The sequence below is a fragment of the Schistocerca cancellata genome, chromosome 8 (genome assembly GCF_023864275.1).
Source record: "Schistocerca cancellata isolate TAMUIC-IGC-003103 chromosome 8, iqSchCanc2.1, whole genome shotgun sequence".
NCBI classification, from domain to species: domain Eukaryota; kingdom Metazoa; phylum Arthropoda; class Insecta; order Orthoptera; family Acrididae; genus Schistocerca; species Schistocerca cancellata.
In genome coordinates, this window is record NC_064633.1 from 111,852,442 (window position 1) to 111,996,620 (window position 144,179).

The window sequence follows — 144,179 nt, forward strand, 5'->3', positions numbered from 1 at the left end:
TTAAATCTTACCTTTGGCCTTTTCACTTGAGTCATTGATGTAGTTATAACTTTCATTGTGCGAAGAAGAAAGTAATTGCTTTGTTTTTCAGATGAATGCGATATGTTTTTCCATGCAGGACATCAAAAAATTCGACACAAGCTTCGTCCCTGATAAAACCGACCACGTACTTTCACTAGGCAGCCCGTCCTGAGAACGACCACCGCTCATAATATCTGAGACTGAAGCTGTAGCTTCGTTTAATGAATTCAAGTAATGGGCGTAGACATTGATACCATTTTGTGAAAGGTTTATGATAGACCGTACTAGCTGCATTAATTAGCGAATCTCTAACTGTGCGTTTGAAACTAATAGGTTCAAAATTCTTACAGAGAATAATAAAAATGTCAAAGATACAACGCTGCTCAAAGAGCATTTGAAATAAACGTGGTAAACCGACGGTATTGTTGACACTTATTGGTGCTGTAATTACTAGAAATGTAGGGGAGTAGTGTTGAATTCCCTGATGGATCAATAGGTCACTTTTAACAAAATTGTCTTTTAAGTGTCTAGATTACAGGACTTTTACTGGTATTTGTGCAAAATAAAATGTTAAGGAATATAAGATACGTTGCTCACATTGCTGGGATTGGGCCTTGGAAACTGCAGAGGTGTCCCACTCATGGTACGTAAATGGTATATACTTTAAATTATAAAGTTTTCTGTAAAGGACTGCTGCGTGAAATATAGTATCTGCTTATTATCAATGGCGTATATGCTGATTTTTACGTATTATACCTCAAATGTCATACCAATTTGCGGTTAACACCAAGCAGTGTTTTAGTAAGGGAGTAATCTCATGATGTTTACGCTTTCGTATATTGGCAGGCTAATTGCGGGCGCATCCCCATAGTTTGAAAATTATGTGCTTATTAGCTGGAGTTCCCTGTTCCAGACTTTCAGAAATACCGGTTGTGTCTCACAACATTCAGAAGTAACTCTACTGACCCGTGCAAGCAGACGCCGAAGTGTCCCCCACAGAAACCAGTGGAATGTCGCGATACGAAAAAGCCAGTTCCTCCCAAGGAAGTCTGTCCAAAGGATGATGGCTCGAAAAAGAAATACACCCGGCAGTTGATTGGTGGACTGCTCTTTGCAGCCATTTCGTTGTTCACTGTAAGATAATCATTTTGCATTGATTGTTTGTCCTCTGTAGACGGACAATCTTGTTAAAATATGTAAACAGTTATTGATTTGCTGTTTCAGTTGTACCACTTCCTTCAGCAGAAACAGCAGGATAAAGGAGATGTAGTACGCAAAGGAAAGAAACGTAAGTAATTTTACTTACATCCTGGTGTACATGCATTACTTCAGTTTTACTATGTACAGAACTTTTGATTTGCAGGCAAAACAAAGCCAATTGTGAAGTCCCCTCCTGACTCTAAAGATATACCAAAGTGTGTACCATATTTGTTGATTGGAGGCGGCACTGCTGCTTTTTCTGCGTTCCGGTCTATAAAGTCATCTGATCCTACTGCTAAGGTATGAACTTACTGTTATTTTTATTGGCAAAAGAAAAAAATATTTGATGGTATTCTAGCTAACAGGTGTATAGTAATTTATACTAGAAGAATAAAAATTGTCCCACTCATTTCTTCCCCCTCTGTTGTAACCCTTGGCATATGTTTAAGTCTAGGGAGCAATGACCTCAGCAGTTTGGTCCCTTAGGAATTCACACACAATTGAACAACAATTTAAGCACTTAAAGTATGTATTTGTTTGGAAGGAATTAAGAAAAACATTCTGAATACTCTTTACTGCCGTCAGTGAGGAAAATCAATGTTATGCCTCAATATGTCAATTGTGTTTTCTGTGGGTACATTGTACTGCTTAATGTTTCAGATATCACTCTTGCCCTATTTATGTCTATGTTTTTATGTGTAGTTCTTCAATTTTATTTACTGTTTGCTAGGTGCCTACATGTGATTCGTATTTTGTATATTACTCACACTGCTTGAAACTTCCATAGAGATAATACTCCCAACATTCAAATTGGACATTGGTTTTGAAATAGTGACTAAACTAGTTGGCTGCTTAGATAACTGCCACCTTTAAGTGAAAGAAAAGCTTGGGATAATGTGAAAAAAGTTAATTTTAATGGTCTTTCAGAACAATTAGTTTGCATTTGTATTGACAGTATGTTCCACAAGTCCATAGTATATAGGCTTATAATATGCTTAAAGAACATACTAAGTTCAACATTGATTTGTAGGAGCATGTTAAGTTTCAAGCTAGTTATATTGTACATAAAGACTGGTTTGAAATTTCTCTAGTGATGCATAACATGCATATACACCAGGTAATAAAGGAGAAGGTAAATGGTATTTTTGGATTGTATCAGCATTCACGTATGTGATAGGATTGATGATAGATAATGATAATACATATTACTTACTGATGCTGGTAAGTTTTGAAATGGTTACCAGTGTGTGGAATGTGCTGTCAGAATAAAATTGTAAACTGCCTGTATGATTCTCAGAATTGGTTTGATTTTATTTCTGACTTTTTGACTCCAATCTGATGTCCACATCATGCGGGTGAAAGGGTTTAGAAATTACCATGTCTTCTGGCCACAAAAGACTTTTGGGATTTAATATTCCTTTTTTTCCATACTCAAATCAAATATGAAAATTTACTTAATTCTTTGTTTACATCGGTAGGTGTGTGTGTGTGTGTGTGTGTGTGTGTGTGTGTGTGTGTGTTTTTGTGTGTTTGTTTGTTTGTTTGTTTTCAGATGCACTACTTGAGTATGATAGCAGTTACCTCCTCTTTTACTGTGATTCGGACACAATTGAAATGTGCTAAGACCTTGTTTGGTCACTGCTAACAGTGTAACTGATTTTGTTATTGCAACTTTTGAAGGGAGTCATTTTTGTAGACTGACTAATCTGTAGTGTAGCCCAAGGTTTTACATAAGATGGAAGATCTGATTGATTGTGAGCTGGAAAAGCCAGTGAAATGTTCTAATGTTTTTCTTTCTTCTTCACTTCCGATAGCTCTTTTTTTGTGTGCTTGTTTAACAACTGTGTTCCCCCACTGTGCAAGATTTTCATGTTTTTACTGCATTTCAAGGTATGGATAACATCACACCCCCCGCCCCCCACCCTCCCCTCCAAAATTTTCATGATGGTCTGGATACTATGATATTTAAAACATGCATGACAATATAGTTAGCATGTTGGTTGACAACTTCAAGTTGGATAATATTAAAAAGAAAAAGAAAAGTTGCTGTAATCATCAGGTTCTGAGTGTAATATTTCCTTTAACAGATTTTCAGGGGCATATTTTTGCCAGAGTCTTTGTATGCTCATTCCATCAGTCAATATTCATCCCTAAAAGCTTGGTTTGTTACTCCATCTATAGATTCATTACCTATGCCTAATGTGACAGAACTGGTTTCCCCCTTTTTTGCTGAAATGCAAGCTGTTACTTACTGCCCAATTGTAAACATCTTTCAGGGTTTCATGTGCCTTCTCTAATAAGAGTTATCATCATTAGCAAATGTGAATTATGCCTACCTTTTTCATCCTGTTTCACAGCTCAGACTGGAAATTTGATTAATCTAGAGGTTCTATCGTGTTATGTGATGTTTTATGGTCATCAATGTCAGAATCCTAGGACAAGTCTAAGAATAGCTCTGTAAGACCACCATCCTTGTCAAGTTATTAGAGTACCACTTTTGTGAACTTGATAGCAGCCAATTTTGTACTTATTCCACTTGGGAAACTTGTATTGGATCATGAAACTCAAACTCATTGATCTACCTTTCATGTCTGATTAGTTGTTTTCATAAATGCAGATGGTATTGAAACTGGCCTGCAGTTTTCAGTGCTCTCCTTATTACCTTTCTTTAGTAAAGGCACCATTCGTGCACACTTTAGATACTCTGGAAAAATACATGAATTAAAGGACTCATTTATTACATTTGTTAATGGGGTTAGTGTGCTCTTCAATCATGCCTAGAACAGAGACTGAACTCTCATTCATACCTGCTGACATCTTATTTTTAATTTCTGCTTTTTCCTGCTAACTTCAGGCTCCTTTGTGCATAAAACCTCATCATTGTGTTTGTGTTAAGTTGTTCTGGGTGATACCTGTGGTTTAGGTAGATTTTGTTGCTACTTTTCCAGAGAGTCATGTATAAAATTTGCCAATTCCCGAGGATTTTCTATTGTTCTATCTCCATCTTTGATCTCCCTGTTGGTATACTTGTCTCTTCCCCTGAATGTTTCTTGTTTTATGACATACCACAATAATTTGCTTATATTTTCACATTATATATCATTTTGTCATTTAGTGATATTCTGCAACTAGTAGTGTCCTTCTGGATTTTTATTATTTATTTATTTATTTATTTATTTATTACTGTTGTTGTTGTTGTTTTAACTTGTGACAGTAATGTAGGTGCTGTGGATTGGTGTAGTGCCTTTGTGAAGAATGTAGAAATCTGAGTATGTGGTAGGGCTTTCCAATACACACAGTTATGCATCTATTTTCCCCAGATGCTGTTGTTGAAGTAGCTACTTGTGGAAATGCACCCTCAAAAATTAATTTCAGCTATTTGCAGGATGTGCTCTTCACTGCAAGTGCGATTGACAAATGCCTAAAAAAACTATGTAGTTCCTTTTGTAGACCTGCAGTTTTGTGGGTTTTCCTAATCACGTCTTTAGCATTATTATTTTAAGTAATGATCAGAAAGGCCTAAATGCCTTACAAACAGTTTTCAGTTTCCGCTCTCTGTGTTTGTAAGAATGTGGTCTTAGACTAATGCTGAACCTATGGATACTCTAGTAGCATTGTTTACAATTTGTGCACTGCTGATAACTCAGAATGTTTAGAAGGTCATTACTAATTTCACACTCAACCCCTGTATTAATATTAATGTTTCCACATATTATGTTTAGTTTTGGGTGCTGAGAGTTTTTCCAGGACTAGTTAATTTGTTGAAGAAAGAATCCACATTGCCTCTATGTGAACAGTTCACACACAGTACAATTAACTCCTATTAGACGTCTAGCTCCGATAGCTAAACAGCTAACAATTCAAAATGTTTATCTAAATTAATAGTGTTCTGATCTTTCTCTGGCTTTAAAATATGTGCCACCCCTAATACAAATACATGATCCCACACCCTTTTAGGTATTTCTACAGTAGTAGCTTGAACATTCTTATCACAATAGCGCTACACGCTGTATTTCATTATCCCCAGACCAGCACTCTGTAATACATACAGCTGTGCTATTCACTTTTGATTTCAGAAGGATTGCATAACTGAGAATGGCACTTAAACTTTCACTCACCAAATTTTACAAGCATTAAATAACAAAATAACACAGGTTGCTATTTTCTGTGACACTCTGTAGCACAGTATCCTTTAGTATCAGTGAAAACAATCAATTTTTTGCAAATATAATGTAATTGGATACTTTAAAAATCTACTCGCCAAGCAGTGGCAGGAGAAAACCTACATGTAGGTTAAGTAAATGTACAAGCTTTTGGAGCCAGTGGTTCCTTCAGGTATAAGAATTGAAGGTGAAAGAAAGCAGATTAAGGAAAAGGATGAGCAAGGTTTAGGAAATTGAGAGAATTTGGAAAAGTCGCCCAGAATCCTTTTCAGGGGAGACCTTAAGAGGATGGGATGGGAAAGAAAGACTGATTGTTGGGGACTGCACTGGACAAATTTGATAATGTGAGAGTTTAAAGGTGGAAGAAAGAGTAATAAGGAAGACAGAGATTACTGGCTGAACATTGTGCAAGTGTTAATAAGAGTGGAAAGCTAAGTGCACTGTATGTGATATAGGTGGAGTGTGGGGAAAAGTAGATAGGTCAGAAATAAAAGATGTATAAAACTAAAAGGGAGTGAAAAAAAGAATTGTTACTGAGAAAAACTTCTGAGACCAAATAAATTAATGAAAATTAATGCCAGGTGTGTGGTGAGAACCAATAACTTGTAATATAAGAGCTTTTTCTCAGTCCGCAGCTTCTTTCCCCCTTGCTTGTCCTTTCTTTTCTCATTTCTTCCCCCTCTGCTTCTTTTTTGCCACCATCTGTGAAACATCAGATATCAGCTGTTAGGGTGACACTGTTTGTCTTTTACGTTGGTATAATTACCACCAAGTTATCAGTTCGGATGAATGGGCGTAGACAGATGGTACATACTAGTAACACACAATAAACTGTTGCAAAGCTTGCTATACAACATGACTTTTGTGACCTTGCTGCCTGTTTCACCCACTTGCCATATAGATCCGTGATCCCAGACACCATTTCCTTAGAACTCCACAGATTGAAACTGGTGTTAAGATATCCTTGGTTCTTGTCACCCACCTGGCCTTACTTACATTTAACTTCTTTGGTCCCAGCATTTCTTTTCAGTTACTATTTCTCTTTTTCAGTCCCTTTTAATTTTTGATTTCTAGCCTGTTTATTTTCCCCCACTCTCCACCTCTACGACATTCAAGGCATGTAGCTTTCTGTTCTTATTAGCTCTTGCATGATGTTTAGTCAGTAATCTCTGTCATGCTTATTACCCTATATTACACCTTTAAGTTCTCAGATTTTCAAATTTTGGCAAATACAATCCCCAACAATCTGTCTTTGCTTGTCATCCCGTAAGGTAAATCTCCACGTACGTGATGTTCTGGGTGACTTTCCGAACTCTCCCCATTTCCTAAACCTTGCCAGTCCTTTTCCTTCATCCCTTTTCCGTCAACCCTTCTGCCAGAAGAATGAGCCACTAGCCCCAAAAACTTGGACATTTACTTAACCTTTATGTATGTTTTCTCACTTGGTGAGTAGATTTTTTTGTGTATACAATTGTCATTATATCCTTCTTCTAGATAAATTGAGGTTTCATGGAATTGTTGGTATAGCTAACCAATGGATAATGTCATGTCTAAACAAAAGAATGCAGGAAGTTGTACTTACAATAGGTCACTAAGTTCTAATCACAGATTCGTGTTAAACTTTGTACTCTTTCTAGCAGTCCATTAGGGTAACATAAAGTGCAAGTAGTAAGATGTGCTCCTTAGGAAAATTAGAGAAAATCACCAGAGAACTGTTATGCGAGAGCAGGCATTTACCTGCAGGGGAACAGCCTGCATTAGAAATTAAAACCATAGATTCGCCACAAATCACATATAACTTTTTTTTGTTTTACACATTTCGCTCGACCAACACAAGAATCTTCAGAACTGTGGAAATAAACAGTGTTACACCGCCATACAATAAGATAAATTCACGAGTTCAACTTTCAACATAACTTACATTACATGGCTGAGAGCCACTCGTTACTTGTTATGTATGTTGTAAACACCTTCCTTCTGTATGCCGCACTCTAATAGTTGTAGATGCAAGAGGAATTGTGCCACCATCTATGAATGGTAAGTTTAATCTATGCTAATACAGGTTAGTTTTACTGCCATATACATGACATGTGCATTACGCCTGTAAAAGTGGCATTTGTAATTTTACTGTGTCCCTATAAAATTATTCTTGTAACTGGGTATGTTTTTTAGACTTGTATGTGTGAATGCCCAAAAAGGCAGTGAATGTTTGCCATAGTTTATTGGTATTACTGTTTTTTTTTTTTTTGCAAGACTTAATGAGGTAGCTGTCAATGAAAGTTCATATTGATAGGGCTTTGACTCTCTCAACAAGAACTGGCATGTCTTGCTGTTTAATCTTGGAATGCACCTAACCAGAGAGTGTATGTTAAATGTACACAGCCAACCTAGTCCGTTATGTGTATGTTGGCCTGATCTCTGTAATGAGTTGCCCTTAGCCATGCAATAAAAGTCACCAAGTTGTAAGTTAAATTTGTTAATTTATGTGGTAGGGTAACAAATCGTAGTTCCACAGTTCTGAGGATGCTAGTGCTGGTTGAATAAAACGTGTCCAATAAAGAAAAAGTTACATGCAACTTGTGATGGCTATACATTCTTAATTTTTTGAACTTCTATGCGTTGAATACCTGTGTGTTGAATATGGACCATTGCATTGCCTAGGCCTGAAAGATTCAAGCCTAAGCGTCTCTAAAAAATGAGATTTCACTATGTATTGACTGAATATAGCTACTATTGCTTAAGTGGTTTGTTGCTTTTTCAACGGACGGTGCAGTAATATAACCATGTTTTTAAGTCATTAAGCCTTATTAATTTGATTTATAAATTTTTCCAAATCTGGCTTTTGCTCTCCTGTAAAATTTAATACTTTTGGTGTAGTCTTGAATCATTCTGACCTCTTCATGTATATGTGACATTCCACAGATAATTAAAAAAAAATGTATTTACTTGAACTTTTAATGAATTTCCGGTGGTATTTTGCTGTATTCTTAATGTTAATTAATTAAAAGTTTTATAATTATACTTATTGACAAGTAAACACCTAAACACATAAAGTTTTCCTGAAAATTTATACTTGTCATGATTTTAAAATCCATTATACCTGCAATTGGTGGAGGTACATGGAACTGCTTCGCACCTGGACACTTCGACCTGCAGGCATTGGTTTTGAGGATGAGGGAAAGGATATCAACGTGCTATGGGAGGACACTAAAATAACTTTAAATGCAACAGCTCAAGAGGTACTTTGAGAAAAAGGAAAACAGAAAAGAAATGGATGGTTTGATGAGATGTCAAAGGTACTAGATGGTAGAAATCAAGCTCGACAAAGAAAGCTAAGAATTTAGTGTGGATTAAAAAGAGTAGAGGAAAGGGAATGGATGGATGAAATACAGGACTTTGAAAATAAGCAGGGGAGGATATTCTTTCATGGGGTGGAATAAATAGAGAGGATATCAGCCAAGGATGGACATGCTGAAAGATGAGACAGGCAGTTTGATAGTTGGAAAGGAAAATGAGCCGTGCTGTGGCTCATGTTGGTGCTGTTTGTTGGTTTCCATCCTCTGTTGGAGGCCAGACCATATTGTTTAGTTGACATGGTTGCAGTTGTTTGTCTTCTTCTCGTGTTGACTGGCGCCACTTGGTTTCGGCAGTGTTGCCTGTCGGCTAGTGGGAGCAGCGGTGGTTATCAATATGTAGTAATTGTGGCCCTATCTTTGGGGCGATGTGGTTGTTCTTCTGGCTCGTGTCAGTGGAGTTCGGTTGGGGACTCAGGAGGAACCAGGTCCGCGCAGTGCAAGGACATGTTGAGACCGCTGGTGGCATGCACGGGCTGCCTGATGGAAGGGCTGTGGTCACAAAAGTGCACGACCTCGTCATAAACCGGATCCTGCAAGCTTTAAGTTGAGTGCATTTGGACTCAAGCAGAGAAACCTCCACCATTGTGAGATATTGTGATTCTCCAGTGACTTGGGTTCGTGTTGCTGCTCGTAGTGTCTCTGAGGCTAAGAGCAGTGAGTGCAGTGCTTTGGGAAGGTGGATCTGATTAGCTTTCCTGGACTTCTAATTACTACTTTACTGCATCAGTTTGTTACTATTTTTCCTGCCTCGTGGCCACTAATGCCCCATTTACCTGCCCTGGGGGTTAGTGTATGTAACAACAGTGTACGTTTCCTTGCCTTACCACTGCTGTCAGGTGAGGCATGTAGTTTTAACAGCTTTCTTGATTGTAGGTTGGCTGGCGATCCTTCTACTTCGGTGGTAGTGATTCCTTTCTAGTTCTGGGACAGTATTCTGGGGGCGGAGTCTAGAACGCCGGTTCCAGCTTTGGCGTAATTTTACTTCTTTGCGTTTGGTTTATTGGATGTCAGGTTGCCTCAGCAAGATTATCATTAGTAATTTGTTAGACTGCCACTAGTCTGAGTTACCATCTTGTGACGTGAATGCAAGTATTGGCTGCCTGTCTCAGCGCTCGCGAAAGTGTTTTTTTGCCAGACCTACTTGCAGGTAAATTCCTGGTGCACCGTCTGTGACTGGCCCTTGAGTTTTATTATTGTATTTGCTGTTTTATTGTATGTTTCTAATTTTTTTTATATAATTGCCATTCTTGGCATTACAGCAGGTTTAAATGGTTGTGCTACCAATTTTGTCTCACCCGTTTGGTGATCAGTTGCCTGTCTTTTTAAATTAACCTTTGCTACTGTTTCACGGTATGTTAGTTAAATTTTTTTTATAATTTCGGTTCTTGGTGTTAAATGCCTTCAGCTGTGACTGTGGTTACTTGCCGTAAAATTCTAATTGGGATCACATTGGCTTGTTTTTAAAACATTATTTGCTGTATTTTATGCTCATTTGGTAAATTGTAACACACTGAAAGCACTATTAATTACACAGTTGTTTATTCCTTCATTAATAACGTGTGATATATTTATTTATTGCTGAGTCTGGAATTACCGTTTTAAAATAAATGTGTTGTAACTGATTATGGCCCCATCCACAATCGTAACCGAATCCTGCCTTCCTTGACTTCCAGGTTTCAGAAAAAATAATAGAAACATGGGCACAACATTTTGAAGTGTTACTGTCAAATAGACATATAATTAGTGGAGAAAGAAATGGAGGGGCTAGAGAAGAAACTAAAGAAGAACAAGAGGTGGATGGAGATGATGAAGCAGTGAACACAGAACCACCATCGATAAAAGGGCTAAGAGTAATTATAAAGCAACTTGAGAATAACAAAGCTCCTGGTAACAGCAGAAATGATAAAACACAGAGGTGAAATATTAGTATGGGGAGGGTACATAAAATAATTACAATGGCCTGGAAAACAGAGAAAATGCCAGAGGACTGGACGTTAGCAACAGTCTGCCTTATACATAAGAAAGGGTCACGCATGCAGTGTAAGACCTACCGAGGAATATCTCTGCTTCGTATTGCCTACAAAATCCTTTGTATAGCTATAACAGGGAAAGAAAGTAGAAGAGCAGAAAAGATTCTAGGCAAGTACCATGCAGGTTTTAGAGCTGGGAGGTCTACAGCTGACAATACGAATGATGCTGGAGAAGACTTAGGAATATAATGTAAGATTAGAACATCTCTTTATAGACTTTGAACAGGCCTGTGACAGAGTTAAAAGATGAACACTGTTGAAAACCATGCAGGTATTCAAATTTCCTAAGAAGCTAATAAAATTAAGATGAGCTTGGAAAACAGTAAAAGCCAGGTTAAAGTTCAGGGATGTCTGTTGAGATTATTCCCAATGGAAGGAGGACCAAGACAGGGAAACCCACTATCCTCATTACTATTCAACCTGTTATTAGAGAATGCAGTAAGATCAATAACCACAAACCCAGGAGGCAATATTTACAATAGACTATTTCAAATCTTAGCCTGTGCAGATGATGTAGTAATAAGTGCTAGAAGTATGGAGGCACTCACATCAGCCTTCAAAGAGTTTGAAGCCGCTGCCATGAACTTTGGTTTAGAAATTAATGAGACAAAAACTAAGTGTATGGTAACTGAGAGAGATAGAAGAAACACATGATCTAGAGTTAGAAGGGTACAACTTTGGAAGAGTAGATAGCTTTATTTATCTTGGCTCAGTAATAACACCAGAAAACTAAGTGAAGGTAGATCTAACAGATCGAATTACGGCCGCCTAAAGATCATATAGAGCACTATATACCTTGCTCAAAAGTAAGAATCTAAGTAGGAAACTAAAGCTGACACTGTAATAAACAGTGATCAAACCAGATCTTGTGTATGGCGGCGAGACATGAGTACTGATGGAGGCTTTGGAGAAGAAACTAAATATATGGGAAAGGAAAGTGCTGAAGAAGATTTTAGGTCCTGTAAAAGAAGGGGAGATATGGAGAATTAGGACTAATGAAGAAATAAGGGCTCTGTACAAAGAACCTGATGTGATAACCTCAATCAAAATGGGAAAGCTAAGATGATAAAGACATGTCTGGCGTATGACAGAAGAAAGGCTCCAAAAGAAGATGATGATGGAACATCCTGGTGAGAGGAGGAGGAGGAGAGAACGACCACGTGTGAGATTGCTGTAAGGTATGGAAGCCGACCTGAGAGCAGTGGGAGTGAGGAGGTGGTACAGGTGTGCTGAAGACACACACAATTGGAAATCTGTGATTGAGGAGGCCAAGGTCCTCAGAGGACCGTAGTGTCATAGTCAGTCAGTCACCTCAAGTGCTCGAAGGAGGGGGCACCACTATGTAGTACTGCCCCAGTTCAGAAATAACTTATATCCATAGCTGATGCACAGAGCAGTTTGAATTGTAGTGGGGAGGTGGGTGGTCTCCACATGACCCCTGTTCACGTTTAGTGATTTTGCTGTTTCCTCCTTATTTACTGCTCTCACGTCTAATGAAAACAAAACTGATTTCTGTGGCTGGGAGCTATCAAATGAATCAAAATAGTCACATAACTACAGAAGGAACAAACCCACCAACAAGCAACAGTACCTCCATTTAGACAGCTGCCACCCATTCCATATTAAACGGTCGCTTTCCTACAGCTTAGGTCTTCGTGGCAAACGAATCTGCTCCAGTTCTGAATCTGTGAACCATTACACCAATAACTTGAAAACAGCTTTCGCATCCCACAACTACCCTCCCGACCTGGTACAGAACCAAATAGCTAGAGCCACTTCCTCATCCCCTCAAACCCAGAACCTCCCACAGAACAACCCCAAAAGTGACCCACTTGTGACAGGATACTTTTTGGGACTGGATCAGACTCTGAATGTGGCTCTCCAGCAGGGATACGACTTCCTCAAATCCTGCTCTGAAATGAGATCCACCCTTCATGAAATCCTCCCCACTCCACCAAGGGTGTCTTTCCGCCGTCCACCTAACCTTCGTAACCTCTTGGTTCATCCCTATGAAATCCCCAAACCACCTTCCCTACCCTCTGGCTCCTACCCTTGTAACTGACCCCGGGTGTAAGACCTGTCCCATGCACCCTCCCACCACCACTTACTCCAGTCCTGTAACCCGGAAGTTGTACACAATCAAAGGCAGAGCCACATGTGAAAGCACCCACGTGATTTACCAACTGACATGCCTACACTGTGAAGCGTTCTGTGTGGGAATGACCAGCAACAAATTGTCCATTCGCATGAACGGACACAGGCAGACAGTGTTTGTTGGTAATGAGGATCACCCTGTGGCTAAACATGCCTTGGTGCACGGCCAGCACATCTTGGCACAGTGTTACACCATCTGGGTTATCTGGATACTTCCCACTGACACCAACCTATCAGAACTCCGGAGATGGGAACTTGCCCTTCAATATATTCTCTCCCCCTATTACCCACCAGGCCTCAACCTCCGCTAATTTCAAGTTGCCGCCCCTCGTACTTCACCTGTCATTCAACAACATCTTTGCCTCTGTACATCCGCCTTGACTGACATCTCTGCCCAACCTTATTGCATTTACATATGTCTGCCTGTGTCTGTATATGTGCAGATGGATATATGTGTGCGTATGTATACCTATGCTTTTTCCCCCTGAAGTAAGTCTTTCCACTCTCGGTATTGGAATGACTCCTTACCCTCTCCCTTAAAACCCACATCCTTTCTTCTTTCTATCTCCTTCCCTCTTTCCTGATGAAGCAACATTGGGTTGCGAAAGCTTGAAATTTGTGTTTGTGTGTGTTTTTTATTGTCTCCTATCAACATACCAACACTTTCGTTTGGTAAGTTACAGAATCTTTGTTTTTAGATGTATTTTTCCCACGTGGAATGTTTCCCTCTATTATATTCATATCTTTAGTTGTTCTAGATGGATAGGATGTGTGCTGATGGCAGGGGGACCTGGCCGCAGTTCACGAACAACTGAAGACCCTTTTAGCTGCTGTCATCAGTCTTCAGGCTGCTGCCTCGGATTTTAGCAATGGTGGAGAATCTGGCGTGTCACATGAAACACCTCGGGCACTTCCTTGTTTTGCCCATGAGCTCTGCCGCCAAGGCACCTTGCAGCGTACCTGGCACTGGGGATCTGCCTTCGCTGCAGGTTGTCAACGTTCATTCCTCATTTGAGGCAGATTGTCAGTGTGAGTGCTTGTTTTCTGGGGTCGACAGATGGCCACTCCTTCAGGTGGGTCCGAGGAGGCACGTGGGGACGTGGTTTGCTAGTTATTGTGGACTCCAATGTCAGGTGCATCATGCAGTTCCCTACGGAAATAATGTTCGAGGCTGGAAAGAAATCCATTCTGTGCTCTGTTTGACAGCCAAGGAGCCTCACAAGAGATACAGAAGAGTCACTGCGTGCGGCTATGGAGTGTACAGTGTGCAGTTGTCTAAAAATTCTGACTCATGTCAGCACCAGTGACATCTATCACTTGGGGTGTGAAATCATAAAGGCTGCTGTCTTCACTCACAGGGTGCAAGCAGAACTTGCAGTTTGCAGCAGCGTTCCCAAAATTGATTAGGGTCCTTTGATTTGGAACAGAGTGGAGGATCGCAACCAAAGGCTGCATCGATACTGTGTAGTCTTGGTTGCAGATTTATGAACCCAGTGGAGAATTGTGGGACTCCTCTTGATAGGTCAGAGGTGCATTACACAGTGTAAGTATTACTCAAGTAGCGTAGTGCATGTGGGTAATTTTCATGCTTATTGTTATTTTGAGATCCTCTTGGGTGCTCGTCTGTTAGTACACAGAGAACATCAGACCTTGTACATAGTAAACAGACCATAAAAATTTTAACAGTAAAGTGTCAAAGTCTTCATAACAAAGTTTCAGAAATTACTGGTTTCTGGGAGAGTTGTCATGCTCAAATTATTTGTGTAAATGAGAGTTGGCTATAACTCGAAGTAAGAAACTCTGAAATATTTAGGGAGACATGGAACATATGTTGAAAAAGAGAGAGAAGGCACCATAGAAGGGGGACTGTTCACTGCAGTCAGCAGAAATATTGTCTGTCAGTTTCAAAATTAAGTCATCCTGTCAGTTTACCTGGACACAAGTAACAGGCATAAGTGAAGTCAGGTTCATTATTAGATGTTTTTACCAGCCACCTGATTCCACCTTAACATCATAGAATCATTCAGAGAAAGTCCCGACAGTCCTCATGCAGTGGAAATGGCACAGACTTTGTAGGTACAAACAGGTCTGACGTTACCGAAATGACAGTATAGAGATGGCATTTAGTGATAATGATGTCATCATACTGATGATGGTAACTAAAATTTAAAAATCTATCAAGAACTCTAGGAGAGTATTTTTGCTGGCAAGAGCAGATATGCAGATGTATTAAGGACGGGAAAGACCCATGGTGGTTTAATAACATAATTTGGAAACTGCCGAAGATGCAGAGACTATTACAAAACCTGGTTCAAAAAAGACCTGCAAATGATAACATGCAAAAGTTAGTTGAAATTTGTGCATCTGTAAAAAGATAGATGTGCAAGGCATACAACTCTTTCCGCCATCATATCCAAGCGAAGAACCATAGAAAATTCCGGTTCTACGTAAAATCGCTAAAGGTATTGAAGGTTTCTGTCCAGTCTCTCATTGACCAGCCTGGTTTGTGTATAGCAGACATCAGAAGGAAAGCTAGAGTTTTAAATTTCACATTTAAGAAATTATTTATGCTACTTAACTATGGCACAGCCTCCCATATGGTGAATGTGGTAATAGGCACCCCTGGCATAGAGAAGCTACTCAGAGTTGGAAACAAATGAGTCACCAGGTCTGGATGGAATCCCAGTTTTATTTACAGAGAGTACCCTATGGCTTTGACCCATTTATTAGCTTGTGTTTATCGTGAGTCTTTCACGCAGTCCCAAGCGACTGTAAAAATGCCCAGGTGACTCCTACGTATAAGAAGGGTAAAAATGTGGATCTACGAAATTACAGATCAGTTTCCTTGAAAGAGGTTTGCTGCAAAATTCTTAACATGTTCTGAGTTCAAATATAATACATTTCCTTAACACAGGAAAGCTTCTGACCACAAATCAGCAAGGATTTAGAGGGCCCCACTCCTGTGAAACTGAGTTCACCTTTTTCTTACACGATGCCCTGCAAACGATGGAGGGCAACAGGCAGGTTCTATATTCCTAGATTTCTGGAAAGCATTTGCCATGATACCCTATTGCAGGCTGTAATGTAGGTGAGAGTGTATGGAAAAGGTTTCCAGAAACATGAGTGACTCGTAGACTTCGTTACTAATAGTAGAAACCAGTACATTGCCCTTTATGGCGAGTGCTCATCAGATAAAAGGGTATCATCGGGATTGACTATTATTATCTGTGTACATAAATGATCTGATGGACAGCGTGAACAGCAACCTGCAGTTGCTTGCTGTGATGTACGGGAAGATGTCATCATTGAGTGACTAAGAGGATACAAGATGATTTAGGTAAAATTTCCAGTTGGTGCTAAATGGCGAATGGTTGACTTTGGTTTATTGGGAGAATTTGAGAAAAATGTAGCTCATTTATTACTGAGGCCCCATATAGAACAGTAGTGTGACCCTTTCTTGAGGTCATGATCACCGGTTCGGATTAAAGGAAGACATTGAAGCAATTCAGTGGTGAACTGCTAGATTTATTAACAGTGGGTTCCATCAGTAGGCAAGTGTTACGTTGATGGGCTCAAATGGGAAACCATGAAGGGAATACGAACTTCCTTTTGTGGAACACTTTATAGTAAATTTAGAGATCTGACATTTGACACTGACTGCAGAATGAGTTTGCTGCTGCCAACACACATTTCGCATAAGGAACATAAAGATAAAATAGGACTTGTAGAGAAGCATACAGACAGTTTTTTCCTCGCTCTTTGCTAGTGGAACAGAAAAGAAACAACTAGTAATGCCGCAATGTACCATGTGCCATGTGAGTTGTGGAGTATGTATGTAGATTTACGAAGTAGTCTGCCAAGCACTGTAAGGTAGCTTGCAGAGTATTTAATTATGCAGGTGTAGGTTGTGGTGTGATCATATAGTCCCAGAATACTAATATTTGGTCAAGGAAAGGCAGAGGCTTTGCTTTTGTGAAAAAGTGTATGGCAGTTAGAAGTATGGGTGTTACTGATAAGTTCTTTAAGAGGGGTTGGACAGTACCTAAAAGAATTACAGAAAGTACATAAAATACTGAAGTTTGGTTAGATCAGATGTAAGTTTTCTGAAATGGCAGAACTAAATGAGCAAAATGTGGTAAGGATTGAAAATCAGATAGCAGTAATGGAAATAATTTACAAATCAGTGATATTTCTGATAATAGATTGGCAAGGGATTCAAATGGTAACTAATACGAGGATGGTTCAGAAGATAAAAAAAGAAGGGTAAGAGTGACTGATAAGCAGTAGTTGGCAGTGTGGATTACATGTTATTTGTTGATAACAGAATGCAAAATGGAATTAGATAACAGCTGCAGACAATTTAAGTTGCTCAATACTGGGTTGGTTGTATGCACATGGGATTTAGGTATGGTAGAGGAGAGAGAAGTTAGAGAGATAAGAAGGGATCATAATTTCTCTAGACAATAAAGGCAGGATATCCTAGGTGCAGTAATGGAAGAGAGCTAAATCGACAAAATGTTACTGTAATAAACATTCTTACAACCAAATAAACAAAAATCACCGATTTCTTCAATTACAAGATTCATATGCTTATTACTCCTGTTAAAAAAGCCAGAAATGGCTATTGTTGAACTATTTAGTTGGGGGGGGGGGGGGGGGATGGTTTAGTGCATTACTTCATGCAAGTTCATCCATTGGAAGCCTCTACATCTCTGCCTAACTGTTGCAACCTGCAGCTATATGATCCTGCTTACTGTTGTCAGACCTGAGTCTCCCTCTTCATTTCTTGCCCCGTCACTTCCCTCCGTTACCAAATAAATTATTCCTTGATATCTCGGAATATGTCCTCTTAACACATCCCCTTTTTTAATTGTGTTGTGCCACAGATACGTTTTCTCTCTAGTTTTATTGAGTATGTCCTCATTAGTTCTGCAATATACCCATCACATCTTGAGCATTCTTCTGTAGCAACACATTTCAAAGGCTTCTACTCTTTTTTTTGTCTAAATTGTTTATCGTCCATATTTCACTTCCAAGTGTTGCTAGACTCCACACAAATGCCTTTGGAAAAGACTTTGTAACATTTAAATCTATGTTTGATAGTAACAAATTTCTCTTCTTCAGAAATACTTTTCTTGTCAATGCCAGTCTAGATTTTAGATTCTCTCTACATCTGCCTCATAAGTTACTTTACTGCCCAAATTACAGAACACATATGTTACTTGTAGTATTTTATTTCCTAATTTAATTCCCACATCATCATCTGATTTCATTAGAACTACACTCCATTACCTGTTTTATGCCTTTGTTGCTGTTAATCTGGCATCTTCTGTTCAACTGCTCTTCAGAATCTCTTGTTGTTTCTGATATAGTTAAAATGTAACCAGCAAACTGCAAAGTTTGTGTCTTTTTCCCTGGGCTTTAACTCCCTTTCCCAATATCTTCTTTATTTCCCAACTTGCCTGCTCAGTGTACAGATTGAATAACATTGGGGTAGACTAAAACCCTGTCTCACTCCCTACCCAGTAACTGTTTACCTTTCTTGCCCTTAGACACCTGCAACTGCCATCTAGTTTTCATACAATTTATAAATAACCTTTTGCTCCCTATGTTTTACCCCTGATAACTTCAAAATTTCAGGGTGTGTGTTCCAATTAACATTGTTAAAATCTTTCTCCGAGTCTACAAATGCTATAAGCATAGGTTTGCTTGTCCATAACCTATCTTGTAAGAGCAGTTGTAGAGTCAGTATTGCCTCGCATTTCTTGCATTTCTTTGAAATCCAAACTGATCTTCCTGAAGTCAGGTTTCTGTTAGTTTCTCCATTCTGTAAATAATTCATTTTCATATTTTTGCAGCCTTGACTTACGAAACGAATATTTCAGTAGTATTCACACCTGTCGGCAGCTACTTTCTTGGCAATTCAAATTACTACATTCTACATCAAATTTGAGGATTTTCTGCATGTTTCATACATCTAGCACAGCAGGTAACTCGGGGGCCTTGTTTTGACTTAGACCTTTCAGTGTTCTGTCAAATTCTTCTCTCGGAATCGTTTCTTCCATTTCATCTTCATCTACTTCTTCCTCCCTTATTGCTTTCAAGTTCATTTCCCTTGTATACTACTACCCCATCTAAAGGAAGACCCAACAGTACGAACCAACTGCCATGTCATCCTCAGCCGCCAGGCGTCACTGAGTGCGGATATGAAGGGGCATGTGGTTAGCACATCACTCTCCCAACCAGCTTTCATGACTAGAGCCACTACAGGTTTTCAGTGCCAAATCAACACACCTATTTTACATCACCATGTTAGATTTTGCTAAAATTTAGTGTACTTATAATGGGTGCTGAGACTAAGAAAAATTCCAAATTTCAATTTTTTATTTCATACCCTTCCTGAAATATGGCTATGTAAACTTTTCAAAAACCAGCCAAAAATGTGTGAACAGACTTTTTCTAAATTGCCCTAGGAGCTGCTCTAATTGAGCTAGAGATCTGGGAAAGGTGTCATTTTGCAGCATTTTGCATACTCTTTCCAGGGGTAAACAACAAAACATAGCTTCTAATTAATAACCTTTTTCAAAATACTAATTAATATTTTGATTTAATTTTTTACAAAAGGTACATAACTGAAAATTTTCAAAATATTTCCATAACTACTTCATAGTGTTGTAAATCACATGGCAAAATATAAATGTGGGATGAAGATGGGTTCATTGAAGAAGAAGAAGAAGAAGAAGAAGAAGAAGATTCCGGACTCTTTGTTTTTCACTAACAGCCTTAGTTTGACCAAAGTGACCTTTAACAAACAGGAATTTCATTAAAATATACTGAAAGGTAAGTAAAAAAAGTTTTAGAAATATCAAAACATAACCTTAGTTAAACAAAACTCATCAGCATATTTTATAGTTGATTGCTTATTTTAATTTCATACAACTTAACTAACGGTATATTAACTGATAAAACAAAAAATTTGGAGCATTTAACTACAAACTGAAATAAAGTATAAAAAAGTAAAAGTATTTACATAATAGTTCTGGTCCATGATGTTTGGAATGAAACTATTAAAAAAATTAAATACATAATGTTTGTTTTTGAGTCTGTCTCATGGGGCCCCTACCACCACGGCACAGCACGTCCCCAAGTTGCGGATAAAGGATATGGCCTTCAGATATGAAGGGTAGCTGCGAATACAAAAAATAAACAGTCGCGGACAGCCGGTGGGGAGCAGGCGATGGCATGATGATGATGAACCATCCCTGTTTCTTCTTCTCTTACTATGAAATCTATTCATCAAGAATCAGCAACATTAATGGGCATGGTCCCCTTTGAAGTAAAATATTTTGGAGGTAAACTAGGTTCCCATCCAGATCTGCGGGCAGAACCTACTTCGAAGATATTCAGCCCGAAAGGAACTTTGAGGTTGGGAACATGGAACATTAAAAAGTTTGAACAGGCAGAAAAGTTCCAGACATTGTTAGACAAATTAGATAGATACGATGTAGACATTCCAGCTATTCAGGAAACTTGGTGGCAGGGGTAGGGTAGCATAAAGAGAGGTAACTATACATTTTTCTATGGAGGTGCGGAAGTTCACAGTTTCGGAACAGGTTTAGAAAAGTGCTTCACGCTATCGGAGATATAAGGTTCATTAGTGACCGACTATTGGTTATAGTGTTGTCCGGCAGGTTGAATAGACTAGTAATTAATGTACAAGCACCAACTGAGGACACTGAAGAGATCGTTAAAGATGGCTTTTATGAAGAACTAGATAAACTGTGGGATGAGTTCTTCTCGTACGATGCAAAATTAATCATAGGTGATTTTAATGCGAAGATAGGGCCTACAATTGGGAAAGAAAGTTTGCATAACATTTGAATGATAATGGCACAAGGGTGGTTAATTTTGCTGTTTCAAAAGACTTGATTCTTGAGATCACATATTTCAAAAGGAAGGACATTCATAAAGCAACTTGGGTCTCTCTGGATGGACACACCCGAAACCAAATTGATCATGTTCTTGTAGATAGGAGATGGCACACTAGTATAGGATAGGACTTTCAGGGAGCAGACTGCGATTCTGATTATTTTCTTGTAGTTGCCAAAGTTCACCAACGGCTATCCACAGCAACATCAAGGTGTCACAATGCAGAACTTGTTAGGTTCGACACTGACAAGCTAAATGATGAATACTTTAGAAGAAGGTACATGATAGAAATTTCAAATAGGTTTGATGCTCTCAGGACACACGAAGATAGACGAGGATGTAAATAAACAGTGGATTGCTGTGAGGAATAATATCAAAGAGGCATCGAAGGTCACAATAGGTACAATTAAGAAGAACAGGAGGAAACCGTGGTTTGATGAGGAATGCAAGAAATTGGTAGAAGAAAGGAGAAAAGCGCGATTAGATTGGGATAGAATGGGAGACAGAAAACGAGAGGAGTTATTGAACATGGGAAGGGAAGTTGGTTGTAGGCTATGGGCAAAGAAGAGAGATTATTAGAACAACAAAATTAAAAATTGAAACAAACAGTAAAACAAAAAACATTAGTGAACTTTACCTAGACATAAATGGGACATAGGAGGAGCTTCAAGGCTAGGACAAAAGCACTTAGAGGGGATGCCGGGGGAATACTGACAGACCCCAGTGCTATATTAAGTAAATGGAGGGCGTATTTTGAGCATCTATTAAATGTACGCCAGGAAGCAAAAATGAGAAGGCGTACGAAATACATACAGCAGAACCCCAGATACCTGAGCCAATGTTAAAGTAAGTAAGAGATGCAATCAACAAATTGAAAAACCATAAAGCAACAGGATCAGATTGCATAACTGCAGAATTAGTTAAAAATGGGGGACAGAAATTGGTGGAAGTAATTCACAAAGTGATAACTAAAGTATGGAACTCAGAGATGATACCTGAAGAGTGGCAGGAGTCGATTCTGATCTCAATTTTTAAGAAGGGCGACAAAATGGATTGTAGTTATTATAGAGGGATATCGCTATTACCAGTATGTTCCAAACTTTTCTCAAATATTCTGTTAAGCAGGCTTACACCATATGCAGATGAAATTGTGGGGGATTACCAAGCTGGCTTTCGGAGGAACAGATCAACTATAGACCAAATACTCACCCTGCATCAAATTTTGGAAAAGAGATGGGAATACAATAAACCAGTTCATAATCTTTTCATAGATTTTACTAAAGCATATGATTCAGTATTGCAATCAAAATTGTACAGAATTCTTTTGTAACTTGGAATTCCAAAGAAGTATGTTAGACTTACAGAAGCGAGTTTGAAAAACACAAAAGGTGGAGTACGCTTGGGGAAATTGGAGTCAGAAGAATTTGTAATAAAGAACAGACTTAAGCAGGGAGATGCCCTGTCTCCACTACTTTTTAATTTAGTCCTAGAATATATTGTACGAATGGCAGCAGATAATTCAGAGGGTGTGCAAGTTAAATGGAAATATTAAGGTATGCAGATGATCTAAACAGCATTAGCGGTAGGAAAGAATCTGTAACAGCAAATTCGAATGCATTAATCAAGGCTAGTGAAGATGTAGGTCTAAGGATAAGTGAAGACAAAACTAAATACCCGGTTACTACTAGAATGCCAACAGCAGTAGATCAGGAAATGTTAAGAGTTGGAGACATACAGTTTGAAAAAGTGAACACATTGAAGTATCTAGGCGTGGACATCAACTTCGAGAAATGAGGTTGAATCTGAACTGAAGAAGAGATAACGGGCGGGAAATGCGTGCTACTTCTCACTGAATAGATTACTTTCACCACGGATATTGTCTAGGAATTTAAAGATTAGAATATACAAAACTATTATTCTACCAATTATGCTGTATGGGTGTGAGACTTGGTCTCTCACTGTGCAAAATGAAAAGCCGTTTCGAGTATTTGAAAACAAAATTTTGAGGAAAATTTTTGGAACAAAAAGGGATGACATTAGCGGAGAGTGGCGAAAACTGCATAACGAAGAGGTTCAAGAACTGCCCTGACATAATCAGTATTATTAAATCACGTAGGCTGCGATGCTTGGGTCATGTAGCTCAAATGGATGAGGGCAGGGCAGCGTGCAGAGTACTGGTAAATCAGTTAGAGGGAAAACATCCTGTGGGGAGACCGAGGCGTATATGGGAGGACAATGTGAACACTGATTTGAGCAGCCTAGGTATTGAAGGTGACTGGAAGGAAATAGCCCAAGACAGGGACGGATGGCGAAAATACGTTGGCTGCGGTAATGGACTCTGGAGTCTGGTATGACCAGTGAGTGAGAGTGAGTGAGTTGTTTTTGAGCTATACATAGCTAAATTTAACACACCAGGTACTAACAATAATTTTGAAACAACTTTCTATAAAATATACATCAACACTAACCTGAGACAAAAATTAAGTTTTGAGTTGAAAGCAGTTTCCCAATAAATTGTCATGGAACTTCACAGATTACATTTTAATAAAGCCGACTGGGTTTGGTTTACATCACTTTCATTAAGAATGTATGTTCTCCCTGTCGGAGTAAATGGAATTACTTTTGTGAGAACATCCACAACTGACACCCACAGGACATTTGCATGTGCAGGAGAGGAGAATGACTTAACTGGTCCACATGGATGAAGAGAAGTTATTTTCAGTTCATCAAGGTTTTTTTTTTTTTTTCCCCTCTAAAATTTACCCAAGCCACCAGTTTCTGGCATACACAGTGGTGACATAGCCTGATAAATATTGTAACTTCAGTTTGTCTGGTGATGTAGTTACTTCCCTCGTCCAACTCTGCATGTCACCTGAAAACTATTTGACTATTAATTGTGATGTAGTGTTGGGAATGAAAGTGTGAAATTGCTGTGTTCCTTTGATTGTCAATGCCTCTTCCAAGTTTTTAATGATATTTCTGAAGCAGCATAGTTTCCTTGAGTGGAATACGCAAAATCAATATTTGTGATATTATCTACTGCCCACTCAAGTAGATATTGTGGGGTTTGGATCTGATTTTGGTATGGCCTTTGCGAACTAGCATGAGCTGCCAATCTCTTAACTTAACCCCCTACTCCATTAAAAGGCCCTTTCCCATGTGCTGTGGCTCAAAAGTGCTTTTATATTGAAGTCTCCCTCATAAAGGCAAAGTTTCAGGAAGTTTTTCTTATTTTTGTAGTGAGCAGCAGAACCATCAGAATAATAGTATTTTTTGGAATCTTTTGAAATTTACACTCCTGGAAATTGAAATAAGAACACAGTGAATTCATTGTCCCAGGAAGGGGAAACTTTATTGACACATTCCTGGGGTCAGATACATCACATGATCACACTGACAGAACCACAGGCACATAGACACAGGCAACAGAGCATGCACAATGTCGGCACTAGTACAGTGTATATCCACCTTTCGCAGCAATGCAGGCTGCTATTCTCCCATGGAGACGATCGTAGAGATGCTGGATGTAGTCCTGTGGAACGGCTTGCCATGCCATTTCCACCTGGCGCCTCAGTTGGACCAGCGTTCGTGCTGGACGTGCAGACCGCGTGAGACGACGCTTCATCCAGTCCCAAACATGCTCAATGGGGGACAGATCCGGAGATCTTGCTGGCCAGGGTAGTTGACTTACACCTTCTAGAGCACGTTGGGTGGCACGGGATACATGCGGACGTGCATTGTCCTGTTGGAACAGCAAGTTTCCTTGCCGGTCTAGGAATGGTAGAACGATGGGTTCGATGACGGTTTGGATGTACCGTGCACTATTCAGTGTCCCCTCGACGATCACCAGTGGTGTACGGCCAGTGTAGGAGATCGCTCCCCACACCATGATGCCGGGTGTTGGCCCTGTGTGCCTCGGTCGTATGCAGTCCTGATTGTGGCGCTCACCTGCACGGCGCCAAACACGCATACGACCATCATTGGCACCAAGGCAGAAGCGACTCTCATCGCTGAAGACGACACGTCTCCATTCGTCCCTCCATTCACGCCTGTCGCGACACCACTGGAGGCGGGCTGCACGATGTTGGGGCGTGAGCGGAAGACGGCCTAACGGCGTGCGGGACCGTAGCCCAGCTTCATGGAGACGGTTGCGAATGGTCCTCGCCGATACCCCAGGAGCAACAGTGTCCCTAATTTGCTGGGAAGTGGCGGTGCGGTCCCCTACGGCACTGCGTAGGATCCTACGGTCTTGGCGTGCATCCGTGCGTCGCTGCGGTCCGGTCCCAGGTCGACGGGCACGTGCACCTTCCGCCGACCACTGGCGACAACATCGATGTACTGTGGAGACCTCACGCCCCACGTGTTGAGCAATTCGGCGGTACGTCCACCCGTCAAATAGTTTTCAGGTGACATGCAGAGTTGGACGAGGGAAGTAACTACATCACCAGACAAACTGAAGTTACAATATGCCCGCATGCCCACTATACGCCCTCGCTCAAAGTCCGTCAACTGCACATACGGTTCACGTCCACGCTGTCGCGGCATGCTACCAGTGTTAAAGACTGCGATGGAGTTCCGTATGCCACGGCAAACTGGCTGACACTGACAGCGGCAGTGCACAAATGCTGCGCAGCTAGCGCCATTCGACGGCCAACACCGCGGTTCCTGGTGTGTCCGCTGTGCCGTGCGTGTGATCATTGCTTGTACAGCCCTCTCGCAGTGTCCGGAGCAAGTATGGTGGGTCTGACACACCGGTGTCAGTGTGTTCTTTTTTCCATTTCCAGGAGTGTATTTGTTAGATAAGAAATAAGCTTCTTTTGAAAGGTGTAAACTGCAACTGTATTGTGCTCCAGGCAATCTGAAACAATGACAAAGCTCATATGCTCAATTTTGTTTTCCTGTTTGTAATATATAACAAAAGGATGAGTGGTAATCTGTTGTCTTGTCCAGTGGTAACTCTGAGCTTCATCCTGTAGAACTATACTATAATTTTCAGAAAACTCACATATGACAACAAATTCAGATTCCATAAGGTTTTCTCCTGTGGACTTAAAAGAATGTTCATTGTTGCTTGGTAATGAGGTCATGCCGAATCAAAGTAGACATCTTACTACAAAATAAATCTATGAATTCTTCAGAAGTTTTCTGAACAATTTCCAGATTACACCGGTCAACTGACATCCACTGTTGGAACTGAACTCGTTCAATTAAGTTTTCATCAAAAGTGTGTTGTAAAATTTTGTGTATGACAGTTTCGCCTGGGCAGTATTCACAGTTTCCCATGTTGCAATCAACTGATGATGGATTTCAAAGCATTTTTGAAATGTACTGCTTTTCGGTCTCAACTCAGCAAATTTAGAGTAACCTATTTTTATGTTAGGAAACTTGTCTTTAAAATGTTTGTAAGCTTCTTTAGGCTTACACAAAATAAGTCTTTTTGATATTTTTATTTTACTTCCACTTGTTTCTGTAATTGTCACACAATCTTTAGTACCTGGCATTGCCCAACTAACTTCATCATTTTCATAAAATGAATGTACAGTTTTGACAGTTTCTGTGGTAAACATTGCCCTGGTTTTGGGTTTGGATGATCCATGAATCCTTTCTCTTTCAAAATTTTTTGGACTGACAAACAATGTTATTAGGAGCATTAAATTCCCTCATTATTTTCCTGACACTCCACTTTTCAGGTAAACTTGTAAGAATCATTAGTTTTTTGCTCTTCTTGTAGAATTATTAAAGTTTGTTTTGAGATTTTAAAGAACGGATTTATCAGTATCTGATGAAGTTTCAGGAGCAACAAAAAGTTTGCATGTCACTGATGAGATTTTTTTCTTATCAATTGGGGCTCACCTAGTTCTTGAAGTGATGTGTCAAGTGTTTGAACAACCACTGAAGTTGCAGTGAAGTCAGGGTCTTGGTTTGGAATGATTATCTCTGAGCCAGAAGAATCAACAGTTTTATCATTGATGGGCTCTGGTGTATTTTTCAATGTGGTTACATCTTTCCTACATTTATCACAAATTCTGCCACCACTAGGTATTTGTGGAAATAATTTGGGCATCCATGCTGTGACATTTCTCAGTTTTTTTTTTCTGTTTCTAATAAAATTATCTGACTTCTACAAATCTTTAACATTTTTAATCTGTGACATGGCCAGTGTTTGGCTCACAAAATAATTTCATTGTTGTAAGTATCACAATTTCTTCATTATTCAATCATTAGACTGATAATGCATTTTAGTGAGTAATATATGTCCATATGTGGTTTAATTTATAGGTTCTGAAGAAGATTCCATTACTCGAATCGAAACCTAGGTAAACGAGTAAAATTACCTTGCAACTGAAGGCTGAAAACATTGTTTATTTGCTGATTTGACTTCAATGGATTACAGCACTCCACTTTTTACTTGGTTCCATATTGATGGAAAAACCACTTATAAACGCTCCTTCAATTTATAGATTTACTTGTAAATGAACTATTAAATATACTAGATACAAACTGGTCAACACAGAGGTAACAATTGATTTGCACTAAAACCACAGTGCACGATAATGCTGTAGGCACACTAAGCCTTAAAAGGTAGTAGTCTTATATCCTCTCAACAATGGCTCCAGTCTCTGAATGGTTGTACAGACATCAAGCACTGTGCTAGTTTCAACTTGTTCACAGCCTGCTGCATACATAGACAGGAACACAAGCATGCTCAGCCTTCATACAGTGGCTAAAGTCTGTGGTAATGAATTGTGCATTTTTTACCAGAAATATTACATCAATAGTGTACTTATAAGTTTTTCACACCTTATTTAAATCGCAGCTATAGGTCCTGGTGATATTTTGATATTTATAGTACTTTTTGACTTATTTTTCAGTATAGTTTAATGAAATTCTTGTTTGTTAAAGGTTAGTTTGGTCAAACTATGGCTGTTAGTGGAAAACAAGAGTCCGAAGCAGCTATGGAAATATTTTGAAAATTTTCAATTATGTACTTTTTGTAAAAAAAAAAAAAAAAAAATCAAAATATTAATTAGTATTTTGAAAAAGGTTATTAATTAGAAGCTATATTTTGTTGTATATCACTGGAAAGAATATGAAAAATGCTGCAAAATGACACCTTTCACAGCTTTCTAGCTCAATTAGGGCAGCTCCTAGGGCAATTTAAAAAAAGTCCGTTCACACATTTTTGGCATGTTTTTGAAAAGTTTAGATGACCATATTTCAGGAATGGTTTGAGGTAAAAAATTGAAATTTGGTTTTTTCTTAGTTTCAGCACCCACTACAAGTATACAAACTTTCAGCAAAATCTAAGAGGGTGAGGTCAAATTTTTAAATAAAGTATGTTGATTTGACATGGAATGATCCCTACCTCTTAATTAGGTACACCGCACTCCCGCCCCCCCCCCCCCCCCCCCCCCCATTTGGCCTCACAAGGGCCAAGTGTACACTAACAGCACTAAGCAGACTTGGACAGCAGCACATCCAAGTGTTATCCAAGCCTGATGGAGCTTAACTTGAGTAATCTGACAGGAACCGATGTTACCACAGAGACGAGGCTGTTGCAATTTCCCTTGTGTAGCCCCTCTGTATAGTCCTTCCACTTTTTAGCTTTCCATTGAAAGAAAGTAGTGTGTCTTTTTGCTTGGTGCTACAACACATGGATATTCCGGGGAGAGGACCATGGTGCTTGTGAAATGCAGATCATCGTGTGCCGTGTTTTATTTGGCTGTGTTTTATTTTTGGACCAGCAGGTAGTGGCAGAGTTGCCGTCAGATCTGCCATCTGTTTTAAGTGACCTCACAATGAATGTTGGTAGAGCCTTAAAGTTTGTCAATTGCCCAACATTGTTTCCTATACTTTCAGGAGATGGTTCTGATGTATTAACAAGTTGACTGGCAAACCTGCGTTTATTTGTAAATGATCCACCGGTTGCATTTGCCTGTACCATTGTTTCAGTTCTAATGTCATTTTACTTGTGTTTTATTCCCTGGATAGCATCTTTCACCTTTTCTCCATTGTGTTAAGGCAATGACAGAGTGATTGTGTGTGTCAGTGAGAGTGAGGTGGGAGTGAACATGTCATTTTTGAGCTTTCATCCTCACTGAATGTAACAATTTCAGCAATTTTATCAACATTTGTTTCTTTTAACATGTGTCAGGGCACTGATAGCCTTGCCAGTTAGTGCCTATTAAAAAAAAAAAAAAAAAAAAAAAACACACACACACACACACACACACACACACACACACACACACACAGAGAGAGAGAGAGAGAGAGAGAGAGAGAGAGAGAGAGAGAGAGAGAGAGATTTCCCTTCTTTTGTTAGTACTGGTTTTCCATCAGAGATCTTAATATTCAGATAACTGTTTCTTTTCTGCAAAGGCCTTCTTAACCCTTTCACATGTGGTTTCTTATTGACATCATGACATAGCAGTATGCTTACTTTTCAGCAATTTTCTTCGTTTTTACACCAATGTACCATATGGCATATTACAGCAGACTATTAGTTGTATTTCTCTGTTACACTGTGAAATATAATGATCCATACAGGGTGTATATGCTCAAAGAAATCCTGGAAAAACCAGGGAAATTTTTCATCTGGGAGAAAACAGGGAAAAACCAGGGAATTATTTAGAATTCCGAGAATTTTTCATTGTTTTAGACATCAGTTAGTTTTTTGTAATTTTGACTGGTAAGAATTGATAAAGCAAAATGTGTCAAAGGCTTTAAAATGAAGGCTGTGGAATACTTCATAACAATAAACTGCTGCCAATGAGTGTGACGTCACAACTGTTTACAGTAAGTTTGTTTGAGCAGTTGCCTGCAGGTGCATGTGCAGTTCAGTTGCGTATGCACAGTACTGTCTCCTGCGTACAGCTACTTGAGGTTTGGTTGTGTTTCAGCAATAGCAGCAAGCAGCCACATGGTACCCAGGAAAATTTTTCTGGCACACCCAAGCTGTGAGATTGCCGCATGTGCATAGCAGTCTTGGTTGTAGTGGAGCGCCAGTTAGCCTCCATGTAAGCCGTATATACATTAAATGATTTTGCCATTTCCTCTTTATTTACATTTCGTACATCAAATGAAAACAAAATGGATTTCTGTGGTTGGGAGCTATCAAGGGAATTAAAATACATTCACATAATTACGGAAGGTTAACATGTTATTAGATTCAGTTTTCTTATTTTTTTTTATTTCCATGTTTTTGGTAGTCAATTGCCTTGCAGAACAAAGAAGTTATTTTTGTCAGTTAGCTAAATAAGTGTGGCTTTTATTGATCTTTCCCCCAGGGGCAGTCAGTTTATTAGAAACTAAGTGTTCCATTCCACACTTGTGGCTTGTTTCAACTGTTCACTGAATTTCAAGTGCACATTTTCATCTTTAGGCACGTATGGCATTATGCCATAATAAAGAACCAAATGTGAGATAATACAGTACTGGTATTCCAAGAAAAATTGCATCCCGAAAATTGCACTAAAATCTTAATATTGGGTTGTGGCCTACTTCATTGTAAATCTGGACATATGAATGTACACTTAAAGCCAAACTATGCATTTTAGTGTGGTGTACGAAATTCTGGTGCTCTTGGAGTATCCTAATTCTTTTATAACGCCATGTAAGATATCTCAGTACTATATACGGAGGGGTCCAAAAAATGTATCCACTGTTTAAAAGTCCATAACTTGCTAACTAATTGACAGAGTTGTCTCATTTTTGGTGAAAATGTAGCTTAACGTCCAGCTTAAAGATATCACTGTAGATGTTCGAAATGGTCACCATTAACATCCATGCACAAACGATGCCGCTGAACTGCAGCACGAACTACTGACTGCAACGTGTTCAGTTGGATATTTGCACATGAATGTATGATGGATTCTCGAAGTTAATCCAATGTGCGTGGCTTTTTTCGATAAACAACATCCTTTAGTATTTTGAAGACAGCAAAGTGGAAGTGCTACATCCCACTATTGCTACACGCATTGAACGAGGATGACCCAGATCATAGAATGGGGTACTGTGAGTGGTTTGCTAACATGGTGCGCAACAATGAAGAGTTTGCAGAGATGATTGTGTGGTCTGATGAGGCACAGTTCAAACTCAATGGTACAGTAAATGGCCACAATTGCATCTACTGGGCCGCCGAAAATCCGAACGTCCATGTAGACAAAGCCATGAATTTGCCAGGACTAAATGTGTGGTCTGGGTTGTCTTACTGGGGCTTGATTAGGCCATTCTTCTTTGACACCACAGTTACCGGTGAGGTGTACCTTCAGAAGCTTCAAACATCCATTTTACCTGCCATCCGAGACGTGTATGGAGACAGAAGAGTTTACTTGCAACAAGATGGTGTCCTAGCCCACTACCAAAATCGTGTTAGGGCGTATCTCGATGATAATGTACCAGGAAGATGGATAAAGGTGCTGTGGAGTATCCACCACATTCCCCAGACCTAACTCATCTGGACTTTTACCTGTGGGGAACACTAAAGGACGTCGTTTGGATGAACTTCGAGAATCCATCATACATTCATGTGCAAATATCCAACTGACCACATTGCATCAGTAGTTCGTGCTGCAGTTTGGCGGCATCGTTTGTGTGTGGATGTTAATGGTGACCATTTCGAACACCTACAGTGATATCTTTAAGTTGGATTTTAGGCTACACTTTCACCAAAAATGAGAACTCCGTCAATTAGTTCGCAAGTAATGGACTTTTAAACAGTGGATACATTTTTTGGACCCCTCTGTATGTACGAAACTATGGGCTTCCTTAATAATTGTAGCTGCCCATGTGCAGTAACGCCTGTTTTCGGGTCAGGGTGTATACGACCCGGGACAACTGGGAGATCCAGGAAAAACCAGGGAATTTTTTTCATCCGGGAGAAAACCCGGAAAAAACCCGGGAATTTTTTTAGAATTCTGGGAATTTTTCATTGTTTTAGTTTTCAGTTAAATTTTTGTAACTGACTGGTAAGAACCAGTACTATAACAAAGAATATTACTGTATCTAGCTATTGCAGATCAATACCGCAGCAATAAAACAAGAACGAGAGGAGAAAAAAAAAAAAAAACTAAATTAAAACTTAAGTTGCAAAGGAAATGCACCATATACAACAACAAAACAGTGCTCAGACAAGCGTCTGCCAACAGCAAAATGTGTCAAAAGCCTTAGGAAGACTAGGCAATGCTTCATAACAACAAATGTCTCTGATGAGTGTGACCTCACAACTGCTTACATTAGTTTCGTTTGAGTGGTTGCAAGTGAGCTTATGCGCATGTGCAGTTTAGTCGTATGTGTAGTACCACAGTCTAACATAGACTGTGGTAGTACTTCTCCCACTTCTGGCTACAGGAGTGTGGCAGTTAGCTGTATAAGCAAAAGCAGCAAGCGGCCAGATGCAATCTGGAAAAATTTCACTGGTGCGCCTAAGCTGTCAGATTCATGTATGTGCAACAGGCCCGGAACTAGGGGATGGCGGCAAACGGGGTTATCTGCCCCAGGCGTTTCGAGGGGCGCCAAATTCATATTGAGGAAAAAGACCTTGTTTCGCAAAGTGCCTAGCATCCAGTGTACGTTGGTCTATCGATTACTAATATGATTTTGAACGCATCCCTGTTGGTATTTGAACAAATTGTAAGTTGCTTTCTGAATGAATCATAAATTGATTTTTGAATGCATGCACAGTGTACGTGATGTCTCTGGCAGGGGAATCCCCATCGCATATAGAAGTAAACTTACCTGCAGACAAAAGCGGATGGGTCTATACGAGCTGAGCAGAATAAAGCCGAATGGGTGAATGCCAATCACTGTTTATGTGGTTGACTGGGTTTGCAAATGATCAGCTTTGTTATAATTACTAGCGAAATCCATAGATTCAGAGTGGAAATAAACGACTAACAGGAATACGTATTGTCTTCTCCGTGTATCCAAGAGAACGAAATTTTGACAGAAAATTTTTGGCCACACTGCTACACTACTGAGGGCCAGTTTTCCCGGCTAGCAGCTGCTAAAGTTCTGTTCTGGGAGTAGTGTGGAAAACCTGTTGTACGAACAGGTAATAACGCCTAACCGGAGAATAAATGTGGGATATTAAACTGGTGATTGTGGCAGGGTTAGTGAAGTTTATCAGAGAATAAGTTTTGACACTGGCAGGAATATTTACAGAATTAGTGATGACAAGATTGTTTGTTAGACAGAGGAAGGAGAAGAAACGGGGACTCTCACAAATTACGGAGGAATGACGATTCCAAATTTATATAAAAATTTCGTACTACTACTATTCGATCTCGTGCTTCAGTAGCTAGAGAGTATGAATGAAACGTGAAACTATTTCCTAACATAAAACTTTTTGCTTGTAGTAGGCCTAATAGGCATATGATATTGGTACTTCGTGAATTATATTCTCTCGTGTTATAAAAATGATGATTTGTGGCAAAACAGTCTCGTTTATTTGATGTGTGTAATAATTGTTGCAATATTAGGTGGGCTTATTTCTTTTTATCTAGCAGACAGTGACAAAATACACGTAATGAGATCGGAAAACCACACCAGTCTTGGGTACTATTTGTATTAACAGCTTTTCTAGTATTAGACAACGTCATTTCGTTTTTTCATATAGCAAAACGTTCACGAACTTCGATGAAGTAATAGATTCTTTCCCAGAAAGGAAAGTACGCCACATAAAGCTGTGGCAAGATTAGAGAGAAAAAAAAAAACCTAGGACTTAAGGATGTATACTGTCTTGCTTGTCTCTTGTCTTTACTCGTTTTATGTATCCTATATTTAATTTTACGTCATATAAAACAGCAAGTTATTAGATAATAGGCAGTAAAAAGTGCAAATTTTCTGAAGATTTCTTGTTCTCCCGATTACAAATATCCCATTCGCTATTAATTGCAAGATTTTTTAAAAAGGGGGCAGGCTGTCAAACCGGCCGACTGGGAGCAGGAGAGGTACCACAGGAGATTTTAATTTCCACTGGCCTTAATATAGTTTACTGGGACCCATTACAAAATATTACACATTTGAATTCCACAGAGGCGTGTGACGAAAGAATGCTGTGTGAAGAGGTGTGGCACTGCACTTCGGCACACATACGACCAAATAACGTGTCTTATGTTCCCTCGAACATATGTTTTATGTATCAGACTCTTCAGAAAGATGTGAGCTACAAAATGAAGATAGTTTTGAAAAGTCGATTATTTAAATTTTTGACATCCTACCTCAAACGCTGGAGGGAGGAGGAGCGCCACTATCTAATATTGTCGCGGTTCGGAAATAACGTAGATCCGGAGCTGATGCACAGAGCAGTCTGAGTTGTAGTGGGGTGGCGGTAGTCTCCACGTGGCCCGTGTTTACGTTAAGTGGTTTTGCTGTTTCCTCTTTGTTTGTTGCTCTGACGTCAAATGAAAACGAAATGGTTTTCTGTGGCCAGGAGCTATCGAGTGAATTAAAATACATTAACATAATTATTGAAGGGTCTCCTGCATCGTCCCCTACGCTCCTTGGAATATGGGACATCATCATCATCATCATCAAAATATGTTATTAGTGTCAGATTTTATTTTGTTTCCACCTTTCTGACAGTCAAGTGTCAATCGCCTTGCATAACAATGAAGCTATTTTTTGTCGGTTTTTTAAAGAAATTTGACTTTTATTAATCTTTTCTGCTGAGGCAGTCAATTTATTTGAAACAAAGTGTTTAATTCCACACTATTGGCTAGTTTCAACTGTTTGCTGTATTTCAAGTTCACGTTTTCATCTTCTAGCACGTATGGCATTATGCCATAATAAAGAACCAAACATGAGATAATACAGTACTGGTACTCCAAGAAAATTTACTTCTGAATCTGGACATACGAATGTGCACTTTAAGCCGAATTGTGTGTTCTAGTATGGTGCACAAGATTCCCATGCTCTTGGAATATCCTCTAATGTCTTGTTTCTTTTATGTCTTAATATAAGATGTTTTAATGTTTTAGACGTACGAACATCGGGCTTCCTGTGCCATCGTAACAGCGCAAGTGCGGCGACGCTCTGGCAACTGCCGAAGCGAATCTATTTCTAACAGGTCGCGGGAGAATATTCCGAATGGTTGTTTGAAAAGCTTTACTTTCAAAGTAAATTTTCTTTTACGCAAGGTGAACGCTGTGCATGAATGTCCACTGAATCACTTACTTCACAGAGCGTTTGACTCTCATTCAAAAATCAAATCTTTGCGGACGACCCGTTAGAATATTTTTGAGTCCAGAAGATCAGACATTTATGTCGTTGTTAAAAATTTTACTAGCACATTTGTGTGATGTATCTTAAAGCATAACATGCGCAAAAAATATCAACATTATGTGTGAAAGCTTAGCTTCTCTTGCAGCTGATTAATCTTACAGACCAATATTATACATCTACATCTACGTGGTTACTCTGCAATTCACACTTAAGTGCCAGGCAGTGGCAACACTATGTATATTAAGTTAAACCATTACCTTTTCCTGTTTGTGTGTCGGCGCTACTTAATAGTGATGTTCCTATTGGCTGACATATCATGTGTCCTATGCTCTGAATATCCTCTATCATCGGCTGGTGAGATCGCTTGACATTAGCTGCGACTGGCTTAAAAAAGTGCATCGCAATCTCGAATTCGAATTTATACTTTCGTAATACGAAAATATGCAGTGTACATGTTGCTGCACATCAGACAACTTTTCAAAACGTGTTTTTTCCCCTGAGTTTTGTAAAGTGCAGGGAAATTCTACACCGGTATATAAAACCACAACCATTAAAAGAATTGATAAGTTTTACAGTTCCGAGGAAGAGTATAGTGTTACTTAACACGGAAAAAGTGTATTTTCATCCGGGAGAAAGCGTATTTTTAACCAAAAAATCCGGGAATTTTTTTTCCTCGTCCACGTATACACCCTGCTGGTGTTCTTTGGCAACTGCTGAAACGAAGCTATTTCAAACAGGTCGCAGGAAAATATTGTGAATGGTGCTTTGAAAAGTGTTAGTTCCAAAGTAAATTTCATTTTACGCAAGATGAATTACGTTACACAGGGTGTATACGACCCGGGACAACCGGGAAATCCGGGAAAAACCCGGGAATTTTTTCATCCGGGAGAAAACCGGGAAAAACCCGGGAATTTTTCGGAATTCCGGGAATTTTTCATTGCTTTAGCTTTCAGTTAAATTTTTGTAATTTTGACTGCAGAATTGATTCTCTAGCAAAGAATGTTATTGTTTCCTGCTACTGGAGAACGATACTGCAGCAATAAAATATGAACGAGAAGGAAAAAAATAAATCTTTAGTGGCAAAGGAAAAGTGCAATTTACAACAACAAAACACCGTGCACGCACAAGCGTTTGCAAATAGCAAAAATATGTCAAAGGCCGTAGGGCGCAGACTGTAATTCTTCGTAACAATAAACTGCTTGCTATGAGCATGACGTCACAACTGTTCACATTAGGTTCGTTTGACCAGTTGCCAGCGGTCTGTTGCGCATGCGCATTTGATCGCGTATAAGCAGTACCTTCTCCCGTCTCCCGCTACTTGAAGTTTGGCTGTTACCTGTATCGGTAGTAGCAGCAAGCAGCCAGATGCAAACGAGAAAAAATTTTCTCGCGTGCCATAGCTGCCAGATTCGCGCTTTCACAGAGTTGTAGTGGTGAAGGGGTTAGTCTCCACGTGACCCGTGTTTACGTTAAGTGATTTCGCTGCTTATCTTCGTGTACAGCTCTCACGTCAAATGAAAACAAAACGGATTTCTGTGGCCGGGAGCTATCAACTGAATTAAAATACATTCACATAATTACGGAGGGCAAAAATATATTATTAATTTCAATTTTCTGATTTTATTTTATTTCCAAGTTAGGAGCAGTCAAGCATTAATCGCCTTGCAGAACAATGAAGTTATTTTTGCAAGTTTACTAAAGAAATTTGGCTTTATTAATCTTTCCGCTGAAGAAATCATTTTATTTGAAACGAAGTGTTTCATTCTACAGTATTGGCTAGTTCCAACTGTTCGCTGAATTTCAAGTGCAATTTCAAGTGCACGTTATCATCTTCTGCCATGTATGGCATTATGCCACAATAAAGAACCAAAAATGAGATCGTAGAGTACTGGTACTCCAAGAAAATTTACATCCCAAAAACCACACTGAAAAACTTAATATCAGATGGGACCTACTTCATTGTGAATCTGGAAAAAGCCAATTTGCACTTCAAGCCGAACTATGCATTTTAGTATGGTTCACGAAATTCCAATGCTCTTTGGAGTATCCTCTGATGCCCTGTTTCTTTTATGGTGTAATGTAAGCTCTCTTAGTGCTCTATACACACGAACATGCGGGCTTCCTACACCACTGCAGTTGCACACACACAATAATGCCTGTTTTCTGGCGTTCTCTGGCAACGGGTATATTGAACCTATTTCTAACAGTCTCCGGATAATACTGCGAACGGTGGTTAGAAAAGCGTTACTTTCAAAGTAAATTTCTTTTTACGCAAGATGAAATAAGTTACGTGTGAGAAAGTGGGATGGATATCTAAATCATAGCCACGCAAAAGAGATCAATATTACATGTGAAAGCTTAACTTCTGTTGTAGATATACGGTACTGTGTACATTAATGTAAACCGTTAACTTTTCGTCTCGTGTGTTCGCGCTATGTAACCAGTGATCTTGCTATTGGCTGACTATAACAGGTGTCCTATGCTCTGAATAGCTGCTGTCATCGGCTGGCGAGACCTCGTGGCTTGAGATACGACTCGCTTACAAAAGGACATCGCAACCTCGGTTGCGACGCTCTGGAAACTAACGCGCTGTGTTTGGTGCAATTCGAATTTATACTTTCGTAATGCGAAAATATGCAGCGTATATGTTGCAGCAAATCAAAGGTCCTTCCAAAACTTTTCTCATTTTTTTAATTAAGTCTCTCCATACTTCTCTCCCCCGTCATTTATTTTTTTCCCGGAAGTTCTACGCGATTGTATAAAACGTTAACCATACAAAGGATTGATAAGTTTTGCAGTTCCGAGGGAAAATCTACTGAAAACTTACTGTCACTTAACACGGAAAAAGTGTATATTCGCCCGGGAAAAAGCATATTTTTTAAACGGGATATCCGGGAGAAATCCGGGAATAATCCGGGAATTTTTTTTCCTTGTCCCCGTATACACCCTGTTACATGTGCAAATGTGCAATGAACTTCTTAAAACGCAGAGCATTTGACTCTCATTTAAAACTTAGCGCATTTAGGACTAGCCACCAGAATTTCAATCCCAGAAGACCAGACATTAATATCGTTACTTAAAATTTTACTGGCAAATTTGTGTGATGTATCTTAAAGTGTAACACGCAGGAAAGACCAAAGTTTAGCTTTTCTTGTAGTTTATTAATGTTAAAGACCAATATTATATGTGAAAGCTTTACTTTTCTTGTAGGTACACTATGGACATTAATGTACGCCATTAATTTTTCCTCTTTGTGAGTTCACTCTACTTAACAGTGGCGTTGCTATTGGCTGATTACGTCACGTGTCGTATGCTCTGAATATCTACTGTCATTGTCTGGCGAGAACATGGGACATGAGCTATGACTGGCATACAAAAGTACATTTCAGTCTCGATTTCAACGCTTCTTAAACTAATGTGCTGTTTCGCATCTATATTTCTGTAATGTAAATACAAAAATATTCAACTAATTGTAATGTGAAAGTAAATGTTTCTGCACATCACAGGTCTTTCCAAAACTTTTTGCCAAGTTTTTTTTTATTCTCTAAAGTTCCGCACTGGTGTATAAAACCTATACCATTCAAAGGATTGATATTTTTACAGCTTCAAGGAAAAGTATGCTGTCACTTATCATGAAAAAAGTGTATTTTTCACCTTGGAAGAAGTGTATTTTCACATGGGGAAAAGTGCGTTTTTAACTGGAAACTCTGGGAGAAATCCGGAATTTTTTTTTGTCCCTATATACACCTTGGAACATAGTTTGTCTGAGTGTGACAAAGCTTAAAATATTTATCCATGTGTAGGCAAATCTTGCATTCCTTCACATTCAAAGCAAGCTTCTCCACGCTGTCATCTGTTGTATCAGACGTTATGCACTCTAGACAGTGATGCTTCTTTGTCAGTTGGGGGTATTTTTGCGGGAAAATGTCTTAAGTGCCTTCTTTGTGGTCTTAATGGATCTGTTCCTTGGCTTGGACATCTGCGAATCCCATAATCAGGAAGTCTAACGTTATTGAGAATTTGTTCTGCCAGTTTGAGACGAAAACCTGTGAACCTCATTCTTTACAGTAGTTCATCATACAGTGTACTATACATGCAGTGAGAATTCCCATTTCTAACCTATAAAAATATATTTTGTATGTCTCTTCACATATCTTCTCACAAGAGGGTATGATACTAAGTGTTGTCGTGTGCATCGAATCCATCCATTCCTGTGTTACAATCACTGATGGAGTTAAGTTTCAACTTAGTCTTCCCATTTATTTTGCTGTTTTTCGTAGTGAGGTCAATCATTAATGGTTGACAGAACGTGAACTGGTTTTTTGTCAATCGATTTCAAAGCAAGAACTTCATTTGCTGATGCAGAAGTCAGTTTGCCTTTTTCAGCACTAAGTTCTTGATCTGTGGTGGGTTTGTTGTCCTGTTTGGTCTTAAGAGTTCCAACCATGTAGGTCTTCTTCTCCAGTAGCTTCAGAAACAAAATCAGAGAACTATCAGTTATCATTGTATACTGTTATCCATTTATCCAGTAAAGTACCCCACAAATCCAAAGCAACAGCTAGGGTGCTGAATACTTTTTCTGCCTCAAGACCTATACAAATTTTAGAATTTGCAACAGTGTCCATTGTCAGATGAGCAGACTTTGTATATTTTCAAACCAAATCTTGCCATCTTTGAAGGGTTTTACTATACATATGACAATATGCCCCTGAACTTTATCAGACTCTCATCAATACAATTTTTTTGCAAGTTTATACACCCTCTCAAATCAATCAAGGAGAAGACTAATAACTCGATCTTCTTCAGTTTCTGATGCTGTGTATGTGCATAATCAGTAACAGAATGAAGATCCATAAGAGAGCTTTGAATCTCCTAAAAGGTGTGGTTGTGCTGGAAATGGGAGTGTGTATTATTTTTCTCTTTGACCACTTCTCTTGCACAGAAGAATTTTTTTGACATCAATATGCAGAGTGCAAAATGGCCTTTCTCATCTACTGTCACAGAAAATCAGTGTGCTTTGTCAACCCTTCTTCTCAATTCTGCATTTACAGCTGCTTTTGCGCACGTTGCAGCTGCAAGTAAATTTCTTTCCTTGACAGCCGACCCCCAGAGCTGTGGCATCAAAAACTGATCAGTTACATGCAGTTATGATGGATTTTGGTTTAGGGAACTGTGAATAGTGATCTCTATCTTGCCTTCAGTGGATTAGTGATATGTCTTGCCTTCAGTGCTGCTCTTGGTATTGTAAAGATTATTGCAAACATTATCGTAGTTTCACTCGTCAGTAATTGTCGACATGCCTGTTGCTGGCTTCCCACAGTGTCTTGATTGTCGAGGGAAAAATCTTTGTAAAAAAAAAACAACCACTGTTGACTCTCACTTCTGATTCTGTGCTTTCACTGCTTTCAGAATCTATTTCATAATCAGTGTCACTTGAAGCATTTTCTTTGAGAAATTGACATATTCTTTTGACTTCGATTTCGTATCGATAAGCCATGTTGCTGTACTGAATGTACGAAAATGCACCGTCATTGCATTGTAATATTCAGCTGCATCTGAGCAATTCGAGTCAATTTAGAAGTGGGCACAGCTGCTGCCGCTTATTAACATACAGCCTGTGCAAAAAATTGAAGCATCAATAATGCAGTACATGCATAAGCATTGCACAAAAAGGCACCTGCATGTTGATATCTGCAGCCATCATTATGCATAAATGTACGAGAGTGCGATGACGGATATACCCTTCACTGTATGCCAGTGGGCTAATTTTCCTTTAGGCAGTATCTGTTTTCCCCTAGTTATATGTTCTTGTTTTTTGCCTTCTAGCCATTTTCTGCCAATATCATTTTTTAGATGTTTGTATTCTCTTTTGTCTCCATCAGTTACGACATTTTCAAAGTTTCTCGATTTCTCACTTAAATTCAAAATCTCCTGTGATATCAAAGGATTTCTGCTCTGTTGAGTGAATTCTTGTTGATTCACTTGCTTTGACATGACCTTGTTTTGGTAATGTGGTACCTGCTTTTGTATAAGTGACAACACCTGTCTTATGAGGGTTGCCCAGAAAGTAATGCACCACATTTATTTCTCAGCCAAGAACAATGCTACAAATCCAAAACATTACAAACATATTATTTAAAGTCTCCTTAGTGAGACAGATAGAATTGCTACAGGACAGTTTCAAAATGGCGTCTGTAAGCGATGTATGTTACAATGTGCCATCATTGAATTTTTCACTGCAGAGAAAGAAACTGTGGGGATTATTCACAAACACCTGCACAAAGTCTTTGGAGCATCTGCTGTTGACAGAAGTACAGTTAGTCTCAGGGCATGGAGGATAGGTAATCAGAAGGTGGTACGGCGTAGCTCCACAATTTGCAGCGGTCGGGGAGACCATCCGTGGCTGTCACACCTGACATGTTGCAGCTAGCTGATGTTGTCATTTGCGAGGACAGATGCATTACAACTCGGCAGTTGGTGCTACATTTGTCAATCAGCAAAGGAAGCGTGGATGCAGTTATCCGCACTCTTGGATATTCAAAAGTGTGTGCAAGAGGGGTCCCATGGCGTCTAATGGTGGATCACAAATTGCACAGGAAAAAAAAAGTCTTGATTCATTGCAATGTTTTGAAGCTGGGGGAGAAGCCTTCTTTTCCAGGATTGTGACAGGTGTTGAAACCTAGGTTCTCCGTTCTGAGCCCGAAACAAAATGACAGTCGATGGAATGGTGCCATTCCCATTCCCCACAGAAGAAAAAATTCAAGCAGCTGCTGCCACCGGTAAGGTCATGATCACCATGTTCTGGGACTATGGAGGAGTGATTCTTATTGATGTGATGCCAAGAGGCGGTACTATTAATTCAGAAGCATATGCCAACACATTAACAAAACTCAAGACATGCTTCTGGTGACTGGTGCCACAGCAACCTAGATGTTTTGCTGCAACATGATAGGGCTCGACCCCACACGTCAGTGCATTGCTGAACACATTGCAAAACAGGGTTGGACAGTGTTACCCATCCACCCCACAGTCCTGACCTAGCTCCCTCGGACTTCCACTTGGTAGGGCCGTTAAAGGATGCCATTCATGGAAGACATTTTGAGGACACAATGAAGCACTGCCTCCACCACCAGAACAAGGATTGGTAACACAGGGCATGCATGCCCTTGTTCCGCACTGGAGGAAGGCCATAGAACGGGATGGAGATTACGTGGAAAAATAGGGTGTGTAGATAAAACACCATTATTTTGTGTCTGTAATTCTCATTATGTTCAATAAAGAATTGTTGAAGAAAAAAATGTTGCGTTACTTTCTAGGCAACTGTCGTATTATACATATGAAATACGTAAACATGATTGACATGAGGATAGTGTCCTCCTAAAAGGAATGACTATGCATTGACATGCTTCATAGTAATGTAGGAATAGTTATAATTTGAAAAACAGCAATTTTGTTTTTATTTTTAAAAAATGAGAGGGGAATGTATTCTTAAGGTTAAGCTGGTCAGTCAGCAGTTTGTTGTTACAGCTATAACTTGATTATGGCTGGAAAGGTCAAAATCACAATTTTGAATAGATAAAGGTACAGTGAAATGTTGCACAGTGAGTATAATTTGTTCCAGAATCTTACTTGTAGTGCAAAATGCTCATTAAGTGAAACGATTTATCCCACATAAACTAATGTAAAATACGATAAGGCGTTAATGCAGAAAAAATATACTTAGTTTGATCTTATTCATGCTATTTACTCAAGGAAAATCATATATAGTATTATGTACTTTATTATTCATGGAACCTCTCTCTCTCTCTCTCTCTCTCTCTCTCTCTCTCTCTCTCTCTCTCTCTCTCTCTCTTTTTTTTTTTTCCTCCTGCTGACACTTCAGCACTAACCAAAAATTCAACACATCATTATAATCAAATTTGTAATGTGTGATGCAATCAGTTTCCATGCTTTCAACGTTTCAAGGTTGCTGCTTTGTTGTTACTACCTCCCCCTCCCCCCTCAGGGGGCCTGCAGTCCCTTTTGTGGGTACGTGTGTGGCACATATGGGGCCCCAAGCTATTGCAGTCTCCTTTTTCCATACTGCATTACCGTCCCTGTTCCTCTCCTTCCCTGTCCTTGCTCCTTTCTCCCTGCCCCCTCCTTTCCCTCTTAGTGGCCTTCTTATATGAACCTGGCTATCCTCCCAGCTTTGTGTTGGTATGTGCTATTCTTTAGTTTGCTGTTTCCATCTTCTTTTAGGTGTTTTTGGTCCCCTTGGGGTTTGACCTTCATTTCCAATGTTTTCCATTCAGTGTGAGCCATTTGGGGATTAACTCCTAGCCTAGTTTCCATGCTGCAGGCTCCTCTCCCCCCTCCCCTCCCTTTCCCCCTTGCACCCTGGTCCCCTTCCTTCTAGGTCACCAGCATGGTAGCCAGTCTGTGTGGTGGGGCTGTTAAGTACCCACTTGGCTGAACCCCCTGACAAAACAGGGATCACACTGCTAGTACCTGAGCTGTTAATACCTTGTGTATGCCAAGGAGTTGATGCTTATCACTTTGGGGCATCAAAATGCCCGGCAACGGCCATTCTTCTGATCCTTCGGCCTTCCCCTCCCTGGCCACCCCATGGGAAGAAGAGGGTCAAGCTCGCCGGCTTGGATTGAAACCTGGCGAAAGTTTTGCCATGACCAAGTCTTTGTTTTCCGTGGAGACGATTGAAGATAAGTATGGCAAAGTGGAATCCATGAGTAAAATGCGGTCTGATTCTTTGCTCAAAAAGACATCTTCTGCTGCCCAATCTGAAGCCCTGCGTGCTTGTGACCATCTCGGTGACATCCCAGTCTCCGTCACACCCTATCAATCTTTGAACTCAGTACAGGGCATCATTTTCCACCAGGATCTTCTTCTCCAAACTGATGAGGAGCTTCGTGCAAACCTCGAGCAGTAAGGAGTCAGATTTATCCACTGTGTACAGCGAGGCCCTAAAAACAATCGCGCTTATACAGGCGCCTTTATCCTTTGAGGGGGGGTACCCTCCCAGGGAAGGTAAAGGTGATGGTGTATCAGTGTGATGTAAGACCTTACATTCTACCACTGATGAGATGCTTTAAATGCTTACTGTTTGGACACGTCTTCCCACTGCACCAATGACCCCTCTGCGGTGACTGGATACCCCCTCCATGAGGGTAGTGCCTTTGCTGCCCTGCCAGTGTGCATAAATTGTAATGCGCAGCATCCTCCACACTCACCAGCATGCCTGGTGTATGTGAAAGAACAACGGATTTGAGTACAAGACCTTAGATCGACTTGCCTACACCGAGGCTTGTCAAAAGTATGACTGCCTCCATCCGTGCCCAACCTTCCGCCACACACTCCCAGTCCCACTCCCACTCCCCCCCCCCCCCCCCCATTAGTACTCATACCCACCCCTTCGGATGCTGCTCCCCTTCTCCACTGGAGAAACGCTCCCCTTCTTTGGCAACTGCCAGTACTGGAGCTCCCTCCCGGGACTCCTCTTCCCACCACCCCTCTGAAAGGTAATCTGCAGCTCCACATCAACCACACAATCCATGGCCAGTGGGTGCCAAGATTGCCAGTTGTAACTCCGTGTCCAATCTCGCTGCAGTCTGCCCTTCTCTTCTTTCACAAAAGAAGAAGCAGAAACACAAGAACAAGGGCAAGGCCCCTCCAGTACCACCTGACGTGCCGCCTTCCCCTCCTCCTGCCAATTAACTGACAGAGTCTGACCCCACCTATATGGACATTACTCCATCCTTATCGGTGACGGATGGCGACTCGGCGACGTGACCAGCTCCTGGATTCCAACTTGAGAATCCGCCAGTGGAATTGGAATGGCTATTTGCGTTACCTCCCAGAGTTGCAGCCCCTTTTTTCCTCCTACTCTGTTGCTTGTATTGCTCTCCAGGAGACCCATTTTGTCAATTCTTACTCACCCACCCTTCGTGGGTTCCACACTTCCTGTCGAAACCGAATTGGCCCCTTGCGGGTTTCTGGTGGTGGTAGCACCTTGGTCCATAAGGACATTGTTAGTAAATGGCTTCCTCTCCATACCACTCTGGAAGAAATTGCTGTCAAGGTCCATTTGGCCACTCCAATCACAGTCTGTAATCTCTATCTCCTACCTGACAGGCCACCCACATGCCTTGCCGTAACCACCCTTCAACTCCCTTCTCCCTTACTGTTTCTAGGGGACATTAATGCTCACAATCCCTTTGGGGTAGTCACATGACTACTGCCCTGGGCAGGACAGTTGAAGCTGTTTTGGCTCCTAAAACACCCGTGCTCCTTCAAACTTTAGTGTGCACATGGCACTTTATCTGTCATTGACGTCTCCATCTGCTGTCCTGGCCTTCTTCCCTCCATTCAGTGGGGTGTCCGTGATGACTTATGTGACCGCGATCATTACCCGATTGTTCTGACCTTCCTTCAGTGTGTCTCACTCTGTCACCCTCCCAGGTGGGTCTCCTCTAAAGCTGATTTGGGGTGTCTTCTCCTCTGCTTCCATCCCTCCTGTACCACCACACAGTAGTATTGATGAGTCTACCGCCATTCTTTCTGCTGCTGTTTCAGCCATCCCTTCTTCCTCAGGTGTCCCCCCGCCCTCCCCCCCCCCCCCCCCTCCCGAAGATGGTCCCTTGGTGGACTCCAGAAATTGCTGCAGCCATAAGACTGCCACTGTGCTCTTCAACACTTCAAGCGGCACACTTCTACTGCTCTCCTTCTGGTCTTTAAACGATTCCGCACCTGGGCCTGTCACCTAATCAAATTTCAGAAACTGATTTGTTGGGAACGATATGTGGCTGCCATATGACGGCACACCCCCTCTTCACTAGTCTGGGCGAAACTCAGGCGAATTTTTGGCCATTGTCCTCCCACTGGCGTCACAGGAATTTCTGTGCATGGTGTTGTCCTTACCCATCCGGATTTTGTCGCAGAGCATTTCACTCATCACTTTGCCCAATCCTCTGTATCGAATCAGTATCTGCCCACGTTCTCCTGAAAGAACACTCGGAACGACTGCATTTGTCTTTCATTTCTTGCTGCTTGGGGCCTTATACATTTCCTGACCGAATCAGATACATAACCAAATGCTCCAGCACTTACCAGTGGCTGGCCACCGTCGTATACTTACCCTTTTCAACCGTCTGTGGAGTGAGGGGGTATTTCCTACCCAGTGGCAGGAAAGCATTGTTATTCTGGTGTTGAAGCCTGGGAAGCCACCTCTTCAGTCGGATAGCTACCATCCAATTAGCCTTACCAACACCCTCTGCAAGCTCCTTGAACACCTGATGAGTCGGCGGTTGTTTTGGATCCTTGAATCTGGCGACCTTTTGTTATCAACTCAAGGTGGTTTTTGCTGTGGTCGCTCTACAGTGGGTAACTTGGTCCACCTGGAGTCTGCTTTCCAGTCAGCTTTCGCCCATCGGCAACACCTCATTGCAGTCTTCTATGACCTGCATAAAGCCTATGACACCACCTGGCACCACCACTTCCTCACCACCCTTCACGAATGCGGCCTTCGTGGCGCCCTGCCCGTTTTTATCCATAACTTTCTTTCTTGTCGCTATTTCCACGTCCAAGTTGGTTCCTCGTACAGCACTTCCCATTGGCAAGAAAATGGGGTTCCACAGGGTTCCGTCGGAGTGTCCCTCTGTCTCGTCGCCATTAATGGACTGGTGGTGGCTGCTGGGCCGAAGTGTCCCCCTCTTTGTATGCTGATGATTTTTGTATCTACGTCACTTCCTCCGTCATGGACACTGCAGAATGCTGTCTACAGGGGGCAGTCTGACAGGCGCAATACTGAGCTGTTTCCCATGGCTTTCAGTTTTTGGTGGCCAAGTCGTGTGTCATGCATTTCTGCCATCGCCATACAGTTTATCCCCATCCGAACCTGTTCCTCGGTGGCCAATCCCTCGAGGTGGTGGACACCCATTGCTTCTTGGGTCTGGTCTTTGATGCCCATTGACATTGCTCCCTGAAGAGGGCATGTGGGTTACATCTCAATGTTTGTATTTGTCTGTGCAATACCACCTGGGGTGCAGAATGCTCTATTTTCCTGTGATTGTACAAAGTGCCGGTCCAGTCTCATTTAGACTACTTGAGTCCTGTCTATGGTTCTGCGTCACCTTCGACATTGCAGATCTAGACCCCCATCCACCATTGTGGGGTACTACTTGTGACTGGTGCCTTTCAGACTAGCCCCGTGATTAGCCTTCTCGCAGAGGTGGGGCTTCCACCACTGTGAGTTTTGCGCCAACAGCAGCTGATATCTTACGTGCTCCACATTCGCTGCACCCCAAAGCACCTTAATTATGGTCTCTTCTTATCCAGACACGGAGATCAACCTCCTGCAGCGGCGGCCACAATGTGGGCTTACCATGGCTGCCCGCATTCAGTCGCTCTTTTCTGAGCTCCAGCACTTCCCTTTACCACCTCTTTTCTCCGCTCAGACACGTACCCCTCCGTGGTGTGTCTCTCGGCCACAGCTCTGTCTTTATCTCTCCATCAATTCATAGGATTCTCTCCTTCCGGAGGCCCTTTGCCACCAATTCTACTGTCTCCTCAGTTCATTCCAGGGTTCAGAAGTGATTTATACTGATGACTCCTTGCTTGCTGGTCACACTAGTTATGCTTACACCTCTGCGAGATATGTGGATCTTCGTTCCTTGCCAGATGGCGGCATTGTTTTTACTGCAGAATTGGTAGCCATCTTGCGCGCACTGGACCATATCTGCTTCAGTTCTGGACTGTCCTTCACTATCTGTAGTGACTCCTTGAGCAGTTTGCAAGCTATTGGCCAGTGCTTCCCTCACCACCCTTTGGTCGTAGCTATTCAGGACTCCCTGTCTCTCCTTGATCAACATAAATGCTCAGTGGTTTTCAGTTTGGACGCTAGGCCATGTTGGGGTCCCTGGCAATGAACTTGCCGATCGACTGGCTAAATTGGCTACTTACGGTCCATCTCTTGCTATTGGCATTACGTTGTCAGGTTTTTGGACTTTGGAATGCAGAATGGCACACTCTTTCTTCGCAGAACTAGCTCAGGGCGATAAAGGATTCTACAACTATGTGGCGGTCCTCCTTATGGGCCTCTCGCAAAGCCTTTCATCCTTTGCCACCTCCACATCGACCATACTTGGCTGACTTACGGTTATCTTCGGTCAAAGGCTTTAGGAAGACTCTGCAATGCTTCATAACAACAAAAAACTGCTTCCGATGAGCGTGAATTCACAACTGTTTACATTAGATTCGTTTTAGCAGTTACGAGCGGACCGCATGCACTACCTTAGTATTGCCCTGGTTTGGAAATATCTTAGATCCGGGGCTGATGCTCAGAGCAGTCTGAGTTGTAGTGAGGATGTGTGTAGTCTCCACGTGACCCGTTTTTACATTTAGTGATTTTGCTGTTTCCTCTTAAGTCAAATGAAAACAAAACGGATTTCTTTGGCCGGGAGCTATCAAGTGAATTGAAATACATTCACATAATTACGGAAGGCTAATATATGTTCTTAGTTACAGATTTTATTTTATTTCCACTTTTCTGACAGTCATGCATTAAGTGCCTCCTAGAACAATGAAGTTATTTTTGTCGGTTTGCTAAAGAAATTTGTCTTTTATTAATCTTTTACGCTGAGGCAGTCAATGTGTTAGAAACGAAGTGTTTAGCTCCATACTATTGGCTAATTTCAAATGCTTGCTGCATTTTAAGTGCACGTTTTCATCTTCTAGCACGTATGGCATTATGCAATAATAAAGAATCAAAAATGAGTTTATACAGTACTGGTACTCCAAGAAAATTTACATCCCGAAACCCACACTGAAAGCTTAATATCAGGTCGAGGCCTACTTCATTGGGAATCTGGATATACGAATGTGCTCTTAAAGTATGAAATTTAAGTGTGCCATTTTTGTATGGTTCACAAAATTCCGATGCTCTTGGAGTATCCTCTGATATCTTCTTTTTTATGACATAATGTAAGATCTTTTAATGTTTTACACGTACGAACACATGGGCTGCCAAAGCACGATGGTGCCAGTTATCTGGCGCTGTCTGACAACTACTGAAACGAACCTATTTCTAACAGGTCGCAGGAAAATATTGCGAATGGTGGTTTGAAAAGCGTTACTTTCAAAGTAAATTTTCTTTTGCGCAAATTGAACTATGTGCGAGAATGCACAATGAATTTCTTAAATCGCAGAGCATTTGATGACGAGCCATTTAAAAGTATTTTGAGCCCAGATGATCAGACATTCATGTCATTACTATAATCAATTTGATGTGGTGCTACGGGAAGCTCTCTCTCCTCTGCGCTAGCTAATTTATTTGTGGAAAACTTTGAGGACAAGCCACTGGGCTCGGCTAAAAATTTGATGGGCACATTTGTGTGATATATCTTAAAGGGTAATGTGGAAAAAAAGATAAATGTTATATGTGAAAGCTTAGCTTCTCTTGCAGCTTATTAACCTTAAAGATCAATATTATATGTGAAAGCTTTGCTTTTCTGGTAACAACACTATGTATATTAATTTAAAACATTAACTTTTCCCGTTTGTCTATCCGCGCTACTTAACATTGATGTTGCTATTAGCTGACTGCATCACATGTCCTGGGGTCTGAATATCCGCCGTCATCGGCTGGCGAGATCACGTGACGTGAGCTATGTCTGGCTTACAAAAGCACATCGCAATCTTGATTACAGTGGTTCGGAAAGTAACATGCAGTGTTTGGTGGAATTCGAATTTATACTTTTGTAATACGAAAATATGCAGCGTACATGTTGCTGCACCTTTCCAAAAGGGGTTTTCTTCCCTGAGTTTCATTTTCTAAAGTGGCAGGAAATTCTACGCCCGTGTATAAAAACATAACCATTCAAAAGGATTGATAAGTTTCACAGTTCTGAGGGAAAATATACTGTCACTTAATAACATGGAAAAAGTGTTTTTTCATCTGGGAGAAAGTGTGTTTTTAACCAGGAAATCCGGGAAAATCTGGAAATTTTTTTTCCGTTGTCCGCGTATACACCCTGCTTGTCTACCTGTGCTTCTTCCTGCATGCCCCTGTCATTAGTCACTTTCTTTCCCTTCTCTCTTCTTCCACCTTCTTCCTTCCTACCGTGTCAATAATTTGTAATTTTATGGCCATTCTAGTTCTCTCTTAGAGTGTGAGGTTTTATCGGTTTTAGTTATTCCAAGGTCGGAGGGACTGATGACCGCGTAGTTTGGTCCCTTCTCCAATCCAACCAACTAACCTCCTCTTCCTCCTCCTCTGAAGAACTCCTCTACACACCTTCCTGCTCTGAAACACACAACTCCATAAGCTCTTCATTGGTCATTCCTTGGCTGTGATCTTCCACAAGACATTCAACATATTCCAGCCAAAGCTTCTTCCAAGCAGAAATGAGGATTCTCTTGGTAATCCCTTCTCACACCTTTTCGATTGTCTTGGTGCAGGCAGCAATGTTGAAGTGAAATTTCCAAAACTCTCTGAGAGTGAGATTGGTAGCTTAAGTCAACTCAAAGCAATGCTCGAAGAGTGCTACATTGTAGAACTTCTTAAAGGTAGAAATAATTTGCTGGTCCATAGGCTGGAGTAGCAGTGTGGTGTTGGGAACCAGAAATTGGATCTTGATGAATTGAAATTCTTCAAGAAGGTGATCTTGTAGGCCTGGAGAATGGACTGGAGCGTTGTCCATAACAAGAAAGACATGGAGTGACAGATTCATTTCAAGAAAATACCTTTTCAGAGTAAAGGACCAAACACTGGATTGATCCAATCACAAAATAGATCATGTGTCACCCGAGCCCTGTTGTTGCACCTCCACATCACATTTAACTTGCTCTTCTGTACTGTACTGAAGGTTCATGGAGTTTCTGAATGGTGCACAAGCAGCAGTTAATTTTCGTACTTCCACTTTCATTGCACAGAATAACTGTGTGAAGGAGTCTTTCATTGGCTTGTGACCAGGCAATCCATTCTCCTACACTCTTACGAAGGTCCGCGTTGACATCTTTTCCAGAAAAGAACTGTCTCATCACAATTAAAAACCTATTGTGGCAGATAACCCTCAGAATCTACAAGCATCTTGTAGTTGCTGATTAAGTTCTCTGCTGCCTTTGTGTCTGAGCTGGCTGCTTTGTCATGCCTCACAATGCTGTGGATGTCAGTTCTTCTCTTAAACTTCTAGAACAACCCATGGCTTCCCTTAAACACTTCTTTGGTTGCTGATGATCCTAGTGTCTTCATTCATTCTCACCTTCTTCTCACAAATGATGTTCTTGTTAATAGTTTCACCTTGCAATTGTCTTCCATTTATCTATATAAGGAGCAACCAATCGACATTGTCCACAATACGAAACTGTTGTTTAGATACTCTTGTCACTTCCTATGAAGCATCTGTCTCATTGGTCTTGTCCCTGGTCTTGAGGAGAATGCAAATAGTCGATTTAGGCCAGTTGTATGTGCCTGCTAAATCAGTAATGCTCACGACACGTTCAAGTTTTTCAGTGATTTTATGTTTTATTTCTAAGGTCATCTTCGTTCTCTTACGGTCATCTTCTTCCAGATTTATCTTCGGAGATGTTTCTATGAAGGCTATTAAAATTCACACACACAAAACACTGTGTGAACACAAGTTTAGAAAAAATATGTGATTAAAACCTGCACTAAGATGGTAGCAGAAAGAGTGCAACACCCAAACAGCAGTACATACTAAAGACATTGTTCATGTGCTGCTGCTGACAGTGAAAGGTGTTCATATTGTTGAATGTTTCCCTTGCCACGCAGGAATGGCTGGTGTGGCTGTTGATGTCTCACTAAATCATAGTCACTCACTATGTGAAACATCACTCGCTAAGCAAGTCATTTTTTTACAATTTGTTTTGCTCTTTATGTAAATTGTGTGTTATGAGGAGACTTCAATTAGCAAGGTTCCACTGTGCCTAAATAAAAGATCACAGTTCAGTCCCATTCTCAAACTTTTACTCGTCCTGTGATCTAGTGATATCTGTTGGTAGTATCACCACCGCAGGTCCTGCCACTATAATTTATTCTCATGACAACAATTAGTTAAATATTATTTATTTTGTTTGTTAGGCATTTCATTCTGAATTAATTTTCCTTCTTTTTTCATCCGAGTGTCACCATGTTCTGACGTTGAGTAAAATGTGGTAACGTTTTCACCCAGTATTCTGATACGTGAACAGCAACCGATTTTCTCATTTGCAGACCACTTAGTAAATCTTTAGTCTCTCGTATTCCAATAAAATATTGATCTGGTTTCAGAATAGAGTAATGTTTTTCGAGGACAACATGTTCAAGTTCGAATGTTACCTTTACTAAAAAAGCAGAATTAATGTTTCTAATACTATGTAATTTAATGCCATTTTCTCCTGTGTTCCACAAAAACACCTTATTTCAGGCAGAGCACTAGACAGTTGTAGTGACTAGTTCATAGTTTCTTGCTTATCTCTTGCACTAGTGCCTCACGAGTCAGTGTCACGTCATTGCTCGTGCAACGTCGATATTGTATTGAGTACTTTGGCGTATCAGGAAATCTTGAGCCTGTTGGAACACAAGTACCACCTTGCAACATTCTTCAAAATACATCTGCACGTGACCTCAGTAGCCAAAGCTTCATATATAAATATGACTGCTATAAATGTAAGACTGACCCTTTGTACTCCACTGAACAACATAAAATGTTGACCTCAATAGCAATAGTTTAATCTGCAAATATAAGATGATTGTGTATTTTTTGAATGACGAATTTGGGGAAAAAACCTCATCTTATACTCGGGTAAATTCAGTAGGTGTGCCTCTGGCCCCTATCTAGACTTTTACTGTTTCCTGCAGAAACATATACTGTTGCTGAATATTTGTCCAATTTTAAAGTCAGTTAAATTCTGACAGTAAATGGGTATTGACAAACTATAGTAGATGCTCATAATAAGCCAAAGTATGTGGTATGTCTGCTCATAATTCTCCCTCCCATATTAATCCTCTTTCTCAGCCAAACTGGTGTCACTGTTCCCCCTCTAACCCTCCAGAATTCTGAAAAGGTCACATGAATTCAATTGCCAACTCTTCAAAGCTTCACCTTTAAATATAAAGTGCTCCCTATACTGATTTGTTACACAATGTAAAAACGTTGACCTCTGCTGCAGCAATTTTATATCCAGATGTAGGATGACTGTATTTTTCAAATGATGAATTTGGAGAAAAAACCTTGTCTTATGATGGGGCAAATGTGGTATTTAGTGTGGCTGTGTTTGCTTCACTCATTCAGTAGTAGATACATGCTTACTTCTTGCAATTTCTATTGCTGTCACTAGGGTGATACATTCCTTTATAACAACAAAATACCGCAGTACATCTGAAGTGTTGCATGCAGATGTCAAATTACAACAGAAGTTATGTATTAACACAGATGGTATTATATGTGAATTGTTTCCAAACAACACAATTAACTTCAGTATACACCTTTCTGCTGTCGACATCATATTATCTGAAAAATAGTTGTTCATAGTTTCTGGAAATGGATGCACTAAAGTTCAGACTTTTGACTTCTATTCTCTTTTTGTATAAAAATATCTTTGATTGCAGTGTAAATAATTGTAACTTTTCACTTTTGTTGAACCATTTAGATAACCATAAAATTAATATTTCAAGTTTAGTTGGTTTTTTACAGGTGCTTATAGTTTCAAATGAGAGTTGTTATCCTTACATGAGACCTCCATTATCAAAGGAACTGTGGTTTAATGAAGATGATGAAGCTTCCAAAAAGCTACTTTTCAAGCAGTGGAATGGTACAGAGAGAAGTCTTTTTTATGAACCAGAAGACTTTTATGTTGATTGCAAATGTTTAATGGAACAGGCCAATGGAGGTGTTGCTGTAGCACGAGGTTGGAATGTTAAAAAGGTAGATGTTACTGAGAAAATAGCATATCTTGAAGATGGACATGAAATTAGGTTTAAGAAGTGCCTTATAGCTACTGGTGAGTAGAAAATAATCTTCTTGTTACATACTATACAATTTTATTTTAGGTAGTCTTATTACATTTCATAGATTTTTTGTTATTGCAGGAGCCAGCCCAAAAAACTTGCCAGTCTTTGAGAAAGCAAATGATCTGATTCAAGAAAAAGTTACATTATTTAGGGATGTTTATGATTTTGAAGAACTCCATGCAATAGTTCATAAAGGTGTTAAAAATATTGCAGTTATTGGTGGTGGATTTCTCGGAACTGAACTAGCGTGTGCTCTAGCTCGCCATGGTATGTTGTTGTAACAAATTATATTGACTAGTTTCATTATAAGTGCCAACATTTTATAGTTATTTTTTCCAGGCTGCAAGGAAGGTGTGAAGGTGCAGCAGATATTTCCAGAAAGTGGTACTTTGGGAAAAATTTTACCTGAATATTTAAGTCAGTGGACCATGAACAAAGTGAAAGCAGAAGGAGTGAATGTGATTCCAAATGCTGAAGTCAAAGAAGTTGACGCGGACAAGGGGCAAGTTGTGTTAAAACTCAGCAATGGACAGTCGGTTAGTTTCAAGATTGTTTGTGTAAAGTGAAACATGTGTATAGGGCTTTGTCAAAACATTGAGACAAAGCACTGATTAAGGAAATGTTATACGTAATTTGATTACTGGTCCGTTGATGGTCTTCAACAGAGAGTGAAAGTTATATAGAATTTTTAGTAATTTTGTAAATTTTGGTTGGTACTGTGTGCACTGTTACTTTGAACATTTGTAGTTGGCTAAGACTTATAATATCTGCAGTCTCTCTCTCTCTCTCTCTCTCTCTCTCTCTCTCTCTCACACACACACACACACACACACACACACACACACACACACACATCTTGCTTGATGGTATTTTGATGCGTAGTAGTTTTCATTTCCTGAGAAAGCTTTGTCTGTCATTTGTCCAAAGTGGAGCTTTTATGTGCTATTTATAGCTCAAAGGTGGCACAGTGTGTTCACGTATGTTACTAATATGTTTCTATACCTTGACATGCTCTGTCGCGAAGGAGTGGAAATGTGACTAATGCAGTAGCTATATGACTTACAGGTATTGTAAAAGTGTAATTTCAAAAGTCCTGCACACGGCACATGTGCAACCATTATGGTAGCATGATCAAGTTGAAATTCATGTTAGCTGTGAGAGACTTGGTGTCATGAGTAATTCAGTTTTAAAATGGAAGCTGAAACCCAGTCAGGTCAGATTACACATTGTGGCTAGCATTCATATATCAAAAGTGTCAAGTACCTGCATGGTGGTAGCTGGGGCCCTGTGGCAGCCATACACATACTCACTGAAGAGCAGTGAGCCACGGTGGGGGACATCTGGCAGCAACTTCAGTTATGATAATGTAAACTGGAGTTTCAGCCCCCTTACCGTGCGGGGATCACACTGTTGGTGCCTGCGCTGCACACTCCCCAAGTATGCTGTATAGCGTGTGCCCATCATGACTGGGGCATGGGGACTCCAAGAAACAGATTACTAGCCAAGTAGCTGTGGCTATGGTGCCCATGAGGAGAACCTCCATTCGGAGAAGGGGGCACCATGGCAGATAGTTCGCATATGAAGCGACTTAAACTTTCTCCTGCTGGTGGTCACATGACCCCAGAAGTCTCTTCGTATGGAAAGGATGTGTATGATGCAACAAAGAACGATCCCAACGTGTTACCTTCATTGGCAACACCGTTGGAGGCACACAGGACTAGACGGTAAGGAGCAAAATCCTCATCCCCAAATTCCTGATCTTGATGGGGACACCTTTTTGGCTACAAAAACGTTTATTTTTTTGTGAACACATTGATAAAAAATAGGGGGAAGTTGCAGCCATATTTAAGGTGAAGAGTAGTTTCCTCCAGGCTAAGTGCTGCTCTCTTGTGAAAACTTGCGTGACATACCTAGGACTGTCTGTCCCCCGCAGGAGTCACAGTATGGTCCAGGGCTTTATCTTTCCCTGTGGTCTTCTTTTGCAGTCTGATGAGCTGTGGCCCAACTGAGAGCGACAGAGTGTGCACTTCATCCATCGTGTCCATAGGGAATCAAGGGAAAATGGAATTGCTAGTCGGGCATTCGTCATGGCTTTCGAGGGTGATACATCACCTGGGAAGGTCAAGGTGATGGCCTACCGGTGTGACGTGAGACCCTATGTTCCTTTTCGTAAGAGAAGCTTCAGTTGTATGAAGTGAGAAGCTTCAGTTGTCTGAACTTTGAAGTTTGGATGTGTGTCTTCCCAGTCCATTGCCTCCCATCTGCAGGGATTGTGGACGTCCTCTGACGCAAATGTTCCATGTGCTGCTCCTTCCACATGTGTAAACTGTGGTGATCTCCACTCTCCATGCTCTCCAGATGGCTCCATTTTTAAGCATGAAAGGAAAATAAGACTACAAGACCCCAGACAAGTTCCCATACAAAGAGGCCAGAAAAAAGGTTGAGCACCTTAATCCCATAGAAATTACTCAGTCTTGCACTACAGTCACAACATTCTCACCTTCTCTAGCAATGGTGCTCTCCTCTGTTGCACTTCTTACAGTGAACTCTGAGTTGTCTGATAGTACATGCCACTCCAGGTAGTTAGGGTCGCACATCAGGCCATTGACTCTCACTTGCCGACGACATCGGTCCCCATCCCCCAGCTGGAGATGCCTCATATTCCTGCAACTTCTCTAGCTGGGAAGAGGTTCCTTGGGACTCTTCCTAGCATGGTTCCAGCTGGTCCACAGCCAGACACCAACCAGTGACTGAAGGAATGACAGCCTGCTTACCATTGGACTCTTGTTCTTCCTCTGTCCCTAAAACCAGTTTGGGGAAACCTCAGTCCTTGTCTTCTAAGGAGGAAGAGGACAAAAAAAAGTTGTCTAAGACGCAAAGGAAACTCCAGTGGTCCCCATGCCACTGGACCCTGCATGTCCTCCTTTGCCCAAGATGGAAATCCATGTGGCTCCTAAGACACCAGATCCCCCCCAGGCAATTTGCCTCAGAGCCTATGTCATTATATCCCCTGGTGTCTGTTGGTGGCAGCACATGACCGTGGTTCATAATTTGTCCCCACCTCCAGTCGCTTCATGCCCCCAGAATATTTAGACAGTCTGACCCTCCAGTGGAATTGTAATGGATTTTTCCACCACCTGGCTGAGCTATGGCAGCTTTTAAGTACTTTGTATTGCCATGCAGGAAATGTGGTGTCCAGCAATTCAGACCCCTGCCCTTCAAGGCTGCCGAGATTATTTTTAAGAATTGTACCGAGAGTATCATGCAGAGTTTACACATGTGTGTGAACTCTGTATATAGTTAACTTGTGCCTCTTGATAACCCCTTGGAGGCTGGCTGTTCGGGTAAAGGAACATCAGGATTTTACCATCTGTAATTTTTATCTTCCTCCTGATGATGTTTTATCCCAGGATGTATGTCTGCATTACTCTCCCAGCTCCCCCAACCTTTCCTGCTATTGGGCACTTCAGTGCCCATATCTCTTTGCATGGAGGTACAATGAACACTGGCCACAGTAAAGAGACATCTATACTAGCACAGCTCAATCTTTGCCTCTTCGTCTGGTGCCACCACACATTTCAGTGTGGTACTAGAACTTATTCGGCCACTGATCTCTCTTTTGCAGCCCTGGTCTTCTACCATCTATCCACTGGAGGGTCCATGATGACCTGTATGATGTGACCAGTTCCTGATCTTCCTGTCTGTCCCTCAGCATTGCTCCCCTATACACCCAACACCCACCCAGATGGTTTCTCTGTAATGCTGACTGGGATGAATTCACCTCTGCTGTCGTCCTCTTAACCCCCCCCCCCCCCCCCTGCAAGATAGTATCAATGTGGCCGATCAGCATAGAATGGCAGCCATTCTTTAGGCAGCCAACCAAAACTTCTCATCTCCCTGGTGAAACAGTACCCTGCTGGACCCCAAAGATCGCTGCTGCCATTGGAGATCATGGGTGGGCTCTCCAACACCATAAGCGGCATCTTTCACTGGAGTACCTCATTGCCTTTAAACAGCTCTGTACCCATGTTCAGTACCTCACAAAATGACGAAAGCTAGAATCCTGGAAATGGTATGTTTCCATCATTGGATCATGTACCTCTCCATCACACTTATGGGCAAAGGTCAGATACTTCTGTATCTTCCAGTCCCTTGCAGATATTTCAAATATTTCCTTTGATGGTGCCGTTTATACTGATCCAGAAGTGCCATTCATCCAGACACTGTCACTGAACATTTTGCTGAGCATTATGATTGCATATCTGTGTCCTTTCGATTAATTAAAAAGTGGGGGAGCAAATGCGCTTGTCTTCTACTATCTGCCACCTGGTGCCATATAATGCTCTCTCTCTGTTCAGTGAGTGGGAACTCTTCAGTGCCCTAGTCCACTGTCCTGACGGCGCCAGAGCCAGACCGCATCCACAATCAGATGCTGAAACATCTCGCAGAGGATTGTGAGTGTCACATCCTTGCCCTCTTTAATCGAATATGCAACGAAGGTGAGTTCCTATCACGGTGGCGAGAAAGCGCTATAATTCCGGTACTGAAACTGGGTAAGAACCGCCTAAAGATTGGCAGTTATTGCTCAGTCAGGCTGACCAACATTCTCTGTAAGTTGCTCGAACACATGGTGAGCAAGCGGCTGTGTTGGCTCTTTGAGTCTTGGGGCCTTTTGGCTGTATTTAAGTCTTCCCAAAGGCAACTCCGCTGCTAGAGTCCACCATCTAGATGGCCTTTGCACGTTGTCAGCACCTCATTGTTGTCTCTTTCTATCTACAGAAGGTTTATTTAGGGCATGACTTGGGATCACCGCATCCTTACTACATTACATGAATATTGTCTGGGGTCCACTCCCAATTTTTGCCAAGAACTTCCTGTCTTACTGCACATTCATGATTCAAGTGGGTACTTCACTAAGTACCCCCGTCCATTTCCCAAGAGAGTGGAGCCCTGCAGGACTCTGTACTGAGTGTCCCCCTCGTTTTGGTTGTCATCAGTAGTCTAATGGCAGTTGTGAGGTCTTTGATATCACACTCTGAATATGCTGACAATTTTTTGCTTTTGTTATTGCTCTAGTATGTGTGTCGCTGAGCGTTGCCTGCATGGCGCCATACAAAAGGGGCAGTCATGGGCTCTCACCCATGGCTTTCAGTTTCCAGCTGTCAAGACTTGCCATGCACATCTGTTGCCCTTGTACTGCCCACCCACACCCAGAGCTTTACCTGGACAATCAATTATTTCTTGTAGTTGAGATGGACTGCTTTTTGGGACTGATCTTAGATTCCCAGCTGATGTGGCTTCCTCATCTTTGTCAACTTAAGTGAAAGTGCTGGTGACACTTCAATACACTTCACTTTACTGGATCCCATTATAATTTTGGGGTCCGACTCGTCACAGGAGCCTTCCGAACTGGCCCCCTTGAACAGCCTACTAGTCAAGGTTGGAGTTCCTTCATTACCTATCAGTTGCCAATAACAGCTGCTGAATCACACTATACGCATTCGTATCTTCCCAGAACATCCCAAACTACTGTGTCCTTTTCCCTGTAAGGGAGCTCCACCTTGCAAAATGGTGGCCCAGAACTGGGTTTACATCTGCTGCATGCTCGCTGTGTGTCTGTTTGGAACTTCAACTTCCTTCACTGTCACCTTTGGTTAGGGAGACATCGCACCTGCCCCCATGGCTTGTGCCCTGACCCTGGATTTGGCCATAAGTCTCCTTTGGTCCAAAAGATTCCATAGCCTTACAATTTTTTGCCACCTGTTCTTGACTGACTTTGAGACCTATCCCGGTTCGGGATTGTTATTCACAGAGGTTCAACAGTCTAGAGATGAACAGGTTTTGCATACACACATTCATGGTGCAGTGAACTCCACTCTTTGCCAAACGGATGCAGTGTCTTCATTGCTGAATTAATGGCCATTAAATTAGCACTTGGCTACATCCATTCTTGCAGTGGTAAGAGTATCCTAATATATGGTGACTCCTTAGCAGCCTTCAGGCTGTAGACCAGTGCTGGTCTCCTCACTCACTGATTACGGGCATCCGGGATTGTGTCTCTGACCTCCATCAAGCTGGACTGCCAGCTGGTTTCATTTGGACTCCTGATCATGATGGGACTTTGGGAAATGAAATACCGTATTTTCTTGAATCTAAGCCGCACCTGAAACATGAGACTCGAAATCAAGGAAAAGAAAATTTCCCGAATCTAAGCCGTGCCTGAAATTTGAGACTCGAAATTCAAGGGGAGAGAAAAGTTTTAGGCCGCACCTCCAAATCTAAACAAAGTTGGTCCATTGTAATATGAGACACAATTTAGGTCGAATGAATGACGATACAGCTACAGTAGTTTGGTTCGGGTCGTAAGCTTAGTAGTTAAGCTTTACCAGGTAGCCATTGCTATGCGTCAGGCGCTCCATCCGTATTTATATGGGTACCCTTCCTTTTTCAGGTGCTTCGTCTGGTTTGAATCGATTATTGCGTATTTTTCTTTGATCTGATAAGTGCCATTCCCTTTCTTATAGGTGTTTACGTCACTCTAAGCTGAAAATGCATTGCTGTACTGTGTCATGCATTGTTTGTCGCATTCTGATAATGAGTGTTTACGACCTGTTGCCGCTCGCAGCATGGCTTGCTTTTGTGCGCGCCACCACCACTTCCAATTTAAAGAAAGAAAAAAAAAGAGGAATCGTCTCATTAGCGAAACAATGGCAAGAGACTGCTATTTGTTGTTACTTACACTGCTGCTTTATTTGATAATGATCAACAAGAAGCAAATAATATACTGCGTATGATAGAAGTTCTGAACAAGAGTTTAGCGAAAATTTTTCTCCGTTTGAAAGTCTTTGCAGATGCCTCTTTAGTACATAACATTCTGCACAGAAATTAGAGTCATCTTAGATTTAAAAATTAAGTCAATTGCCTTGCTTCATTTCTGACTGTATCACTATCAGGCATAAGAATAATATGAATATAAGCATGACATGATATGTATATTCTTCCGCGTTTGCTGTTGTCTCACTCTAGTTTCCTAGTTTATTAGGCAGACAGGATTTAAATGAGATACCAGCAAAACACGAAACAATACATGACAAAATGTTTATATTCGTATTATTCTTATGGTGAAGAGAATACTGCATGTGATTAACAGTTAATAAAAGTTCCTATTAGCAACCATCTCTTCTCACAGGTAGGAAAAAATTGAGAACGTAGAGTTGGCCATATTGACAAACATCCCAAACAGTCTTGCCCGTCGGATTTTCGTAGTACATTGAAAGGCTGCTATATTCGTAGATGAGCAATACGGAATTTGTATTTACTTCGTTGGATTATGTATGAAAATGCAGTGGTGGAAACTCTGAGCAGGGAAAAAGCTCGTCTTCCACCTTAATTTATTTACAGACGCAGAGGTTTTGGCTCCAGTATTTATCTTTGTGCCTGCAAAGCATGCCTGTGTAGCGCAACATATATTCAACGGCAGAAGTTAATTGTGGCGGCACCTACCAACATTTTACAGAACTTCCGCTTACTTTGCACTCGATTCTAAGCCGCAGGCAGTTTTTTGCATTACAAAAACTGGAAAAAAAGTGCGGCTTTGATTCGAGTAAATACGGTAGTTGACCGATTGGCCAAGCTGGCCATCAGGATGCCGCTTCTAGAAATGGGAGTCCCAGAACCAGACCTTCGGTCATTTGTATGCCATTGATTGCTGGATGTCTGGAATTCGGAATGGTCTGCTGTGATCTCCCCATACAAACTGAGGACTATTAAGGAGACCATGACCCCATGGCAGTCTTCCTTGTGTGCTTCTTGCCGTGGATTCACAGTCTTTTGTCGATTCCACATTGGCCACACTTAGCTGACCTGTGGTCACATTCTCCGACATGAGGATCTTCCTCATTCCCGATGTGGAGCCCACCTGATGGTGGCCCACTTACTCATAGACTGCCCTAATTAGGCTGCTTTGAGGTGGCATCTGAATCTTCGTGACAAGCTACCTTTGGTGCTAGCAGATGATGCCAAGGTGGCTGTGGGTGTTGTGTTTTGACTGCAAAGGTGGTTTCCGCTCATCCGTGTAAGGAAGGACTTTTTGGACTTGTTCACTGCCTGAGGGGTAGAAGTTTCCAAAATGTTGGGAAGCTGTCATAAGCATAAAATAAAAAATGGGAGTGATTTTGCTGTTCCCTTGCTGATATGTGTAAGTGTCAGAATGAATCGTACACTATGATCTTGATCAAAGTAAACCATTGTTTGCAAGTAGTGCTCTAAAGTTTGTTTTAAAGTGAGTGCTCAATAGATGTAATTTCCACACCTGTTATTTTCAAATGATGTGACTTACAGCATAGCTGCCACATACAGATCAAAGAGAATGAATGCAGGCACATGCCTTGTTTAAGGCAGTTACATGGAGATGTCACTAGAAAAAGACTGGAAGATCATACCACTGTGGAGGGCTTTGATCAGTCTTAAGAAAATCTGTAGGGCCGGTGAAGTGTGGCTTAGGCACAATCAGCAGATATTCAGTATTTGACAATACTAATTTGTCAGACTTTTAATATACTGAAACGTTTCTCACACCATCAATAATATCGTTACTGTCGTCTGGCATCAGCTAGCAATATGTCGTAAGAAGGTTAAGAATGATCTCAAACACACAAAAGAATGGGTATGCCCTAATTTTCTTGGCAATAGCTAGCAAGAAACAATAGACAACAACAAGAAAGAGGAAAAGGGTCCAAGTTTGCTGAAAATAATGACTTGTTGCATGTTATTTTACTAACAGAAATTGAAACCGGAGACCCTAAAGTTTTTCGTGCGAGTCCTCTGTTTGTATTAAAACTTCCTAATGCTGATGTGCTCTGAAATAAAGAAGCAAAATAAGAGAGAGAATTGCAGTTGATGAGAGATCAAGAGAACAGAATTTTCAGGTGGTCTGGGTCCTAAAGCCGGTTCTTTCTTGGCTTATCATACTTGGTAGAATGTCTTGTTATACATTTCTCAGGATTTTTGTGGTTCTTTTCGTAGTAGTAGTAGTAGTAGTAGTAGTAGTAGTAGTTGTTGTTGTTGTTGTTGTTGTTGTTGTTTTGCCGGGTACAGCAGTCTTGGTGGGTCGCTTTTATAGAAAAGATCTTGCTATTGCTTCGCTTTGTAATGACAATGCTATTTTGTAAATATTTACTCTGCTCTTATTTAGACATTGACGAGATACACAGCCTGGCCCCAAGCAACACATTTCATTATTATATATTGTTTAGATAGTTTTTAATATGCACTGGGTGTGACGTGTTGATAATGCACTGTTCATTCACCCATTATATAATGGTCTGAGTCTATTATTTAAAATGGCTTGCATTAAGATTCAGTTAAATAATTTCATTCTTTCCTAACAAGCACGGCCCATAAATATGATTTAATAATAGTCAGGAAAAGTTACAGCTAGCTCATGTAACATTTCACCAGAGATTTTATTATCTGTGTTGTATTGAAGTTTAAAGTTGGCATAAAATTGTCACAGTTAAATGTTTTTGTGGTTAATAGCAAACTGTTTGCACTAAAAAATTCTGATCAAAATTTAGACTCTCACAGCCTATTTAGTTGAAAGTCAGTTCTTAATGAATTCTCAGTTAATAAACAGTAAATTAATATTTCTCTCTTTCTCTCCCCACACATTTTCACCTTCAAGAAATAATTATTTTGTGGAATGAAATCAGTGCTGACTTGGAACAGGTATGTCTCTGGTTAAAGAATATTTTGTAGAATTTTCAGTATGTTCTTCCCCCCGGTGCAGATAAAAAAACTTATTACTGCAGCCTCAATTAAACCAACAGAAATAAAGTTGGTGACCTATTCACATCAAGAGTGAGCAGTAACTGTAACAAGTGAGAAAAAGAAGTTGGCTAACAATGTCGTGCAGTAGCTTACAAAGACTGAAACAGTCTACGAAATAACATTCTTTTGTCCCTTTACTTAGTACTCTTAGAGATTAATTTGTATTTAAATAATATTAATATTAATTTTATTACTGAAAAAGTAATAAAGGCAGATTAAAATACAGTGCCTACAATTGATGAAAATATGAGATTGACTTCAGTCCCCAGCCTTAGTGTAATCATTCAGTGAAATCATTCCGCATTTGGTCGTTAAAAATATTATTTATTGTGACTGCAATTTCGGCACACTTTCGTTGTCAAACATTGTGTGGTGTTGAAACACAGTCTAAAACATTCAGTTGTGACATGCTAGAACATAGTCCCTAGCAGTCGGACACCAAATACAAGTTGCGGTATACATCTACCTGCTGTTTTGCACATAACGGATTAGGAGAAACTGTGAGATTTATGGCGACAGGCAGGTCAGTGGAGTGCTTGAAGTTTAGTGATGTATTATCAGCAAACACAATTAGAAAGTTGTTATGGAAACCTCTGTGGAGCAGTTGTCTGCCATGGGAGGATGTGTTCAGAATTTCAATTAAAAAAAAAAAATGATGAGACTGACATGTATTTACCAGACCTCTCAGTAGTCATTGCATATATATTACATACTTTTTGAAGTAGAAGTGTTTTTCTACATGGCTGTGTAGTTCAACAAGCAAGTATTAAATTTTCATATCAGGGAAGAAAGCAGTGCCACAGTGAAGCCTATGTTAACTGTCCTGAAGAGGCACATTGAGCGACTGTCCCTTCATTGACCTATTATTTTAGTTCTGTTCTAAGACTACTTGAGAAATTGAATCTGATGTATGATAGGTATGAAAATGAGCTGAAAACATAAACAGCGCACACTAATGCCACGTGGCTGGTTCATGAAGCCCTGTCAACATATCTGCAGAGAATATTGCCAAACTGTCAATACTGAACTTCAAACTCTCATCTCATATTGAAAGCATTGAGAATGTTTTGGGACCATCAGTACTGCCTCTACATTTCTTATATTGATAGTTCGTCAATGTGTGTCCCCGGACAGTCGTATTGACAGAATGACAATTGAATGTGTGAGAGGCTCTTAAGAATGAAGGCGCACATTATTATCTGCATTTCTCTTGCTGCCGTCAGATACAGAACAATATGCAGTGTAATTTATGGAGGCACGAAGGCTACACAGATATTCAGTGTGTGTTTTCCCAGAAACAGTCAAAAGCCTATTTGTTAAAATTGTAGCAAAGATTTTTCTTGTTGTGTAGAACAGATATATGCTGCATTTCCTGTAGTTACTGCAGTCACTTAAAAAACAACTGGTGTCTATCATGGCAGTTCATGTGTCAGTTGATACATTTTGAGTTCCCTTGTTAAATGGATCAGGGCAATGATTTTGGTCTTCGAAGGATGATTCTCCACTTCGTATGAGGTCTAAAGTGACATTGTTTGAGACTTACCAGTACATTACTGATATTCTACAAAAAAATAAATTAATTAATTAATTAACATTGAATCTATTCTAAACTTGTACCATTTATTGATTGTATACATATTAATAATACGAGGAGAAATGAAATACACAAATTGTTTATGTAAATTGTTATCTTCACTTCCATCTTTGCTTACAATTTTAGCCAGCCTATGGTATCACTAGGGTGGCACCTAATAAAGCAGCTGCAGTTGCTGCAAGTGAAGCCAGCAGTAATGAAATTTGAAGTCTTGGCTGTCACAAATACTTAGCTGCTTGTTACGAATATGTTGCGATTCCTGTGACTGTGGTTAACACAGCTATTTTTTCTGAATATGTAGTGTATTTTGCACGTATATTGAAGTGTAATTGTGACAATATTCCTTTGTTTTTTGCTTCTGAACATACTGTCTGCCTTCTCATGTCTCATTGGCTATGGAGAATCAGCAGCTGATACACATTCACTCCCATTAGGCCTCATGGTGATTGTTGACTACATTGCTGAATGAAACGTGTAAACACACCACTCGCCCCTATATAGACTCTTTCCATCTCCTGCACAAGTTTATGGCTATAATGAGTATAGGCCCAATTCTTGGCCAGTTCAGGTCATACTGCAAATGGATTCAGGCAAATTGCAGTAGATGTTCATAAAAAGTCAATATATTTCCACAGTGGGCAGCATGATAAAATTTGTGTTCTGCTCATCACAACTCCCCCCCCCCCCCCCCCACCCCCCACCGTCTCCCCGCCCACACATTCTTCTTAGTGCTCAACCACCCTGGTGCCACTGCTGTGCTTCCAACCCTAACGAATTTTTCGAAAAAATCTGTGCATGAACCCACTTACCTAATCGTTATCTGTAAATGTAAGACAACCCCTGTATCAATGTATCACACAATTTAATAATGTTGACCTCAGCAAAAATAGTTTAGTTTGTAAACGTAAGGTGACCTTGTCTTTTGCGAATGATGAATGTGGGAAAAATCTTGTCTTCTAATGGGGTGAATACAGTAACGTATTTACACCTACATAAAAACTCTGTGTCTTTTGTATCATGTAAAACCTGCACTCCAGGTTGCTGCACTTTTTCCCCCAATAGTTATTTGATTTCCCTTGCTTCATGTTTGAGATTGTGGGAATGTATCTGCACATTAGAGGTTATGTTGTGAATGAGTGGTAGTTCAGCATTGCTGAGTATTAAAGTTTTGTTATTGTGTTAATTATGTCAGTATTGTTTTTACCTTTTCCTAAACAAAAGTGTGTTTAACTTGTATCTTCCATTAGTAATTTGGAATAGTTTTCTTATTGGGCAGCAAATTATAATGTAAAATGAAAATAATTCATTTGTCACTTCCATATAGAACATGACTGGAAATGTGTGTAATGGAACATCAATTTAAACCCTGCCACTGACACTGAAGGCTGGATCATTATTTTTTTTTTAGAAGTGATACAGTAATTGAACGATAAAATATTCCTAATTTTCCTTTCCAAAGGAATGCTTGTTTTTCATATTGATTTCTATTTCATAATGTGCATTGTAAAGAATCAGACCACTAACTTTCCTAATGTCAGCAGCCTCAAAGTAGGGCAATTTTTTTTTTAGTGTAACCTACTATAGAATTTGGAATGATAGTAATTGAGATCTGTGTACATTGGTTTATCTGTAGAGCAGCATGCAATTCTCATTTCACTTAGTTTATATTGGTGTCCTTTGAGAAGCTTCAGAGGATTGTTTTTATGCCATTGTGGTTTGAGGTATCTCTGCTATGTTAAGCTGTAACGGAAAGTCAAATGAAAGTTAGACAGATGGAAAAAGTAAGCAAACTGCTCATTATTTCAAAAGAAATCACCATAACTGTTAACATTTACCCCAAAAGACTCATGGCTCATGGAAAAATGTTTGCAGTTGCCTACAGAACCATGATTGGACCCAGGCATGGACCTTGTCTGAAGCAAATCAACAGCAGTAAATGTCTTTCTGCAGTGCTGAAAAATATGGAAATTGCTGGATAGAGATGGGATTGTGTGGAAGTTGTGTAAGGGTTTCTCAGTGAAACTTCAACGTAGTTGAAACAACCATGGCACCACAAGTTCCTTCCTACGTTGCAAAGGTTTTTTCCATTACACTGCAGAAGTTAGATTGGACAGCCTTCCCCATGTGATTTCCACTTTTTTGAAGCCCAGAAGAAAGACAATTGTGACTGTAGACTTCCTTTAGAGAAGAGGTACAGGCCTGGGTACAATCTTGGTTTTGTAGGTAACCGCAAATATTTCTCCCTAGCGGCATTGACCACCTAGGGTGACAGTGCGATAAATGTATTAACGGTTACAGCAACTACTTTTGAAATAATAAACAGTTAACTTACTTTTTCCATCTGTCTCATTTTCATTTGACTACCTCTTTTGTATCTGATAGGTAGAATGGTCAAAATAAAACGGTCCTTCAAATACTTGATAATCTGGTTAATGAACAAGAAAACTATTCTTGATAGAATATGATGTCTTGACATTTATTTCGATGCATGCATGCTGCTGCTGTTAAGATTGTATTATGATGAATGGCATCAGTTTAATGATAAACCTCAGAAAATTAAGACCTATTTATCATCCAAAATTCTGTTTACACAGTGACTGTGTGTACACACTATCTGGTGGCTGTAATTCACAGAGCTGCTTAGAATGGTTTCTTAGCAAACTTCTTTGCATGCATCACTTATCCTGCCAAAACAGTTTCACAAGCACATTCTATTCTTATCTACGTGGGTTAAAGTTTCTTAAGTATTGCCCCAGATAAACAACACCCCATTACATGGTACATTTCTTTTTAGTAAATAACAGTGATAGTGCTGTGTTTGATATTAGATCTGTTGTTCTTGGCACTAAATAGCACTCTCAATTTTGTAGTGAACACTCTAAATATTTAAGTAGTTTCTGCACTCTGTCATAAACAAAGTCTGAACCAGGCTTCGCAATCAACTCAAACTCAAGAGACAGCAGTTGGTTTGAAGGACATTGCTGCTTGCTATATGCTTCTATCAAAACATCATGCTGATCATCTGCAACTTCTCTGGCTATTGCCTAACATAATAAAGCATTTTTCCCCGTGTTAAACCTATTGGGACCAAAGAGGTTGAAGATGTACTGAGTTCAACTATAACTCGGCCTGTTAAGTAGGGATTATTCATATCAGTGCTGATTGGCACTTAGACTCATTCCTTCGTGCAGCTATCAGACTTGTATTTATGTGTGTTCCGAATCACTTTCAACTGTGAACACATGCTGTGTTATCAGTTATTTTAATCATAAATTGAATTAATTATCCACAATATTGGGAGCTCAAGTGATTTAACTCGGTGTAACTTTGCTGATGGGATCAGTCACCAGTTTGCATTCAGTGTGTGTCTCAAAGCAGAATAAACTATTATTATTGAGCTTAAGAAATTGTAGCCGAAGAACATTATTTAGGTTACTCCACCTTAATTCAACGTATCATTGATTAATCTAATTCACACATCAGGAACAATTTATAACTTATTTAAGAACAGTGCACTGGTACAGTTGACAGCATCCCCTAAACCAATCCACAAACAGAGCCAAACAACAATACGATGCACAGGCTTAATGAACTTTAACACATTTAGAAGTAAATGTAGATGTTACAAAAATAGAAGAAATGCCTTGTTAACAGTAAATAGCTGTAAGTACTTAAGTGGTAAGTGTAGGATACACTGTTTACTTGGAAAACATTTTCTCCATTCTGGAAAACGTTACGTTTCGGGAGCTTGTCATTTTGCCTAAGATTGCTTTCACAACACATTCAGAAATGTTCTGAAAACCACCAAGTGTCTATGGTTATAGTAGTGTTAAAAAGTATGAGAGTCAAATAGAATGACCAAGGACTAAGAAGTCCATAGTTAAAACTTGCAATATTTTGTTTCTCCTAAATAGGTGCAAGCTGATCATATTGTTGTTGCTGTTGGAGTGAAACCAAATACAGAGCTTGCGGGTCCCTCAGGATTGGAGGTGGATGAAAAATTAGGTGGTTTCCTTGTTAATGCCGAACTGGTGGCAAGATCTAATGTCTGGGCTGTGAGTATTATTAATAATTTACTTTTTAGCGGTTGTGTTATTTGCCTCAAATGTACAGTAAATGGTTTTTTAATGTGCCTGTGATTGGATGTGATAAATATGTATTTTTTAATTCAATAGCACTACTTTGAGTGGCCCAGGATCATTTTTGTGCATTTTATGTTAAGTATGCGTAGGTTTTGTATCATGTTGTAACTGTGTTTCTTGTGGTAGGCAGGTGACTGTACGTGCTTTTATGACGTGAAATTTGGACGCCGTCGAGTTGAGCATCATGACCACGCTGTTGTCTCAGGACGTCTGGCTGGTGAAAACATGACTGGTGCAGGTTAGATCGACATTTTTATTATTTTGGTGTGTTTGTGTGCTTTATATGGATGAGTGAAAATTTTTGAAATGCACTATGTGGTTTATTTTCCTGAAAATATCAGTGACCCTTTATATTTGTCTCTACATATCGGGTTGGTCCATATGTTCATAGTATTTTTCCACAAGTTCAATAAACTCGAAAGATACTCATAACAGAGACTTTAGTCATAAATAGTATATTCTCCTTCCCTGTTTACAACAGTCTACCAATACTGGGCCAACTTTTTAATACTACAACTGTAGAAGTCTCTTGGTTTTGAGACGAAGAACCTGTCAAGCTATGTTTGGAGTGCATTTCCTTCCAGAAAGGAAGTTGCTTGAAGGTTGTTCGATAATGAGCAGAAAGGTGGGTGCAGAATGACTGTGCAACCCAACTACTGTAAAGTGTTGTTAAAAAAAATCTAGCAGGCAGGTGTTACACACTGCACGCCGTCTTCCTGTTCACTGTTCTTGGATTGCACCTGCAAAAGTCTCGTTGTCGACAATGAATGATAGCAGTGATTGTTACAACTCGGGAAAGCAATTTGCAGTACACCACACTGTTGCTGTGCCACCATATGCTTAACATTATCTTTTGTGAATGTGTGCAGGTCTTTTTCCAAGGGGTTGCTTCTTTGTTTGGGCTCAACCATTGCTTTCTTTCTGTTCTGTTTGCATAAAAACACCATTTCTTCTGTAATGGTACAGGATAGGAATGGTCAGTGTTGTTCATAAAGTAAGTTGAGGGAGATATGCACATATGGGCACCTGCTGATTTTTGTGATTTCGGCTAAGAGCATGCAGTACTGTACTTCTGATTTTTAAACCTTCTCCATTGCATGCAAATAATGTGGTGTGATCACAGTTCAGCACATTTTCCAGGTCTCGAATACACTGACTTACGCATAGTGGATTAATGAGTTTAAACGATATTTGATCTTCACCAAACCATGGAGATCTTTCTGAATGTGGATAGTCACTAATGTAAAAATGATGCTCCTTAAAACAAGAAAACAATTTTCTTGCCATGCTCTATCCAGTGGCATGACCCCATACATGGCAAAAATGTTTCTGGTTGCCCCCACTTCCGTGAGCTCAGATAGAAAAATGGTGTGAAGTATTCCAGTTTCTCCACTTGGCATTCCGTTTTCTAGTGTCCACAGCTACGCTTTCTGCCTCTGAATAGCAAAATGACAATGTGTAAACTCAAACAGTAACAGTGAACTACAAATAAGAAATGATAATTGATAAATAACCAATAGCAACTGGAATACATACATGCAAAACATACATGCAAAACAAAAATGATATGAACTTATACACCAACCTGATACATTGTCAGCTCTAATTTTTCTCTCTCTCTTCCTATTTTCATTCTACAACAGCTTCATATTTTGTAAATAGGCATCAGTAAGATGCATACCGATGTGAAACGCAGTTTCTGGGTGAAAAAAATTCCAGCCAGTGTGTGCTTTGTCAGATCCTAAGTAGCCAAGAAAAGGTCATCATTGTCATGGAGAAATAGGATGTCATGGAGAAACAAATCTTTCCATTGATTTGCAGTTGTCTGCCAACTTTTATCCCACATTTTATAGTATGCATTGGCTTTATTTTTGTCTCACGGGACATGGTGGACCATATTTCTCCGAAGGGGGGAAAAAACCACACGCTATGAAGTAATTATCTGAATAGAACAGAAATTGATAGGTATCTACATTTATACTTCGCAAGCCACCCAACAGTGTGTGGCGGAGGGTACTTAAAGTGCCACTGTCATTACCTCCCTTTCCTGTTCCAGTCGCGTATGGTTCACGGGAAGAACGACTGCTGGAAAGCCTCCGTGCATGCTCGAATCTCTCTAATTTTACATTCGTGATCTCCTCGGGAGGTATAAGTAGGGGGAAGCAATATAATCGATACCTCATCCAGAAACGCACCCTCTCGAAATATGTAAATATGCAGACAAACAAATGATTACAATTCCAGCAAAATTGGATGATTTATTCAAGAGAAACAGCTTCAAGAAATGAGCAAGTCAATGATGTGATGGTCCATCTCTAGCCCTTATGCAAGCAGTTGTTTAGCTTGGCATTGATTGAGAAGAGTTGTTGGATGTCCTCCTGAGTGATATTGTGCCAAATTCTATTCAGTCGGCACGTTAGGTCATCAAAATCACAAGGTGGTTGGAGGACCATGCCCATAATGTGCCATATGTTCTAGTTACTGGCCAAGGTATTGTTTGCAAAGTACGAAGGTAAACAGTAGAAACTCACACTGTGTGCGGCAGGCATTATATTGCTGAAAAGTAAGCTCCGAATGGCTTGCCATGAAGGGCAACAAAATAGGCCGCAGAATTTCATAGACATAACAGCTGTGCTGTAAGTATGCCGTGTAAGAGAACCAAAGGTGTTCTACTATGAAAAGAAATGGGGCCAGAAAGTAACTGGTTGTTGGGCCATGTGTTGGGTGATAGTCAGGTTGATATCTCAACACTGTCTAGGGCAGGGCTGCACAACATACATGCTCGCGGAGCAAGCTGTGAGCAGCACGGAGCAAGCTGTGGGCAGCAAGGCGCAAGCACGGGGCAGCGCGAGCACGCTACCCCCACTACCGGACCAGAGCAGAGTGGGTAGAGTCATGTGGGGCACACAACAGCTGCCGCCAGTCAATGTAAATCCGAGGCCACCTGCAAGGATATCACTCACGAATTATTACTGTGACAAATGAAACAAATAAAGGAGAACGTACACGTGCCACATAATTTTATTAGCTTAGTGTATGCCTCTACATTCGTATTAACTTGTGAACTTTTACACAATAAAAGGTGTCACTGAAGTGTGGGATTCTCTGTTATCTTGTACTTTTTGCCCTTTACAATTGCGTCTATGTTCGGAGTAATTGTTCTTGTGCATCGTTGGCGCAGCGTGCAGTTTAAATTTCGATCAGACAATGCGTTTCTCAGGTGCGTCTTGTTACATTTCATTGCAGAGAACAGTTATTCACAAACATACATGGAACCGAACATTGATATTATTGTAGCCGCCAGTTTGTGCAAATGAGGAAATCTATCCTGAGGGAAGTGGCTGTAAAATTCCAAAATGTTTTTCTTGTTCTGAAATTTGTCTCTGTATTCTGTCGCACTGCAGGTCAATAATTTCTAGTTGCAGCTCAGGACGAATCTCTTCAATATTCGCTGAATATGGAGAGGAGAACAGATCAGAATCACTGTCTAGTGCTGTCAGATCTTGAAAGTGTTGATAAAATTCTTCCTTAAGGGCAACTAAACTATGTGAATAACGTTCAGTCTTTGTGAACATCTTGCATGGATGATAATTTAGGAAAATGAGCTAGATTTCCTGTTTCCAGCTGACTCACCCAAAGTGTCAATTTCATTTTAAAAGCTCATATTCGATCTATGAAATGAGTAATTAGCAGATCTTTACCTTGTAGTGAAATGTTCAAAGCATTCAGATGGCTAGTTAAATCTGCTGAGAACGCGAGATCACATTTCCATGAAGGCTCTTTCAATTCAGGAACACACATGTTATTTATTTCCATGAACATGTTTATCTCATCTAATAGGCAAAAATTCGATTTAATAATTCGCCACGACTAAGCCAGCGTACCTCGCTGTAATAAGGCAGGCTACCATACTGGCTTTCTACATCCTCAAGATAGCTTTTAAATTGTCTGTGTTGTAGCCCATGCTTCCTTATATAATTGGTTGTACAAACAACAACATTCATCACATTTTTTAGAGTGATACTCTTTGCACGTAAGTTTTACTGGTGGATCAGACAGTGAACGCCCCTTATTTCATTCGGCACGGTCAGTTTTTGCATTTTCTCCTTCAACAGCGCAATGAAACCTAATTTTTTCCCTGTCATCGCTGATGCACTGTCTATAGACACTGAAACTAAAGAATTCCACGACAATCCTATATTTTCAACACTTTCTTCAACACTACTTAAAATATCACCTCCGGTTGTAGTGTTCTTCATGGCTCCTACATCGAGGAGCTCCTTCCTCACCTGAAGATCTCTATTAACACTTCTAATAAATATGGAAAGCTGCGCTGTTCCAGTGATATCAACACTTTCATCCAGAGCTAGAGAATACGCCATAAAATCTTTATGGATATTTGCAAGCTGGCTCTGGACGTCATCTGCCATGTCCTGTATGCGACGCATAATGGTCATGTCAGATAATGCCACAATCCGAAACTGTTCAACTTGAGATGGACACAAATGTTCCGCTGCAACTACCAAACATCTTTTATTAAATCGCCATCAGTGAAGGAGCGCAGGGATTTTGCTAAAAACAAAGCAATTTTGTAGCTCACTCTGAGAGCTGCCTCAGTTGATTTTTCTTCGTCATCCAGATCTTCTTCGGATAGCTTCCTTTTAAGTTTAATAACTTCCTGTGCACGATCTGGTCCATCACATTTTCCACTTCCGTAGTCTTTCGCGTGGTGAGACATATAATGTCGCTGCAAATTAAATTTCGTAAAAGAATTCAGCGTTTTGTGACATACTAAACATTTTGCAACACCATCTTTTTCTGTAAACAGATAAAATTCCTCCCAATGGGGGTTGAACTGCGAAAGCATGGTTGGGGTTACACAACGGCAACTTGACATGATTCTTAACCAGCGAAGTGACTGTTAGAGCTGATTGTAGTACGTTCCACAGTCGGCGCAAATTCAATAGGCACGCTGTGCTCCTATTAATTTGTGCGCGCGCATTTCCCCTCCCTCCCCTCGCCTACCCTACCCTCCCCTACCCTACCCTACCCTACCCTCCCCTCCCCTACCCCCCTCCCCTCCCTCCCCTCCCTCCCCTCCCTCCCCACCCTCCCCCGCGACCTTGCACCTGCTCGCGAGCGTGTGTCTGAGCAGACGCGAGTACTCGCGCTCAAAACCGGCCAGTTGTTTAGCCCTGGTCTAGGGCATATCCAGATGAGCCTGGTATCTCTTTGATCATTGTATTCAGTGATGAATTCTACTTCGGACTGAACTCTGATGACCAGCGAAGACATATCTAATCACACCTCAGACAGAGGTGGGATACCAACCTGTCTGTCACCCCTCATAGGGCCTGACAACCAGGGCTGACAGTCTGGGGTACCACATCTTTTATAGCAGGACGCAGCACAGCAGTACGTCAAAGGTATTTTCTGCCCATTTTGTTGCCCTTCATAGGAAGTCACGCCGGGCTTACATTTCATCAAAATAATGCCAGCACCCACATGGCAAGAGGTTTTTATCGTGTCTCTTCTTGCTTGCCAAACTCTGCCTTTGCCAGCAGTGTCAACGGATCTCTCCTCAATTAAGAATGTTTAGAGAATAATGGGCAAAGCTGTCCAACCAATTCAGGATTTTGACGATCTCACATGCCAATTGGACAGAATTTGGCATGATATTCCTCAGGATGACATCCAGCTACTCTTATCAATCAGTGACAAGCCAAATAACTGCTTGCGTAAGAACCAGAGATGGATCTATGCATTCCTGACTTTTTAAATTTTTGAAGCTGTTTCTATAGCATGAATCATCTAATTTTTCAAAAATCGTAATCATTTGTTTGTTTCTGCATGTACATCACACCTACTGCTTTCCATCCCATTCAGATAATTCTTGCATGGTGTGTTGTTTTTTGTTTTCTTAATTACTAAAGGTGTATCTTGATACATCTAATTTTAATGTTTTTCATTGGTGTTTGTTGTGATATTGGACATAAGAAACTGAAATTACATTGTAAATGTGTGTCAAAAAAAGAGATGTGCGTAATGCAGGTTAACATTCTGTAAGTTCACTGGGCTGCATCAATTTATTTGTTTTTGTGTTCAGCTGCTGGTGTGATAGGAAGTTATTTGGCACAGAGAGAGGGCAAGGTTAACGTGCCGAACTTTTGAAATTCTGAATACGTTCTCCCAATTAAATTTCAGATTTCTGAAAAAGAAAGTGATGCGGAAGGTAGTCTAGGTTATATTGTGATAGATTAAAACATCCTAACAAAGCTATTAGGTGAATGTTTGTGTTGTAAAGTAGTGGGACGACCAGTTAGTTTACATGAAGACAGTGATGTATCAAATGGACTAGCCAGAAAATTTATCATGGTTGTGCCAGATGTAAATATACTCATTTATTTTGGAATTCTGTTAAATGTAAAGACAATTTTTTGAAGGACATATAAGTTTGTTTTATAGGCTACTGGCAAAGACGTACTGCAAGAGAAACGATGTGTGCTATGATGAATATGCCACACCCACGTTGTAAAATTAACAAGTATACATGATTTATTGAAGCTGCTGTGGAATCTGTTGCATGTGAGTCAGTGAAGGGTGCTGCGAACAAACCTGTTGAAATAAATGAGGATATGACCGACAAACCAGCAGCTTTTGATGGCACTTAGCAGAAGTGCAGCTACAGTTCTAAGAATTCTTTTGCTAAAGCGACCAGTGTTGATACTGGAGAGGTAATAGACTTCCAGATTGTAACAAAACATTGTTGAATGAAGAACAACATACTTCTGACAGAAATTATGAAGGAACAAGTGGTGGTATTGAGGCTGCTGAAATTTTTAGTCAATCTGTTACACTAAGTTTGTAGGAGATGGGAGCACAAAAGCATATAACATTGTAGTAGATAATCTGTGATAATCTTATTACAGAACTGGAATGTGTTGGTCATTTCAGAAGAGAATGGGCAGAAGGTTGAGGGAGCTGAAACGAAGTTTTGAGAGACAAGAAAATTTCTTATGGTAAAATCATAAGAGGTATGCTGACACAAAAAATTATTTACAAACCAAGGAATGGCCATTAGAAATAATACTGGTGATTTGTTAAAAATGAGCAGTCAATATGGGCTACCTTCTTCCACAGACTCGTCAGCAGACTAAAAACCAGTACACTAACTTTGCCCTGCCAGATCTCGGACTCATGGTGCAATTGTTGCAATGCCCAGTACTCAAACAGTTCACACAGCCATAAACTTTCCATCCCAGCAACAGTCATGGATGTCATAAAACTTATTTACAGAGACCTGGCAAATCCTGAATTACTGAAGAAGCGTATGCGTGGTCAGAACTAAAATGCAAATGGGTCTTTCAATAATCTCAAGTGGACTTGACTAAAAAAAAAAAAAAAAGTTTTTGTTAGTATGAAGACATTAAATTTGGGGATCAGTGGTGCTGTTATTGTTTTTAATGATTGCAACATTTGTAGGGTGAAAGTGCTGCAGCATATAGTAATTAATCTTGAAGCAAATTGCATCAGAGAAATTGAACAGTTGGACAATGATTGCATTGATAAAGCAGAATATGCAGCACAACTGGCCACTAAGGAGTCCGGAAAAAAAAAAAAAAAAAAAAAAAAAGACCATCATGGAGAAAGGTCAACAGGATGATACACTGCATGATGCAGAGTGCTTCTGAGTGAGTAAAACAAAAATAAAGCCCATATTTTCTAAGTTTTAGGCTTTTGAAACTTTACAAGCTGTCCCTCAAAATTTACATTTTGTCGCATTTTTCCCTAAATCTGGGAAACCACTTAGAGTAAAGTGTTCACATTTTCAGGGAGTAGCAACATACGTATCCTGAGTCAGTGAACTAAAAGGAAAACATAATCTTAAGTGTAATTAAAATTATTTAGAAGAAAGTACAAAATATTACTCAGTTTTAACCGTGTGATTAAAAAATTTTATTTCTGCGAGTGGTGGCTGAAATGCATTGATATTAGTTCTGTAGAGTCAGAACATAACATGTAATTTATAGGATATGGGTTCCGCCATTTTTCAAACGCACTGCAGTTTCTTTCTACCCAAACATGTTTCAGCACCTCTGTTCCATTATCAGTGGGTTTTTGTTTATTAAAAATGTGATTTTACATTGATGTGTTCAGATTCTGTTATGAGAGCTTATATTGTTTTATGTGATACGTCTTTGTGAATGTTGTGTTTCAGTCCTATTTCCTATAATATAACTCAAATGCAGAAAGAAAGGACAAGAGCTGCGGATTCAAAAGATAAATATTTTGTCACCCAGGGAGGCATTCCCCAGCAAGCTCTGCAATAAATATTGGAACACCGTAATGAAACGTCAGAAGACAACCCTTAAGATTCAGTTTAATAAAAATTGTCTAACTTGTAATGTAATTTCAGACTATATAAAAGAAACTCTGTGAATAGCATGTCATCTGCACCAAGTAAAGTGAAGAAGAAAGTGGAGATTATGTGGATAAAACATGAAATTAGGGAACTACACACAAAAAAAAGTTACTCATCAACAAACTATAAAAAACATATATAGAAGTGGCCAATAAATTTGCAATATCAGCCCAGTTCGAACAAATAACAGAGAGAGGGAAAAGGCACGTACAGAAAATAATGCAAGAAAAACAGAATATACAAAACCAAAAAGCTAAAGAGAATCATAAACATTAATCTCACCAAACAACAAGAAAACCTACTGGAAAAGAGGACCAAAACAAAACATACACACACATCACATAAAGCAATAGAAGACCCCATAACAGAATCTGAACACATTAATGTAGAATCACGTTTTCAATAAATAAAAACCCACAGATGATGGCACAGAGGTGTTGAAACATGTTTGGGTAAAAAGGAAAAACTGTGTGCTTGCAAAAAAGCGGAACCCCTATCCTATAATTTAACAGCAACAGCAAATGTGGAAAGAAAAGACAGGAACTGCAGATTCAAAAGATGAACATGTTCTGTAAAAGTTTCATGTAAGTTGGTTCAGTGGTTTCTGAAATACGGGGGAGTTAAATGACAAAATTTAATGTTGTCACGATAGGACCTTCCAGTTCCTATTAAACTGTGTGTGAAGGAAACCAAAGAAAAATTTTGAGTTTGCTGATATGAGACAATTCTGTCAGAGGAGACTCAGGACATAGAAGAGCAGTTGAATGGAATGGATGATCTTTTGAAAAGAGGTTATAAGACAAATGTCAATAAAAGTAAAAATAGGGTAATGGAAGTAAGTCGAAGTGGATCAGTTGATGCTTAGGTAATGAGATTAGGGAATGAGACACTAAAATAAATGTGTTTTCCATTTGGGCAGCAAAATAACTGATGATGGTTGAAGTAGGGAGAATACAACAGATATGAAATGCAGACTGCCAATAATAAGAAAACATTTTTGGAAAGAAGAATTTGTTAACATATAAAATAAATTTGTTGGGATCTTTCTCATGAAGATACTTCTGTGGAGTGTAATCTTGCAGGGAAGAAAGAAAATTCAGACAAGAAGAGAAAAGCAGCTTTTGAAATGTGATGTTATAGGAGAATGCTGAAGAGTAGATGGATAGATCAAATAACAAATGATGTTGTGAATCGATCTGGGGAAAAAGAAATTTATTGTATAACTTGATTAAAATAAGAGATCAGATGGAAGGAGGGAATTGGCAATCTGGTATTGGAAGTAAGTGTGGGGGGTAAAAATTGTAGAGGGTGACTAGCCTTGAGTATAGTAACCAGGTTGATACAGTATGTGTAGGAAACAAAACAGTGTTATGTTCAAGAAAACTCCTACTTTAATGTATACTTGAAATACACGTTTTCCTAGCACACACTAGTGTCGGAGTAATCTATCTGCTGGTGCAACTTTGTGGCTAACCCTTTATGGTACTCCATCTGTCACAAGTATGGCCACACAATTGTTGCTTGCTAAGGCTAAGCAACTCAGGTAAAATGCAGTAAAGCTACTCATGGCTCAAAAACCTGTTGTTCACCACAGCAACTTTATGCTGATTATTTTGGATGCTACCTTCTTTGGTAAAAAGAATTATTGCTAATCTAATTGACAAATGAAGGCGGTCTGCATAGGTTAAAATACGGATGAGGACTGCAGGATTGCCAGTTCCAAACAACAATTGCTATATATGCATAGACAAGTTTCATGCTTGAGGAAAGAATAAATCCTGAAAATGAGGTATCTTACTTGTTAATGTAGAATTTGTGTTTCCCACCATCAGCTATGACAGCTCAAAACAAACGGAATAAAAATTCACTAAAATAACTCGCTACAGACATGTTCAATGCTCCCACTGGCTACATTCACAGCTGAATGTTCAGAACACTGTTGTCAGAGAATGTTCAATGTCAGGTGTGCAGAATGAGCTGAAACTAGATTGCTTTTGTTCGTGATTCTGACTATAGGCAAATCTCTTACACAAAGGCTACAGAGGCATTCAGAGACCCTCAATCTGCAGTATTTAGCATGTCTTTTCCTTCAGTTATTGTGAAGCCAGTTTCTGAAGTAAGCTCTTAAATATAGACAGGTGCACTCACAGGATGTTAGGTTTGGAGTGACTGTGTGTTCACTGTCAAGAGTGCAGAAGGTAATGTGCAGTGTGTCATATTCAAATTGACTACAGTAATAAGTGAGATCAGCTGCTGTAAGTCCACAATGTTAATGAGGAAATCCATTACTGTGTAATTGAAATCAGTCTGTAACAAAAACAAAACAAAAGGACAAGTATCAGGCAATGAACCTCAAAGCCCTGATAGAACTGTAGTATCTCACAATAATCGTTCAGTGATGGAACTTGCAGTACAAAGCCAGTCTGGAAAGTAACCTTCATCAGGGTAAATAAAACAGTGAAATAATTTTATATTCATCTCGTTGTCAGAATGTGCAGTACTTCTCTAAAGTTTAACATGAGTGCTTGAGCATTAGCCATGAGCATTCAATGTAAATTAATTATTTGCCCTAAGACTCTGTTCATAACTGAATTTCTGTTCATTCTAACTGCCAACTTCATTGATTGAGGTCAGGGCAATCAGCTGCTCAACAATAATGCCACCATATGTACTTCCTCTTATCTCTGGAAATGATTTTAAAACTATTTCAGTTTAATAATAAATTACAGAATCAATTAACAACTTACAGTTCTGATCTGTCATTTCAATCTTTTATGACTTTACGTTACATGAAGTTTGAAGGGTATACTTTATAGTGTAACTGTTTCCAAATTATACGTATTTGTTTAGGATTATGCAAGGAAACATGAGTGTGACTGGGTAGAGAAACACAAGTGTGACTGGGTGGAAAATGTATCAAGTTTTTCGTAAAGATTTTGCATTCTAAATAATAATATTAGAGAAGGAAAGTTGCTACTCAACATATAGCGGTGATGCTGAGTCGCGATAGGCGCAACAAAAAGATTCACACAGTTATAGCTTTTGGCCTTAAGGCCTTTGTCAGCAACACACACACACACACACACACACACTCACACACACACAGGAAGGGGTGGGGATAGTATGGTGGGGGGTGCAGACAGTGATGTGTTGGAGTTTAGATGGAGGGCAGGAGAGAAGGTGGGGAGGGGGAGGGGGGTTAAGCTGTGGAAAGGAGAGAAACAAAAAGAAATTCAAAGACTGAGTGTGGCAGTGAAATGACAGCTGTGTGGTGCTGGAATGGGAACAGGGAGGGGGCTGGATGAGTGAGGACACTGATTAACGAAGGTTTAGACCAGGAGGGTTACGGGAATGTGGGATGTATTGCAGGGAAATTTACCACTTGGGCAATTCAGAAAAGCATGGTGTTGGTGGGAAGGATCCATATGGCACAGGCTGTGAAGCAGTCATTGAGATGAGGGATATCAAGTTCGGCAGCCTGTTCAGCAACAGGGTGGTCCACTTGTTTTATAGCCACAGTTTGTCGGTGGCCATTCTTGCGACAGACAGCTTGTTGGTTGTCATGACTACATAGAATGCAGCACAGTGGTTGCAGCTTAGCTTGTAAAGCAAATTACTGGTTTCACAGGTAGCCCTGCCTTTGATGGGAGAGGTGACGTTAGTGACCGGACTGGAGTAGGTGGTGGTAGGAGGATGTATGGGACAGGTCTTGCATCTAGGTCTATTACAGGGGTATGAGCTATGAGGTGAGAGATTGGCAGCAGGGGTTGTGTAAAGATGAACGAGTATATTGTGTAAGTTTGGTGGATGGCAGAATACTACTGTAGTAGGAGGGAAGGATATGGGCAGGACATCTCTCATTTCAGGGCACGACAAGAGGTAATCGAAACCCTGGTAAAGAATCTAATTCAGTTGCTCCAGTCCCAGGTGGTACTGAGTTACGAGGGGAATGCTCCTTTGTGGTCGGTCTGTGGGACGTTTGGAGGTGGTGGGAGACTGGCATGGGAGATTTGTTTTTGTACAGGGTTGGGAGGATAATTATGGTCAGTGAAGGCTTCAGTGAGACCCTTGCTATATTTTGAGAGGGACTGCTTGTCACTGCAGATGCGATTACCACAGGTGCCTAGACTGTACGGAAGGGACTTCTTTGTATGGAAAGGGTGGCAGCTGTTGAAGTAGAGGTATTGCTGGTGGTTAGTAGGTTTGATATGGATGGAAGTACTGATGTAACCATCTGTGAGGTGGAGGTAAACATCTAGGAAGATGACTTGTTGAACGAGTAGGACCAGGTGAAGCAAATGGGGGAGTTGTTGTTGAGGTTCTGGAGGAACGTGAATAGGGTGTCCTAATGTTCAATCCAGATAGCAAAGATGTCATCAGTGACTCTGAGCCAGGTGAGGGGTTTAGGATTCTGGGTTTTTAGGAAGGATTGCTAAGGATGGATGGTGCATGCGGGTGCCCATAGCCGTACCCTGGATTTGTTTGTAGGTAATGCCTTCAAAGGAGAAGTAATTGTAGGTGAGGATATAGTTGGTCATGGCGACTAAGAAGGAGGTTGTTAGTTTGGAATCCATAGGGCATCTGGAAAGGTAGCATTCGATAGCAGTAAGGCTACGGGCATTAGGAATATTAGTGTACAGGGAGGTGGCATCAGTAGTGACAAGCAGGGCACTGTGTGGTAAAGGGACAGGAACTGTGGAGAGTTGGTGAGGAACTGGTTGGTATCTTTTATATAGGAGTATCGGTTCCGGGTAATAGGTTGAAAGTGTTGGTCTATGAGAGCAGAGATTCTCTCTGTGGGGGCACAGTAAACAGCCACAATGGACATTAGAAAGCATGTAAAAAGTGGGAGTGCGGGGAGTGGTAGGGGTAAGTAGAGAGATGGACTCTGAGGAGAGGTTCTGGAATGGGCCTAAGGATCTGAGTAGTGACTAGAGATCCTGCTGGATTACTGGAATATGGGGTCACTGTGGCAAGGTTTGTAGGTGAAAGTATCTGACAGCTGACGGAGTCCTTCTGCCACGTATCCTTGCGATTAAAATCAGCATTGGTGGAGCCTTTGCCCACAGGTAGGATTATAAGGTCGGGATCAGTTTTTAGATGGTGGACTGCAATTCTTTCTGTGGATGCAACGTTAGTTTGCATGCTGAGGGATTTAGGAAATGATGGTGAGCCACGGTTCGAGGTTAAGAAATTCTGGAAAGTTAACAGGGGGTGGTTTGGAGGCAGTGGCAGTGGATCATGGTTGGATAGAGGAGTGAACTGAGTTAGGCAAGGTTCAGTATTGGTCTTTGGTTGAGTCTGATTGGTCGGGTTGGTGGCGAAAAAGTGTTTCCACTGTAGGGACCAGGAGGAGGAGAAGAGGTCTTTAACTAGACTTGCATGATTGAATTTGGGAGCGGGGCAAAAGGTGAGGCCGTTGGAAAGGACTGATATTTCTGTAGGACTGAAGCTTCTGGAGGAAATGTTCACGACTGTGTTGCGGGTCTGTTTATGTTCTGGGTTCTGTGTGGTGGTGGGAGGGAGTTTTGGAGGGTTGGGTAAGTGCAGTAGGTCTGCAACACAGAGTTTGTCAGCTATGGGGGGAAGTGGGGGAGATTTGGGGGTTGTAGAGGTGGTGGAAAGTAGTACTCAGAGGCGGGAATAGAAAGTAAGCAGGATGGAGAGCTTTTTGAAGTGGCATTGTGCATTTTGCACAAGTTCCTGCAGGGCAAGAGTTTCAACGTTTGTTATGGGTTCCAGGAATTTGGGATTACATAGCAGGAGAATGTTGCAGATGGAGAGAAGGGTTCTGCAAGGAGGATTGGGCTTGGTTGATATGGTTTTGCAGGACTACGTTGGTGAGTGCTAAAGATTGGCGGAATGTGAACAGGAGGAGATCATTGTGGAAGGAATGGTGGCAACCAGAGATTGGTAATTGATGGTAAGGCCATTAGGGGGGGTTTCATGAGCCAAGCAACAATGCAGGAACAGTATGTGGGACTGGGGTCTGTGAATCTTTTTGTTGTGCCTATCATGACTCGGCATCTCCTCTATATGGTGTGTAGCAACTTTCCTTCTCTAATATTGTTGTGTTCCATCCTGGAGTAGACTTCATGCATTGTGGCATTTAAAAAATGGAATACAGAGAAAATTGCATTGTTTCAGGTTTCAATTGCTGAATGAGATTGTAGTAAGGAGAACTAAAAGTCAATGGCAGGATTTCATACACACAATAAAAAATATCACTGAGTTTTCTGTTGTGTGAGAAGGCATCAGAATGGTTTCTAGTAGATGTGTGTCACTTGAATGTTATGATTAGGAATGAGATTCCAGAAAAATATAAGAGAGAATGCCTGGACCATGGAGGACACCCTATTGAAATTATCTTCGCTAATGGTGTGATCCAGCTCTCTGCCATCCAAAAGCTAAAATTGAAAATATCAGTTGGGATTTTGATTCCATCTGTGATGAAATTTGTAGCTGCTATTATTTTTGAGTGAGAACTGTGTATAACATTATACATGTGACATACAGTTCATGATGAAATTCAGTATGGCACATTGCGATACTTAACAGGGAGCACCAACATGTATAACTTAAATGAAAGACGTGATGCTTCATATAAAGAAATAACATAAACCGATTAATTCAAGTAGGACTGAATAAGGCATAGTAGTCATTTGTGTTGTCTCACTAGCTGAATAGCGAAGCTCGTTGAGTAGGTCAATTGCCACCTTATGTGGATCTTGTGACCTATAAAGCTCTTTCACCACTTTCATTGCTGCTTTGTGAGATAAAATTCTGATATTTGGTGACTATGAAAATTTGTACTTCAGATAACAATGAATTTGGTTTATTTGCACTATAAGGAAAAATTAGAAAAGTTCCACATTTACTCTTGGTCTGCTGATGACGATAAAAATTAAAGAACAAGTACATCTGTAATTCTTACATTTTTCTACCAACTTTTGTGACCCATTCATAGCAGTTGTCAGAAAGACTACTCTTTTGGGCCTCCACATCTGAACTGTCCATGTGAGTAAACATACCACACCATCAGCAGTGCAGTAGTAAAATTTTTTGTACCCACCCTCCATAACGTACATCAGGATGTTGGTCAGGTTTGCCTACTCAGCAGTGGTGGCTATTGTGTATGTAGTACATCAGTTTTACTATGTAGAGGAAATATTTATAATTTTTTGTATTCTGCTGTTCATGATAAGCCACATCATGTCTGACTTTGTAACTTTCGACTCATATCTTTTCAAGCCTGGTTCCTTGCTTCAAACTGATAAATTCGCCTTTCTTTATCACCTGTGAAAGTGTGTATCATAAAATGGAAACACCTTACATGAATGTCAATTTAGTCATCGTGTTGACCTAGAAAACTTCAAAAATGGTATCAGCTGATAACTTAACATGTGTTATGACAAGCTACTTTTTCTTGGATGAAATAGATCTTGCATGTGTGATGAGATTGGAGTAAATAGTTGTAAGAAGATGGATCTAACATTTCGCAGTAGTGGTGTCACAGCACATAAATTGTGTGGCAAGGAAACTGACTGAAATGGGGCATGGGATGTGGACAAAACGTAGATGAGTTTGAGAAGGCTATGCAAAAGCTATTGTGAATGCTATTTAGAGAGAATTGTTTTAGTTTTCTCTCACTTCAGAGAATTATTTCAGAAAGAATAGTAGTTAAAGTTACTTGATGCATTCTACTGTATAATGAAAAGTAAAGCCATTTACTGTTTCTGAAGATCAAGAGTATTGATTCCAGTTAAGATGGCACAGAACATCCACTTGTGGACCAAGCTAATGATACAATTGAAAAAAGTGAAAGTAATTGTCAGAGTTAGCATATGATGTACTTAATCAGTATGATAGCAAGTGCATTTACCACAAATGCCAAGAATTGAGGGAGAAGTTTGTTTGGAGTAGACAGCGACTGTCAAATTGAAAGTACTTTTGCGTATTTGTGGATTTGACAAGTACCAAATTTTGAGGATAATATTACCAATGTAGGAAAAGATAGACTGCTACTTGCCATGAAGAAGACATGTTGAGATGCAGAAAGGCAAAATTAAGTCGCTCACAAATTTTCCTACATTTTTGCCATTCTCACCTGGAGTTTTCATTGTTTGAAGACAGTATTATAGAGATAGATGTCAGTTTGCAGAAGGTTGCTCTGTTTTAAGAAAAGGCCAAATTAAATTAATTTATAGCTCAGTGAGCAAAGACCAAAAAATGTTGCAGTTGTAGATTTTTGTACATTGGTGGGTGAGGGGGGAGTGTGTCATGAACAAATGCTAGGTCCTGACCAGTGGGGTTGGGGGGTAAAAAGTTATTTGTTTAGATTTTTCTTGTAAATTACAAGGATAAATGTTTTCCAGTACGAAATTGAACTACTATAAATTTTCTCCAGAAAAGGTCAAATTCATTTTTTCTTTACAACTAACAGTTTCCTCATTACATTGAATGAAAAACTGCAGATTATTCAAAATAGTGTTTTAATGGTGCAGAATTAATGTACATTGTTAAACAACATGTGTTAAAAACAGATTTTAAATTTTCGTATCACACGTAAGAGCAAGTAGAATCAAATTAAGGTATAGATTGTGTTCTGGGGATGTAACAGGGTGGAAAGGAGAAGGTGGCAGTTAGAAACATGCAGGAAGGTAGGTTGCCAGATTGTAGTCATTATAGTTCTGCAAAATGAAGAGTGAGAAGGAACTCTCCATTCCCTCTAGCACACACAAAAAGCAGCTACAGGGTGTTTCACAAAGTTACATAGACTCTTTTGTAGCTTGGCAGATGAATAACTGGTGACACACTGCATTTATTTTCCACAATAGTATCACTAGAACCGCATATGGACAGAATCCGTATAAATCTGTGCATACTGTTCTGCAATGCTCGGAGGACTTTCTCCCCCATGAATGCTGCTCACTTTTCAGTTTATAGACAGACTATATCTCCCCAGCATTTCCTGTCCAATTATCTTCCTTAAATAGACAAAATAACTTAATTGAGCTTGTGCTGATATAGTGGAGTTAGTTTCAGTTCATTGGGTACTTACTTGCAGTTGTTAAGTGACATAAAGTACAGTCCCATAAATAATGGATGTGCTTATCAAATTTACCCGATTGTAAGACACTGTCTTTTTTTTCCCCAAAAACATTCCAAAAATACAGGGCTGTAATAGATTAATATTGAGGTGTCGTACATTTATAAATGAAGCTTTGGCTACTGAGACCTCTGACAAATTTATTTTGAAGAATTTGTAAAGGTAGCACTTAGTAAACAGTGCTTTCATTCGAATAGGCTCGAGATTTTCAGATACGCCAAAGTGCTTGCATCTATACTTAGTCACATTACATTTGACTCATTGCACTAGGGCAAGGGATACTCGAGAAACCGTGAACTAGCCACAACAACCTAATGATCTGCTTAAAAAATTGACAATTTTGTGAAGCACAGGATGAAGCAGCATTAAATTCTACCGACTTACAAAATTTTGTTGTATTTGAACAGGTTTGCAATAAGAGTTTTTATACATGTATGGATACCATATAAGTACATTTATGTTGGTTTTTTAAGTAAAGTTAACATTCAAAGAAGAAAATCTTGTTCTTATAAGACCATTACTTGATGCTGAACCCAAGTCAACATTTTATTTGGTTATGAGACACTAATGACTCACCAGATGGGTAGCAAATAAGAAATTCCGTCCCTATTCACATATGATACCAGGGAAAAATGTCACCAGCTTTTAATCAGCCTTAGAACAAGATGGTGACATCCATTAGCTCACAGGACGGCAGAAATTCGAGAATTGGACTGAATTGTGATTTTATTTATGTACTAGTTGCTATTGTTGCATATGACCTGCATCCTAGAAGTTATTGCCATCTGTGTTTCACTGTTGCACAACCACAGCACTGGTCCGGCCGCGGTGGCTGTGCGGTTCTAAGCGCTCCAGTCCGGAGCCGCGCTGCTGCTACGGTCGCAGGTTCGAATCCTGCTTCGGGCATGGTTAGGTTTACATAGTTCTACGTTCTAGGGGACTGCTGACCATAGCAGTTGAGTCCCTTAGTGCTCAGAGCCATTTTGAACCATTTGAACCACAGCACTGCGGAAGGGTTGGAGGGGAACAATGGCAACAGCTTTGCTGAGAACTAAGATAAGTGGGGGAAGGAGAGTGGTGAGTGGGCAGCAAAGTTTGTCGTGCTGCCAACCATGGGAATGTATACTGCATACTTCGCATACTGCGTAGTTTGGCTTTTTATGGACATCTACCATGTTTAAACTTCAGTTTGCCTGAATCTGTTTGTACTCAGAATTACATTAACTTCGAAATTCAACAGATAGTCAACAACAGCGTACATTTCTGCAGGAGATGATAAAAGTGTAGCTTGGGTCCAGTGGCATACTTACGAACTCCATGCAGCAATGCTGTCAGTGCTCAGTGTGAGGTATGACGGGAACAATAGGGGTTGTGTCAGCTACTGGTTCTACACAGCTAATGAGACAGCGGCAGGCAGATGATGTGTTTGAAAGTAAGGGACATTGTGACTTTCTCATGTCGGTATAAAAATGAAATTAACTGTGTGTTAAGAAAAAAACTCTGTTCTCGGGTCTCACTGTAATCATATCCTCAGAAACTGCAACATATTCGGAAGAAAGAGCCAAATATTTGTGACGACGAAGATATAATTTTACAGAAGTCCTGTTAGGATGATGTCGTTGGTGATTAAAAATGGTGAAACCACAGACAATAGTAAATAAAAAGGGCAATGAAGATATGTAAACCCTTTCTTTTTGTTCATTGTATTTCTACTTGTATTGCCAAAATGTAGACAGCGAATAAATGGTGTAAGTTAAGAATAGATGCATTGGTAACTTTTTAGGCAGGCACCTTACATAAATAATGTGTTATGCATTTGATACCATCAAGCTGCAAAAAGTATTCCACCCTTGATAGTGCAGACAATAAAATGTCCCCCTGCGGGTCCAGGGGGTTAGGATAGGCCCAAGGTATTCCTGCCTGTCGTACGAGGCGACTAAAAGGAGTTTCACACGTTCCAGCCTTTATGTGATGGTCCCCTGTAGGGTTTGACCTCCATTCTTCAAAATTTTCCCGAAGAGTGAGCCAATTGGGGAAGGGCGCCTTAACAAGGTGCATCGTGTCCATCGTGCATTGAGATCTTTAGCCCACTTTCTCGTTGTTGCATTGCAGTCCTGCCCATTCTCCATCTCTTGGACGAGGACACCTTCCTGGTTGCATTTTCCACCATGCGCTATGCAGTGTCGATTTATGGGTCGACAATGACAGTGAACTTCTTTGCACCAGTTATCCAGCATGGTAGTGAAACACCAGCAGTCTCTAAGCGATCAGGAGCTCAATTTAACGCATAGAAGTACGACTCCAAATCGTCCCCCCTCCCTGGTAACACCATGGGAGGAACATCAGGCTAAGGATGGCAGCAGATCTTATTCGCCCCGGTATCTTGTATGTTCGGGAGCTGATGTGGAATATTTCATGAGGATTAAGCCTCAGTTTTTTTGTTGAGCATTTAGAGGACAAGTTTGGGGAGGTGGAGGGCTTGTCCAAAATGAGATCTGGGTCAGTCTTCATCAAAACAGCATCCTCTGCCCAGTCACAGGAGTGACAAGCTGGAGGATGTTTGTGTAATCATCACACCTCATAAGAGCTTAAATATGGTCCAGGGTATCATATTTCAGAGACCTTCTTTTGCAGTCCGACGATGAGCTGCGCGGTCAATTTAGAGCAGCGAGGTGTACATCTCGTCCGGCTTGTCCACTGGGGTCCGAAGGATAATCAGGTTGCCACCGGTGCCTTCATCTTGGCCTTTGAGGATGATACATTGCCCGAGAAGGTCAAGGTGATAGTCTACCGGTGTTATGTAAAGCCCTATATCCCTCGCCCGATGCGGTGCTTTAAGTGCTGGAAGTTCGGCCATATGTCTTACCGCTGTACTTCCAGCATCACATGCCGAGATTGCGAACGCCCATCACATCCCAATACTCCATGTGCCCCGCCTGACTGCGGGATTCTCCAGAAAGAAAGGAAAATAATGGAGTAAGAGACCCTGGTCAGACTGACCTATACGGAGACTAAGAGAAAATTTGAACGCCTGCATCCTTTGCATATGACATCGTCTTACGCTGCAGCTACAACAGTTCTGGCACCATCAGCTCTGCCAACTCAGGTCACCTCTCAGAGCTGGAATACTACACCTGCCCCCGTTGATGGTGTGGGGGCATTTCCCTCCCTGTTGCTCCTGCACCACCCACTTCAGGAGCAACAGCTCTCCAACCATCGGGGAAGTCCATTCCCCACTTCTAAGCCGGAGAAGCGTAAGTGTTCTTTGGCTTCTCTCACTAGGAAGGGGTCACTTTGGTCACTCCGTTCCCAGGTTTCTTCTAGTGGGAAAGACGACACCCACCAGTGGCTGTAGAGCCCAAAATCAGCTGGTCGTCGTAGGGCTTCACACTCACCCTCAGTCCCGGAGACTGAGCCAGTGAAGTCCTCCCAGTCAGGAAAACCCAAGGAGCAGCGAGAGAAATCCAAAAAGAAAACCCCTAAGACCAAGGAAATTGTGGTGGCACCCACACCACCGCTACCTACAAGCGCTGCGGCTTAGGATGGGGTGGAGATTTTGGTGTCCACTGAGGACCTAGATCTCGCCAGATCCTCAGACACACTGGATATAGACTGCTCAGGCATTAAATCGGTGGCAGCAGGTGACTCTGAAGCATAAACTGCCTCATTGAATGTTCCATGCCTTCCCAGTCTCATAATGTCATCCTCCAATAGAATTTCTGTGGTTTTTTCCACCGCCTGTCTGAGCTACGGTATCTGTTAAGCTTTACACCTGCTATCTGCATTGCCCTCCAGGACCCCTGCCCTCCATGACTATTTACAGGAACCGTAGCGACTATAATCGAGTGTCAGGTTGAGTTTGCATTTATGTCCTAAACTCGGTCTGTAGTGAATATGTGCCCCTTCAAACCCTCTTAAAGCTGTGGTTGTCAGAATAACGATGATGCAGGAAATAACTGTCAGCAATATATATCTTCCTCCAGATGGTGCAGTACCCCTGAATGTATTAGCTGAACTGATTGATCAACTCCCTAAACCTTTCCTGCTTCTGGGAGATTTTAATGCCCATAACCCCTTGTTGGATGGTACCATGCTTACTGGCTGAGGCAGAGATGTCAAAACTTTACTGTCGCAATTTGACCTCTGCCTCTTAAATACTGGGGCCGCCACACATTTCTGTGTCTCATGGTAGTTAACTGGAGAGCACATGACGACCTTTAAGGTAGTGACCACTTCCCCATCTTCCTGTCACTGCCCCAGCGTCAGGCACACGGACGCCTGTCCAGATGGGCTTCGAACAAGGCAGACTTGGGGAACTTTCACCTCTGCTCTCACCACTGAATCTCCCCCACATGGTAACGTCGAAATGATGGTTGAACAGGAGACTAGTACAATTGTTTCTGCAGCAGAAAACGCGATTCCTCGCTCTTTAGGGTGCCCGAGCCACAAGGCAGTCCGTTGGTAGTCGCTGGAAGTCGCTGAAGCAGTTAAGGAACGTCGGTGAGCTCTATAGCGGCATAAGCGGCAGCACCCTTCCCTGGAGCAACTCATAGCCTTTAAATGGCTCTGTGTCCGTGTTCGCTACCTTATCAAACAATGGAAGATGGAGTGTTCGGAGAGATACACCTCCACCATTGGGTGCCACACGTCACCTTCCCAAGTCTGGGCATAGATCAATTATCTTTTCGGGTACCAAGCCCTAACAGCTGTCCCTGGTATTACCATAAATGATGAGTTATGTACTGACGCAAATGTGATTGCCGAATTGCCGAGCACTTTGCTCGAGCCTCTGCATCGGAGCAGCTTTAGTTTTATGTTTTATCCATGAGAGTGGGTTTTGTACTTCTATGTAGGTTTTAGCGCATGTCCTTTGTCACTCGGTGTCCTCCACCGTAGTGCTTTTTGGGTGGAGGTTTTAATGTGTTGCCGAGTGGCTGGCTTTCCCTTTTATTCGTGTGGTTGGCCAGCCACTGTAATCTGCTTTCATGTTTTACTCTCTTCTGTTTCTAGTGTCTCTCTGTTGTTTTCTTGTCCTCTTTTGTTCCTTTTAGTGTTCGTTGCCTTCCCTTCAGTCTTGTGGCTTTTCCTTTCTTTCCGTTTTGTGTTATATGTTTCATCCGTTTTATTCTCACACTTGTGGCATTGTTTTATTAGGAACAAGGGACCGATGACATAGTTTGGTCCCTTCTTCCGCCTTTAAATCAGCCAACCAGCCAACAATAAAATGGTTATTGCCTAAAATATATTGACAGCATGTTAAAAGAAGGGTGGGCTCTTTCATCTGGTAGATAGTTCACAGCTCTATAAATCTGTTCATCATAATGCTAAACCTGATGTAAACATGCACAAACGCGATGATTGGTCAGCAGCCGTACCACTCATGCACTGGTGTTACGCTCTTCGAAGTAGGTCCTACTTCTGTATTACACGATCTTATTACTAAGTTACTTTAAATGAAACTTTAAGATATTCAAATGTATTAACAACCATCAACGGTTTTCTTAATCATGCTTTAGCTACATAGTTTTTATTTCAAAAATCGTTTACAGTCACAGCCTCTTCAGCATTGTGGTCGGTTTGTCGTGCTGTTAATGCATAATATGGAAATGGCGGATGCTGCTTTCTGTTGTAGTGAAACGGGCGCCTATAACCTTGTTAAAAAGTGCCGAGAAATGGGCTGTTCTTAATGTTTCTCATAAATGTACGGAAATAATCTGATTTGAAGTTGTATGTACCACAGTTGATTAGTAGATTTGAATCAAACTGGTAGCGCAGTCAGTAGCGTAACAGTACCTTGAATAACACACAGTGTTTCGTCCGTAGGTTCAAATCTTACCAGTATCAATTTTTGTTTCTCATTCAATTTCAAATACCTACATCTCGTAGTTATAAAAATTATGATTTTTTTATGAATAATGCAAGTAGTCTTGTTTCTAATTACATATTGGACACTAAATTCCTGTTTCCAATTAAAACAAAAGTTCTTAATTATCGATGTCCTATGAAAGACTGTTCATAAAAGTTGTTTAAGAGATTATAATTTAATTTTTTAAGGCAAAAATGAAAAACCAAATCCTCTTTATTTGGACTATATCCATCATTTCATACCACAGAGGTAGATAAGTATCGTAGAAACATGAAAAAACAATCATTTTCACAGCATCGAGCACATCATATAAATGCTGCATTTTTACATTTGCTACTGTATCATTACAATATGAACCCAACAGAACTACATTAAAGTTGCAGAACATCAAATTCTGCACAAGAATCCCCTAAAATTTAAATTTCTCTTGAACCTGTGCAAAATACAAATAAAAATGTGAAAGAATTTGCAGCATCAAACTCTTACTAAGATTTATTTTGTGAAGCCGTATTACTTTTGAATGTCAAATTATCCACATTCATCCAAATACTCAGATCTAAGGGCAATTTAGTGAGCCACCTACCTACGTAGGTAGTTAGTTCTGTGTGTTAGTATTAAATTAATTAATTACCATGCTAGTCCAAAATGATGATAAACAGGTTTGAAATTTAAAAAAATAATAAAGTTTTAAAAAATCAAATGAAAGATTTTTATTAATGGAAATGTATTTAAATTAAAATATAAAACTGATCAGAGAGAATTTTTTTTACCGACATTCTTTCAGCAATTATTAATTCATTTACAATTTATTTTTTGATGTTTTTGTATATTTCGGGGAAGTGGTCTTGGGAAGGAAACGTGGTCATATAATTCTTCATCCTCTTCTGGCATGGGATCTAAATAGATTTTCTCCTCAGTGGTGTCAATCACATTGTCGATTTGCATGTAATCAAGGAAGATGTTCCCTTCTGCTAGTATTAAGACATGAAAGCCCCTGGCAATTGCTGCATATAGCCAAGCACTGTATAGATACTTTCCTGCAGGAATTAGCTGTTTGGCATTCCTTCTTTCTTCTGTAGGATTCCTGGCTGTTGGGTGGTTGCAGTGGGGATCAGGCCATTTTTTTGTAGTCATCCATCCTCATTTCAGTGGATCCATCTGATGGTTTCTCCATATCTGTACATGCAAGTAGACCCCAAGGGAATGCTGGTGAGCATCAGTAGTAGGCAGAGAAGCCAAACTGAAATTACTATTTTTCAATAAAGGTCTTTGGAAAAATGCTGACAAATTTCATTCAAAGGTTTGGAGCTGGCACCTGTGTACAAACACATAATGAACTTAACTCCTGTCCCAGCAACCTTATCACGAGTGATTTTGGGATCCACGATATCTGAGATGATGTGTTGGAGGTTTGCGTCCCTTTGAAATGTGTTTATAAATTTGATTTTGCCATGTCGAAAAAATGTATAGGCGGTGTCACAGCCACAGAAAGTGTGACGTTTCAAGGGGTCTGCATCTTCAGTGGCCCACTTGACCTAGTACCCTTAATCATATAATTTTTCTGTCAATACTGAGGTGGCACATTTCCTATTAAGTTCATTTAGTAAGAAACATTCTTTTGGCGTAGTTGGTGACATTGTCTCATCAAATATTCAGAAGCTGATGACATGGTGCAGGCTGTTCAGGCACTTTCTACAGATTTTACGTTTCCCTTTGTTCCCTCCTCAGGGTATCCATCAGATACTAAGTGCAGTTGGATCTAAAGTGTTTCCTGACATAGTTCATGTATTTTTCAAGGCTGGAGGAAAGCACTTCATGAATACCCTACACAACCCAGTGTAAGAGGAACCCATTGTCAAGGGGGAGGTCTTTCATGCTTGTGATCTTAACATTGATTGGGTTGAACAGTTTAAAGAGGCCTGATTTTCTTGTCTTGTGCATTATTCCATCATCATCAAATAGAGTTAATGGATATGAGGCTAACTGAAAGACGAAGTATGACAAGAGCTATTGGGCTGTCTTCTCATGGAAAGCACTTCAACTGACAGGTACTTGACTGTAAACTTCGTGGCTTGCAGGGGCACTACTCGGCTCCTCCTCAGGAATTGCACTTCCTTAAAGTTTCTCCCCTTGAATAATTTCCATGTTTTCCCCCCTCTCTGTTGGATACTCTTTGAGTGATTATCATAAATCCAAGTAAGTAACACAGAACACTGTAAATTACCTACTTGAACAATTAAATTAATAAATGGAGTTACCTGTATAGGTAGGCAGGTACCTAACTAAATTGCCTTTATATTTGAACATTCAGAATTAAATAGACTTCACAAAAAGTTTTAGTGGCAAATACTTCCACATTTTTATTTGTAGTTTTATGAATTTTAAAATTTAAGAGCTCTTTTGCACTGAATTCGATGCTCAACAATTTTCTGTATGACAGTTTTTCATTTAAAGTAGCTGTTTTCCAGTTACAGGCGTTGGAACATGAGCCTAACTCACTCTCCCATCAAACTGGTAAAAATTGAAGATCTTTGGTGATAAATATGGCTAAATGGCAGAATGGTGTTTTGGAAATAGTCAGTAATGTTTATTTTGGAGTTTTTGGGAATATTCATTTTGGTGTTTTTTTTTTTTTGGGAATATTCATTTTGGTGTTTTTTTTTGGGAATATTCATTTTGGTGTTTTTTTTTTTGGGAATATTCATTTTGGTGTTTTTTTTTGGGAATGTTCATTTTGGTGTTTTTTTTTTGGGAATGTTCATTTTGGTGTTTTTTGGGAATGTTCATTTTGGTGTTTTTTGGGAATGTTCATTTTGGTGTTTTTTGGGAATGTTGTGTAGGGTGTATCGTTTCGAATTACAAGCAGAAAACTGTAAGAAGTCCAAAAATGCCAGTTTTTCGCCTCAAACGTTTAACACAAACCAGAAACTGCCTCAACCTTACTTAATTCTTATTAGGGATGCATAACATTGATTAAGATTATTTCCTGCTTGTACGTGTTGGCCAGCGCGTCCTTTATCTGAGCAGCTTTCCTGGTCTGGTAGCCTTGTAGATCAGTGTGCAAAGGTTTACGTAAATTTTGATCGTATGCATTTCTTGCATTAATGTTTTTAGTAATTTAGTAATTCATGTGTTATTTCATGTAGTATTGTTACACTTTCTTGGGAAATAAACACCCCCGGTTTGTCTGCTCACTGCATCTCCAATGGTTCAGAAGGTGAGCTGTGGAAGGGTCGTTGTATCTTCGTGAAACACACTGTAGATGCTTTGTGTGAGCTAGTGCAGTAAAGAGAATGGGAATTGCCTTCTCACTCTTCATTTTGGCGACCTATGAAGGAGAGCCACGCGGGATTAGCCGATCGGTCTAAGACGCTACAGTCATGGACTGTGCAGCTGGTCCCGGCGGAGGTTAGAGTCCTCCCTCGTGTGTGTGTGTGTGTGTGTGTGTGTGTGTGTGTGTGTGTGTGTGTGTGTGTCCTCAGGTTAATTTAGGTTAAGTAATGTGTAAGCTTAGGGACTGATGACCTTAGCAGTAAAGTCCCATAAGATTTCACACACATTTTTTGAACATATGAAGGAGAGAATTGCATGACCATGTGGTGGCCTTCTGCTGCACGTCTCTTAGCAGCTTCATAAATTTCTAGTTCTCTACAGGCAACTGCTAAGGCAGCGAGTTTCTTCCTTTACATGTTGAATTCCGCCCCAAGCTGTCAAGTCCGCCATGCAGCTGGATACCTGCCTGCTACAGCCATTGGCAACTGGTACAGGACAATAACTCGGTTCCTAGTGGGCTCCCGCCAACTTAGTGCTCACTCTATCTGTCTTAGTATTCTGCTCACAGCATCATCATCATCATGTTTGTTCCCCACTGCAACGGACCTGCTGCGTGGTGAAGCACTTCGTGGCGAGAGGCTTATTATTCACCCGTACTATACCATCTCTACATATGCTAAGCAGCCTGGTTTGTAAATTGGTGTATACGCTGCAAGACTTTCTTATTCCATGCCTCATGTTCATAAAATTTGGTGTCGTGCTGGTGACACTCAGCGGCAAGGTAGTGACTTCATTTGGTATTCACTATTCCTACCGTGCCGCGCCATTGTCTACTGCCACCATATCGGCGAGTAACTTTCTGCAATATCTGTTAGTTTTAACACCATTTCATGTTTTACACTGCCCGTTCTCAGAGCTAATAGATTAACTTTCCAGTGGTATCATTCGAACAAATAATTATTGTATGATCGAAGTAGAGTCCCTTGTGTTCAGAAAATAATCTTAAACCTTGTATGATTTAGGTTGTTTGAGAAACTTTGTGACCTTGGAAAGGACCTGAAAGTCCTTAGTTTGTATGAATCAATGATAATGTGATCATGATGGATTCTCTTGTAATACACATTCGTCTGCTTCAGTTACCTTTCAGGCCGAACTCCTCTGAACTTGTTCTGTATGAGATTTTGTTTAGTGATGAATCACGAAGATAATTCAGTTTTGTAAGAGGTGGTCACACGGTTTTGTCATCATTTGGATATAAACATAAACAAAGTTATTAAAAAACTACATTCATTGTCGTGATGTTTTTACTAAGAAATTAGTGTTACCATGTGATTTGGCTACAAAATTGTGTAATGATCATTCATGTTACTAACATGATGGTAGATGAATTACCTCTTTTGTTATTTAGTAATTAGTGGTGTCTAAATATTTTCCATGCATAGAATTATATAGTTCTTCCATTATGCACAGGAAAGCATTACTGGCATCAGTCTATGTTTTGGTCTGATCTGGGACCTGATGTTGGCTTTGAGGCTATAGGCATTGTTGATTCACAATTGCCAACTGTTGGAGTCTATGCCAAGCCATGTGATGATAGTACTTCTGAAGCCAAAATATCAGCCATAGATGCAAAAAATAAAGGTGGAGAGGTATGTTGCTATTACGTATAATGTGTACTGACTTTTGACTCCTTTTAAGTAAGTTATGGTGTCTAGTTGTGTTAAAATTTATCTAATAAATAATAGTATTCCTTCCATTTGTTCTTTGGAATAGGACAAGATGCCAGTACCAGCAACTGTATCTGCTCCTTCTGCACCAAAGAAAGGTGAAAATTATGAGAAAGGTGTCATCTTCTACCTAAGAGATGAAACAGTTGTGGGAATAGTCTTATGGAATGTATTCAACCGAATGTCCACAGCACGACAGGTAATATCATTGTGAAGAATACTGGCTCATTATTTATCATTAATTACGAAAGCTTGTAATTGTTTTGGTTTATATATAGTTAAGCAGTTGTGTTCATTTGCATCCCCCCAAATGACCTTATTGTCTTCACACTACACATCACCTCGCACCACCCTTTTCTTCTTTTTGTTGCTGTGCCCACTTAATACTTTTCCTCTGTAACCCATATTGTTGCCCTGCATTTTCACAGATTACTTTTCTTTCCCGCCTTCCAAATATTTTTGTCCTCTCCTCTCCTTTCCCCATTTTTACTTCTAGTGTCCAAATACACTTCACGTTGCCACCCTAACACGTTTGCTGCTGCTGATGCTTGTAGAAATAAACATGAGCCACTAGCCCATACATTTGTGTACAAACAGCAGTGTGTCCGGGAACAATTTTGTGCCTACCGTTTTATATGTATATAATTTTTTTTCTATGGGCTTAGTTGTCTGTGGGGTAGATTGTTTGAAATGACAACTAGTCAACAGACCCCCAAACCTACTAACCCTAAAAAGTATAGGAAAATTGAACAAGTCTCTGCTGATTAAGTACTGAATGTATTAAAAGACAGCGATTTTGAGTTTGAAAATAAGTTGGAGGAGGATGGCTAGAATCTCGAAAATACGGAAACATGTCTTAATGACGATACTGTGGAATAAAGGATATGTGGAATCAATAATTGTGATGAAATCATAGATGATGAAGAACCTACACTGGCACACATTAATAAGGTGAAACAAGCCATGATGAACCACATGACAGGAATTGTCATCCATTTACAAAACAGGAATGTGTACTCATTCATCCCACCAGCATTTTTCCTATGAATTTCTTTAGGCTACTACTTACAGAAGCCATTCTCCAGCATCTAGTTCATGAAACAAATAATGCTGTGACTACATTTGAGCAATAATACAAAGGACAGGTACAGGATTTTTAGTAAATACCAAATATTTGTCTTTCTTTGGTATTTCATTACATATGGGTAATATGAAAACCCTTGATCACTGGAGTATCGGAAAAAGAAAAATCTGTTTCAAAAAAGAGAAATAATGATGACCATGAGCAGGGGAAGGTATGTGACTTAAAACTCATTAATTTTGCTAAAAATTCACATCCAGAACACCCAATAGTAGATGATCGATTATATAAAATATGACCTATTCTAAATTACTTCAACAATAGAATGTGTGGAATTTATTAATCAGGAAGAGACCTATCTTTAGATGAATCAATGATTCTTTGAAGGGGGAGATTGGTCTTCAGACAACATATATGAAGTAAAAGGCATAAATATAGTGTCAAAATATACATGCTAAACAACCTGGATAGTCGTGTAAAAAAAGTGCATTGTGTACATTGGGTTGCTTGCTGATAAGGGTGGAAAATCTCACACGGAGAAGGTCATGTTGCATGTGTTGAAAGAGAAGCTGCATGTTGACCATCATATTATATGAACAATTACTCAGTATTTTAGTGATAGCTAAAACCTTACCTTATTGAATCTGAAAATGCGTTGCACTGGGACACAGAGAGTAAATTGGAGGAACACTCCTAAAGTAGTACTGTCTGCAAAACTGATTGAAGGAAACACAGTTGCTTACTATTTCGAAGGCGTGATGAATGGAAAATGGAAGGTTTGATGAGACATTAGTTAAATTTCCACAGAAGTTCAGAACGCAGTGGTGCAGATGATGAATTCACAGCAGCAGTCCTCAAACTCTTGACAGCTTTCAAACACAATGTGACTGTGTCTGGGACTGAGAGGCAGGGTCAGTGTCATATGATTTATATAAAAGGGAAGACTCTCCACTGGCCCAATAAACTGTTACTCCACTTAACTGATATGCTGCATTCCGATTCGGATTACCTTTACAACAAATACTCAGTGTGTGTTGAACAGGGCAAGCCTACAACACACCATATGAGTTTAGAGACTGTCCCGTGAGTCCAGGATACTGTCTTAACTTGTGTGATAACACATGTTTAGTCACCATTTTGTTTAACAATGAATATTGTCAGTATTTCCAAAAATATGTTCTCATTACCTTTTATCCCTGCTTCAGCAAAGATTTGCATTTTTCTCATGTTTGAATTGTTTCTTTTCATTGTCAGTAAATCATAGGAACTATTGAGATTGTTTGAAATAATTCTTGTAATATTTCTAAGCTTATGACATGACCCAACTATGACTGATGTGCTGAATTAGCTGTCAGTACTTAAAGTACACAACAAACACTGCAAAATTGTTCTAGACCAAGATTTTGGCTCTTAGCGCATGTATGCTTATGGGTCCCAGGCATGAGTGACAGACCGCTGCAATTTGTCGTCGTCCCCCCCTCCCCCCCAAAAACATGTGTGATACGAGAAGCGATTGGTCACCTATGTGACGGATCACTGCAGTATGTCACTTAGACAATGTAGAAGTTTCTGCCTCGTAGGTCAGTGGGTCATACTTAAATCCACAGCAAACTTTTGTTAAGCCCCTCTCAGCCACCAGTCCCTCTCTACTCCCCGCAACCCCCCCCCCCCCCCCCCCTCTGCTGTCCTGCGCATTGTCTCTCTCACAGCAGCACCTTCTAACACCCTCCATCTAACTTTCTTACATCCTCCTTCCTTCTCTCCATCCTTCCCTCTGCCATCTTACACTCTCTTCACCACACTCCACTATCCGCTGACACACTCCCAACGTCTGTAATCCCCCCTCCACTACTGTCCTTAACTCAATCTTCTCATACCCATAGGCAATGGCATAATATGAAAGAAAAAATGTGGTGGGGTGATAAAATTTAAGCACTCTCATGTTTTAGCCAAGCAGCCACTTAATTTGTAGGAGAAAAATAATAGAGACCATCGAAATAATAAAGTGACCAACCAACATAAACTAAGAGCAGGACGCTGGGCTCCTGTCATCTTCGTTGCCAGTTACATTACTTGTAGAGATACCCTGTTGAGTCCTCGAAACACCATATATGAAGGTTACATGAAGTATTGACAGATACCAGGTCCCACCATATAATATGTAAACAGCACTGTGTCATAGCAGCTTCCACTAGATTCTACCCCCTCCCGCGGGGCCTCTCCACTCTTTGATGGGTTCGTGCTTGGCTACCACAGGGTCCCAGCCTTTGCAGTGTCTTTTCCCTTTCCATGCTGCATGTCTATCCGTCTATCCTCTTGCTGTTCTTTTTCCCCACCCTTGGGGATCATGTCTGAGCTGTTTTTTGAAATATATTCTGCATTTTCGGCAGTCAGTATCAAAATACTTTCCACTGTTTTTCATTCCTTTCTTCATTCACCTTCTCTTATCCTTCCTCTGTTTTGGCATTGGAGTTTCCGCTTTTTCTTCTCCCTCCCTGGTGCTCCTGAAGGCCGGCCCACCCGTCTGACGCATAATAGGTGGCTGGGTAATGCCTAGTTTCCAGATCCGGATCGACACACAGAGTTCACACGTATCCCCTGGTAGAGGCCAGGCCCACGGAGGGATGATGAATAAGCTGCCGCCTTCCTAAATTGCCGATTGATCCCTCTTGTCAGGTGTCCGGGACGAGTGACCTGAGGTGTGAACAATCACGTAAGGCAGGTGCACCCCATTCTGAAGGGGGTTCCCAGTTGGAAGAAGTGCACCATTGGCGATGCTGGAAATCGTGGGGGATTTTCTTGCAGTGAGCCAATCATCTTAACAGCAGTCAAGGGCTATGAAACTTAAATGGAGTGAGGCTAACGATTCAAAGACCCTCCCAGCTGCACCACAGTTCCTTGTGGTTTGACATACTAAGGACAGTGAGTCTTTCGCTACGGTAAATCCGTTTATTCAGAAAGGTGTCGATGCCATTACTGGCCCTGTGAAATCCTACTCTTGTTTATACAATGGCACTTTGCTTTTGGAGACTACTTCCTGATTCTCAAGCACAACTACTGCTTGCAGCTTTATTCCTCCCTGTCTATCCTGTTCATATCGAGGTGTATCAAATGCTGAATTCTTCACATGGTGTTATTTACACTAAGCTGCTCGATGGTGTGGCCGAGGCAGAAATCAAAACGTACCTCTCTGATCAGGTTGTCATTACAGTCCATCAGGTGATGAAAAAAGTAGATGCCTCCTTAGTGACCATATGCTCTCTCTTTCTCACTTTTGATAGAGTGATTCTTCTGTCAAAGATCAAAGCAGGTTATGAAGTTACCACAGTCAGACCATTTATTCGGAACCCGATGCACTGCTACCGGTGTCATCGTTACAACCACACTCAAGAGTCCTGTCGACACCCAGCCAAATGGATAACCTATGGTTGGTATGCTCATGAGCGCGATTGCTCGCCTCCTCTCCGCTGCATCAACTGCAATGGTGTCCGTGCCGCCGCCTACTGTGATAGTCCCATGTATCTTGATGAGTAGGCTGTCCAGGACATCCGGATGAAGGAAAAAGTGCTTGCAAGTTGTTGGCTAGTCAGAAAACCTGTGTTCTACCATCTGGGAACTATATTATTGTTCTTGCTACCTCTCACTTCACGAAGGACATGGCCTAGCAGACACATGACCTCAAATGCAGCACCGTGGTTGTGAAATTGCCCAGGATCATGGTAGCGTCCTCATCTCCTCCTCCAGCTGTGCAACACGCTATCAAACTTTGGCCTCATGGGGCAAAGTCATCAGCTACACAATTGGCAGGCCAAGGAGGACGGAAGGAATACTCCCAAAGACTTCTTACGACTCTCCAGCCAACCAGCATCAGGGTCTTCCTCTGCCAACTGGAAAGGCTCCAAGAAGTCAAACAAAAGCAGATAGTCTTCTTCGCCAACTCGCCACATGATACCCTCGCCCTGCCAACGTCCGTGTCACATGTGCACACCACCAACCGTTTTTCTGGCCTAGACTCTGTAGGCCAACAGAAGAATGCCGACACTTCTGTAAACCTCATGGAGCAGGGTCCTCCTGCCTCTTTGCACTGTAACATAGTGTCTTCGAAGGTTGCCACTTGGCCCTACATTTTTTCCTTGTCATGGCTCTCCTCCAATGTAAAATTCACAGCCTTCGATACAGCAAAGAGGATTTACGGCTGCTTTTAGAATTGCGGCATCCACTTATTCTCTGTGTTCAGGAAACAAAATTGCATCCTCATGACCACTTTGAGCTCTCACATTTCTTACCAGTCCGTTTTAACCTTCCCCCGAGGACGGCATCCCATCTTGTGGGGGAGTCATGCTGCTCTTACGGTATGATGTTCATAGTCAACCCATCTCTGTGAATAATTGCCTTCAAGCTGTTGCAGTTCACTTTTCCCTTCCTCACTTGACCTTTTCCCTTGTACCGTTTACATCCCTCCATCATTCAATGTTACCAGGACAGACTTCCTTCTGCTTATTGCACAGCTACCTCAACACTTTCTGCTGCTCGGTGACTTTAATGTGCACCATCCCCTTTAGGGTTCTCCCAGAACCTGTGGGAGAGGTGCCCTCTTGGCTGAACTCAGTCAACTTAACATCTTCTGCCTTAAGACAGGAGCATCCACGCACACCTATTTCCATTTGGATCTATCCTTCTGCTCTGCCCAGCTTGCCCATCGTCCTGAGTGGTCCGTTCTCTCTGACACATACTCGAGCGACCATTTCCCGTGTGCTATCAGTTTGCTGACACCTACCCCGCCCACGTGCACACCCAAATGGCAGCTTACTAAGGCCGACTGGAGGCTTTACTCCTCCCTGGTGACCTTCGATAAACATTGTTTCCCCAGTTCTGATGACCAGGTAGAACATCTTACAAACGTTATCCTTACCACCCAGAATGTGCCATTCCTCGCACTTCCTCCTTACCATGCTGTGTCCCAGTCCCTTGGTAGACTGAGGTGTGTCGTGATGCTATTCGCACATGGAGAAGTGCTCTCCGCATTTTTAATCATCATCCTACAATGGCAAACTGCATTCATTATAAACAGTTGTATGCACAATGTCATCGCATTCTTTGGGATAACAAAAAAGCTAGCTGGATTTCATTCACTAAATCTTTTAATAGTTCCCCTCCCTCCTCCATCGTGTGGGCCAACCTCTGACGACACTCTGGGACTAAGATCCATTTCCCAATTTCTGGCCTGACAGTAGCACATGAAGTCATTGTGAACTTCTTGCTATCCACAATATCTTGGGCCGCCATTTTGCAGAGATTTCGAGCTGTTCCCACTATCACCCTGCCTTCCTCCATCGGAAACGAGTATAGGAGGCTTGGGCATACCTTCCCTCCTCAGAATTGTGAGTGCTACAATGCCGCCTTTACTATGAGGGATCTAGATCTTCTCTCACTTCATCTGGATCCTCTGTCCCAGGGCCAGATGATGTTCACATTCAGATGTTGCAGCACTTTTCTCTTGGGTGGCAAGCTTTTCTGCTTTGTATGTGCAACCGCATCTGGGCAGAGGGCATGTATCCCAGATGCGGGTGTGAAGCCACTGTCCTATCCATACCCAAACCCGGTAAGGACAAACACTTTCCTTTCAACTACCGCCCCATTTCTCTCACCTTGTGCATTTGCAAGATGTTGGGACGTATTATTCATGTCTGGCTGGTATGATGGCTCAAGTCTCAAAAGTTACTAATCAATGCGCAGTGTGGATTTTGAACCTGCTGTTCTGCAGTTGACCGTTTCATCACTTTGTCCACCCATATCGTGAATAGTTTTCAGTGGAAATCCCAGACTGTGGCCGTGTTTATCGATTTGGAGAAAGCCTAAGACGCCTGCTATTGGACTGGTATCCTCCATACTCCCTACACGTGTAGCTGCAGAGGCCGAGTGCCCTGTTTCCTACAGGTATTTTTAAAAGGCTGAGTGTTCAAGGTATGTGTGGGTTCTACCTTGTCAGTCATCTTTATCCAGGAGAACGGCGTGCCTCATTGTTCCATTCTGAGCTTCATTCTCTTTACTGTCACCATTAAGCCTCTAATGATCTGTCTCCTGCTGGGAATCTTCAGCTCCCTTTTCATGGACTATTTTGCCATCTGTTGCAGTTCTTCATGGATTTGTCTCATTGAGGGGTGTCTAGAGTGACGATGTCTCGATCGTCTTGGCTTATGGAACATTGACAATGACTTTTATTTCCCTACAGACTAAACCTTTGTATGAACTCCTGGCAGCACAGTTCATTTCTTCCACGGTCTTTACGTCTTGGGCCTGTTGCTCATCTGTTCGTCGAAACTATAAAATTCTTGGGGCTCCTGCTCAATAGGAAACTTTCTTGGTCCTCCCATGTGTCTTACCTGGCAGCCCACTTTATGTGGTCTCACAATGTCGTGTGTGGCCTCAATGTCACTTCCTGGTGAACAGATCGAACCACCCTCCTCTGTTTGTACCTTCCCTTGTCCTTTTGAAACTAGACTATGGGTGCTTTGTTTATGCATCTGCATATTCATCCCTATTATGCCATCTGAATACTATTCACCATCATGGCATCTGTTTGGCAACTGGCACCTTTTACATTAGCCTGGTTGAGTGTATGTATGCAGAAGTTGCCGAGCTACTGCTATCCTACTGCCATGACTTTCTCCTCAGCTGGTATGCATGCCATTTGACTGCCATGCATGGCCACCCATCCTATGCCGCCTCCTTCGATGACTCCGTTGATCGCCAGTATGGGCATGTCCCACTTCTCCGTTTACCTCCTGAAGTTCGCTTCAGGCTCTTGCTCAGGCAGCATAACTTCATATTGTCCAGAGCTCATGGTCTCACAGTCGCATTCATGCTTAACGAGCATGGGGTCCCGGGTTCGATTCCCAGTGGGGTCAGGGATTTCACCTGCCTCGAGATGACTGGGTGTTTATGTTGTCCTCATCATTTCATCCTCATTCATGTAGGTGGTGAGATTGGACTGAGCAAAGGTTGTGAATTTGTATAGGTGCTGATAACCACGCAGTTGAGCGCCCCACAAACCAATCATCATCATCATCATCATCCATCATCCATCATCATCGTCATTTACTTCATACTATGTGCAACTTTTCTGGTGGGTGTAAACCCTTCACCACCTTGAGTTCATCTGGTGGCCCGTGTTCACCTCGACCTACATTTGCTTCCTACGGGCACTACTCCAGCCTCGCTCTATCGTCTTCAGTTTCATGACCTTTGCATGGAACTTCACGATAGTGCCTTTATGTAAACTGATGGCTCCCGGGCTGACCGTGGTGTCGGATGTGCTTCGTCATTGGTGCCAACGTTTTTCATATTAGCTTCCAGAACACTGCTCAGTATTTACAACAGAGCTTTTCGCTCTGTATCAGATCACGCAGTACATCCGGTGACATGCTTCTTAATTGTGTCGTCTGGTTACACACTCTGTGTGCCCTTAAAGCCTCTCTCTGTTGCACACTGTCCATCCCTTAGTGCAATGGGTCCAGAAAAGCTGTCACTTGCTCACTCATGATGGAGCCACTGTTATTTTTATGTGGGTTCCTGGTTGTGTCGGTCTGACAGGAAATGAGGCCACTGACACTGCTGCCAAGGCTGTAGTTCTTGTACCTCAGCCCACAAGTTCTTACATTCCCTCCGATGATTCTGTGTTGCAGACTGTTGGCAGTTGGTGACACTTTAGCATCATCACTGATCCTCCCTTCATGGGAACCAGCTCTGGGTTATTAAGCCTCTCCCAGGGGCTTGCACGACCACCTCTTGCAGCGGGGAGACAATTATAACTAGGTTGCGTATTGGGCACTGTCTTTTTATCCATCGCCATTTTTAGGTGGTGCTCCCCCACCACTTTGTGCACATTGCACTCAACTTTTGATGGTCAACCATTTCCTGATGGAATGCCTTTTTTTAACAACTTACGTTCTCATTTGTGTTTGCTGTCTGAGCTATCAGCTGTGAAGTGCAGGCTGTCAGCCGCATTTTACTTTTTATCTGTCATAGCAATATGATGGTCATTTAATTTTTAGTTCTGGACCTCAGTTTCTCTACAGCGTATTTTGTAGACCTTGATTTGATTTGATTTGATTTGATATTTTTCAGGGAAGCAAGAACAACATTGGTCAAGCCCGCTGCTGACCACTCCGAAACAGAGTTTAATGTGTGCTATTGTTCCCTGTGTCTCTAGTAAAGCCAACCAATGCCCTTGAACAATGCAAGGAGACCCTTTACTAGTGCTTTGCTGGACACAGTTTCTTCAGGTCTGATTGATCTAAATATTTTCTGTCTTTTAATCTCCAATGCCTCGCTTTCGGAGATCATACGTGATGCATTTTCCACGCCCACACCACACATCCTACATTTGGGCTCTGCTTCTATTATACCCCTTGTATGTAGGTGTTTTTTTTTTAAATTCCCATGGCCTGACAATAGTCCAACCATGAGTTTAATTTCTTGCCACGCAGGGTAACCACGCGGTCTGAGGCGTCTTTTCACGGTTCCCCCGTTGGAGGTTCAAGTCCTCCCTCAGGCCTGGGTGTGTGTGTGTTGTCCTTAGTGTAAGTTAGGTTAAGTAGTGTGTAAGTCTAGGGACCGATGACCTCAGCATTTTGGTCCCATAGAAGCTTACCACAAATCTCCAAAAATTCCATTTCTCTCCTGTTCAAGCCCAGGATTGAGAGACTTCTCTTAGAACATGGTTTTGGCATCAGTACCTTGCCATGTTTTTGCTGTTGGAACTTAACCCAATATTCTACATGCTTTCCTCTTGTCCAGTCTGTTTTATTTTGATCATTGCCTTGGTGATTGTCAGGGCGGGTTCCGGTGCAAAAAATGGCGTCATCGCCCAAATCCTGGCCAACTTATTGACTTGCTCATTACCACTAATTTCAGCAGGAACCCACAATAGGTTTACCCTATTGGTTTCCTCTAGCTCCACGAGGTCTTTGTAGCATTCTGCCATGATATTTGATCTTGTTGCATAGGCTGACAGTACTTTCAGGGCTGTTTAGCTGTCTGAATAAATGAAAATGCTACGACATCTGTAACATATCCACAAATTCTCCTCCATACACATCCTGAAAGCAGATATTTCTGCTTGAAGCACAGTGGCCATCTTCCCTAGAGAGATTGTACTCTCCAGCCTTTGTGGCATGCTGTATACCCTGGCCCCAACACCTTGGTCTTTTTTCGAACCATCAGTGAACCAGACTATGTCCCCAGTACAGTGTCGAAATTTGTTCTCACAGAGCTCTCTACTTTCAACTACTGCATTGAAAGGCTTGTTGAAGCAGCTGGGAGTTGTTATATAGTTGGCTATCATTTCCACAACCATACTTATGTCTATCCCACTCATTATTTTAGTGTGGGATCCTGGATATCCCAGTGATTTCCAGTTTTTGCCAGTCTGTACCCTGTATGCTCCAGCTGCTGCCTCTATCTTCACCCACAGGTGTAATGGGGGCATGTCCAGTATGGTTCCCATCCCAGCAGTAGGTGTGCTGCTAATTCCACCTGTGATGGCTAAGCAGGCCAATCTCTGCACCTTAGCAAGCTCCTTAGCAGGTACCTGTTCTTCTACCTTTCTCCACCATACTGTTGCCCCATAAGTGATCATAGATCTTACCACCGTGGTGTATATCCAGTACATACACTTGGGGCTTAAGCCCCAGTTTTTACCACAAGCTCTCCTGGTACTCATTAGAGTACCTTTTGCCTTGGAACAGGTGCTCCTCATGTGAGGGGTTCACTATAGATTCTCATCCAGGGTTACCCCCAGATTTTTCAGTATCCTCTTCATCGGTAGAGTTTCATTGATAAGCTTGAGATTCCAATATGTGTTTTGGATCTGATTTCTCCTAAATGGTACTACAACTTTCTTATGTTCCAATTGCCAAGTGTTACTATGACAAGATCATTTGTGTATTCCTGGCAAAAGTACTGTCCAGAGTTTAATTCTACAATAAGTTCATTCATCACAAGGTTCCACAGTAGAGGGGACGGGACCCCTCCTTGTGGACAGCCTCTGGTGGTGTTGATAACTTTTTTCATCATGGTGGCTTTTACCTTTCTACAACCAAGCATAGCTCTAATCGCAAAAGCCCCTTTGATGTCCAAGAAGATGCAGAGGGCTATTTCCTGAAAGTGTAGTGCTTTCTCCATCTTCCCAACAAGTTGGTGGGGTGGAGTTTCACACGATTTTCCTAGTTGGTATGCATGTTGGTTTATGTATAGAGGGACCCTTGTTAACCTCCTCTCCCAAACATGCATGTTGACCAGTTTTTCTAATGTTATGAGAAGAAAGGAGGACAGACTGACCTGCCTCATATCCTTGGCCTTGGTGTGATCAGTTCTCCCAGGTTTGGAATGAAGACAACCTTCACTGCCCTCCAGACATTAGGAATGATTCCTGCTGCTAGGCTAACCCTAAAGAACCTGCATAGGAATCTTATTAAGTTCAATCTTTCTTGTTGCAGGAGTGCTGGAAAAATTCTATCTACATTGCTATTCGTACACTTCTTAGTGATTGAGTAGTTGTCATGGTGTGATGGAAGAGTCCCGCCGCCTCTACTACATCCTCTAACTCTACCGGATTACTTATCAAAGTACTGACTTCCTATAGGCTTGAGTCGAGGTCCCTCCTATATGCCTCTCAGACCGTTTTTCTAGGATTCGTATAGGACATGGTATGTCTAATGCCCATTTCAACCTCGAACTAAGTATACATGTGGTCTAATGAGGATGGCTCTAAGCCACAAGCCGTTGTTTGACATAACTACCAATCAGAGTGAAACTGAAGGTTATGTCAGTTACCTCTTCCTTTCTTATGTTCCTAAATGTGGGTACCTTGCCCCTATTGAGGATCTCTAAGTTATTAGCTAGAAGAAATTCTAGAAAATTCGTACCTCTGCTGTTGGTGTCTGCTGCTCCGCACTAAGTTGTGGCATTAGCATCACATTCACCCGATGGTTGGTCACCCTGTTGTATACAGATTTCCGTCAGTCTCATCACCTCCTGAGGAGGAGTAGCGCTGTCCTCTTAAGGAAGGTATGCCAACGCCATTACAAATTCCCTCGTGATACTTTCCTTGTGTTACCGCATTCTGATGGTCACTAACTCCCTAGAACAGAAGTCCACCATCAGCATGAAGGGGATTCCATTTTTCGCATAAATGCACTTTCTGGAGTTCCTTGTATTTCTAGTGTAAACCAGCTTACCTCCAATTCCTCAGAGACCTGATAGGGTTCCTGAATCAGGGCCCCATCCATGTCTTGACTTCCCAGAAGATGACGCAGGGCAGCAGTGGCCCCGTTACTGTGTTGCAGATTTACACTCCTGGAAATTGAAATAAGAACACTGTGAATTCATTGTCCCAGGAAGGGGAAACTTTATTGACACATTCCTGGGGTCAGATACATCACATGATCACACTGACAGAACCACTGGCACATAGACACAGGCAACAGAGCATGCACAATGTCGGCACTAGTACAGTGTATATCCACCTTTCGCAGCAATGCAGGCTGATATTCTCCCATGGAGACGATCATAGAGATGCTGGATGTAGTCCTGTGGAACGGCTTGCCATGCCATTTCCACCTGGCGCCTCAATTGGACCAGCGTTCGTGCTGGACGTGCAGACCGCGTGAGACGACGCTTCATCCAGTCCCAAAAATGCTCAATGGGGGACAGATCCGGAGATCTTGCTGGCCAGGGTAGTTGACTTACACCTTCTAGAGCACGTTGGGTGGCACGGGATACATGCGGACGTGCATTGTCCTGTTGGAACAGCAAGTTCCCTTGCCGGTCTAGGAATGGTAGAACGATGGGTTCAATGACGGTTTGGATGTACCGTGCACTATTCAGTGTCCTCTCGACGATCACCAGTGGTGTACGGCCAGTGTAGGAGATCGCTCCCCACACCATGATGCCGGGTGTTGGCCCTGTGTGCCTCGGTCGTATGCAGTCCTGATTGTGACGCTCACCTGCACGGCGCCAAACACGCATACGACCATCACTGGCACCAAGGCAGAAGCGACTCTCATTGCTGAAGACGACACGTCTCCATTCGTCCCTCCATTCATGCCTGTCGCGACACCACTGGAGGCGGGCTGCACGATGTTGGGGCGTGAGCGGAAGACGGCCTAACGGTGTGCGGGACCGTAGCCCAGCTTCATGGAGACGGTTGCGAATGGTCCTCGCCGATACCCCAGGAGCAACAGTGTCCCTAATTTGCTGGGAAGTGGCGGTGCGGTCCCCTACGGCACTGCGTAGGATCCTATGGTCTTGGCGTGCATCCGTGCGTCGCTGCGGTCCGGTCCCAGGTCGACGGGCACGTGCACCTTCCGCCGACCACTGGCGACAACATCGATGTACTGTGGAGACCTCACGCCCCACGTGTTGAGCAATTCGGCGGTACGTCCACCCGGCCTCCCGCATGCCCACTATACGCCCTCGCTCAAAGTCCGTCAACTGCACATACGGTTCACGTCCACGCTGTCGCGGCATGCTACCGGTGTTACAGATTGCGATGGAGCTCCGTATACCACGGCAAACTGGCTGACACTGATGGCGGCGGTGCACAAATGCTGCGCAGCTAGCGCCATTCGACGGCCAACACCGCGGTTCCTGGTGTGTCCGCTGTGCCGTGCGTGTGATCATTGCTTGTACAGCCCTCTCGCAGTGTCCGGAGCAAGTATGGTGGGTCTGACACACCGGTGTCAATGTGTTCTTTTTTCCATTTCCAGGAGTGTATTTGCAGCACATTTAGTCTCCATCTTGCTGCCATTTTCACTGGTGATGTCTTTTATTGCCCTGATGGCAATATGCGAGAACCCCAAGAATAGTCTCAGGGCCTGTTCCCTCATTGCCTTCAGGGACTTCTCTCTGACTTCCACCACAAGGGTTTGCCCATTTGGTGCAACCTTCTGGTTGATTACCTTCCAATCCTCTGTCAATACTTTCAGGTTTTAAGACCCTATTTTCTCAGAGTGTCTGGAGAGTTTTCCTTAAGAAGTTTTGTCATTCAGATTAATATCACTGTGGTCTTGAAGAGGTCAGCCACTGTCTTTACCAGTAGCTTTGCATCCTCCCATGATGATATTAGGGGCACCTTTTCCTTAAGCCAGTCGACTGTACCCACCCCCTCACAGACAAAGATACAAGCACTGTTATCCAGATACTCTCCTGAGTTTGGGTTCTGGACCAGCGTCCCCCCAATCTTCTTAAAGAGAGTTGTCTGCACGAGCTGCTCCTGCTGTGAGGTGATCTTGACCAGTGGATAGCCTTGCTGGATAACTGCCATCCTAAAAACAGACTACAGTACTGTAGGTCTGTTTCCCTATTTCTTGCCCCGGTTTTTTCTGGATATGCTTATCCTGAGAAGTGGGAGTCTTATTAGATTCCTCGCTTGTTCGCCTACTGCCTACCCTCGATGTAGAAGGGATATGTGCACCCCCTGCACTCTGGGGCAGTCTCCTCTTGAAGTTGTTGCTCTCAAGCCCTTTTAGTTCCCTCCACTTTTGTTCAGGAAGCCACTCTTTTTCCTTCCTGTAGCTTTTGTTCTTGAAGTTTCCTCCTCTGAGCCCCAGACAAGCCTTTGATCTTAATCTGGTCCAACTTCTTAGTAACCGATACCACTTCTTGAACAGGTCTGTCCCCCCGTTCACCTGAGGAGATGTTTTCCATCAGTTCCAGCCCATATATATATATATATATATATATATATATATATATATATATATATATATATATATAAAATAGAGGGAAACATTCCACGTGGGAAAAATATATCTCACCCACCTAATCCTTCACCTACACATCCACTCAGCCAATCAACACACCCTTCAACTCCTATCCCTAATAAAAGTCCTCAATCTTTCCTCTCCCACATCCACACCGGTTGTTCAGAGCATCCTCCTACAGGCCAACCGCAAATTAGAACAGCATGCCACCATCCACCTTAAAAAACTATCCAGTCTCCTGGTTTCCCACCTCCGGAAAGGCAACTCACTCACCCTTCACAACCTTTCCAGCAAACCTCAACCTCCTCTCATTGCACACAAACCCAGTCTCTCCCATCTACTCAATCTCCCACTTACAGCTCCATTCCCTCCATAACCTCTAAATTCCAATCAACACAATCTGGAACCACAACACCCCAATTCAGTAGTTAACCTCTCCTCCAAACCTCCCTCCCAATCCGAAACCTCTGTCCTATCCAAAGGCCTCACCTTCAGCCCCACTCCCAGATTTAACCAAACAGCCCTTGTCAAAGATTTACTGTCCTACACCCGTACTCTCTGCTGGAAATATCACTTTGCCACAAAGAAAAATGATCCTAATCCTACTCCTAATGATCCAACTCCCCAAGATACTATCCAAATTGAACCATGCCTGGAACAGTTCCGTCCTCCGTCAAAGCGGGACCCACCTCCTCTTCCTCAAAATCACCCTCTCCTAACCTTCCAGGAATTTCTGACTTCCAGCCTTGCCTCTCAATCCTTCTTAAAAAACCTTAATCCTACTCCCAACATCACCACTGCTGAAGCCCAGGCTATCCGTGATCTGAAGGCTGACCAATCCATCGTCATTCTTCCGGCGGACAAGGGTTCCACGACTGTGGTACTTGATCGTCGGGAGTGTATGGCTGAGGGACTGCGTCAGCTTTCAGACAACACTACTTACAAAGTTTGCCGTGGTAATCCCATTCCTGATGTCCAGGCGGAGCTTCAAGGAATCCTCAGAACCTTAGGCCCCCTACAAAACCTTTCACCTGACTCCATCAACCTCCTGACCCCACCAACACCCCGCACCTCTACCTTCTTCCCAAAATTCACAAACCCAATCATCCCGGCCGTCCCATTGTAGCTGGTTACCAAGCCCCCACAGAATGCATCTCTGCCTACGTAGATCAACACCTTCAACCCATTACATGCAGTCTCCCATCCTTCATCAAAGACACCAACCACTTTCTCGAACGCCTGGAATCCCTACCCAGTCTGTTACCCCCGGAAACCATCCTTGTAACCATTGATGCCACTTCCTTATACACAAATATTCCCCATGTCCAGGGCCTCGCTGCGATGGAGCACTTCCTTTCAAGCCGATCACCTGCCGCCCTACCTAAAACCTCTTTCCTCATTACCCTAGCCAGCTTCATCCTGACCCACAACTTCTTCACTTTTGAAGGCCAGACATACCAACAATTAAAGGGAACAGCCATGGGTACCAGGATGGCCCCCTCGTACGCCAACCTATTCATGGGTCGCTTAGAGGAAGCCTTCTTGGTTACCCAGGCCTGCCAACCCAAAGTTTGGTACGGATTTATTGATGACATTTTCATGATCTGGACTCACAGTGAAGAAGAACTCCAGAATTTCCTCTCTAACCTCAACTCCTTTGGTTCCATCAGATTCCACTGGTCCTACTCTAAATCCCATGCCACTTTCCTTGACGTTGACCTCCACCTGTCCAATGGCCAGCTTCACACGTCCGTCCACATCAAACCCACCAACAAGCAACAGTACCTCCATTATGACAGCTGCCACCCATTCCACATCAAACGGTCCCTTCCCTACAGCCTAGGTCTTCGTGGCAAACGAATCTACTCCAGTCCGGAATCCTTGAACCATTACACCAACCACCTGAAAACAGCTTCTGCATCCCGTAACTACCCTCCCGACCTGGTACAGAAGCAAATAACCGGAGCCACTTCCTCATCTCCTCAAACCCGGAACCTTCCACAGAAGAACCCCAAAAGTGCCCCACTTGTGACAGGATACTTTCCGGGACTGGATCAGATTCTGAATGTGGCTCTCCAGCAGGGATACGACTTCCTCAAATCCTGCCCTGAAATGAGATCCATCCTTCATGAAATCCTCCCCACTCCACCAAGAGTGTCTTTCCGCCGTCCACCTAACCTTCGTAACCTCTTAGTTCATCCCTATGAAATCCCCAAACCACCTTCCCTACCCTCTGGCTCCTACCCCTGTAACCGCCCCCGGTGTAAAACCTGTCCCATGCACCCTCCCACCACCACCTATTCCAGTCCTGTAACCCGGAAGGTGTACACGATCAAAGGCAGAGCCACGTGTGAAAGCACCCACGTGATTTACCAACTGACCTGCCTACACTGTGAAGCGTTCTATGTGGGAATGACCAGCAACAAACTGTCCATTCGCATGAATGGACACAGGCAGACAGTGTTTGTTGGTAATGAGGATCACCCTGTGGCTAAACATGCCTTGGTGCACGGCCAGCACATCTTGGCACAGTGTTACACCATCCGGGTTATCTGGATACTTCCCACTAACACCAACCTGTCAGAACTCCGGAGATGGGAACTTGCCCTTCAGCATATCCTCTCTTCTCGCTATCCGCCAGGCCTCAATCTCCGCTAATTTCTAATTTCAATCTGCCGCCGCTCATACCTCACCTGTCTTTCAACATCATCTTGGCCTCTGTACTTCCGTCCCGACTGACATCTCTGCCCAAACTCTTTCCCTTTACAAATGTCTGCTTGTGTCTGTGTATATGCGAATGGATATGTGTGTGTGTGCGCGAGTGTATACCTGTCCTTTTTTCCCCCTAAGGTAAGTCTTTCCGCTCCCGGGATTGGAATGACTCCTTACCCTCCCCCTTAAAACCCACATCCTTTTGTCTTTCCCTCTCCTTCCCTCTTTCCTGACGAGGCAACCATTGGTTGCGAAAGCTAGAATTTTGTGTGTATGTTTGTGTTTGTTTGTGTGTCTATCGACCTGCCAGCGCTTTTGTTTGGTAAGTCTCAACACAAACATACACACAAAATTCAAGCTTTCGCAACAAACTGTTGGCTCATCAGGAAAGAGGGGAGGAGAGGGAAAGACGAAAGGATGTGGGTTTTAAGGGAGAGGGTAAGGAGTCATTCCAGTCCCGGGAGCGGAAAGACTTACCTTAGGGGGAAAAAAGGACGGGTATACACTCGCGCGCACACACACACATATCCATCCAAACATATTCAGACACAAGCAGACATATTTAAAGACAAAGAGTTTGCACAGAGATGTCAGTCGAGGCGGAAGTGCAGAGGCAAAGATGTTGTTGAATCACAGGTGAGGTATGAGTGGCGGCAACTTGAAATTAGCGGAGATTGCGGCCTGGTGGATAACGGGAAGAGAGGATATATTGAAGGGCAAGTTCCCATCTCCGGAGTTCGGATAGGATGGTGTTAGTGGGAAGTATCCAGATAACCCGGACGGTGTAACATTGTGCCAAGATGTGCTGGCTGTGCACCAATGCATGTTTAGGCACAGGGTGATCCTCATTACCAACAAACAGTCTGCCTGTGTCCATTCATGCGAATGGGCAGTTTGTTGCTGGTCATTCCCACATAGAAAGCATCACAGTGTAGGCAGGTCAGTTGGTAAATCACGTGGGTGCTTTCACACGTGGCTCTGCCTTCGATCGTGTGCAACTTCCGGGTTACAGGACTGGAGTAGGTGAACATGCCCCTGTCCATACCACGGAAACCCCATGCGGTGCAAGGCTAACTACTTAGAGAGGTCGCCCGGTATTCCCGAGGCTCCATTCACGACACATCTTACCATGTGCCACTCACCCATTGGCCATTGGCATGGATGGCATCACACCTTGGGTTGGCTATTGAGGAGTTGGGAAGGGACAAGGAATGGATGTGGGATGACAGGTCATTGTGGGACACACTTAGTCTGCTCCATCAGCAAAGACCTTACTGACCGTAGCTTCCCACAGCAATCATATCCCTCAGCTTTACGCGAACACACAAGCCTCTCCGCCTGCACTGAGGGTTTATAGACCTTTCTCCATGTCACTGTTTCTAGCTGTCTTCTCTTCTCTTGATTGGGATTGATGTGTAGTCATTTTTCACTCCTCTCTTGGTGTTCTACAGTTTTGATATGGGCTATGACCCTAGTTGTTTTTTTTTTTTTTTTTTTGCCTTAAAACAAAACAAAACTGGATTCATTTACTGTAACTGTGAAAGTTACTGAGAATTCATAGCAAGTATTTGATATCCTTCTCTTTAGATGGCCATTCGTTCAACACACAGTAGCTGGAATGTCCAGTAATTTTCAGCTTGAAGGATGGGGCATCAGTATTGAGTAATGTCACAAATCCAAGGGAGTCACCCTGATGAAGGCTCCTTGCAATAGCATGAGAAGTGTTGATAGTTCAGTCACATCATGAAGTCATACTTCCTAGAATTTTACTGAAGTGGACTGCAGCTACAAAAGCTCTCACTTCTAAATTGGTGAACATCATTCATGACACACTGACTGGACAGTTTCTAAAGTAGTGGATGAAATATATCATAACATTCGAAACAATAACTGGTGTAAGATGAGTTTTGTCAACTTTAATGGTATTTTCCTCACACCTTCCATCATTTATCTCCCATCCCTTTCCGCCTCTCTCCCATAGTTTCCACGATTCGAATCTGTGCATGCCCCCTCCATAAAGTTCATTTTGTCTCAGATCTCTGTACACTTGTGATCTCCCCTCAGCACTAGTCATCCTTCAACCCGCACCTTCAAGTCCCAATATTCAGCATCTGCCAACCTATTTATGAGCTTTCTCCCTTGCACTATTACTTTCTTCACTTTAATGTTTTACCTTCCCCAATCTTCCCAACAATGTACACACTTGCTGCAGCTTAGTGTTAACATGCACTATTGAAGAAGAGAAAGAGTAAAATGCAACAATTGTGTTTTCGACCCTTTTTTTTCCCCACCTTAACAAACCTTGTAGAATATGTACTGTATTATTTAGCTTGCTTTTAAGCAGTGAAAGAAATCATAACTTTGTTCTTTTTCAGGTTTTAAAGGATGAGAGCAAGTATGATGATCTAAATGAAGTTGCTAAACTGTTCAATATACATGAAGACTAGAACTGATTTAGTAAGACTGAGTATACATTGCAAACAACAAACACTGTGTTTGTACTTATGTGTATGTGTTTGTGACTGTCCAACGTCAGATAAAATGCAGTGAAGTAGTTCATTGTATGTGGGATGTAGAAACAAATAATTTGTGTGTGAATGATTGAAACATTAAACCCCTGTGTTGTGTTGCTGAAGAATGTAAGTCAATAAGCAGTGTATTTTGTATAAATATACTCAGAACTGAAAAATTAAAAGAAACAATTTGTAAATCATCAAGTACAGGCTTGTGTTGCCTCACATTTGTGTGCTATTAGATTGTAGCACATTTTTTACTACTGGTATATGTATTGGATAGTATGGGTGCAACCACGCATTTATTTGATATGGCTTTTAGTGCTTAAAAGTACACACTCTCTCTAATCGTGTGTTTTTCAGTGTGTCAGTATTATAAATCAGGTATTTGTTAAAACAGAAGTTCATAGAAAGTAAACAAATAAAATATTTGTAAATTGTTAGAAATCTGTTTCACCAAAAGTTTGTAAGATAACCTGTCCATTAAACTTAGCAGTTAACTTCTTTGTAAATACCACAGATAAAATTATACAGCAGAATTTCTCACAAATTATTGTATAAGAGGAGGGGTGTGTTAGGCATCAGGCACTGTGGCTGGGTTGAGGTGTTGACCTTATGCTGTTTCAAGTCACCCACCCTGTTACCAAATCAAGCAATGCATGCAGAAATGGTGTTGCAGCATAATCTCTCTTCCTCGTCTATGCCACCAGTGTCCATAGAGACAAGTGATGCTCTCAAGTGATGTAAAGTGACACACTGCTGTTTTCCGTCATGTGCCAACTGCAGCACCACACATTTGGTGCGACAAAACTGAACATGGTGATAGCTACCACCTGAGTGAGTATCAGACGTAACAAAATGCATAAAAGATTTTTTATTTTTTTAATGGACTCTATTACTATTAGGATCAGTTTGTTTCAGCACTGTTCATAAGCTGAGCACCAGTATCTAAACAGTCGTCTTGGAACACGGTGCAAATAAAATTTTGTGCATCACAGTTTTCAGTTCAAATGATTACGAGTGTTCAGTGAATGCAGTTATCCACCATAAATAAAATGAAGAGCATTTTATGAAGTGTGAGCAAAGATATTTTTAAGAGACTGTGGAGCTGTCTGTTTTCATTTTCATTCAGTGTGTGTTTGATTCCCCTTTATGGTATTGGTGTGTTGTGTTAGTGAGTACATTTTGTCACACCTGTAGATAATCTTGTGTAATACACACATACCATGCATACCGTGATGACAAAATCACTTTTGAATGGGTTGTTATATAACGCTGAATTTGCAGTTCACTATTTTTCGTTCCCTTGACAATGTGCTATTCAATATTCTTCACTGTTTGCAACCTGATTCTTTGGAAATGAGTTTCTTATCTTCGCAGAGGTTGTTGTCCAAAATTACTGTTGTGAAATGCTCAACAGTATTCATCTATATTCACTATTACAAATAAACTAGCTGCATTTGTAAATTGTAACATACACCTCCATAAAATAGTTTGTAAGACTCTGACAAGCGGATTGTCCAATCCAACACGTCAAAACCTATCCTGAGATTTTTTATGTAGGAAGAAAACACTGAAAGAAACACATTTGGCAGATAAGACTCACTGTGCAAGTATTTTTTAAAAAATACTCAAAATTCACAAATATTCATAGCACACCAGGTAACTGGAGGAATGTACACCCCTGCTATAGCTGCAGCAAACAGTGCTTGCAAAACACAGTGGATGCATTGCCTCGCTTTACAGTCAATACAGTCATTGCGCGATAGCGATGAAATGTTATCGATGATGGTGCCACCAAAGTGGAGTTAGTAAATGCAGTTTTCCATAATTCCTTCATGAAAGAAGATGAAATAAATATTCCAGAATTCGAAACCAGAGCAGTTGTTACCGTGAGTGACATAAAAGTAGATATCTTAGGTGTTGCAAAACAAATCACTTAAGAAAGGCAAGTCTTCCGGTCCAGGTGGTATGCCAATTAGGTTCCTTTCAGAGTTTGCAGACACGATGGCGCCTTTCTTAGCTATCATATACAACTGCTCAGTTGACGAAAGGTCTGTTCCTAAAGACTGGAAAGTAGCACAGGTTCCACCAATATTCAAGAAAGGAAATAGGAGTAACCCATTGAATTACAGACCCATATCACTGACCTCAATTTGCAGTAGGATTTTGGAGCATATACTGTACTCGAACATTATGAATCAACTTGAAGAAAATGACTTATTGACACATAACCAACGCACATTCAGAAAATATTGTTCTTGTGCAACACAGCTAGCTCTTTATTCCCATGAAGTAATGAGTGCTGCCGACAAGGGATCTCAGATCGATTCCATATTCCTAGAATTCCAGAAGGCTTTTGATACTGTTCCTCACAAGTGACTATTAATCAAATTGCATGCATATGGAGTATCTTCTCAGTTGTGTGACTGGATGCGTGATTTCCTTTCAGAGAGGTCACAGTTCGTTGTGGTAGACGGTAAATCATTGAGTAGAGTAAAAGTGATACTTGGTGTTTCGCAAGATAGTGTCATAGGCCCTCTGGTGTTTCTGATTTACATAAATGATTTAGGTGATAATCTGAGCAGCCCCCTTAGATTGTTTGCAGGTGACGCGGTAATTTACCGTCTAGTAAAATCATCAGACAATCAATTCCAATTACAAAATGATCTAGAGAGAATTTCTGTATGGTGCGAAAGGTGGCAATTAGCACTAAACAAAGAAAAGTGTGGGGTCATCCACATGGGTACTAAATGAAATCCGATAAATTTTGGGTATATGATAAATTGCACAAATCTAAGGGCTGTCAATTCGACTAAATACCTAGGAATTACAATTAGAGCAACTTAAATTGGAAAGACCACATAGATAATAATGTGGAGAAGGCGAAACATAGACTGCGCTTCGTTGGCAGAACACTTAGAAGATGCAACAAACCCACTAAAGAGACAGCCTACATTACACTTGTCCGTCCTCTGCTGGAATATTGCAGCGCAATATGGGATCCTTACCAGGTAGGATTGACGGAGGACATCAAAAAAGTGCAAAGTAGGGCAGCTCATTTCGTATTACCGCACAATAGGGGTGAGAGTGTCACTAATATTATACGTGAATTGGGGTGGCAGTCACTGAAACAAAGGCAGTTTTCTTTGCGGTGAGATCTACTTACAAAATTTCAATTGCCAACTTTCTCTTCTGAATGCAAAAATTTTTGTTAACACCCACCCACCTACATAGGGAGAAGTCTTAATAAAATAAGATAAATCAGACCTTGAACGGAAATATTTAGGTGGTCCTTTATCCCCCCCCCCCCTCGCCATTCGAGAGCAGAATAGTAGAGAAGTAGTTAGAAAATGGTTCGATGAACCCTCTGCCAGGCACTTTAGAGTGAATTGCAGAGTAACCATGTAGATGCAGATGTAGATGTAGGTGACAAATCGATAAATGTATAACACTGCACAACATGATCGTAATTTGTAAAGTGAATTTCCATTTCAGTTAGTTTCTCGTATGCATTTGTTAGCTGTTATTATTCTTTTCAATTTGCAACTCATTTAATATCGGCAATAATTAGTAATTGCAGTATTGCTAAGTGTTGGCAATGGCAATAAAACTGAATTAATTTTCTTTGCTAGCTTACGCATCTGTCTTTGTGCAGGTTCCAGTGTTGCAAAGGTGAAATATGAAGAACATGGTATGCAGTCAAAATCATCTACTTCTCATGAAGACCTACATATGTGTTACATATTAGTTCATTTTATGTCAACATTTCTTTAGCAATTGAGGAACACTAGATGAAACAGGAAATAACTAATGACTCTTTGAATTATGGTTCAAATGATGATTCTTGTGCTAGTTAATAGTCCAGAACAAAACAAAGTATCTTCCTAACCCGGAAAAAAGGTACATAACAGCTTTCAGTGTCAAAGAAAAGGCTGTAGGGACCGATGACCGTAGCAGTCTGGTCCCTTTAATCTCACAAACCAAACAAAGAAAAGGCTGTACATTTTTTGGTTAACTGATGGAGTGAGAATATGCTTAGAGCTAAGCAGTGTGCAAAGCCAGTTCTGTTTCATAAAATCTGAACGCGAATTGTATAAATGGAACAAAGATTTACATGAAGTACAAAATGTATGCCAACATGAAATACGCAAAATGAAAGACTATTCAGAAGATTTAAAACTGCTGGTGAGAGTTGATGCACCCTTACCAAATGGAGATCTACTTGTCTGAGCTCTCTGAATTGCAAGTGAGAGTAATGTTTTAGATTTTCATGCTTCTTCGACATAGTTAAACATATTCAGGAAATTATGTGGAAAATGAAGATGGGAAAATCACAAAGTTCACTTCAAATAAATATGTAGAAGACGTGATTAGTAGGTAATACTACAGAGAAATTTGTAGTTGATGTAAAAACTTGTATAATGCCAATCATTCTTGTTTCGTGCAAGAACCGCATGCAGACCGAACTTCATCATTTGGGAGACTGCAGTCGGGTGTGTGAGTTGTATTTGCAAGAGTGTGTAAATGTGTGTTTGCCGTCTAATTCTGATGAAGGCCGTACTGGCTGAAAGATAATTTGTGACAGTGTTTTTGTTGTGCCTATCTGCGACTCAGCATCTCTGCTATATGGTGAGTAGCAACTTTCGTTTTTACAATATTGCTACATTCCATCTTGGATTTTCCATTGTTTGATTATAAGAACTGTGTTACAGGAGTTGTTATACAATATTTCATGTCAACATATTAAAACTGCAATTGATGGAAGTCATCTGTAATGTATCATCATACCCAGCCTTGATTTTATTTCCTCTTGCTAGGGTGGAGATTCTTCTGGACAAACCGGGAATTCCTGGGAATTAAATTTTACCTGGAAAAATAGGAGAAATCTTGGGGAACTTCATAAAATGTCAGGGAATTTTATTGAGTTTTATAAATCATAAGTTATAAATACTTAAGATCTTGACGTGTGTTAATGATATGAATATTATTCCATACAAGTTATCGATGTTTAAAAACTGAGGCTAAACAACTGATAATGGCTGGTATATAGATCAGTTGAAATACTGACAGGAAAGAAAAGTCATTATTGTGATATTCTGCGCAGGCCCCACTCATCTGCCCCCACTTACCATTTTAATTTATCAAGAGCTTCTTAACACCATGTTCCTCCTCATGCCTAGAATTCTCAGGAATGTATTTATTTATCCCCTCACTCCCCGATTTGAGCAGCCACCCTGAATTACATCTGCAACAATTTAGCTAATAATATGAACGGCAATTTGTTCATGAAAGTGATGTTTTGAGACATTTTTGGTATGATTTAAAGGCTTAAAATTCATGTGCTCACACTTTGGACTTCGAGCTACATGGCTGCGTCTGCGTATTCGCTGACGCGTGCACCAGGCAGGAAGGACTGTTCAAACCGCTGTTTATATCTGGTTATTTGTGTGTCAAAAATGAATAACTTTAACATCTTTAAAAAAAAATACATGCAGTGCACCTTAGCAGCTAATATTTTGATAGTGCATTCTTTTGTTGTGTTCTTGTACATAAAATTTCATGTTTGGTTTTGACATGTGATGGTACCTGTGTTTTTGTGCATAATGACAACACAGCTAGGCAGAGTTCACAGTAAAAAAAAAAGGTAAATATTTCAAACTTCCTGGCATGTCAAAACAGCATGCTGGACTAGGGCACAAACCCAAAACCTCTGTCTTCTGTATGCAACTGCTCTACTGACAGAGTAATCCGGGCATGACACACAACCCTTCCTCGAACTTTACTTCTGCCAGTAGTTTTACTCTACTTTTCCAATCTAACAAATAGTTTTTATCTGCCAGGAAGTTTCCATTTAGTGCACAGACTGCTGCAACATTAAAATTTATTATGTATACAATACCCTAGGCTATTCCTTGTCAGTACCCTATTTTCCCAGAGGTCTAGTCATGTGAGGTATGGCAGAGATTTTCTGTGAAGCTTGGAAAGTAGGAGAGGGGTACTGGCAGAAGTAGAGATGTGATGCCAGTTAAAGAGATTCATGTAGATATGTTAGTAGAGCAGTTGTCTGCAAAAGGCAAAGGTTCTCGGTTACTGTTCTGATCCAAACACGTTGATAATTTGCAAAGAAGTTTTAAATCAGTACACACACTCTTGCAGAGTGAAAATTCATTCTGGAGGTCAAATACTTCCTCTGTTTTGCCATTTTTTGTGACCTTCAGTTTGTCTAACACAATATAAACACTTTCCATACATTCTGTAAGTGTTTTGGAAAAATGGTAATACGTGTTCATTGTGGTGCATTAATGCATGCACGCTTGCGGGGGGAAAAAAAAAAAAAAAACACACTGCAGATTTGTTATTGCCAAATATGCTATTCATACAGATTTAAACTTCTCAATAGGGTTAATCCAGGTGCAAGATGGGTGAGGCCCTTGTTACATGAGAAATCTCCTCAGTCTATTTCTTTTTGTGGAAAAATATACCTAAAAACAAAGATGATGTTCGCTTCGAAGTTACCAAATTGAAAAGCTGTGATTAAATTTTGCTCCATATAAAAACTGTACATATGGGTACTTTGTTTCTCTCTCTCTCTCTCTCTCTCTCTCTCTCTCTCTCTCTCTCTCTCTCTCTCAATGGAGCAAAATGGAAATATTATGCTGTAGGGAAGAAAAGGAGTAAAACCACAAGTGGTCAAGAGAAGAAAAAAATATCAATTCATTTACCTTTGTCCAGACACAGATATATTCTTAGGTACAATGAATAATCAGCTGTGATTCAGAATTGTGACTAAGGGCTGCCTGGAATTGTGTAGAAATGAGAATTAAGCCTTAGAAAACCATACAGTGTAAATGAAAAACAGTAAATTGAATAAAGGTGGAGAAATGTGGTACAGCATGTATAGGGGAAAAGGTGCAGTAGTTCTTACTGGTATAAAGAGGGCAGAAGATAAAGAATTGAAACAGGAGAAAGAAAGAGAACATATAAATGAAGAAGGAAAAGAAATTGAGTTTAAATTAAGACTCAGTTTGTGGTGATTGCTCTTTAGTGCCATCCTGCTATCACGGTTGACCACTATCTTTCCAGATGTTATTCCTTAAATTTACATGTGTCCTGTCTACTCTGTTTTGTAGAAAGGTAATTGTTTTTCTGAAAATTACCACCAATTCTTTTGCTTGTCTGCTGGAAACAAATATCATGTGTATTTCAAAAATTATGTTTTGTTTAAGATCACACATTTTTTATATAGTGCTCTTCACCCATTGTTTTATAGTGTGTAAAGAGTACGCATGTAAGTGCAGTGCTGCATTTCAAAATATTTGTAGCTACCAAACTCTTATTGGACTTCACTAGTTTTCAAGTCATACACTCATTAGGTATACTAGATGTAAGTTCCGAACATGAGTGGAGAGTATGTTCCGACAATTTCTTTTTCAGATACCACAGTTTTCTCATTGCCATAACATATTAGTGAGCCGGAGCTAAAAGGTGAAACATATCATCCAGTAGTTTAAGATTACTTTTACAATATTTACTAGTAACTGCTATACCCTCTGCAAGGCAGTTGATAAAAATAATTTCTTTTGCACCCAGATAACACTGGCAATAATATCTCTAGCAGATGATGATTACTTTCTCTTTCGTGCAGGGCTACTGCTTCGACTTCTGTTAAGTTCTTTGCAACAAGTCGTTCCTTATGGCTCATGAGCAGTAACAAATCAATCGGAAAACTAAGTTAATCTTGCCGTAAAATGGTCCTAACATTGCTGGAAAATTTTTCACGTTTTTGTTGATCAGCAGTGAACTAGGGAGACCCACCTTAATAAAACAAAGTATTTAGTGGGGGGGGGGGGGGGGGGGGACGTGTGGTCCTATACCAGAGTGAATCAACTACAGTTTTTGAGTTTAGTATGGGAAATGATGTAGTATATCGTAAATATTCACGTGGCAAAGCAAACCAAGCTTCTTGAGGGAGACTGAGTGATATTTGCCATGTTGGCACTTCCAGAGTATCTCAAATGTACAGTTCTCTCTGGTGCAAAAGTGAACAAAATCCAGTGACAAGATGGTGGATTTAGTTGAGTCAGATGACAGCGATGTATATGTTGAGTGTGGTTACAGCAACAAATGTGTGCCGTCCTCAGGCCAGTCAAGTAGTTACGGTACGTTTTATACTTTAAAGTAAATAAACCTGATTAAAAATTGTGTGGAATGTTCCCTTACTGTGTGCAATTATTTAAGACCAAGATCATATGTGAAAGTGAATTAACTTAAGTGTAAACTATGTAATGAAATACTTGCAACCATCAGTAGGGACATGTTATTGATCAGTTGTTAAAACTGTTGCACATCGAGAACATTGTCAACTTAGGGAATGTAGTTGGTTCACTTTGCCACACGAAATATGCATACAATGATTTTGACTGTACATGAGATGTCAAGTTTCATTTTATTTCTTTGCATGCAAAGTTGGATTCATTAAAATGTAAGTGGGGAGCTTTACATTAAGAATATTTTTATCTTTTGCAGAATCCAGTGAAACTATTGAGATGAAGTGCAAAACAAGCAATCCATCCAAATGGAATGTTCAGGAGACTTGCTAAACTGCAGAAATGCATTCATATCATCGACAGGACAGGGTGAACAGTAAGGGAAAAAGTTTGAGTACGGCAGTAAATGTCGACAGAGCCGTTGTGAAAAAGTATCACTGCAGGATTGACAATCAATTTTTGATGTGTGTTTTAACACTGGGCAGTATGAAACACTAATGGCTTTGATTGGAGGGGCTGTAAAGGCTTTCTGTGTGAACTATAAAATATCAAATGCTGAAGATTCCCCAAGAACATTCACCTGACGTTACTTCACTCTTATGACACAAGGTGATGTGAAGGTTTGTGAAGATGTGCTTGTAAACACACATTAACATTGGGAAGATTCTCTGGGATCTTCTGGAAATGAAGTCTGTTGGATTACAAAACAAAAGAGGAAAAGAGCCGCATAATAAATATACAGAAGAAAGAATTCAGTGCATCAGAAATCATGTTACTTCATTCCCTTGCTACAGGTGCCACTATTGTTGAAATAATAGTTGCAGTAGAAAGTATCTGTCTTGCAGTCTCAACTTAAGCTTGATATATAGTCTGTATAACAGCAATGGACAGCAGAAAATCAGAATCAGAAATTGTATCACAATATGTGTGAAAAAGTTTTTGAAACAGTTCAACCTTGCACTTAATCCCCACAAAAACACACCTGGAAAGCTGTGATATCTTCAAATTAATACCTACTCTGTAAGTGTGCTAGTAAAGACTTCTAAAATTCGGGAAGCTTTTGCAAGTGTAAACTTGGAAAGACAGCTAGATCACCAACAGATTGACATTGCAAGGGTAATGTGAAAAGACAAAGAGAATGCAAAATATATTGAATGCACATTACTTTCTTTTGATGCACAAAAGATAATTTCAGCCCATAAGTTCCCACAGGTGTTGTGTACTACCAATTATGTACATCAACTTTCTTGCTTCAATTTGGGCATTCGTGACAAAGGTATGTCCAAAGCAACTATGCATCTTTGGCATGAGGGGGGTAGCATGTCAAGGATCTTATGAGAGAAGATCATGTCTTATTAAACACTCAAATGCTAATCCCACAAAAGAAATTGTTGCGCTTTGGTCAGACACTTGTGGTAGCCAAAATATAAATATCATATATGTAATCATTTTAATGCAAATAGTTAGGAGAGCCTGTCCAGTGCATCAAAGAGATCACCCAAAAATGTTTAATTCCTGACCACAGTTATATGCCTGATGACACATTGAGAGCAAGATGAGATGCAACCAAATCATTTAACCAATACATGAGATTCAGAACATAGTCAAAACATGCAGAGTCAAGAAACAAAAGTTCAGTGTCGTGGAAATAAAAAGTGAAGACTTCTTCAACTCTGATGGTGTAACACCAAACAGGAAAAAATTTGGACTAACTGTTGCTTTGATGAAGATGATATATCGAGGCAAATAATCAATTTTTGAAAATTTTATGTAATTAGGTAGATAAAAAATAATCAGAAAGCCAAGGCTGGATATTGAAATTTGCAAACTTTCAGAGCTGTGGCTGCTACTCCTGGTAGAAGGGTTGAAGGGGAAAGATGAGGAGTGAAGGGAAAGGTGTGGTGAGGTTTAGGAAACGGTGAGAGAAAGTCTCCCACAACCGTGGGTTGGGGAGACTTACAGATCAGGAAGAGAAGCAAAGACATGCTTTCTCATCCTGTCCAGTAAGTCTGAGCTGTATGAGAATATACATAATGGATGTAAGAGTACAGGTCGTAGACACATGGTTGACAACATGTGGAAGTTTGGGTCTGGCAGTGAGTCATGCACTGATAGCCAAATGATAAGGCGACCGCTTGCGATAAGTGGGAAATCCGGGTTCGAGTCCCTGTCTGGCACAAATTGTCATTGTCATTCTATTCTCCAGCTGATGGTAGTCCTTATGGCCAGTTGCAAATAATTTAATGTTTTTAAACACAGTTCGTTCACTCTGGGATATTTCCCTCCAATTTCTCAAGTGAAATTTGCCATACCTTTTTTTTAATGCCAGCTGTTGCATCTACCTTAAATTGCTGTCCTTCCAATACTGTATTGTGTTCTTTGTTGTTGACATCTCTATCTGAAGTTTCGGAATGCCTGTGTGGCACATATTAAGAACAAGAAGAAGAAAATCAAACAATTTAAAATCGAGGAAGGAAGGAAAGTAAGTTTGAATAAAACGTGTTAAATGTTCAAAATGGAACAAAGTACTTACATACTTTCACCAAGTTTGTATGAATTGTCATTGCCGAAAAACTTTTCAAAACAGATTTGAGTCAGCATGTTATTCCAGTTCATGAGTTCAGATTAAATATGAGTGCTTTGATCATTTGTAATCTATTGTTTTCAAAGAATTTTAGTAGTATTTCACTGATAATTTAAGTTATCTGCTGCTGCTTGTAGCCATCCTAGAGATTGGTGGCAAGAACTATTTCACCTAAATACTGTACTTGCTTTGTAAGAATGATAAAATTTCAATTGTAACATTGTAGTCACAGCTACCTCACCACATTCCATCAGAGTTGTCACTGTTACACCTTTCATAAATATATAATGGAAAATCCTGGTGGAACATTACTAAGACTCAGCGTATCGAGCAAGTTAATGCTCATTGTTACAGTCAACAGTTAGCCAGTCCATATTTTTTGGTAAAATCACTCCCCTGTGGACCGCACCCATGTGGACGTTGCATCTGCAGTGACAAGAAATCCCCTGCCCCATACGCTAAAGATCTTACTAAGGCCTTCACAGACAGCCACTATCCCCCAAATCTAGTCTAGGGACAGGTTTCTTGCACTATATCCTCTTGCAAGCCCCTAATCCTCTCACTGTCCCCAAGAACAAACACCACTCTCATCACCCACTGCCATCCCAAACTGAAACTACTGAACCATATCCTTCACCAGGGATGTGACTATTTATTATGATGCCCGAAAATGAGGAGCATCCTTCCTACAATTTGTGTCGCCTCTCCCAGTGTGGTATTCGGTCACCCACCCAATCTATGCAATATGCTAGTCCATCATTAGACCACACCCTCTTCTTATTCCCTTGCCACGTGGGTCATACACATGTGCTAGATCTGTTGGATACAGCCGCACAGTATGTCTTACTTCAGTGGTAGCACACACCACTGAGATAACATAGTCATTAACAATGACAATGTCACAACATAACCTTAGATCCTGGTCTCAATCTTTGCTGGGCCCCTGCTCCACACCCATGTCTATTCTTGGCTTATGGAACCTACCTTAACCCATCCTACCCCACCCTCAGCCCCCCCCCCTCCCCAAACCTCCATTTTCTCTGTTCTGTTTCCCCTCCTAACCCATTCCTCCATGTAATCTTCAGTATGCACTGCATGACATGCTCCATATGTGAATGGTAAGTTCTGACATGTTCCACATCCTGGAGGACCACCTCACTACGGATCAATTGGAATGAAAGTAAATCTAATCTAAATCTAATGCCTATGTCAAAATTACATAATTATCCCTTGTATCTGCAGCCTCTCCCTCCCAGACATTAGACACCTTTCCCCAATCCTCCCTACAGTTCCCTGCCATTTTTCTCCTGGCACCCACGCCTCCTGAGACAACCCCCAATCCTAGTCGAATTGTAGTTACGACATGGTCTTTCCAGCTGGCACAATGTAGCCGTAGAGGGAATGCAGCTGGGGACACCCTTATGGAACCATACAAAGTGTTTAACAGAAGCTAGACAGTTGCATTTCAGATCAAACAGCCAATAAGGTATAAAGGTAAAATTACATTGAAACAGCGCTAACTAAAAGGAGATGGAAAAAGAATTCTGTTTTGAGCTGATTGTTGCTATTCACTGCATATACTGTGCACGTACTGCGATTTATAACAGTTCAGTATTTGTGAGCAAAGGTAGTTGATTCTTCTAATGCTCCACTGTTGTATATTAGTTTTTAACAAACTTTTTGTACTTTTTTTATTTATGCTCAGTTACTCCACATTTTTTGCAAACTTTCTATATTTTTTACTTGATAATTTTAGGATGTCGTTATCATCCAACCCATATTTAATCTCTGCTTTCTTATGATTCTAGCTTGTATCAAACTTAACATAACCGATTAATCTCTTGAAATCGGTAAAATGGAATCAAAAAATTTTGTGCAACTGACAGCTTGTATTTATTTTGGTGGAAACATCTGAACTCAATCCACTTGAATATTTACTTCACAATGGACATAAAAAATGTATTGGTCAGGCAGAAGGTTGGTGGTGTATTGAGACATGACATTCATAGGAAGCCAGCTCATACTGATTCATATGTCTTTCTGATAGTTGTCACCATCCGGCTTCTTGTGAATGGGTACTTTGGAACTTTTTCCATAGGGCCTATGTCATCTCAGAAAGTTTGTCATCTGAATTAGCCCATTTCGAAGTAACCTTGTGTCACAGTGGTTATAGTGGAAAACGAATCACACACACAATGCGAATGATTAAAAAAAAGAAAGGCGACACCAAAGTCTACAGCCTTTACGCATTATGCAGGCAGCATTTCCTACAAGATTGGTCATATTCTATTTTTCAACGACCATCTGAGACTAGGGCCCTTCTGTGTTTGGAAAAGGATGATATTAGGTTATGTAAGGCAGGTATCTACTGTGTCCTTTGCAGTTGACATGTCATACAGTGGTCATCCCATCAGGACAGTGGAGGGCAAGTTCGTCACACACTTAAAACAACTGAGGAAACCGGCTATTTCAGAAAATTGCCTTTGCACTGGCCAACCTATGAAATATAACAGCACTGAGATTCTCGTGTTCACTTTCAGCTATTTGGATCATGTTGTTAAGGAAGTACTTCAGAGTTGGCGATTAAATTAGCAACTGAACTTATCAGTAGAAGTGGAGGTTTTTGCTGAAATTCTACTTGGAATAATGCTATGTCATCCATTGATAATATTCACTATCAAGGACTCCTGACATTTTCATCTGGTTATGTGGTGGTGCTGTTGTGCTGCAGGTGTGCGTGTCAGTAAAATTACAGTGAAAGAGTTACGAAGAAGCATTCCAAACCAATTTTACATGATGTTTTATGGTAAATGTATCCTCAAATGAAATTTATGGTAAATATTTAACTGCAGTCTAAAATGAATAATTGTGGCCATAATTACAAAAGAATGGGTTGTATAAAATATGTTAGATAAAATGTAAGAATAACTATTCTGCAGAAGGAAAAAAATGATATAGAAAGGTGAATAATGAACTGATCAGCCTAGAAAAAAGTAGTTAAAGTAGTCAGTGTGAAAAGAGTAAAAAATCTGGAAAAACAAGGTAAATTACAATTATGTATGTAAACAATAAAGCAGTATTGGCTGAATCAGAGGCAGAAATGAAATGTAAGTTGGAAATTATTGTAAATGTGGAAAAAGAGTATGGGATGAGGATAAATGGTAGGATAGGTCAAAGTAATCAGGATTGGGCCTAAGGGCCCGGGTTCGATTCCCGGCTGGGTCGGAGATTTTCTCCACTCAGGGACCGGGTGTTGTGTTGTCCTACTCATCATTATTTCATCTCCATCGATGCGCAAGTCGCTGAAGTGGCGTCACATCGAATGACTTGCATCCAGCGAACGGTCTACCCGACGGGAGGCCCTAGTCACACATTTCCATTATCAGGATTGGGAAACATTAAAACACTGACAAAAACTGGAAGGAAGGTCTTTGGAACCAGTAAAATCTTTAAGCCACTTACAAACTTGATCGCAAAATGGAGGCTGTGCCGAGGAAATAATTAGAGCTTTTGAAAATGTGAAAGATTTGTTGACTGCAGAAACAATTTGGACAAAATGAAGAGTGAGCTTGGTCAGGTGTTTCGTCGGTGTGTTATATGGCAGTAAATCACAATGTCACAGAGAAAAATTTTCTCTTAAAGTGATAGACTGACAGATGGGAAACAAAGAAATAAGAATTGGAAAGGATGTAAAACTAACAGAAATGACAAGAAATGAGGAAAACATCTTGGCCGTGATGTGTGTGAAGAAATTGCCTGCAACAAATAGTAATTTGTTTGACCCATGGGACAGTGTTATGAAGATGCCGAAGGAACTGAACTGCTGGACACTTGGAGAAAAATGCAAACTATCTTGTGAAAATCTGCTTGTAAAGTTTTCAGAACCAACATTAGGTGTTAAACTGGAAAATATTTATAACCTCTTGCATATCAGTCTCATAGGAATCATAGAGTCAGGATTAAACTAATTACAGCACATACAGAGGCTATGAGGCAGCCATTCTTCGTGTGCTCCATATGTGAATGGTAAAAGTAAAGCCTTAACAATTGATACAATAGTGGATGTACCCCGTTGAACTCCACAGAAGTTTGTGGAATATAAACGTAGATCTAGAAGGAAATATTTCTGGGCTGAGAGGAAGAGGAAGAAGACGTTGAATGCTGGATGACACAGTTAATACATGGTTTTATGTTTTGAAGTACAAAAGGTTCTAGAGATAGCTGAATGTCACCACTTTCAATCTATTGTCTGCTTGAATGCTCGTACTAACAACTTGGTGCCTCAAACATTTCTGTTGATTTGAATTCAAATAAATTTCCTGATATTTAATAAAAATACTTAAGACTGCCTGAGAACAGTTCAGTTGTAACATAATTTGTAACTGAGTCATGATAGTGTGTGATTCTGTGATGATTAGTAAATCTGAGTACACTTCATGTACATGAAGGTTAAGTTTTCAATCTGAGAATCACATTGCCATTAATGATGAAATAGGTATGCTGTAGTCTCCCTTTTTCAAAGGTTTAGAGACTCGCAAACCATCTGAAAATATTACAGTCTTTTTTTTTTTTCTTTTTTTTTTTCCCTCAAATATTTAGCCTCGTAGGTATGTATATTCTTTCATTTGTAAATTGATACATATTCATGCATTATTAGTGGCAATTCTAATGAGGTTTTAGTAAATTTTAATCAATGTCTTTTCTACAAGAACAAAATTTACATAGTAGTTCAGGAGAAAATATAAAATTTATGTGACCCATTAACAGAATAGTCTGTTGTCAAGATGATAATAACATTGCTCTCATGTTTCGGAGTAGTGCCTTTCCTAATTAGGTATATTGAAAATTAATACTTTCAGTGTTCAAACATTACTGTATTCAGATGGAGTATAATGGAAGTACACCGTTGTTCACTCTTTGTGGATTAAAAGATAAATACATTTCCTCTCGATCTCTGACTCAGTATCTCTGTTCCACCTCTCTCTCTCTCTCTCTCTCTCTCTCTCTCTCTCTCTCTCTCTCTCTCTCTCCAGGCACATATGTGCATCACAATTTGCTATTGGTGTTTGAAATGTCATCTCGAGGAGCAACAGTACTGATTTTCAATTGATCTCCTGCAACACATGTGACCCATATGCTTTGCCTGTATATTTAAGTTAATAAGAACAAAATGTCTAGTTAAAGCAGTGAAATGAAACAAATCACAGTTTGTACATGCTGAGTGACAAACACAGTATATTCTTTCAATCAAATAAAGCTGTAATTCGTATTATCCTACAATATACATTGTCATTATTGGAGTCCCATTTTTACTGTACCTGTGGCATGCCTCCTGGTGCAATGGTGCGTTCTCTTACTCCTAATATTAAAATTATTTGCCTTGCAGGTTTCCTCAGCATGGCCTTCTATCAAGCAACAGTTAATTAATTGTCTTATCATGTAAAGTATGACCATTTCATTAGGTTTAGCTGTGATTACTACATGAAGAAAAATCATTGAATAAAGTGTGTTTTCCATATTTTCACTTTAAATACACAAGGTTTGTTAACAAGTCCACTCTAGTGCACAGTTCATAGTAATGATTTCACACTTCATCACTGAAGTGGCAGAGCAGTGGGTGAGGAAAGTGATAAGGTGCAGCGCCGTGAGTCTCCTCTCGTCTCTCTCACTCCTATTGTTCAAGCTTTGCTGAGGTATGTTGAAATGCTCCACATGAAGGTCTTCAACATTTGTTTCACCACTTCAAAGCTTATATTCTTTGTGGTGAATACGATTTTCTTCTTATAAAAGCATTCTCGACCTGGACAATTCTGTGTAATATCTCCTTTTAGCTTGTGTTCAGGATTTTTTGCAGGTCTCCTTCATTTTCTGCAATTAGTGCTATGTCATTGGCAAATCTCAGCATGTCCACCTCATCTCCATGAATTGTTACTTGTATGTCTACTTCTCTCACCCTGTTGATAGTTTCCTGTATGTACAGATTAAATAAGTGTGAAGATATGGAGCAAACCTGCCGTACCACCTTAAGGGTGTTGGGAGTCTAGTAACGGCATCACAAAACTGCCCTTTGCTTGCAGAAAATGAGGTAGAACAACTTATTTTTTTGTCTCGTGTATATAGTTGAGACTATGTAGAATCAGTTTTTACCTTCAGAACACTGAGGACAACTTTTTGTGGGGGGGGGACCTGACATTTTAGCACTTTTTCAGATTTTTGACTACTGAGAAACTTTGCATCCTACTGAAAATTTTACTATTAGCAAAATGAAAGAGCATTGCCTTTTGCATCGACTGACCTACTTAAATGTCAGAATCGGTGGAGCCATTTGGTTGCAATCAGTTGCCAAAGTTCATTCGTTTTTACCAACTTGCCTACATTTTTCAGTTTTAAATGCTATTAATAATTCACACACTTGAAAGCCAAAGAAAAGAAATGTCGGCTAGGAAGACATAAATGTGTCCCAACTTTTGGTTTTGAGGTATCTCTAGATCTCCTTCGAATGACATGTCGTAAACAGCCGAGGCTGCCAGCCCCTCTGTTCCTTTGTTATTGTTACCATTGTTAGCTGCAACCAGTCTTCCTGTGTTGTGTGAGGTACATGTTCAAAAATCCTTGTATCTTGCAAAATTATCATTTGAGTTTACTTTTGTTGTGTGGTCAATGCATCGAAAAATAGCACTCCAGATCGTAAGCAGGGTTGTTTTACATACAGCAGCAATTTGGCAGATGGTGATGCGGTTAAAGTGAAACAGAAAGAACTGGAAATGCTACTAGAATGCAGTAGGGTTAGGAAAATTGCAGCACATTGTAAGTTATTAACTGGTCTGGCTGAATTTTGTTCATAAAGTAATGAAAGTTGAATAAAGAGATACTGTCATCAGGGTGACTGAAAGACGAGGTGATGAGTGGGATAGTGAAGTATTGGAACGTATTTGTGATGACATTTATGCTAAAGATGCTCGGTATCAATGGTCTTGTCAAAGGGATTTTTACCAGCCAATCAGGGTTGGAGGAAAACAAGGAACTACCGAATCCACACAGATACATGAAGCAATGGAAATGTTATCTTCCAACATTGAACAATTGGAAGAGTCCAGTTTACTTTGCAGGGTTTAAAGGACCAAATCACAAATGGCTGGGAGGCAGATATAAGGACCATAGAAACCCAACTCTTCTGGAAATATGGTGAAGAAATTGTTGTTGACGGACATAAAGAGTAGTGCGTTTCAAAAGTACACGCTGTAAGAAACTAAGATAGTTTCGCAGCAAGCTATCAGATCCATGAGGAACATCTGAGAATCGTATGTGTGGCTGCAGATATACTTAGTGTTGACATCAGTACACAGGTCTATGATACATCACAATACCCCTACCTTATGATTTCTTGTCAGATGTCCAATCAGTGATTCCTGAATCATTGCTCCATTTCTTTGAGGAACTGATTTTTAAAAATAAACGAGCTCCAGGTAAATGAAAAAAAAGAGTTGCTTTGCCACAAGTAGATTTTGGCAGTAGGGCCATGGACATTTTTATTTTTACTATTGACTGGGCCCAGTACATTCATGTAAGAAAGATTTGGATCGACTTATTGTTGACTTTCTTTGTTCAACAGGCTTCGCAGCTCCATGTATGGAAGCTCCCCTTTTTGAAACGTCCTCGATTGAATGACCTGAGTATCGTAACGTAACCAGTGAAGGATTCATTCAGTTCATCTTTAATAATGCTGGTTTTAACATCTGCACAATTTCCATTCCATGGGAAGAATCATGACTGTCATTCCTTGCGCAGTGATGGAGTTGGCTTAAACAGTATTTTTATACAGGATCTAAATTTCAAAGACCCTGAATGCTTGAAGGTATCACTCTCTGGATATGGGATTCTGTGGCTTTATGGAAAGTGGACAAAAGTCACCAATGTGCCAGAGTGGGATGGCATTGAAAAGAATGCATAAAACATGATCAAAGGTGGTGGTCTGTCACTTTTGATCAGCCACTTTATCTGAAGACTGTGGGTGTTGTAAGAAGCGAATGCAGTGATTTAGAACATGTAATTGTACAGTTAGGTGGGTTGCACCTTCTAATGCCCCTAAGTGTATTAATGGCAAGAAAATGGCTTGAGAAACATACTGCCCACAATATTTGCTGAAAACAGTGTGGATAAAGTTTTGAGTGGGCATGCATCTGATAGAGCAGTAAGAGTAGAGCTCATACACTGGTCATGTGGTATTGTAATATTACCTCTTCCAGGAGACTGCATTCAAAAAAGATGAAATGAAAATAATTGAGAAATTGTTGCTTCTCCATAACAGACCATCCATATTCAAATGCTTTGAAAACAAAGGTTACGGAAATGCGATAACCAGATTTGAAAAGGCAATTTGCCACATTGAAGCAAGCAGAAAAAATCTAAATTATATGTGCAATATTATCATATGATTATACTCGCGGAACAGTTCATTGAGGCTGAGTGTAGTGGAATTTGCATTTAAACACCATTAAGGAAGTGCTTCTGTACTTTTATGCTGCTGGTCATTGCCACTACACTGAAAGCACTCACCTTTCCTTAACAAGAAGTGCTCACATTGGAAGACTGAATGGATACTGCTGAATTCAGTAAATTTGCAGCTGCAGATTACTTCACCATTAGGCTAAGTGATAAATTTTGGTGTCGTGTATGGTCTGATGTAACAATAGAGCGAACTATGCAGCAGATAGTGACAGTCTGAATGATTGGCTGTTAAAACATCCACCTTTCCCTAAATATAATGTGATTGGCTATAAGCAGTGGAGTAATTGATGATGAACTGGTGAATTGTCGTGAGGTGTTAGTAGAAGAAATTAAGGGTATCACCAGACTTAAAGGACAGAACTTTAAAAATGCCTAATTTTGATGCAACCTCAAGGTCATAACACTTGCTTCCTGCACTATGGCTCTCAATATAGGGAAGAAGAGGATTCCTACCACAAACCCAGTAACATTGTTTCACAGACTGTGTTATCGAGCAGTCTGATAAAGGACTTTAAGTTCTGTTTCTCATTTGAGCTCCCCATAATCCATGTTGTTAAGGGTACAGAATCATCTCTGTATGATGCATTCACACTTCTCCAACAGAATGAAGTACCCAAAATAAAAAGCTTTGTGGTGGATGGTGATCACCTACTCCATAAGATTGTTTGGCACATCAAAGAAAAGCTCGGAGCCATCTGTACGAAACATGAAACCTGTTTGAGAAAGCACTGCAGATCCGAAATGACAGTTACATTTGATCTCTACCCAAGTGATGGTCTGCAAAGGGAACACGTCTTCTGAAATACCTCATTGTCTAAAGGCGCCAGGTTCTTCATCAGCAGGAAAAAATCTCGATTTTGATGCTCATATGGAAACTTGTGGACTGAGGTACTCAAGTGGTACAAGCAGAAGAAGTGGATTCATTAACTGTGGAAACAGCTATCTTCCAAGTTGCTGGGTCTGACTATGGTGGTTATGAGCAAGGACATTTACGTACTTTTTCTCCTAATGGTTCAAGGAAGCAACTACAACTACTTGTACTTCCATAAACCGGGAAGAGGCAAATCAGCAGGAATGTGTTACTCCAGTAATTCTTTCAATTTTGATCCTACATTTGCCCTTTTTAACGATGCATTCTCTGGATGTGGTACCACATCATCTTTTTTGGCTGAGGAAAAAGAGAAATTACTAAACCTTATGGAGCAACAGCTGCACATAAAAGTGCAAGCTGCTGAAATTGTCAAAAACTCAGGCTTTCAAGCTCTAATAGCACAGGCAGGAGATCAGCTGATGGTAGCACTGTATGGGAATTCCAACTACATGACTTTGGACGAGCTCAGGTATGAGCTTTTTGTAAATTCTGAGAAAATCTTTCCAACTTGAAAGGCTACTGCCAACATCAGACACAGCAGGGTAGCACTCACTGCAATCTTACTGTCAAGTGCAATCTTACATGTGGAAGAAAATTGATCCATGCATGTGGAGCTGGAAGAAAAATTTATCAGGCCAGGTTCCCATGATGATGATGATGATGATGATAGACGCGGCACCACACACACTTCTGGAGATGGTTTCCTGCGCATGCAAAACAAGATGCACAACAGTATGTGGATGTTGTGTTGAGTGGTACTTAAAATAGATAAATAAATTAGTGAAATTAATGTGAAGTAGAAATTAGAAAATAAATGAAAAACTTAGTTTAGTTTAGAAGAATTACACACTGGGAAACAGCGGACAAAGAAGCAGTGGCAACGGCCGGTGCTTGCATAGCACGTTCAGGAGAAGCCATCGCCCTCCCCACATAAGTGGTAGCTGTCAATTCAGCCGTCAGGGCATCACCCGACCGGCTCACGTGTTTCTCAATTGTCACATGTGATCAAAGGCCTTAGCCTACATTCCAAGAGCCAATGGCCGATGTTAAGAATATTCTTTGAGAAGCTTTTCAACGTGACAGAAGAGGCAATGACTGTGAAGTCGTTCACCTCCAGTGAACTGAAGTAAATAAATATGCGAGACGCAGTGGGCCCAACAGGAGTTTTCAGCTCAGTTTTGGTTCGAGTTCAGTTCGAATACAGTTCAGTCGGTGCTGAAGACTGTTATGCAGAAAGAGACTACATCATACACAGAAGCACAAAGTCCGCCGCTGTAATGGAATAGCAAGCAGCAGCCTCGCCGCCAGAAGACAGAAGTTAGAAGGTATTTGAAGACTGATTTTTACATGCCCGGGTGACTCGTGAGGATGGGAAGGAGATGGCCTCACATCAGGAGTCACCTGTGAGCTGGTGATGAAGATCTGACAGCCTAAGACTGGTGAGTTCATTGTTAGAGTCCGGGACACTGGCCTTCGCGCCACTCCGCTGGCCGACGCACAATACTGACACACGCGGCCGCATAGAGAAGAGAAAAACACTGGGATGCCACATCCAAGGTATCACCATCCGATTCACGACTTTCTCAACAATTAAACGGGCCACCTCACGATGTGCATCTCCAGTCAACTGGGCGAAACAGTGACACGAGATACACACTGCAGGTGTAATCAGATGCCACTGCTCACGCAGCAGAAGGCTTAGCAAATGACACAGCTGCTGCTCTCCCAGCCAGAACAATCCGGTAAGGAAATCATTGTACAAATCTTTCAATAAAAGTTATCTTACGTAAGAATGCTGTTTCATTCCACCTCATACCCAAGCCAAGGAAGAACCCACCCTGCCCACATGTTGTTAAGAGAGAAAAAGTAATTTATTTAGTGTTTTTCACCCTGACATAATGCTTTAGAAACAAATGCCCTTTGCAGAATTGCTCATCCTGACAATTGACTAGCATCAAAAGAGGTTACCCAGTTACAGTTGCAAGCACTATTGTGGCTTATCTTCTGAGAATGCCACAGAAATTGAGTTTGTCAAGGATGGGGAAGAGTTGGAATATGTATTCCAGGATGAGGAAGCTGGTGAAGGTGCTGCAATGGAGCCTGAAGATTAGATGTTCGACTGGGACCTGCTGCAGTCTACCAAACAACCTCTATAGAACTTAAATGCGAATCTGATACTTAAAGTGTGTTTTTTAATATTGTCATGCCCTTTTATTTGTTCATTTGTACAAGTTTGTTTCTGAAGTATTACTCGTGTGTAAATACGTTTTGGCCATTACCATGTACTTGGTTTTCATTTAAGTAACCACTCTTACCAGTTAAGGCATCGATATAAATGAGTAAAAATACACATGAATGATGAAAATTAATAACATATATACAGAAAAACACATGCTAGTTAGAGAGCTGTCTTTCCAGGAAAAAAAAAGAAAATTACTTTTGGCTTTAAAGTGTATGAACACTTAATAGTGCCTAAAACTGAAAAATTATATGCTTTTGTAACATTAAATTTCGTGCTCTACAACTTCGATAACTTGACATTTTTCATTTGCGTAACTGTTTTTAAGCAACAAACATTGGAGCCGACTTTTTAACCATTTGGTAAAAATAAACAAACCTAGACAACCAAATGGCTGCACTGATTTTGACATTTAAATAGATCATTTGGCGCAAAATTTTATGATCTTGCATTTTGGATAGTAAAAGTTTCAGTAGGGTGCATAGTTTCTGAATAATAGCCGAAAACATGTAAAAAAGCCCAAATTTGTTTTTTGTCAACAAAAAGTTGTAGCAAGTCTTCTGTAGGTTTAAAATTTGGATTCATCATTTTCTCAACTATATGTCCAAGATAAAAAAAAAAATAAAACCTACCTCATTTTTGCAAGCAAAAAGTAACTTGTTACTGGACTGCTAGATGATTACTCTTCACTGCCACAGTGAACTACTGACTTTGCATATGCTATGAAGCTGATTCCTGGTTGGCGAAGGATACTGAGTAATGCTTTCCAGTTGGCACTGGGGAATGCTTTCTCAAGATCTACAAATGCTATGAATGTACTCTTGCCCTTTTTCAACTGCTCATGTCACTCGCCTCAGTGCCAAATTGCTTTCTTGTTCCCACACTGTTTTTAAACCATACTGGTCTTCAAATAGTTGTCCCTCTAATTGTTTTCCATTCTTCTGAGAATAATTTTGGTGGCTGTTTTTTGATGCACGACACACCACAGTGTTTGTTGATGTTCACATGTCTAGCATTATGCATTTAACAAAGTCTTCTGGGAACTCTTGAGAGAGAGTAAATATCACATACCAAGTCATAAAGTGCCATGTACACTTTATTACCCAACTTTTTAAATAGTTTTCCTTGTATGCCATCGGCTCATCGAGCCTTCAGTTCTCTAAGATCCTATAGTGCTTTCTCATACTCTTCTTTCATGATATGAGCCCCTACATTATCCAACTCTACTTCTTCTTCCTTTTTGATAGATTGTTGTTTCCTCTGTATAACTTTTGTAAGTATTCCTTCATTGTTCACTGTAATTTCATCATCATTATCCATGTTTGACCTTAATTCAGTGTTTTTGCCTTTCTTGGTTTGATGAACTTCTTTACATTTCTGTTACGCCATGATAATTTTCCTGCCTTCATGCTATTGCTTGTGTGTTCACAAATTTCCTTTAAATGCTGTTCTTTATCTTGCTTTGCCCCCTTGTTAATCTTGTTCCTTAAGCTCTTGTATTTCTACATTCCTTCATCATCTTTTGAGTTTTTACATTTCTTCTTTCCTTTATTATATTCTTGATTCCCTGGCATATTCATTCTTTCATATTTTCCTGTTTATTTTTCTGTAACATTACTTTTGGTGAGTTTAAAATGCATTTCTTTATTTTACTGCATTTCTGATACATTCCCTGGTATCCTGAGTGGTGTTCTTTGTTTGTGCCATGTACTGATTTTGGGTAGACACATCTTTAAGCTTACATACCTCCCACTGTTTCCTCTCTTTAACCTTTAATCTTTTGAACTTTAGTTCATGGCATATCATGACTAGATAATAGTAACAGCTGATATCAGTTCAAGGGTAGCTTTTGCTATCTGCCTGATTCTTGAATCTTTGTGTTGCCAGTATGTAGACTGTTTGTACCATTCGTATGTCTCTTGGGGCTTTCCACATACATGTCCTCCTTGGATGAGGCTAAGATATAGTATTTGCTATGATTAACTTAAGTTTTATGCAGAACACTACATGTTTCTCAGCTCTTTTCTTTGTTCCAATTTGTATTTACCAACTGTATTTCCTTTTGGTTGCTTCTCCTACAGTTGCATTTCATCTTCAAATAACATCAGATATTTTTCAGCCTGTATTTTCTCTGTCAATTCCCTTAGCTCCTTGTAATATTTTTCCACCACTTCTTCCTCATCCGTTGTTGGCATACAGGCTTGAACTATTACAGTATCCTCAGGTTTAGTTTCAGCTCTTACTATAGTCAGTCATTCATTGTATTGCACGAGTCCTGTGGCTATGTTTCATATTTATTATGTAAGATTATAGCCACTCTACAATACCCTGTTTTGTCTACTGTATCAGAAGGGATTACTCAGTACTTTCCACTACAGGTTGTGGTCACTTCTGCTAAACCAAATACATCTAAATTTCATCTTCCCATCTCAATTATGAAGTCCCATAATTTCTCAATCTGGAGTAAGGCTCTCGGATTCCAAGTATCAATTCTTCTCTTATTTTATTTTCTTGATGTATCTTCTCAAGCTGCCTCCATCCGGACATCCAAGTGGGGGACTGTTTTACCTGCAGATAATTTTTCTGAAGAAGCATTTAGCATCATGAACTGCTGATACATAGGATACCCAGATGGATCTTTAATGGAGTGGTTTCCCAATGATTTCTCCATCTTATGTTGTTAGCCTTGTAGTGGCTTATCCATCTTTAGGGACAGTTTCCCATCCCAAGAACAAGAGTGTGCCCTGTATCTGTACTCGCTCATGGTCTGTGGGAGCAGATTAATGCCCTCAGGGACTCAGCATTTGTGTTGTATATGGACTTGGCGACCTCAATCCAATCCATTACTTCAGACACAAAAATGAGAAGCATGATGAGAATTGAACAAAGAATTGGCTGACTGTAGCTAGTAAGAAGAATACTAAGTGGTACACAAGTCCATTACATTGCCCATAATGTCATGATATAAAGCCTGTACATAAACATCTGAATACATCACAATTGACTCGGTAACCCAATGAAGAAACTGGATCATGACTGCATGAGGCGTTCAAGACTACCAGCTAGTTCCACACTGAAGCGTGATCCATGAAAGAAGATCCCTTATTGTGTTGCTGAGTGTTTAAGGTCACAAAAATTGCAGCCTGTAAGCGTCAGACTGGCAGATAGTGCTACACATGGAAGATGATGAGATTTTTCAAATGCTTGCAAGGCAAGACTGCATGGCACATGTCCAACTTCTTTTGAATGAGAATGTATCTGTAGCATGACAGAGTGCTTCCATATTAGTATAGCTTTGCCATCATCTGGATGCTAAGTTCTTGGTCCCTAGATTGGACAGGGTAGCCCAATTCAGTGACCTGTGAGGCCACCTGACCTGAATTCATTGAATTATTCCCTGTGTAGATCCAGGCATGGCCTTGTCACCAGGATGGTTGCTGCATATGATGTGTAACATGTATGAGATATTCACCTGGAATATCATAGACTGCTGTCACAATTACATCATGGTTGGTGGTTGCTGCTGTGAAAAATATTATGGGAGAACTTACTAATTGATGCTGTAATACTGGTTCATTAAAAACATAGAATT

General features: G+C 40.8%; 1 protein-coding gene across 1 annotated transcript; it reads left to right on the forward strand.

The window, feature by feature from the left end:
* Positions 1-272: 272 nt before the first annotated feature.
* On the forward strand, positions 273-118,562 carry LOC126094680 (apoptosis-inducing factor 1, mitochondrial). Its single transcript, XM_049909197.1, has 12 exons — positions 273-664; positions 935-1,155; positions 1,246-1,309; positions 1,385-1,521; positions 53,766-54,072; positions 54,161-54,349; positions 54,422-54,618; positions 69,419-69,559; positions 69,773-69,884; positions 97,787-97,965; positions 98,090-98,242; positions 117,978-118,562. The coding sequence occupies exons 1-12, from the start codon at positions 589-591 to the stop codon at positions 118,047-118,049; spliced, it is 1,848 nt and encodes a 615-aa protein (XP_049765154.1). The 5' UTR covers positions 273-588; the 3' UTR covers positions 118,050-118,562.
* Positions 118,563-144,179: the final 25,617 nt, after the last annotated feature.

Excerpts from the sequence above, each read along its gene's own strand:
- LOC126094680 (XM_049909197.1), top strand. The coding sequence starts at position 589 with ATGTTAAGGAATATAAGATACGTTGCTCACATTGCTGGGATTGGGCCT. Across the intron at positions 1,310-1,384 it reads AGTACGCAAAGGAAAGAAAC|GCAAAACAAAGCCAATTGTG; the intron begins GTAAGTAATTTT and ends TTTGATTTGCAG. Across the intron at positions 98,243-117,977 it reads GAATGTCCACAGCACGACAG|GTTTTAAAGGATGAGAGCAA; the intron begins GTAATATCATTG and ends GTTCTTTTTCAG.